At 41.7% G+C, this 144,179-nt stretch overlaps 6 protein-coding genes across 7 annotated transcripts; 3 read left to right on the top strand and 3 right to left on the bottom strand.

Annotated features, from left to right (window-relative positions):
• Positions 1-57,495: 57,495 nt before the first annotated feature.
• drd1b (dopamine receptor D1b) lies at positions 57,496-58,884 on the bottom strand (the record flags this gene model as incomplete). Its single annotated transcript, XM_079283202.1, has 1 exon — positions 57,496-58,884. The coding sequence occupies one exon, from the start codon at positions 58,882-58,884 to the stop codon at positions 57,496-57,498; it is 1,389 nt and encodes a 462-aa protein (XP_079139328.1).
• A 9,878-nt stretch (positions 58,885-68,762) lies between these two features.
• Positions 68,763-85,902, top strand: rad50 (RAD50 homolog, double strand break repair protein). The gene is made up of 28 exons (XM_079282764.1): positions 68,763-68,885; positions 69,344-69,481; positions 69,701-69,784; positions 70,155-70,306; positions 70,441-70,626; positions 70,750-70,954; positions 71,177-71,305; positions 72,093-72,258; positions 72,539-72,597; positions 72,981-73,115; positions 73,307-73,513; positions 73,634-73,816; positions 74,042-74,199; positions 74,283-74,458; positions 74,943-75,180; positions 76,567-76,756; positions 77,111-77,237; positions 77,480-77,673; positions 77,987-78,097; positions 78,544-78,636; positions 78,828-78,941; positions 79,035-79,162; positions 79,307-79,408; positions 79,626-79,748; positions 83,852-83,937; positions 84,041-84,183; positions 84,361-84,494; positions 85,095-85,902. Exons 2-28 carry the CDS (start codon positions 69,353-69,355, stop codon positions 85,279-85,281), a joined length of 3,939 nt encoding a protein of 1,312 aa, XP_079138890.1. The 5' UTR covers positions 68,763-68,885; positions 69,344-69,352; the 3' UTR covers positions 85,282-85,902.
• Positions 85,903-97,198: 11,296 nt separating this feature from the next.
• pou4f3 (POU class 4 homeobox 3) lies at positions 97,199-98,659 on the bottom strand (the record flags this gene model as incomplete). The annotated part of the gene is made up of 2 exons (XM_079283414.1): positions 97,199-98,134; positions 98,540-98,659. The coding sequence occupies 2 exons, from the start codon at positions 98,657-98,659 to the stop codon at positions 97,199-97,201; spliced, it is 1,056 nt and encodes a 351-aa protein (XP_079139540.1).
• A 4,147-nt stretch (positions 98,660-102,806) lies between these two features.
• rbm27 (RNA binding motif protein 27) lies at positions 102,807-118,253 on the bottom strand. 2 transcript variants are annotated; one of them, XM_079283412.1, is made up of 21 exons: positions 118,100-118,253; positions 116,702-116,820; positions 115,522-115,649; positions 114,554-114,633; positions 113,591-113,778; positions 112,720-113,133; positions 111,806-112,054; positions 110,564-110,731; positions 109,804-109,950; positions 109,466-109,619; positions 108,819-108,972; positions 108,004-108,237; positions 107,770-107,904; positions 107,061-107,186; positions 106,793-106,867; positions 106,440-106,616; positions 106,150-106,254; positions 104,808-105,035; positions 104,597-104,680; positions 104,335-104,454; positions 102,807-103,937 (listed from the first exon to the last, which is right to left on the bottom strand). In XM_079283412.1, the coding sequence occupies exons 1-21, from the start codon at positions 118,156-118,158 to the stop codon at positions 103,842-103,844; spliced, it is 3,240 nt and encodes a 1,079-aa protein (XP_079139538.1). In that variant the 5' UTR covers positions 118,159-118,253; the 3' UTR covers positions 102,807-103,841. The 2 variants fall into 2 exon arrangements, with proteins under 2 accessions (XP_079139538.1, XP_079139539.1); XM_079283413.1 differs by having other exon boundaries at positions 106,488-106,616.
• Positions 118,254-118,544: 291 nt separating this feature from the next.
• Positions 118,545-139,678, top strand: lars1b (leucyl-tRNA synthetase 1b). The gene is made up of 32 exons (XM_079283980.1): positions 118,545-118,662; positions 119,016-119,137; positions 119,546-119,633; positions 119,741-119,821; positions 119,981-120,118; positions 120,324-120,485; positions 120,757-120,869; positions 121,125-121,188; positions 121,551-121,639; positions 121,789-122,014; positions 122,208-122,295; positions 123,137-123,213; positions 123,499-123,552; positions 123,658-123,798; positions 124,457-124,534; positions 124,726-124,811; positions 125,074-125,139; positions 125,351-125,433; positions 126,933-127,071; positions 127,531-127,743; positions 128,093-128,150; positions 128,527-128,590; positions 131,085-131,268; positions 131,682-131,772; positions 131,896-132,036; positions 132,715-132,855; positions 134,081-134,191; positions 134,419-134,529; positions 136,324-136,428; positions 137,381-137,476; positions 137,773-137,905; positions 138,598-139,678. The coding sequence occupies exons 1-32, from the start codon at positions 118,657-118,659 to the stop codon at positions 138,801-138,803; spliced, it is 3,555 nt and encodes a 1,184-aa protein (XP_079140106.1). The 5' UTR covers positions 118,545-118,656; the 3' UTR covers positions 138,804-139,678.
• A 1,559-nt stretch (positions 139,679-141,237) lies between these two features.
• On the top strand, positions 141,238-143,601 carry plac8l1 (PLAC8 like 1). Its single transcript, XM_079284153.1, has 4 exons — positions 141,238-141,317; positions 141,868-142,100; positions 142,248-142,384; positions 142,684-143,601. The coding sequence occupies exons 1-4, from the start codon at positions 141,292-141,294 to the stop codon at positions 142,813-142,815; spliced, it is 528 nt and encodes a 175-aa protein (XP_079140279.1). The 5' UTR covers positions 141,238-141,291; the 3' UTR covers positions 142,816-143,601.
• Positions 143,602-144,179: the final 578 nt, after the last annotated feature.

The raw sequence follows: 144,179 nt of genomic DNA, 5'->3' as shown, positions 1-144,179 counted from the left end.
TCACACGGGAGCTCTTTGTCATATTTTGAAAGGATACTCATTTGGGATTGCAGTTATTGTTATGACTTGTGATTCCACAGTTCTTTGTGTTTTTTTAACAGATAAAATGAATCCCATATATTGGCTTTACATCTAGAGAGAAAGCCTTCTACTAAATCAACAACTGGATGTGCCAGAATTTTCTTCAATTAAACAAAGATAAAACAGAAGTAATTGTTTTGGTACCAATGACGAACAATTGAAAATCACCGCTCAGCTTCAATCACTGATGTTAAAACCCACAAACCAAGCCAGAAATCTAGGTGTAGTTACGGATTCAGACCTCAACCTGAACAGCCATATCAAGACAATTACAAAATCAGCCTACTATCACCTGAAGAATATATCAAGGATTAGAGGATTTATGTCTCAACAGGATTTGGAAAAACTTGTCCACGCATTTATCTTCAGCAGACTGGACTACTGTAACGGTGTGTTTACAGGTCTCTGTAAAAAGTCCGTCAGAAAGCTGCAGCTGATTCAGAACGCTGCAGCTCGAGTCCTCACTAAGACCAGGAGGGTGGACCACATCACTCCAGTTCTGATGTCTTTGCACTGGCTTCCTGTCCAACAAAGGATTGACTTTAAAATCCTGCTGTTGGTATACAAAGCACTGAATGGTTTAGGGCCAAAATACATCTCTGATCTGCTGCTACCTTATGACCCATCCCGACCCCTCAGGTCGTCTGGGACCGGTCTACTTTCTGTTCCCAGAGTCAGAACTAAACATGGAGAAGCAGCGTTCAGTTTTTCTGCTACACATATCTGGAACAAAGTCCCAGAAAGCTGCAGGTCTGCTGAGACCCTCAGCTCATTTAAATCAAGATTGAAGACTTTTCTGTTTGCTGCTGCCTTTAATTGAACCACATTCAATTAATATATTAATCAATTTCCTGCATTTTTGCATTTTACTACTGCATTTTATTTCTTACACTGTTTTTTAATTGTTTTTAAATCTCCTTTTCTTTTGCCTTATGTTTTGATGCTTTTAATGGTTTTATGTGAAGCACTTTGAATTACCTTGTTGTTGAAATGTGCTATACAAATGAACTTGCCTTGCCTTGCCTTACTAATCCCAGCAGTTTTTAACATCCCCCAGAAACCTTTATTGTGTTGTAACTTAGTTCCACTTTACTGTTTGACTTTCCGTATTTGATTTGCTGTGTTTACAGCGTGTTTCTTCATGCCACATACTCCATTCAAAACTGGTAAGTGGGTTTCTACATTTGCTTGTGTTACAAAGTATTCACTTTTTGTCACGTTCCGAGAATGCATATGAACAACAAAACAGATTTTTACCGCAGCTAATTTTGTGCCTTTGTCAGGGAATGGCTAGGCGAGAGAATCATGTAGCAGATTCAGTGGACTGCAAAATATGACAGGACAGTGGGAAATGAGGGCATTCGCAGGCCCATTATATCATAGTACATCCCCGTCCTTTTCACTTTAAAAAATGGATGGTAAAATAGTCTTTCTTGTGAATGAAACACTGTTTCTACTTAATATAAAATTCTAAAGCGGTGCCACTTAATGCTTTTCCTGGTATTACTAGCTCAACATTTTAAAAGCTTACATTTGTATCTTTAAAGCCATGACCGTTCATGTGGGAAGCAGCAATTTGTTACCAGCAACTCTGCCAGAAAGCGAGCGGATGCAAAGCCGAAAGAAACATTCTGCGAGTCAGATAGAGGCCAACTATAATGAAGCAGTGATAAATAAAGAATATTTCATTTTGAGATCATAAAATGGCTTTTTGAACAGCAAACGGCATAACAGGGGTCTGGTTAGTTTCATGAACAGGGATCAATGGCGCTTGTCACCTTGTCGGAACAAGCTTTTACGAACGCAAGAGCGAAGACCTGAAAGACCGTTGATGGAGAATCCACTCCATCTCTCATAAAAACCAGGAGAATGGGTCCACTGTGACACAGAGGCCGTGTCTTTAAACGATTACAGGTGAAGGTCAGTATGTGCCATGTTGTTCGGCAAGTAACATACAGTATTAAGCAAAATATTGAACTTTAACCCTCATGTGAGGTTAACCTTACACTATACAGTGTCACCACCTTTTTCATCATTGTTCCGTTATGTAATTACTATTTTAAAGACCATTCTTTCAAGCACCATGTCTCAGCTGTACTTGAAAGACGAATTACTAATTAGGAATTAAAATAAGTTGAATTAACCTTTGTGTAACTTTGGCAGCTGATAGAAATGGATGGCACTTTTGTCCAACCTCCACAGTCTGGACATGAGAGTGCTGTGGAAAGTGGACTGGCCAATTAAGCCCAGGAATAACTTGCATGGTATATTTGATTGAAATAATCAAACTCCAGGCAGCTTTTTTACTTCTGCGAACAATCGGGATTTATACATAACTGCACTGACAATAGCCTTTCTCACAGATCCTCTCCAAAATCTAACTGTATGTCTGTAGACTATTTTAATCTGTACAATGAGGTGCACAGCCTAAATCGTTCACTGCCATGTCGCCCTTCACTTCTGTTCTAATATATTCTCTGTGAAGTTTAACACAACTCCAATTATCTAGAACTGCCATTACCTTTGATGAATCTAATTATATTTCTAGTGCCTCAGAAGTACTTTTTTTCTTTGATGATGATCATTGCAGGGACACAGGAATATTAAGTGCAGCTCCTTTAATGTCCCCCAGAAACTTGTATTGTAACTTAGTTCTGTTGTTCTGTAGGGCTGAGAGAGAGTGTAGCAGATTCAGTGGAGTGCTAAATATGATAGGACAGCGGGAAATGAGGACATTTGCAGGCCACGCTGTGTGCCGCTGTAAGGTTTTTAATAATCTCACGATTTAATAGTGTGTTACTTTATCCTTGTATCAGCTCGTCTGCACCCTCTCTTCTTTGTGTCTTTATCTTTCTCCTATTCTTGTATTTGTTATACTTCAAATGAGAATACTACAGGTTCACAGAAAAAGAGCAGCGACAGCGTCTGCACTGTGCGAATCTGGAAAAGTAAAGAAAGTCATCTGCAGCAGCAACCATGTCTTCCAAACATTAGTGATGAGTGAGCAGCAGTGGAGCTCTGTGTCAGACCTGCATACTGTATTTCCATGCCCAGTGGAGATGCTCGCCCCCTACCCCCTGTTTTGGCTGGCAGATGTTTTCTTACCCGTGGGAGCCTCCGGTTCACATTCTTCCTGTTCTGCCTTGAAGAGGAGAGCCCCAGCTTCCAAATTTAGACACAGTATTTCACAGTAATTGACTCCATTTATGCTCATGCCACAAAAGTCTCTAAAATGTAGAGGGCAAGCCCTTGCAATACTAACTGGATAGAATTATAAAAATGTGGGCACATTGCCTGCTGGACTCCCTCGATGCAGAATGCTGGAGGCTATGATAGAGTCTCTCCAACCTGTTTGGATCGCAGTGAACAGGACAGAAATAGACCCTGCAGACTGTAGAGCAGCGGGCAGGATGGAGAAGTAAGTCGGTGGGTAAAAGAGAGCGACGGAGAGAAAGACAGATAGTGAGCCACAACAGGAGGCAGTATGCAAGGTGACAGATTGGCCGAAGCTCGGAGGGCGTACTTTCACCAGGCGGCATTCTGTTTCCCATAGCCAGGGGCTTCTTCAGATGGCCATCTATTTCAGCTATTCATTTTGTTTTGTAAGACAGGCCCCTCGATTTTGACTTTCAGATTTGAAAGTTAGAAGTTTTGAAATCGATTAAAGAAGACGGAGGTTCACTGACGGAGATTGCCACTGCCGTTTCAACTTTTTGTGACTTCACCGGGGCTATTATATCCTTATATTCCTTTCCTGTGATTTAAATCTTGACATTGACTGATGTCACCTGCTGTGACTCTGGCAGACAGCCTGGAGAGAGAGCCCGCCAATTTATACCGGTATTTTGTCAAATCAGGACAAATAACAAGATGAGTTTTGCTTCTATCAGGATAACTAAATGATCCTGTTCTTGAAAGTATATGAATTACTCAAGTAGTTGACTGTGGTTGTAAAAGATGGCTCAAGGTTGTCAAGAAAGCTTAATTAATATGTGTAGCATTCAATTATATTTAACTGCGTTTGCGGTTAATTCATCCACAAGGTCAGAGAGCAACTGCGAATGAAACATAAATCCTTTGCTTCCCCTGGTAACACAGCTGAGCAGCAGAACTGAAAGGACCCAGAAAGATGTCTGGTTTTCAGGACTATTTTGGCAGGAATATAAGTCACAATGATGAAATCCCCAGCACCTTCAGCAACACACTCCCAAAAGTCTGAATGGCACAATTAAAGTGTCACCATAACACACCAAATTTCCAGATTTCCCAATAGTGCAGAGATATCCATGACACTATTGGCTCGTCACATGCCTGTCAATCACAACAGCCAAAGGACAAATGCAAATTAGACCCATGAGAAGTCTGTGAAATAGACGCAATGTGAATAGATACTGACGCAAAAGTCTGCACATATACAAATAAATCAAGTCAAGGCACCATATGCAGAATAGGGCACAATATAATGTATTCTTTTTTAAATGGGGCCTTTTGTGTTCAGTTCAATGTTGGAATTATTCAATAAATGAACGCTGGACATTCTTATAATTTTCTTTTTTCAGTTCAACAAGCAATTATAGCAGAATAAGTATCGTTGTCGCCACATTCAACTGCATATTTCCCTCATATTGCACAGCCCTGAAGCTCAAGTCTATTCATTAATTGCACATATCCAGAAATATGCAAGTCTGTGACAATGAACTGAACCTTGTACACGTGGTTTCCAACTATAGGATTCACAACCAGTTATAATGCATATGTTATGTTGAAGTTGTGTGACGTTGCACACGTGTCTTGATTAGAACTGTCTGGGGTCGACCCTGTTGGAGGCGAAGACTGCACTGACCTTTTCCACTGAGGTTTTGCAACATCGTTTCCAGGGTCTTGCAGCTAACTAGCTCATCTCTACGTGATAGAGGCCATGCTCTGAATACAGTCACTAATGACCAATCCAGCCCCTTGAGCAGCAATCAATCAGAACTAGGCAATCATATTTATCGTCATGGCCACTTGAAAGCAACTTAGGTGTGCGGAAAGGTCATTTGAGGCATTTGGACGGTCGAAATCAACACATCAGTAAACAGCCTAGGGTCTGACCTCTCCATCTGATAGAGATGCTGTTTCAATTAATTAGTGTTCAACTCAGTTGATGAATGGACATCTGACAGAGCAGACTCTATTAATCCCCATACCTTCTCTTAGCCGGCGGCATTGTCTTTAAAGTTGTCGTCATGCCAGTCTTTGGAAACAAGTTGCAAACTACTCCAGTCTTAACACTATTTTCAACACTATTGGCAACACTATCTTAATCATGGAGTTTGGTGTTTGTCCTCCTGGATCTCTTTATTTACCCCCTTTGTCATTAGTGCTCTACATGCTGTATTTGTACTGTGGGTTGTCGCTTTTTATTAAAATGGAAAACAGAGAATATTCAGTCTATAATGATCTCACCGAGCTCAAAATTCAAAAGGAAGGAATGTGTGACAAAAAAACGACAACGTAAAGGCCGGTTGTTTGTTGACTTTTGAAATGCAACTGTATTACGGTAACATTACAACAAAGACAAGTAATAAGTCATGAATTCGTAATTGAAATGAAAGGTCCTATTTAGTCCATGATGGCATTACCTGATAAAACTGAGGGGCACACGCAAAGGGGGTTTACAATTCTCAGTGAAAACCATTGGTTTTACATCGCTGCGTTGCTCCAGAAAAACAGCACATTTGCTCCGTGAATGAGGTTCTTGTGTGTGAAATGATCCAATGTTTTTTTTTCTTCTTTTCCCAAGGAGCATGTTGCTCATCTCAGAGCACAACACTCCTATTCCTACACCATGCAGAATTTAGTTTCTCTGCTCTACCACTCCCCAGAGGGTCTTTCATAATGTACAGATTACTTTGAGGTTGCTGGGTTGAAGCTGATGCTAAGTGACTGTGTTATTTTTAAAGTCAATGCCCTTTGTTTTTAGCTTTGACCAAAAGAAAAAAAGCTTTCTATGTTTACATGAGACTATCGAAGCGGCTGCAGCTTTTTTTTTTGTAGGATTACCCTTTTGGGATGGCCAAGAAGTGTATTATTAAGAAACTACAATGATTTGATTGAATGATTCTGGATCTGCAACTTTCTTTTTTTGGGAGGGGAACATCTGGAAAGCCTGAATGCCTGGAACCCAGCGCGATAACTTGTCCTTTCCCCATCCGACCTTAGCACCAGCCGATAAATTTAACTCGTCTGTCAAGATGGCCACAGATGGCTTCTGTGTGTGTGTGTGTGTGTGTGTGTTTTGCATCCTCTTCCCTAGAGGAACGGGAAAAGAACACACATCTTATTTAAAGGAAATGATTAACTGTCCTTAATATTGACGGTGCTTCCTCCACAGATACAAAGTCAACCTCCAATTTTGTCACAGCATTTTATTAAAGTTATATGAATCCCAATGTAATGCAAACAATTTAAGTTATCTGGAAAAAACATCTACCTATATCCTCTCAATTGATGAAGAACTTAAATCTATGAGTGACTCTCACTTGACAGCTAATCAAATCAAAGAGGCATTATTTTCAATGAAGAAAGACTGATCCAGGCTAATAATGGTCTTTCTTTAGAATTGTAAATGCACCATGGGAATTTATTCAGAATCCAATTGCGTTGCAGTTACGCACAATGACCACTCAGCCACCCGACCCTAGAAAAAGACAGACAAGGTAAGTCATACATGTGGTTTCAAGTACCGTAATAGTTTGACATTTTGGGAAAAACAATTATTGTCTGTTGGAGAGTGGAGAGTTAGATAAAAAGATCAATATTGCTCTTTCCAAAAGTAACAAAATTTGCATTGCAGCATCTCATTAATTATGATATCTTGTTTGTGTAATTGGCCAGACATATGCTAGCTGTTTCCCCCTGTTTCCAATATCTGTGCTAAGCTACGCTTACCTGCTGCTTATACTAACTGAACAATTATGAGTGCTATTGATCTTCTCATCTAACTTTCAGCAAGAAAGTGAAAAATTGTATTTTACAAACGATCCAACTAATGCTTTAGCTATTTAATCAAAGCAATGAACCCATGAGAATATCTCCCCTATTTAGAAAATACAAAAAGTACCTTCATCTTTCTTCTTCTTTTGCTCTTTGTGAAAAGCCTGCCCATCCGTCTGGGTCCAGCGGAGTTTAAAGTCTGATAACCCATGTTTCTCCAGTTTAGCATGCAGCTGTAGAGAAATAAAAGTAAAAACTATGTTTAACTGATGTTGTTGAAAAACAGGTAAGACACTGTGGGGGAGCCAGTGTCTTTTTAAAAACATTTTCCAAAACCAGAAACAAAAGAGCAAACTTGTAAGGAATCAATTTAACGGTGTGTTTATTTGCTCTGATGGAAGTGGGAAATGTTTGCATGGCCGGCTAACAGCAGTAACCAAGCTTACTTCCAAACCAAGGAAAGTACCATCAGTTTACTGACTTAATTTGTGGACGTACATGTTACTTTAAAAAAAGCCCTGTTCAGGACTAGCACATTCACGGTGTGGGAGCCAGTGCTGGATGCTCCTCGCGGAGAGTTACGCTATTTTTTGTATCTCTGGGGAAGTTGAAACTCCAACAAACTCATTGAAAAGTCTTGCTTACTGTACCTGCTCTAACATCTGCTGCTGAAGGGCGGGATCAGTCAGGTCGGCCTCAGACTGGAACTTCAACTTGAACGTTTGTTGCTTACGTGTATAAACCTTTTGACAGATGAAATAGTTAGTCATGTGACAGCCAACATCCCACCACGTTCCTGTGGTTGTGTCGACAGCAGCACAGGATTTCACCAGCTGCCCATGTTTGTTTGGCTGGTTCTCGTTCCAGTTAGTGAAGGTGGTGGGGGTCTGGTCGGACCAGTTAGCCCAGGTCTTTCTGTGGAGACCGATCCAGGCGCTCTCTGTCAGCAGCGAGGAGATGTCATTAGTCTCAGACTGGTTCCTCACACTGGCGAGGTCTGTGTACATGGACCTACAGTACATCCTAGCATCGTGCCAAGTCCTCTTGGCGTTCACTAAAATGTAATGGGAAGGACCCTTTTCTGAAAGAAAACAGAAGAAATGAAGGTACAATAGGTTGGACTGTGGGTTGGCATTTTGCCATTAAGGTAAAGAAAGTTACATTTACAGTTCAGTCACCTTTGAAGTCTCTGCAGTATTAAAAATATATATTTTTAATATATATATACTATTGTAAAACACATTTTGCTGATGTTTTTCTACTGTCCAAAGCTCAACACAAAGATGAAATAAATACGGTGTTTATAATTTGAGTTAATCATGTTCATTAAATTTTCTTGTTAGCCAATTTCGGCACTCCAATCACCTTACAATGCACCTTTTGTTTTGCTGGGGAGGGGCACCCCCCTGAATACCCATAGTGAACTCAGTTTTTGGATGTAAGTATTTCCAAAACTTGACCTTAGACCATAAGTCAGGCGAAGGTACCGAGTTCATTGTAACAACAATGAAGAACATTGACAGTAATGTTTTCAAAAGTGATATAAATATGCAAATGCTACATTGTAGATATTGTCAGTTGTTAGTGATTGATGGTTATTGTAGAATCTGTTTGTAGTGTTGCAATGTTGTTAGCACTTTGATGTTATTAATCTTAGTATTTTACTGACTAAGATCACATGAGCTGGAAACTGGTCAGAGTTTAAAAACAATATGTCCAACTGAATGCAAGCTATTAGTTTAACTTTTCTCTTTGCTCGGGTCCCTGAAAAATATTGTCTCTTCTTTGTGTTACGACTGTTAGAAAGCAACTTGCAACTGAACTCATTAAACATCTTTCTTACCATAATAGCAGACAGCTGGACGTGTGTGCCAACAGAAGATGTCAATCCAGAGCCCATCTGGTATCATCACAGTGCAGGCCTCGTAGTTCTTATTGTTAGGGTCATTTGTTCTCCAGTTACTATACTCATTACTGAAGTCTGCATTCCCCAGTGCCCACTTCCACCCTTCCATGTTATCATAAAGCCCTATCCACGCATAGTTTCCAACGCCCTGCACTACACTGAGCATCCTGTCGTCGTCGCTTTGATTTTCCACAGTGGCGAGGTCAGTGAACTTCTCTTTGCAGTAACTCTGAGCGTCGGTCCAGGTCTTCAACATCTCTACATAGTGGTACTCTCTGATGACGCTGGTAGACCGAGCAGACAGCACTGATGGATAAAGGACTGTTTTTACTTTACACTCATTTATTCCTTCACCATGCAAAAAAAAAAACCCGCCATTGTTAATGTATAAAACGTTCACTTTTACATGGAGACCGTCAGAAAAAGAATGTGATTCAATTCTGTAAAAACGTTGATACAACCGTTTGAGCTGATGTTACATTGGCATGCATTATACTGTAACGTGTTCATGTTACTTCATCAACCAACTCTAAATATGTGTGACTGACTCCTTCACACACACAACATTCACAGACATTTCTCTGACCTGAGAGAGTGAGCACAAACATCAGTGTCGTCTTCATCCTGCAAATAGAAACATGTTAACTTTGTGCAGTTGTTTTTTTCACAGGATATGATACAGAAAATAGTTTTTTACTAAAAGTAAAAAATGCCCGAGATTCCTTCAAATATACATAAACAAAGTCAAAATGAGGCAATTTTTAAACTGTGTTAATTCCTAACTTATGGCATCATGGTACTCTTTTCATTTGTTGTACTTTTAAATTCCTAATAAAAATCAAATCCTTTCAAATGGGATTAGTGATGAGAAACATTTTGGAAATGTAAGTTTTAAATCGAGGAATGATAGCTTAATTATTGGCATATAAGGTGAAACTTAAATGACCTTAAACTTCACAACTAGATCACTCATAGAGTACATATAACAGGTCTAAAAGTTGTTTAGTGAGGTAAGCCTAACAAACTCAAAGAAATAAATTAATTTGGGAAGAAATAACTGAGTCACTGTCTGTCTTCCTGGGCTGCCTCGTCCCTTTATCCCCTTCACTGTGCTTACTAGGAGACATCTCAACAATACATCTGAGTAAAACAAACCGCAAATTACTCCTTGTGGCCCGAACTATCGCCAAGAAAACTATCATGAACTGGAAATCAAGGAATAACACACACATCGCACACTGGAGAAACTTAATGATAGAGTATATTTCAATGGAAAATCTAACCTCATCCATCATATACAACAGAACACCATTCCACCTGGTCATCCCTCACTATGTTTCTGCAAACGTGACACCACACATTCTATTAATATTGAAATATGTACAGTATATATACCGGTGTATATATATATTTGATTTTGTGTATTTTTTACTATTGTTGATTTCTGTTTTGTTTTTCTTGCCGGACAACCAATTGAAACCCACGTACATGCATACATGAACATCCATATGCACACATACTTACCCGTTTTTCTCTTTTTTTTTGGTGTTGTTTTTAAAAACAAATATTATTATTATTTTGATATTTTTTTCCCTCCATCTCAAAAGGCTCAAGGACATTCTCACACACACGCACACATACACACACACTGACTATATGATATTTGCTGGCTTTTATCCCACTGTTCTTGTCATCCTCTTGTTGTTATGTCTATGTATTGTCTTAATATTGTCTCGTGTCTTTCAATAAAACATTTATAAAAAAATTAAAAAATTAAAAAAACTCAAAGAAGATAGAAAACATCAAAGAAAGGAAGAAGGTCATCAAGCCTACCTCACAAAGTTCCAGCTCTTGTTCCTCTACTTTGTTTCAGCACATCTCAAACCTTCAGTTAGTGTTCACTTACTTTTATTCACTTTCTCTCCTCCGTCTCCAAGGTAATATGCAAAGCAATGCCATTGAGTTGATCCTGACTTTTGACTACAGGATGTAGAAACATACAAATCAAGGTGGAGAAATTGAGCGTATGACCTTAAACTCGGTCATTAAGAACTTTACGAGCCAACAGGCATGAAAGCAACTTGTATTCGTATAAAGAGTAGTTAACCCATATGATAACGTCAGTTTGGAGAATGTTTATCAAACCAGCACCAGCACCTCGTGATGAACTGGAGAGGCTGGAGCCTTTCCCAGCATGCACTGGTGGAGGAACACAGACAGATACCCGAACAATTCATTGCAGAGCTTTTTGTTGATTGAGGAGTTCATACATTCACTTTGAGAATTGATAGAAACCTTCATTATGAACATTACTATTCATGTGTTTTTAAAGTAGCCAAAGTTGACTGGGAAATATATTTGGTTGCTATCAGTGATTTAGGAAACACTAAAGTAATTATGTAAAACCCAAACTCTTCCTCTCACTTGTCATTCATTAGCAGAGCTTGAACTCTAATTTCCATGCGCTATCAGGTGGTGAAATGAAGCATCTGACCACCTGCTCCAGGGTCATTCACATCGTTAAAAGGGACATATTATACAAATTGTCAGGTTCATTATTTACATTTTGTTGATCTACTAGAACACACTTGCATGCTGTAATATTTAAAAAAAACACTTGATTCTTCTCATCCTGTCTGCCAGTCTGCTTTGATTGGTCACTATTTCCAGGGCTTTCTGTCAAACAACCATTGTCTAAACAACTCTACTAGTGGCAGCCGGGCCTCAGCGTGTCTGAGGGTTAGACTTTTTTAAATGATGATTTATTCAATGACACTACGGAAGGCATTCATCCTACTTTGGATGGAGCAGATCTCATCTCTGCAAATCTGACCCAGTTTCTGTATGGACCTGGTGCATGACAAGCCAGAGATCAGACCAGGAAGCAGAGTTGCAGTCTTACACACTCCTCTGAGCTTCCATTAGAGCAGTTACTCACGCAAAACCACATAGAGACTGTGTCTGCCCCACGGCCACTTAAATTAATTAACTCAAAAATAAACGATCGAGGAGTTAAACAAAATAACTTAATCCAAGTTAAAACTACCGCAACAGTACAACATAATAGGATAATTAAATGTGGACTCTTAAATATCAGATCTTTGTCATCTAATTTTTCACCAGTCCTGATAGGCATGCCAACTTTGGTGAGTTTTTGGATATGATAAAGCCCCCAAAAAGGCGATTCGTTGGAGAGAAAAATAAAAATTTCAATAGTGTCCTAGCAGCCCGACGTTGTCAGTGCTCGGGCCGTCAAAAGGTCTTGTATAAAGTGCAGATGTGGCTGAAGAGACAAATGTCACAAACAACTATCTTCATAATGAGGTTTTTGGAAAGTATAAACGTTTGTTGATGGCGGCATATACAGTGCGGCTGATGTCAGCTTGCTGTACCACAACCGAGGCAGTTTACAACGGCATTGTTCCAACATTCAAAGGGAAGGATGCAAACAACTGTAGCGAGGGGAAAAGACAACCTGAGATTTCCAGAGCTGGAAAAAGATACAAAAATAGAGTCAGAGAGCGGGAGGGGGAACAGACAGAAGCAAAGCAGAATAATTGGATTCCACCGGCTCCCCAGATCAATTCCCCGCCCACATCCGATCAGTCATGGCAATTATGCATACCGCCATGAGAGATTGAGTGTTAAGAAGAAAGAAAAACACCCAACCTCTGGATCACCCTTAATTGCAAAACTGCTTCCTTCATCTCCACAGGTATGCAGGTGCCCCACTGTTACATCTGCGTGTCAAAAAGGAATAGGGGTGCGTTCTTCATCTCACACAGGGAATGAAATGTCTGGTTCCATGACGGGAGATGTGTGTTGAAAATGGCAGAACAAAAGAGGTGTGTGTGTCTGTGTGTGTGTGTGTAATGACTTGAGTGTTGTTCTCCACAGAGTGCTGTGTGACCGAAATATACAGTAATTTGAGAGGAGGGGAAACCTATCCTGTTCTGTGCGGCCAGGAAGTATCTTCCATATCAGCACTTTTCTCTTCCAATACTGAATATGAGGGGAAGTAGTCATGAACTCTGTTGACCTGTTGTTGTGGAAAATTCCTAAGACTAGTCGGGAGAAGAAAGTGAAGGTTTTTTAGTCAATATCAAATAAGACAGAGTCTGACAAATGAACAAAGTTGCCATGTTAATGTATTTGCCTGCAGGCAAAGAGAGAGCAAATCTCACAGACACGTATTGCAGAGTCTTGTGAGGAATGCCCCAAGAATCATCTCTGTACATGTTTATTTATACCTCAGCGACAGAGAAAAGGAGCAGAGAAGGGAGGGGGTGAAAGTGGGGGACAGGACATACGTGTGCACTGTGCAATGACTGGTATGTTTCAGCTACAACCCCTTTTCTTATGTCAGACAGAGTAAAGGACAGTTGAGTGCAATAGGTTAACATGTCATTATCACGTAATGTTATAGATGGAGGATGTGTCCTTGGAGCGTCCACACTAATGTGGAGAGGTGCTGCAAACAAAATTTCAAAAAAGGCTGAGAAAACCCTTAGTGAACCATGTTTCATCAATAATGCTTAACATATTTAACATCCATGATCAATTGGCGACAAACAACAACAAATATCACTTTTTTAAACCTGTATTAATCCACATTTTCTGCTAATGTCTCTCCATGTTTTCTGAATGTGCAAGTAGCAGACATATTAGCCATAAGTAGTTTACAAGCTGTGCATCTGTGTCAGCTTGTTTTGATGTTGTCCCTGCCCCCTAGTGGCCAGCAATCAATAAATCATCCATTTTGTACATGAGTCACTGATGATACCACCAAGATTGTTTTAATCTTAAAAATGGCAGGTAAACAAAATATCAAATTCACAGAATTATGTTCAGCGAGTTCCGTCACAGCCTCTCTACAAAAAATAAAAAAGTGACTGCTTAAGATTATCTTAATCTGTCCAAATATGTTTAGCACCCTGAGATGAATAAACCATGAAGATAGAACATCTTTTGTTTTCCAAAAAAGGTTTTTAAGCTCATTGTCCCAGTTTCCAATCCGTTTCATTTTCAACCATGCCAAAGTATTGTTAAGGCTTCATTTTCATGCATGCCACATAACATACAGTTATACAGCGAAACAACTTAAATCTTTAGAAATTTAAGATAACAAATATGTGTAAAAATTTAGAGTGGATGCTGTAGCATCGAAATGATACTCAATTTACATCACTTTGCAGTGTTTAAAAAAAACAAGTATGATTTTCTGAACACCCAAGAGATGAGACAGCGCCGATGAAATGTTGAGCAGGCTTTGATTTGAGATTTGAGTTGGATTGTACCTCTTACGATTGAAAGGTCCTTGTGGAATAGCTTTCTACACTCTGGTCGAGTCTAGAAGGTAACCGTATCAACATAAACAAGTGGCGTAGATAATGACGCCAACGTACGGAACAACTATAATGTGCAGTTGAGCAAAGAGGTCAGTACAACAACTTCTTCCTGTCCTATGAACGGATAACTGATTGGCGAAACAGAAACACCCTAATCGAGATGAGCAGGAGGATCGGGGGGCGGGAGCTCGAGAGACAGGGAAAGATTGGCAACGGCTAAGAAAACGTGCCTTTCAGTCCAAAAGACTGGCAAGGTTCAGAGCAATAACACTGAGTGTGAAGGTGAGTGGGATAGAGAGGGGACGAACCCCCCCCCCCCCCCCAAAAAAAAAACCTAGTTAGTAGCATAACGCCAGTAAACTGCAAGACATTCATGTTAACCAAGTGAGTCAGTGTTTTCTTTATGCCAAAGAATACCACAGAGGAGAAAGTTAAAGTGTCAAAAGAAAGTTCCCAATGCAGTCGAAATGATGGCATGCTATTCGGGTTCTCTCTTCGTTATGGGGCCCCATGAGCCTCATTTGGGTCCAATTACAGAACTCTGTTGGCTACTGAATATCATATAGATAAAGGGATAAGAAATGAGAAAGAGAGCGAGTACAAAAAGATACCTTTACCCTGTTGATTGATCAAGACGTCCCAATCCTCTAAGTGTATCGGCTCTAATGACCCACAGGCAGTTTAGGAGAAGTTATTGCTGTCGAGTGATTATTCCTGCTCAACCGCAGTCGCCTCCGTGTAATGAGGAAGCCCATTACAACGATCCACTGGGATAGTAATACTGCACTTGCAGTGAAGTTCATTGAGGTTTAGAATAGCCAAGTCAGAGAAATAAAAGCGAGGTCTGCTTTTATTTGATCTGCAAAACAGCGGCTGTGTTTGTGTGCATATGTGTACCACGCTGATTATGCAATGCGTTACTGCCATAAGTACTTCAATCTTCAAATGTGTTTCAAATCCATTGTCGTGCTTCGTAATGTCGAGAGATGCTTATTCAGTGAATAGCAATGACCATATTGCAAAATGAAATGTGCGTGCTGGGATTGGCTACGGCCTTCCGCAACCCTGAATAGGATGAGCGGGTGGATGCATGATGGATGGATGGTGTTTACAAAAATAGCAAAACGTGCTTTTCAAGTTCTCCAGACTGCAGCCTATTTTGGATTGGAGATGGGATTACTGTGTTCCCACTGAGAGTGGGTGGTTTGCAGTGAGCTGAAAAGCTTTATTCCCCCTGTGGCGTTGCTTTATTTACTTTCTGGGAGAGCTACAAAAGAAGGCAAAAATGTAGGGTAAAATTTGAAATTGTTGTCACAAAATGTAACACGTGTTTTTTTTTTTTAAACAACAAGAACAAGCTACACATTTAATGACTTGCAAGCTTACATATGAATAATAATGAAACGATGTATTTATAGAGGGCTTTTCTATTCTATTTCTGCTTCTATTCTACTGCTGCCTGTTTCATGTTTTCACTTAAGCTTCAGTGGAAACAACCAGCACAGAAATGTCCCTATTTCAGTTATTCTCCCCTCGGCAAAGATCCAAAGATCCAAAGATCCAAAGATCAAAAGATCAAAAGATCAAAAGATCAAAAGATCACATCAGGATTCCATGCCTGGAAGAGTAGGGAGTAGTAGTATATCCTGCTCAGTCTATTTCATGCGTCTTCAGTCAGGTTCAACCACAACAGACATCACAGCGAATAATGGAGAGGAGCGACGTGATTACATATGTTGAGTTTTTTTTATATACGAGGATAATTCAACTGTTCCTGAATTGGGACAGACACTGTCTGCATTTAAAAACATAAATAATGTCCCGTTGGAAGCTTTATGAAACTTGTGCTGTGGTACAGTGGACAAGGAGAAACCTCTGCTCTGCTGCACTCCCAGCGCCCAACAGACATGTAATGGGTGAATTGTATACATGTAGAGAGAATTTCAACTTTCAAGTTTGGTTCAATCAATTCATTTTAAGAATTAGAAGTATTCAATTGTACTTGAGTGTATCTATGGTGTCAGAGGATACAAATCCTTTGACTCTAATGCCACCATTAGCATGACGGTAAATATAAGGAAGCACCACCAATTCTGATCACACTACGAGTATGTCCTTTGGAAATACTGAAAGAAATTGGGAAATGGACTGCATTTATATAGAAAGTTTTGCTTAAAGCACTGTACCCATGCACACACAAACTCACACTCATACACCAATGTCAACAAGCTATTGTACAAGGTGCTTCCCTAACCTGCAATTTGGGGTTCAGAGTCTAGCCAGAGGACACTTTCACACATGGACAGGTGAAGTGAAGGCCATCCTGTGTTATATTATACATAAGTCACCCATAAACAATGCCACTACACCATTCTCTAACAATAGAAACATACAACAACAATTGAGGAACTAGTAGGGCAATACCAATAATGATAATATTTTTAAAGACCCACTTCTAAAAGTCTAAAAGAAAAGAAGATTAAATGTGAAAATGAGATGGTTGAAGTTACATAACTGTCTGTGTTTTTACACAAACGTATTGTGCAGTACTTGGTTTAGATGTACAACGCCTTGAGATGAGTATGGCGATTGCATGCTTTGTTGGCTGGGAAAACTGTCTGTTAGTCTTGCACTGTTTTTGTGAGCAGCTTGGGACAAATTCATAATGGACCTGACATATTTAAAGAGTGCCACTGGGTAAGCGACGGTATGGCTCAGAGAGCCTGAGAGTATGTAGATCTGCCTCACTCTCTCAATGATGATATTATCGCCTGCCCAGCCAGGTTAGAGGATAAACTTTTCAATAAAAACACCCTGAAGTACTCGGTCTGTCACAGGAGTTCTTCTCTCGAGCTGATGCATGATGTGCACTCATGTCACCACTACATGCTTTTAATATTGCGATCTAGGAATTCAAGCCTGCCCTTTAGAAAGCTGTGTTTGTGTGCAACATTCAGGGCTTTTCTGAGAAGCATGAAATAATGAAATACCAGATTCCCTGTGTCTCCTGCTTCAGGGTGTTAACCTCCTACACTCTGCCAGACAGCACCAGAGGGTCCATCTTTTCAATTCGTGTTGCGCAGCCAAATGTTCAAACCTGCAGTGGAGAACTTGAAATTCTGGTTGAGACCCCAAATATGCCGCTTTACATAGAACATTATGTAAAAGGATGCAGAGACACCTAGAATATTTCCACTTGATGTAATGGCATTGCATTCGCATGTTGGGTTGAAACGAGCAGATAGACAATGTTGTATTGGGATATAGTGTGGAACACGTTTGTTCTCAATTTAAAGCAACTTAGGGAGGAAATCAATAGTTTTAAGACGTTAAAAGGTTTGTGTTTTTGAGAATTGGCGCTGTGACTGCTGTGACAGCACAAAGACAAATACATGTTGTCCTCAGCTGGACTGAAGAATGTTGTTCAATTAAAGTAAACACAAAGATAACAGCCAAAATTACGATGGCAACTTAAAATACCAAACTGAATTTAAATCGGAAATGTTCAAGATGATACTATAAATAAATGTCAGCTCTCACCTCAGTTTTTAAAATGGAAGAAAACTTGTAAGCGCCAGTGTATGACATTTAAAATACCCTCAGCTTTGCTTTTTGAGGGCACGCTTGGAGAGGAACACTTTTTTCAAACAAGTATACTAATAGCTTCTTGGAAATGAGAAAAAAATCATGCATATGGTCAAAGGATGATTTTATCTCTCAAAACCACTTGGTCGCATCATGCATCAGCTGAATTATATCCTAGCAACAAGCACCATTAGATCCTTCAGCAAATGAGTGGCTGTGAAACGGTGTGCAAGGTGCCTTCGACCAACAGTGTATCAGTACTACTTCACATCCATCACTGCAACAATGACAACACTGTGTTTGTCTGCTCTCAGCTTTTTCTATTCTGTTGTGTTTAGGTTATATTTCTGCAACTGTCCACCAAATACATTCAGAATTTCCTCTGAATGCCTCCAGGGATGGGTCATACAAATCTTAGAATCATGTTTTTCTGCGACAATTCAGCCACTATCAACCTAGCCTTTGCTTCTTTTCTCCTATTTGGCTGGATGCACACGTTTGCACAAAAGCGAAACCATTTCATTACTGCTTCTCCAGCTCTGTCCTGATCTTGAGCCATTTCAACATGCAGTGCACACTGATCACTTGCAATTGAAAAGAGAATGAGGCCAAACTGGTCCCTTTTGCTAATTGCTTGTCTGTGAAATAAAAAAATGAAAACTGAAAGCAACTAAGACAGGCAATGCAACACTCTAAAGTACAAATATAAGCAGAAACATGGACGGCGACTTAAAGTAAAGCGGGCACGACACAAAAAGTGAATTCCTTACAATATAGCACATGAAATGCAGTAAAACTAAGATGTACACTATAACATTGTCGAAGGTGGAATTTTCCATGAAACAGCGTCCATGCATTTGCAGCTAACTGTGACCACTGAAACAGAAATGTGTCACAATGCTCTTGCTGCTGCTGATCCCATCTGACATTTACTTTCACGTCACACGTTGATGGCAGAGCCGCACAGACAGCAGACACGGGCACACAGCACTGCGGCACATGGATTGTCAGCGAGCTCATGGCTTGAGGCGCCTGTGGACCAATGTCACTGGCTCTTATTGCCCATGACAGCCAGCAAACGTGATTGTGAGAAAAGGTGTGCGAGCACACAATACACATCCGCTCATACACGTGCACGCGGTATACACAAACACATGTCTCGAGTTGTTTTGTCATGGTCAAAATATTTCTTGTATTGATATGCATTTCTTGAAAGCTGCTTATGTAAACAACGTTTTTCAGGTTTGGTACATACAAAACAAATATCAGCCTTGTCAGAACTGCTGAGTCAGACTTTTGAACAGAGGAAAGGTGGGCTGCCTGCCAGAAACTGAGTGAGCAAACTAAGAGAGACGCCAGCATGTGGTGTAGTAAACACAACAAGACACACATATACAGAATAAAGCAGGAGCATCACTAAAGGAATGATTTGACACACACATATATGTTTATATGTGCATACTGGGCCTATTATTATGTTTGTATGAAAGCAGTGGGTGACGCAGACAAAATTTGATCTGCACTTAGTTGTTTTAGCTACACTCAGCACAAGCTAACGCAGTCCAACACAACATCCCTGCAACACATCGAAATGGAATGGTTGAAATTGGCTTGTGATCTTTTCGGAGGCTTCACGTTGCGGTGCACAGACAGCTGTTTCTTTTATTTTGTCCAACGCATATATATTAATGAAGGTATGCTAACTAACAGAAACACCTCTGTGTATAATGCAATACAGTTCAACATCTCCACAAACTACAGCCACCTAAATAACCATTGTATGTTCGTATTTATAGGAAAGTCATACATCACAGACCTCCAGCTAAACAGCTTTGTATTTTCATGGAGTTTTCTCAAAACATGGTACTTGGATGATTAATGATAAACACGCACCCTCCCAAGGCTTTGCAAGTTGGAGAATCCTCCAGCATAGGTGGAGGCATGAAGTAGAGCGTACTTTGTGGTTTTGAAAAATGAAAAACAAAATTGAACTTGACTGTTGGTTTAAACTGATAAAGGATAGAAAATGATTTCACCTTAAAATCAATAGTGAGATTTTTTTTTTTTTAATGAAAAGTGCGTTACAAATAACATACATTATTATTATTATTATTATTATTAAATGGGAGAAAGTAAGCAATGCCGATTCATTCATACAGCACTTTACATTGAAAGGCTAAATATAGAAATATAGGCATAAACACATGAACAGAGGTAACAGAAACAACAAATATAAGAATATACACAAGCATACACCCAACCACACATCAATAAAAACCCGAAATATCAACACAAATAGAAACCCCTGCGTGCACACAAACGGTAATTAACCATAACCATTTGGAGTTTGCTTTTGAATGTGACCATATGTAATGGACCTCAAGTCATCCGGCAGCTTGTTCCAGAGAGCAGGACATCTGTAACTGAAGGCCCCCCCACCAGACCTGGATCTAATTCTGGGTACAAAGAGAAGACCTCTGCCTGATGACCTGAGGCCTGATCGGCTTGTAAGCATGGTTTGAACTTCTCTCTCCTGATCTCTTTTTTCATTCTGACTGACATGATATATGACATTCAGCTGAATGACGCCTGTTCAATAAAATACTTTTTTTGAGTACATTTGAGTTTGTCATCATGTTTATTTCTCACTGGGAAATGATTATAGATCATTTCCACCACACGCTCCATTGATGATGCCTTCAGCATAAATCTAGTCGCTCACTTACTCAACTTTTCACCAATGTGACACATGCCAACCAGTTGTTGTCTCTAAGTCGAGTGGAGAAAAACACATTGAATATATTTCCAAATACTCTTTGCCCCAGGCGTGATCTCAAATACTTGTGTGAGTGTGTTGACCTTCAGCTTAAAATACAAGTGTGTGTTATTTGCCTCCGATTCTGCCGACAGACCGCTCTCTAACCAGCCAGCTCTTCAGCCACCTGTGTCCTGTGTTAATTTTATACTCCATTGAGTCTTTACAGTGCTGTATATTATAATCCTTTATTGTCCACAGTACTTATGGATTCTCTGTAATGTGTTCGGCTTTTCATTCTAATAGGCTTAAAAGGACTTAACTATTACAGTGTTTTATATTTTTGCAATAGTTCAAACTTTGGGTAGTTCTGAGTTCGGGAAAGATTGCAGTTGTGGTTTAAGGAAAACTACGTGGACAGCTGGTAGGAAACAGGATGCAAACAGTGTTAAAGTCACAGGATCCGTACACACAACCACCAACCTGCTCCTTGCAGCTTGGCCACAAGAGGTCCTTGTCAAAAAAACAAATTCTGTCAATGAAGTATTTTTATATATAAATGTCCTTGCACCATGAAGAATGACCTATTTATTCCACATATTCAGCAATGCTCTTAAACCCCAACCACCACCATACACGCTGCTCCATGTGCACACACACACACACACACACACACACACACACACACAGAAGCTGTCCAGCACAATCACTATCATGTACCTGCACTGTGCGCCACAGGAGCATTTGGTTGAGCGGGGCTGAGCATGCTTGAGCAGAAACTATCAGCAGCTGTCCGGTTCCAGTTGTGACTATATTCCTCACGTCTTAAAGTGACTGCAAAGAGCATTACCACAAAAGAACGCAACAGGGAAAACATCCTAAACTTTGTCCACGACACCACAGAAAGGTTTAAAGCTGCTTCTGGTGGTAATTTAAGGTAACTGCCATTAGATGTCTAAAATTGTCATAAAACAAACCAAAACATGGTTAGGATAATAAACTAATTATTTATTTTTGTGAACCTCTTTAGTCAGTTGCAGATCTTTCATCCCAGAATAAATTATGGGAAAACTTGCTTTGTTTGCACAGGATGTGAGCAAAGTTAGCCAGACAGATAATGTGTTAGTGCTCTGGGAATTCACAAATAAAGACTGATATTGTGTTGTCAGAAATGATAAAAACACAAAAACCATACTGTTGTTTTTGAAAAGATCCTCCTGATAAGTAGGATGACAAAAATCAAGACTATCGATTTTTTTGCCAATGCCCTCATCAGATATTGAGTGAGGGTGAGCAGCGGGGCAGACTTCGAAAGTTAGAGGTGTAGTGTGTTTAAATCATAAGGCCATGGGGTCGCTACAGCTTCAATAAACCAATGATATGCATTCAGAGTGGAAGTGACAAACACATGAATGATTCAAGTCAGAGGAAGCAGAGCAAATGTTATGCTAGTTTGTGCGCACGTGTGTGTGTGGGTGGGAGAGAGTTTGTCTGCGATTTGTGTGTGATTGTATGTATGCATTTATGTATCTGTATGTATGCATTCAGATCCATAAATGTATATGTAATGCATGCATGTGTGTCTACACATGTACTGTGCCATATGTGGGCCTATGTGTGCATCGATGTGTGTTGTAGAACAGCAGAGAAAACAGAGTAAGATAGAGGTTGTGACTCTCTCGCTCTCTCTGTGCGTGTGTGTGTGTGGCTCAGTCTACCAGGGCGGACTGTGTGACCAGCGACAGTGAGCTTTAACGTGTGCTGACAGTTAATCAATAGCAGACAGTGTCTTTTAGCTTTTAGGGGGAACTATTTATAACAGACTGCACCATCACTCTCAAAACCAAATCAGATATTTCCATGGGACGGACCAAGTGCTGCACAATCATGCTTCACAGCCGTGTGTGTGTTATGTGTAGACTGCAAGTGTGTGTGTCTAACCAGATGTATATAAGGCAAGAAATAGTAGAAAATACATTTAGCCATATTGTCATGACATTTTAAATGAAATAAATAGCCTTTTTTGGTAGCTGTTTGCAAACAACTATCAGGTGACATAATGTAAACGTGAGGCTTACTTTAGGGTCACCAAATAGTGATTCCTACCACCGTCCCGATGCGAACATGAAAGGAGTACGCCACCAATTTAGTACTCCGTTCCTTTAGTTCCTTTAGTACACCAACTCCGATAACATTGTGGTATGACTGTTTTAAAAAAATGATTGAAATCAACACAGTTGAACGAGAGACATGGTGTTTTTTACACCAGGTATTCTTCCTCCTTGTCAAAACCTAGCGCCTTCATTGCCCATAATGCAATTCGACCACCAACAGTTCATTTGGAGAATTGGGCGTGTTATGCAGTGGCTAATATAGCCTCTAGCTGCAAGCTTCAAGCAGTGATTAGGAGCGGGCTACAGAGATCTCTGGGGATTCTTTTTGTTGAATTTCCAAACTTGTATTCTTCAGCCCCAGCGAACGCTGACTCAAGTGACATCACTTGATGCAATTTATCAGATCTGACACATCTCCCTCTGGAGCCTTTATACAACTTGTTTCGCATGTGCAGTAGTACTCTCCCAGACCTGTACACAGACTTTGATGCGCATAACTGGATATTCTTTTAGCTGTGACCCGGACAATGTTGACAATTTTCCTCGAAATTGTGGATATTATGTAAATGTCATCAATCAATGTATTAGCATTGGCAAATCCTAGCAGGATTAAAGGTCAGTTTGCATGAGTGTAGAGCTTTGAGCCCCACCACTTGCGCTGCTTATGTGCATTCAAGTCTAACTGAAACACTGATGAAGGCATTGGATACATTATTTAAAAATATTAATATCACATAATTCAGGTCTGAAAGCGCAAAGGCTCTTTCCATGCATGGTTTGTGTGAAATGCATGAATCATTTAAGAGCCCATGTGCTGTGCAAATGCTGAATAGCTACAATTCCTGTGTGTGCACTCGTGTGTGGGCGGACATGTCAAGAAGGCAGCTATGTCAGGAGCGGTATAAGAACACAGTGTTGATGCATAAGAGAAAGTGAGAGGGAGAACTTCCTCAGTGCCTTATCATCAACATCTCTTTCTCTCTCTCTCGCTCTCTCACACACACACACACACACACACACCTTATTTCCGGACTCCATCCTGCTCTGTCACTCCCGTCCCCTCCTTACTGCTTCAGCCTTTCCCTTGTCTCTTCTTCTCACCCTTGCTTTACTCCCTTAAGTTCTTTCCACTCTGTTAATTTCCCACCCGCAGTCCTTTCCATGCTCCCTCTTCGTCTCCACCAACCAGTGTTGTGGCAGCTGTCATGTCACCTCGTTTCACGAAACAAGTGACTCTCCATAATTACCAGGTGGACTAAGTCATAAATCTTGCATGTCCTGACACCGCTGCTGATGAGGAGTGACGCATGTTTGTAGCACCAGCCAGCAAATCCGTCAGCCCGCCAGTCGGCCATCCAAAGAAGCAATGGATCCGTCGTTCAATAAGCTAGTCATACAGGTTCACATACCAATGATGGGAAATGGCATTTTATCCTCCATCCACTCAGCCAGGCTTTCTACAAGTCAGACATTTGCCAACCAGACAAAACCACATGTCTCATCGTCATTAATTCTGTCAATTAGCAAGTAAGCAGTAATTCCATTCACAAGTAACACAGGACAGAAGCAACAGCATGCCAGGCAAATATAAGATGAGCAGGCAGCCATTCAGTCCAGAAGTGGCAATTCAAACCACTCAATGCCATTTTTGTGAAGCCAGAAATTCATTAAAATCACAATGAAATGATTAATTACTTTTTCCTCCATGCTCCTTGTTAATTCTCTATATCACAATGTATGCCTACTGGGGATGGACACAATTAAAAGGACCATTTTCGCGAGCTTTTAAGTCCTGTTTTATGTGTTCAGCTTTTTATATTTCTCATACACGAGTTACATGCAAATTAAAAAAAACAGGTCGAAAAATAATGTGTGCAGTAACCAAGCTCTTGCATATTCAAACACACACACACATACAGTTGCAGTGTCCTGTCTGTAACTTTACAACCATTTTTTTTTATTGTCAACTAATTTAGATTATGCTTTGTTTAAATCTAAATCTTAATTCTTTTGCCAGGTTTTGATTGATTGGTTATGCAGGATGTATGAAAAAAACAACAAATGCAGTAAAGTTGAGCCTTGTATGGTGACAGGCAGGTGAAGCTGGAGGATAAGATCAGCAGGAAGGAGAGTGGAGGACCATCTCTGGTCCTGAATCAGTCTTACACCATCTAATGGTAATGCACTCCTAGTTCAATCAACAAAATATATCAAGGGAAACCACTTTGCATATCTTAAAAATGGAGGTTGGCAGCACTCTCCCCAACAAGGACATACATTCATACTATGGACCGGGTTAAACGGACACCTGACCGTGTAAATCGATGAGAACACATGCTGGAGATTTTAGTCAGAACAAAAAACTCTCAGCCCTTTGTTGCACATGCTTGCTTATTATACTTAATCGTTATTAATTATCTGTGTTTTTTTGTTTCTCACGTGTCTATAACTTAAACTCAAGCATTACACTAAAACGTCCCATCCAACTTCAAGCGCAGGACGTATAATACTAGTTCTGTGCAAATTAATTTCTCTCATCTTTCAGTTGTAATTGTTGAGTGGTAGGTCGATTTATTTCAATACTAATATAATGACCCCTCAAAATACAGGTGTGATGTAAACAGGGCTTCAGCAAGGTTAAATATGTCCAGGCAGACAGCTTTGTTCCCCTGCAGCATCACTCAGCCTATAGACTATCACCATATTTGTAGAATTGGATTTGGAAAGATTCAATACATCATCTAAAGAGGCGAAAATGTAAAAATCAAATAACTTTAATATTTTGCACGCATACTGACTGCATTCCATACACAAATGAAAACTTTTATAGGAGACAAAATAGTACATTTGCATCGCTCAACTCATCACAGGTTTAAAAAAAAAAAGAAGAAAACCTCTCAGTTGTTTTGAACCCTGTGGGCTGCTTCCCTTGAATGGTTCTGATGCGTTTCTGTGGATGACTGCCGGGGCGAAAGGTAACCGCTGCCGAACCAAACAAGCTCCTGCTCATGTGTGACAGGGGAGGCCGAGTGGAAACAAACAACGCATCAAGTTCAAACCTCTGACTTATAAATAACTCACTTGGATGTATTTATTCCACCCACTTAAAAGGCAAATCCAGGCATTTAAAGAGGGATAGAAGTCCAATTTTATTGACGAGCGATTGACAAATAATCATCACTCATTTAGATAAAACTAAGACAGTAACTGTAAAGAGGTCCAGAAATCTCTGGAGCGGAACCTTGGGAGAAAAAACAAAGAAATACCGTAAAATTGCTTTCGACCTCAGTGGGGCTACCTAGCAGGTAGATATCACATTAACTGCTGAGTATTCCTCAACACAATCGCCGCCACGATTTCCGTTGCCTCGTGTATCTGGATTGTGTTCTTGCCTCTCCCTCCCTTTCACCAAATACATGTCAACACACATCTTTGCCAGAAGAGAAATGTAGATACAATGCATCTCCGCCCTGTGCTGTTATGGGTAGCGGAGATTCTATGACGACCCATCACTCCAGAGGGGGGCAATCAGCCAATCAGATTACACCCTGAGTGATGCTGTTATGGTGTGTGCATCTGCTTGTGTGCATGAGCAGCTGCAGCGTAACCCTGTGTGCACTGCGCGTTGCCCTTGGAGTCTCCCTGTGCCAGCACTCAGGATGTGACTCCACAAATAACTAGTGGCAAACATTGATTACCTCTAGCACACAACACCACACGAAGCAGAGTATAGAAAAGGACGGGGACAGAGATATTGGCCGCAGAGTTAACAGTTATTTCCCCGTCGCTCTCTGACTGTCTTTCTCTCTCTGGCCATGCACATTGTTGCACTTTCCACTACACGCAGGCATGGCAAATACAATATTGGTTGGCCAGTCAGTTGTGCACGGTCAGGCTGTTGCAACAGCTCTGTCATACGGTATTTAAAAGCATGCTTGGATTTGTGAATTCAAACAAAAAAACATTAGTGAGGTCTAGTGAGCTTTCTTTTTTTTTCCAGTTAGCTGCCCTTCTCCAAAGTAATCAGTAAAGATGCCCATGATACAGGTATGAACCCTTTGCAGCTCAGCTAACCTCATTAGTGTCAGGGATCTGAACTTAACAACGGTGTGGCCATGTTAAGGTCGGATAGATAAACAGTAAGCGACCAACCACAAAATTCATTGTTGCCTCCTAACTTGATTTATCGTTTCCTCTTCCAACTACCAACCTGCAATCCTTATATTCATATCTAATCTCCTGCTGGCAGTCATTCCAAGGTCCCCTCTCTAATTTTAGGAAGGCAGGCATGGCGGTAATGGAAAGTGACACTATTTAGCCAGCACTCTTTTTTGCTGGAGGGCATTTCAAAGCTGTGGCGGTAGCGGTAGCCACCCAGATGAAAGTCCTGCGACCAAAATGTCCAATTATTTCAACATGTGCACAAGAAGCAGCATGATCACCAACTCGCTGGAGTCTTCTTTTTTTAATGGTAGCTGTAGGCACTGTTTGCACTTAAGGGAGGAAGCTTGATGCCATGTTAGCACTACCAGTAGCAGTGTTACTTCAGGACCTGGAAGGTCACAGCTCTCTGGTCACCGAAGTCTGTGGGGATTTTCACACATCGATCAACAAGTGGAAAGACAAAGTAATGAGTTCTACGGACATGTGTATCACTTAATGAAATCCCATCGCTATTATTCCGATGTGCTACATTTTTGGTGTAGTTGATTAAACTAAGATTTAAAGTTGTGTGAAGCCAAATCTAACTTGTGAGTTGGTTTACATCCAGTCAGACAAAATTAACTCTTGCTTTCCAGCGGGGTCAGTTTGCTTGCAAAATGTCACAAGTGGTACCAGTTGTCACCAAAACATATTGAGACAGACTTGAAATTGTTAACAAATACAACATGCTGTGGGATTCCTGTATCTGCACGTCATTCATAGACTTTATAGAAACAGTTTAAGTACAAATCCTATAAATCATTTCATTGAATCCTATTTTGAAAGGCTTAGGTGGTGTTGAAACCGACAATCTCTTTCATACTCTTTAAAAAAAATATACTGACAATCGCATTTTGTGATGAAACATTTCTTTTTTCTTCAGCCAGACATGGAGCGCTTTCATCTATTTTGGTAGAGCTTGATGGAGTGCAAAAAAATCCTTTGGCTAGTGGTGAAAATAATGAATAAAATATCAGGAGAGTCAAACCTGAAACCATCTCGCTGTGTAGAAAGTAATCACTGGTCCATTTTACTACCCGACGCCAATCCCATGTGTTGTGATATTCCTCTTTTCTTTATTTACAGTCAGGAGAATGGGATATGGTAAGCCAGACAGCAAGAGGAACTGACCCTTTAATGCATAAACCGTAGCCAAGATGGATGACATGATCATGTGGAAAGGCTAATTCCCGAGAGTAATTGATGGCACAGGGTCATTAGCCGAACACACTCCAGTTTAATTACATCTTTACATCCCATTCCGTATAAGTTAATTAAACGCATTCGGTCAAGAGCCATTTTCTCAGAGGCAAGCTATATCATCCCACAGGACTACCGACTCCACACAAACCAGCATCCTGTTCCCTTCGGGGATTTAAAAAGCAATCAAGGAAGGGAAGGGTTGCAGAGAAAACTGATTCGATCGGTGAAAGCAGTGGAAAGGCAACGCAAGATAAAAAATTCAAACATAGGTTGACGAAGTCGACATGGGAAAAAAAAAGAAAAACTATGACATGAATACCATTTTCAGAAAAAGAGACATTTTAACCATGATATGTTATTCGGATGTGGTTCTCAGCAGAGGCAGAATGGTGAGACAGATCGTCTGCCCTGCCATGCTGGAAGGCCCTTGAGAATGGACAGAAACAGACAAAATAAAAAGGTTTTAAATTGTGTAACATTTCCCCCCTACAGCGCTCATCTTGCCCCGTCCTTATGCTCAACTTGACCGCTGCCCTGAGGTAAAATCCGCCAAATGACCAATCTTTTTTTTATATGTCTAAAATTTCATTTTCAACTATTATGTTCCATATGATTGTACCTACAATCTGTTCTGGGGATTGTTTCATGGTTTTTTCTGGCTGTAAAAGCATAAAATTTGAGTTTATGGTAATAGCCAGAGGAAATAGAAATGGCTGTATCTGTGTGGAGAGACTCTTGAGGGACTGCCACAACCTGCAAATTGGTCCAAATTGGTCCCAGAGACTTCTTATTAGCCCCTCGCACACACAAATGGGATGAATACATTTAATCATATGGCTCTTCTTGATGTTATTGGACAGAACGGATCAAAATGAGGTTTGTGATGCTCACTGTTTTACATCCATGACTTATCCAATGATTGTGTATGGGGAAAATACTATTTGGGCAAGCGTGCATCACATGTTGACTCCAGAAGTTATGCAGTGTGGCCACTTACGCTTAAATTACTTCACAGCCCAGAATGATTTTTTTTCTATTCTTACCACACCCCTGTACAAGATTATTCTACCTACTATACGTTTTTGTGGCTCCTTTTAATATAATTATGCAAAGGTGGCTTCAGATTTGGAAAAAAAACAACGAAATGTGTTTCAGGAAGGTCCCTGGTTCATCACTGCTGACAGCCCCGAGGGGACGAAAAAGAGGCAATAAAGTGACCCGAGGATTGCTGATAAAATGAATAACACCACTGTGTGATGGTGACCTCTGAAAGGAATGAAAGAGACACACCTGCACTGGTGGACTGGGTTACACAGACAATTGAGATACAGCCATCCTATGCCCTTGGGCAAGGCATTTACAATGCCAGAAACTGCTGATAAGGCAATTAAAACAATCAGTTCAAAAGCAATACAAATGTTTTGTTTCAGTGTTTTGTGTCATAACCACACAACATTCTCTTTAACAACACTCCATGAATATATTAATATCATAGAATGTCACAACCACAGCATGACACATTTCCGCAGTAAACGAAAAGCATTGAAATAGTCGGCAATGAAACAAGAACACAATCCATAACATGGAGCTTCATGCCATTTTAAAACAGGTCCCCTTCGTAAGAAGAAGGGAGGAGGAGACAGGCCCCAAAGGAGAAATACACTGCAGAAACTACCATAGGTGAAGAAAAGCCCAACCTGACACCTTGCAGGCTTTAATGATGTATGGAAGGGGACCACAGGTCACTCTACGCTAACGAGCACCATCTTTGTGATTTGCAAAGCATGTTTCTCCACACAAAGATCCTGGAGGAGATGTAGAGGAGGAAACCCTATCCAGGAGGGGAGAGCGGCATAAGAGGGATGGTTATTAGAAAGGTCACAAGGACTTCAAAAGTAGGGAGAAAATAAGGATGAACAATGAAAGGAAATGAGAAGGTGAAAGCTTCCCCAATCCTCTCAAGGACAAAGGAGGGTGTGGAATGCAACATAAGGAGCTGTGAGTATCACAGAAACGGTCTCGTTTGAGGAGTTTTGAGATGTTTTTTTATCTCAATAGTGTCACATGACAAAGCTACTTTGTCGATACATAAAGAGGCCAAATGATTAGCATTTTTTTTTTTTATCAGCTATCATTTTTTGCACTACATAGTACTGTGTGGAACTGTGTCTCCTTATCTTCTCATCTATAGCAATAAAAGACATTCCAGTTGAAACTGCAAGTTTATGAATCAAATTTCCATGAAAAAGAAGCTCATACACTCTTGATCAGTCTTCAAGCACTTTTTCAAATCTTCACGTTAATCAAGTCTTGTCAATCTGTCCATGACAATGACTTCACTAACACAGCCAACTGTGCATCCTGTGTTTGGTCCGCCTCATTTTATGAGTCACAACTGTTCACATTGCAGCTCATTATAAGTTAATCGCGGATCATTCCCATGTTGTATACATAAAGCTCTTAATAGGTCAGTGATGTGCAGCCACGGGTTTCATCAGTCTCTATAGTAAAATGTAATACTGTTAGAAAAGCAATTACTTATCGAGAGTTTACATGACCCATCGGGTGTAGGAACTCAACTCATGACCATGACTGGCCTACAGGAGGCTGCTCCTGATCCACATGGCCCACATTTCCTGCACACCTTTTCTTCTGGAAGCCGTTATTGCTGAAGTATTCTGACTGTATTGCAGAGAGACTGTCTTGGAAACATTGGGAAGTCCACGGCATTGTGTTCATACGGTACAATAATTGGCCATGTGTTTATTTACCACCTGGGGTGACTGCTTGAACAGAGGGAAAGCCAGTGGAATCATGATGTAAATTAAGTGTTTCTCAGCTGCACCGTAATGATCCTATGCATACATATGTATCTATGCGAGTTTTGTGAGTTCTGTTTGTATTTTAAAACTTCAGCTGTTGCTTTGTGATTCACCATCAACACATTGACCAATTTAAAGCTGCACTGTAATGACAAATGGCCTTCCCTCATTGTACGTTGTTCTTGCATCATATTTTATAGTGAGCAAAACATAGTATTCTAGTTATGTATACCAAAACATTGAAGCCAATAAATGAATTGCTAGTTTTTTTCGAAACAATAGTCTGTTAATATGTTGTCTTTTCCTAAATTAATTTAAACCGTAACTAGGGTGTTGTGTGTACAGATGTTTCTGCTTTCCTGTATCATGCTGTGGGATGCTTGAATGGCTTCTTCTATGTGGCCATACATCATACATACATACATCATTTCTCCAGTGTCAAACGTCACCTCCTTAAGCCTTAAGCCTACAGAGCCTGATAGAATCATGTCAAGTCAATGTGATTTATTTAGCCCAATTTCACAAATCACATAATTGCCTCAAGGGGGCTTTCCAATCGGTATGGCATACGACACCCTCTACCCTTAGACCCTCTATTCAGATAGAGAAAAGCTCCCCCCAAGGTAATAATGTTAGAAATGTCAGAAAGAGCAACAGAGAAGGGATTTGAGCACTCAACAATACTGTTTTGATGTCGCATTTATTGCATCTGCACAATAATTACACAGTTTGAACTACAACAATGCCAAGAATATATACATTTTTACTAAAGCAATTGAAGGATCTGGTAGTTAGAGCAGAGAAGTAATTTTGAAGTGTCTGTAGCAGCAAGTGCATTAAAATGTAATATAATTTGCCCTTTATGGACCTTATGCAATATGCTTTTGTCTTTATGTAGAGCTCTTTCTAATGTGCATTTTGTTTTAGAAACCATGGATTCAAATGGGCCACTGGTGCTCCTCCACAGTTTTGATCTGACAGCTGATCCCCACGCATGTGCGCACGCATGCACGCACGCACGCGCACACACAATCATAAATTAGGCTGACAGCCTTTAATTCTTATGTGCACCATATAGTAATGCTACAACAGATTAATTATTATACCTACACTCACACACAACATGCTCCAGTGCATTTACATGCCTACAAACACGCACACACACACAAACACTGGTTAACGTTCTTTTGAGGACATCTTAATTTGCATAAATTAAATGGATGTTTAGCTTTTAATCTGTGAAAGTAGATTGATGGTGTCGCTGGTGCTAACCATTCCTGCCGAGGTAAAGCCTGACTGTGAATACCGGATGACACATAGGACCAAAAACATATCCCATGTATACTCGGATACACGGATTTGTGAATATACATGGGATTAACGCATTCAAAATCCCACATAACACACAATCATTTATACATACGTATATAGTGTAAGTTTTATTTAATTTCTAGCTCCTGCATGTGTTTCAGAGAGGCTTTCTTCATCTTCTTGACTGTGGCTGGCCTGAGAGTGTACAGTATGTGTGTGTGTGTGTGTGTGTGTGTGTGTGTGTGTATACGTGTGCATGTGTGTCTATGTTGAGTAGAGCAAATACAGCTCATTCATCATCCCTGTTATCTGTTCAGCTAATGAACCTGACATTGGCTGCACCTGAGGGATACGTGGTGAGAGGTTTGCCTCTCCGAGATACACAAAACCCCCCGAGGCACACAGTCCACAGAGTTCTACTAACAGGTCTAAAACGTCCATCAACAAGTTCTCTAGATTTGCTCCCTCACACGTGTTTTCACATATTTTTTGAAGCTGGTACTTCTGTCATCGCACAGATTTGAATTTGCCATGCCTTCTCTTACGTAACATTGAAATGCTGTGATTTCAATGTTATATACTGTGGTTTAGTGATAATGCTGCACCCACACTTCATTTTACAGTGCTTGCACTGGTCCATCCTCTCCTCTCCAATCCAATTTATCTCCCTTCCCCATTCCCTCTCAGGAAAAAAACCGTTTCAGTGAGACCTACATACCAAAATCACTTAAAGTCATGCTGATCCTCCACCCACTGTTTGCCTGCTTCAGTCTCTCAGGGTAGCGAAGTCAGTTGGATAAACACATGCTTTCCACAAGTATATCGTTTTTTTCAGGGTGTTAATCAGAATGCAGTCAAAGTCAAAGTGAAATACTATGAATCAACTCCAGGATCAATCTTTTTTTCCCCTCTGAGAATCCATCACCAACATGATCTATTGCTCCTGATGCAAATTGTAGCACATGGCAGATCTGTCATTTCCCATCACTCCTAAAGCATACTGATACAAATTAGGAGGCAGTCTCATGAAGCTATCGCTCAGTGTGTGTTGCCATGAGCACATCATTTATACACTCTTCTCCAACTGGACAGTTGTGTACTAACATAGCTACGCCATATTTCACATGAGCAAGTTTCTTCTTGTATGGTTTGTTTTGAGTACAGAATAGCTTGTAGCGCTGTAAGCATTGTTGAAACTGTTAACATCCAACAATAGTGCCCAGCCTGGCAAGACTAATTGGCAATGTCTTGATGAGGGATACCCATCCTTTCTGAACTGTGGGGGATTGCTATCGAGCCACTCACTCTCTTACATATGCGCTCTTTGCACTCTTTCCATTATCCATACACACTTAGCCTGTCCTAGCACAGGAGGCTGGAGTCTGGAGTTATCAGTCATATCACAAGGCTGACGTGTGTACATTCACACCCATAGCCACAGACTTATGGGTAATTTAGTCACCGATTTGCCTATCTTTGGACTATAGAGATCACTGGCACAAAGGTGCAGTAGTTAGCACTGTTGCTTCACAAAAGCAAGTACAGGATCTCTTTATTGACAATCTTCCTCAAAACTTGCACTTCATGAACATAAAACCACTAATTCCCTTAAAACACGCTGACTGAAATGGCATACGAGAGAGATCATGTGCTTACATGTGCAATCCATCCCAGTGTCCTGGCAAGTTGTGAAATAGTCACGAAATTGTCACTCAGGATGAAAAAAACTAAGCCAATGGAAAGTTATTTCAAACCCTTTTTCGTGGTGGACACGTGAATAAAAGGCATTAACGTAACTATGCGACAGTCACAGCAAGTGACGAAGTGTTTAATAGCGACAAAGACCACTTTTTTGGGGTCCAACAAACAGAACTTTCAACCATTTCAACTTACAACACAAAAACACACCAGTTTATTTTTATTTATTTTTTTGCCTGTCACTTTGATAATGAAATGTTGAGGGTTTCCTGGATCAGACCAGATATCAATCACGTAAATTATTTGGGGACATGCCGGGTATTGTCAGAACATAATGTTTTTCTGTGACAGCAAAATGACATCACCATATAAAGCACACCAAGTCAGAGATTTGCCCTCATGGTGGACGATATTGTTGAAAGCTAATACAATGATTATTGTTTTCTCTTGGTGGATGGTAAGAGGTGCTCAAATTGAACTGTCCTCTACAAATATTGTATTGAATATTTTTATATCTGTAAGAGCACAGTATGAGGGAGCCTGAGATCTTAAAATTGCATTTTCAACGAAACAAAAGAACTTGAACTAATGAAACAAATTCCAGTATGAAGAAATTGGGTCAAGGCTAGCGGGACAGCTAGAAAATGCTGCTCCTCCAATTAGATGGTAAGTCATAAGGTTTATATATTGAGAAAATGCATGCAACTATTAATGTGCTATGTGTACATAGGTTGACTTCATAGGGTTATTGGAAAAGTGCAAATCCCAAATCCTGTCAACCATGTCGTCCTCATCCTTCCCTTGACCTACTTCTTGCTTCTGAGCCCCATCTCCCAACAAGGACCTAAGCAGCATAATGAGAGAGGACATACACCAGGTGGTCAAAAGCTGACTCATGACAAATTGATCGCATGTACTTTTGCTTGAATTGGAGTTGAATGGAACAGAAATATGCGAGTGGGATTCATTCCACCGGGACTTGCTGGACCTTTCATGTTAGTCCCATCTGTCGTCCGTGATACAGCCCAGTAACTTGCTGCACCGCTCGCCAAATAGCCACCCAGTTTCTCGCAGCATGAGAGCAGAGCGGAAATATCCTGAATGGTTGCTGGAAATCAGCACAGACTTGTTATTGGACAGAAATGATCAGATCAATTTGGAAACATGAAGATTTGACATTTGAAAAAGGGAAATTTGAATTGGTGAATTTCTATGGTAAACTATGTGTTTTTTTTGATATCCCTACAATCCTTCATTACAAAATCCCTGGGCTTCCAGGATTCATGACCCGGTTACTCAAGATAATCCACAGACCTTGTTGAGAGCAGTTTCATGCAGAAACCGGATCTTGATTTCTCGAAAGAGACATTGCTGGTGAGTTTTTCAAAAAGTATTTTTTTGAGTGCCATATAGTCCCATTATATTTGAGAGAAGGCAGACATCTCTACACCCGGTATCTCAAATAATAGACAACTCACACCTAAACAATCTAGATTTAAAAATAGTACTCCAGGTAAGAAGAAAAATGTATTGTCCCTTTAAAACTGCAACAAATTTCAGATTTAACTGAAGCAGCTGTCACTAAGGTATCTTATGTCAGTGGGGAAATTATAAAATGGTTCACCCATTTCACTAGAGTAGATGTACCGGTGTACCTCAGCTCAAAGAAAACGAGCCAAGAAAGGGAAAGTCAGCAAGACACTAGGTGGACTGGCAGAGCAAGACTACAGAAAGACAGAGAGAGTCAGTCTGAGAACATCCAAGCAGGACTTTAATTTCCCCCAGGGGCCCCCGCTGGGATGTTTTAGTCCAGAGTAAACTGGTCTGGGCTGAAAAGTACTCCGACCAGATGAAACATCAGATGACCTCTGACACGTCAGACTGTATGTGAGAATGGAGGGGAACTGTGTTGGATGCTGCTACTGCACCCTGTTGTGTAGAGCTGTATATGAATCTATCCATGTGTGTTAACATGTGCGTTTTCTGTCCCAATCCAATTTAAGAATTACATTTTTTTTTTATTCAGTATCTTAAAGTCACTTTCCCCGTTATGGCCACATGTTTTTAATTACAACATTTTGTCAAGAGTGAGAAGCTGGGTAATAAATACATAGGTTGACTTGAATGAGGCTTTAAGCTAAACCCTTGAAATCTGTAAGGAGTCAGATCCGCATATATTGTCTTTTTTTTCGACTTTTTATTGTTTTTTCAGTTGATGTTACACTATGTAGCGCATATATTGTCTTAAATAACATAATGCCCTGTGCAAAGGGTCCACCTCACATCTAGAGTTCAACTCTATTCATAAAGTCTAGGCAGTGCACACAGAGAGTCCCAAAAGAGAAGGGCAGCGATTCGTTTTCTTCAGCGCCTCAATAAAGCGGAAAGATTGTCTTAGAAGCAAACACACAACATGTAAATTACCCCCCCAAAATAGGACTACCGCTCACTGTGATATGTCTGAATTTGTTATGCCTGGTCGGCAGGATTAATGAAGGGGTTTTGAGAAGATGCTATTGTTGTCTTTGTTTTAAAGAAAACACAAGGATGAATTACTGAGTTAAGAAACTAACAAAGTTCTAAAAAAGTTCTAAAAAAAGCACTCATTTATTTTCCTCTGAGACGTCCAGTTTTATTTTTGTATCGTTAGACAGTTTTATGACGCCAAGTAAATCCTATGTCAGCTCTAATCGGTAAGAGTTTGAAAACCTGGCAAACAGGAAGAGCTTTCAACAGAATGCCGATTCTGATAGGATTAAGTTCACTGTGAGGTTAGAGAATAACATTTTTGCTGCGCTAATGGAATCTTGATTAGCCGTGTCTGAGTTTTTCACCTTCAACTTGTGAAAAAAGATCAAGCCAAGAACAAGTTAGATCTAATATTTTTAGTCTTTCCTTGACAAGACATCTCATCAATCACCAATATTAGTGGTTTGATTCATAGCTTGCTATTGATATAAGGTGAAGGATTTCAGAGAGGAAAATGCAATAATGCAATGTATGTTGTCAGTGGAGCAGCCATTCATCGACTCACCAAAAGTAATAGAGATTGTAAAAACTAAAATTTGGAACTGATCAAAGTCTAGATTCATGTCGAAGGACAAAAATGGAAGACAGTAATGTTAAATGTTTCTGTGTGTCAAATGCTTATTTGAAACAAAAAAAGTTAACGCCTGAGGGTTCTCTGACCCTGCCAAAATGAACAATTTAAAAAGTTTTTAACTACGCAGACAGTTTCTTTTTCTGTCAGTAGAGCATTTCAAAATCCTTTTCAACTTCCCATCAAATATTCTTATATCAATCGCTTACATTTAACAAGATTAAAATATCTCAAGCCTGGCTCTGTCGCACTCACCACAGTTTCTAAATTAAACTAGGAAAACAGCGATCCCACCCCATGAGACTATGACATATACTGACATATACATATACATATAAAAAGACCCGTTCTTCAATGCGCATTCTTTGTTGAAGGTGGATATTCATAGCTAAAATAAAGTGCAATGACCTACAACCGTATTTCAATTCCAGTCATTTTACCTGCTTTTCCTGCTTAAAACTGACAGTACACCGATGTGTCTTATTCGTACTTTTCAATTCGACAAAAATATATTTCAAATTTAGTAAAAGGGCAATCAATTTTCAACATGTAAACACCATGAACACCATATTTCAGTGAGAAATAGGTCAGAGGAGCCCGCTGACATTACGTGCTGCAGTTTGCTGCTTTCCTCTGAGCGCAGACACAGAATAACGAATATTTCAGCAGACACACATGGACTGATGATAGTAATGGTTGGTTCAGGTCACAGGAGAGGAACACATGTTTAGTTTATTTTTGGTTGATTAATTGTGTTTCGTTGCTCTGACAAGTGGCAGATGTTCTAGTGTCTACACTGCAGTTCATCCTACTTTCTTGCAATAATTATAAACACTACATGATACCCTAAATAAATTTGAACATGTATTTTGGAGACACTGAGCAGGTTTTCGACTCATCTATAAGCTGCCTCAAAAGGATGATCCGGTTCATCCAAAGCAATTTTTGCCGATATGCGAGTAGAGTTATTTTTAAATGGTTACTTACCTTCACGAGGTAGACTGAATAACATGTATTTAATTGAGTGCCCTGTGGTGAGGGCTTGATGATATACATGAGCAGGGAATTCACATGAAAAATACATATATTAAAATACATTTGCATGAACCTCAATTAGAAGCCTATAAGAAATAACTCATTATGCATGTAGGTTATTTCTATCAGCTTCTCTACATCTTGTCCTCAGAAAGGATTCGGTGTGTGCGTTTTATGATCAAGGGCCTCAATGGGACAAGAAAGGCTATTACTGCTATTAGACATTAGTGTTCTACAACACCAAGGGTAATAGGAAACCCAGAGGGTGGTGAACGGTTGTGGATATACAGAGCAAAACCGAAGGACAATCTGGAAGGTAGAGAGGGGGAAGTCAGAAGCCGGAGGCGTCATACAGAGAGCACAGATGCTTGTCGACATTAGAAATAAACTTCTGATCCTTTCCGTCTTCCCCTGTAGAGCAGGACTCACTTCGCTTACTGATTTGTACGCCTGTTCACAAGAGGGAACGACTAAAAAACTGACCTGACTAAAGCAATACAATGTAGTTATTTATTCTCCTGGAAATTTGTTGAAAAAAGAAGGGATGTTCGACAACTACACAAAATAATGATTCTGCGTGTATTTCTTGCGCTCACGATAGTCTGTGGTTGTGTGGAAGCGACGAGACGCTTTGTGTCGTATTTCATTGCCTATACACAAGTAACATGAAATAAAAACTGTGTACTGTTGGCCAACTCTCCAGGGAAACCGCTTTGTTCAACGGCGTAGACAAGACTGTCAACGGATAGCGTCACACAACACAGCAGGAAGCAATACAGGCACTTTAGCCTTAGCCCAGACTGCCTACAGGACGCAGGCCTCCTCTCCTAAAGGAAGAGCATCTAACCCCCTCTCCAACCACCTATCCCTGCTTTCAACGGCAGCCAACGGATGTCGAGCTTCATGAACAACATCGCAAATGCAGCCTCCGTCCGTCTTTGTGACCGAGACACTCTCACAGCACTTGCAGTCAGTCACACCTGGTTTTGGTTCAGTCAATCAAGTGCAAAAGCGGAAAAGAACACTTTGTGTGTGTGTTGAGGTGAGCTTTGCTTTCAGGTGCGCTAAAGTAAATGTCAACGTGAAAAAAAAATCCATAATCCAATCTGCAATGTCTGTTAACCTTTCACTGATGGACAGACAGTATTAGCTTTACATAATTGTTTTTTTAAAAGTCACTGAAATACTAAGTGACTTTAACAACACTAACAGTAAGACACACACACACACACACACACACGAGGAGACAGAGCCAGACATGACAAACCTACAGCAGGTTACGCTTTTATAAACAATTTGTAGGTATTGATGATAAAGTCATATCAAGGAAACCTATTGACAAACTAACATTAAGTGACGAAGAGCAACAAGCTTCTTATGGTCATTTTGTGAAGTTCTGTGTTCAGAGACGGATCTATGGATTGTGGTGACTGACAGGGACTAAGCCTTCTTTATGTAGTTGTACAGCTCCGACTTTTCTCGCAAGTGGCACAGTGAATGACTCAATTAACATAAATGGGGATAATGATGGATTTGCAGGGAGTATTTTTTTGTATTTAGGCTTGTATTTAGGCTTGTATTCCACTGTAACACGTCACGTTGTTTGCATTAAACTACCTGTCTCCGGTTTCTCTTTTTATGCATTTATCTTACTCTCTGGATTATATTACTCTGTATGACAATGAGATTTTATTGCATTTAAAAAAAAAATAACAATAATTTAGCAAGAAAATGACGTTGATAGCCTTGTTTTCCCCTTCGGCTAGAAAAGAAAAAAAACTTGTAGAAGTGTTGTCTGACTACGTTAGAAGACAAAAGTCTCTTGTGGAAGGCATTCACATAGTGTTGCACTTGCTTGTACGATACAAAATGACAAAAAAAAGAGAGAGAAAAGAATGACAGAGAGCTTCACGAGAAAGAAGTTAAAACTCCATTTACATTCTCACCTCCACACACCTGGCCAGTGAGGCGGCGGGATGTGAATGTCTGTTTCGGAAACAAACTAAAATTGTCTCTGCAATTTGGCCGCCAGAAAGGTGTGGTGGGGAAAAAAAAGGTTTTGATTGAATGCACTGGTCCCTCATATACTATACCCACTTTATTCCAACCGCTGAAATATAAACCGATGGCAATAACTACAGTATCTACACTGCTAGTTGTAGCACAAAGGTTTTACAAGGAGGCTTTAAAAAAAAATGTCCAAAGGCCATAACCATTATCTAGGATAAGGCTGCCAGAAGGATGACTCTCACTTTTAACTTGACACCTTGGCAGAACCTTAAAGCACATTCAGCAACAGACTTTTATGTCTACGGTGTTCAACGGAACGCTTCAGGAAGCTTCTTAATCACATATAGCCGTAAAATTGAATAACGCCTCTGCTGGCTGGACACAGTAGGTCTCTTGGACTGGATATGTATGATCAATGAACGATGGCTTCGCTGGGAAGCTCTTAAAGGAGTAAATCTGCTTTGTGTTCGATTTTGTGAGGCGGTTTTATAGTCTTGAGAGGCTGGGAGTGAAATCAAAGTTTGGGAATGAAGTTGCTGTATTGCTGAGGATAAAATAGCCATTAACACCAGGAGGAGATTGGCCAAACTAGAGTAAGCTAATTTAAGTGGAATGCTCTGCAGAGGTAATGGGCGAGTCCGACACATAAAATAGCTCCACTGCAGACGAGAATGCTGACCTGTTTTGCAGAGTATATAAAAAGTATATCAATTGTTATAGCCCATACCATGCCAATAAGTTTTTATGCAGAGTCAAGTAAAATAACCGTATAGAGAACATCATATATCATATCATTTTTTGTCATTCAGTCAGTCTTTTCACTGCAAAACAAAAATATGAGGATGTGCTTTCACAGCCAGGTACCTCCAGTCATCTCTGTACAACCATTAAGTGCACCTTATTCATCTGAAGCAACACCCCACGACCTCAAGAGAGGCTGCACTTTTGACTGAAGCAACAGGGTGTGTGTGTGTAAAGCAAGAGCAGGAGAGGTCTCTGCATGAATAAGCAATGCTGGATGTGTGCATGCATGCATGTGATAAAGGGACAGATAGTATGGGGCAGTCACAAAGTCAGCAGGCGAGGCGCAGCTCATCTCTAACGAGCCTGCTGACTTTGTGACTGCAAAAGTGGACGACTGTTTCCAGCAGCCTTCAAAGACCATACAGGAAGTCACAGAAATACTTATATCCCGTTAGATCCACCTGTGGTTTTAAGACCACCTTCGGATTTACTTATATTTGTTTGTGATTGAGTGGAAATGTGTTTATCTGGCATTGTGATCTAGATTTATTTCGATGTCTGCCTTGTGAAGCTCTTCATAATGGATAAGTGTTATATGAACGTTATTACTACCAACCACACAAGATTAGTTTCTTAACAGATTAAAACTTAATTGCACATCATGGAGACAAAATAGCCTACAAGCTAGCGTCAATTCCGCAGAAAATTGGGATTTTCCACAAAACGTGGTGTTTGCGGTCAAAACTAACAGCCAATCAGCTCATAGATCAGGGAGAGCCAGATGGTATCGTGCCCATGGGTCTTGCAGTTGGTGGAGAGCAGCTGCGGCTCCTTGCTCTAAAAACTGCAGCTGCCTCGTGCGAATGACGTGTGTGAGGATCAAGTCAAATGTACAAATCTAACCGGCATGCATTGTGCGGCGATCGCCAGTCACCGATTCTGCACAGGCCTGGCTCATCTCCAACTAATTTCTTTTCACGCTATGTTTTAAACACAGTGTGCAAAAAAAAAAAAAACATCAGAACAAATGTATTTTTTCCTTCAATCCCTTGTATTCTTCTGACTTTTAATTGCCTTCCTCCAGCACACCTCTCTCTCTCTCTCTCTCTCTCTCTCTCTCTCTCTCTCTCTCTCTCTCTCTCTCTCTCTCTCTCTCTCTCTCTCTCTCTCTCTCTCTCTCTCTCTCTCTCTCTCTCTCTCTCTCTCTCTCTCTCTCTCTCTCTCTCTCTCTCTCTCTCTCTCTCTCTCTCTCTCTCTCTCTCTCTCTCTCTCTCTCTGCTGCAGTGTGATTCATATCTCCTCGATGACTGTGGCCACTCCTCGACCATGTCTGCATATTAAATCATGTCTGATAAGCTCACATAAATGCACAGAAACATAACGGAATCTTTCTTGCCCTTTATCAGAGTAATGTCTTCCTCTGATTAACATTCCAAACTCGCGCCTTTGTGGAAAATGGGCCACCTGAACTCGTCAACAATCACTTCTCTCTTTATTGAGATAGATATGGGGACGGCACAGGACAGCGTGTCGTCCTGGCCGGCACATCTTTGTCATCTGTCATCGAGCCGGATTCCCATTTCTAACTTACAACTCTTAAGAGTTTAGCATTGTTTGTTGATATAATCACATCAGTCCCACATGTATTGTTTCACATTACTAATTTATATTACGTGTTGTAAAGACCCCACTTAGTCACTCACCATGGACAATGATATTGACTCATTCGCCCAGACATCTATCCGTCCACAGAGTCAGCATCCACGAACACAAAGGGAATCCTCGGCTGCTTTGTAATGATTGCCATTCTTTGTGCGTATTGCTCGCCATTGTGCTGCCAATATCAGTAGAGCTGGCACTTGAGCGAGAAAGGAAATCTCATGACAGTGTTGATGTATTGGTTCACTTGACTGATCAGAGCTACAAATCAACAATGGCTTGGGCAGCTCCATTGTATCCTGGGGTTTAAATGTCTATACTGCAAAGACAAAGCCACAGTAAGTGGGTTAACATTAGCTAGGAGGGAAAACCAATGTCTAGTTTATGCCTAAAATATCACATGCATACAAATGTAACTATATAATATATGAAAAGACACTCAGGCCAAACAACTGGTCTGCTTTTTTCTGTATTAGAGGACTCCCTTCCATCTTGTGTGCACATAGTGAATATCTATATTTTATGATATGTGTCTTGGCTATATTTAGCCCATCCGTGAAATCATGTTCATATTGGAGGATTTTGCACTTGGCAGCAAACATCCAATACCAACAGTGAGTGGCAATGCAATGAAGTTGTTTGCCTTATGTTTGGTAAGGGTCAAAAATAAGGAGGTAGATGTTGGGGTGTTTTTTGTGTGTGTAAGAGGTACAATTTGAATGCTGGGTTCCAGAGTTTGCATCCTGTTACAGTCTTGCAATTGCCAATCACCATTCAATGAACTGTAACAACAATCTTTCTCCAATCTTAATTGAATAATAATTTACTTGCCCAACCCGAACATTACCATCATAGTATTCTGCCATGTGCATACATAAAAAATGACTTTAAAAAAAATCCATGGTTTTGCGAAATCATCCAACATTAATTTTCTTGTCTGGTGATATCGTTATTCTTCCCTGCTTGTGTTGCAGTCTGTGATCCTAATTTTGTTGTGCTTGCTAGTGGCTGTTTGTCTATACTGAGAACAATGGAGAAATAGAGTTTGAGCAGTAACCATCTGGAGAGCATCATTGGTTTTCCAAAATAAATTAGGAGACGCAGTGAATTCCTACAGAGTGAAAGAGGCTCAGCCGAACTTGGACATCATCATTCACCTGATGCACACCAGGAGCCCATCTTGTGAATGTCAGTGTAGTCTCGCTATCTCTGGCTTCACACAATAAAACAAAAGATGGCAATCAGAGCCAACTGGCCTCACAAAGGCTTTCTCAACCTAATTAGTCAAGCTAATTTAAATTATTTTTCAGCAATGTGGCTGATAAAATTAAGTCTGATTCTGGCCTGCAAGTAAAATAAGCCGATCATTACTCCATCATCAAGTTGCATTTGACACTGATTTGTGTTCATTAAGACAGCTATAACTTTAGCCATCCACAGGTAATGAGGTAATACAGTTCACAGAGTCTCATACAGTGGATGCATGGCTTTTGGGAAGCTTGCAGGGGTAGGCCATTGTCTCTGCAGAGAATATACATCTCTGAAATAATAAATCACAACGCAAAGGAAACTTGCTCCGACAGCAATGGTAAGAGCACTCTTGTCTGTGCATCTCAGTTCTTTTTTGTGTGGTCACAGTTCAGTTTACTCAAGGCTTTTAGTGACCGTTTACGTGGAATATTCTCTGGAGGCTAAGGCATAAAAGGTGTAAAAAGAGCATGAATTAAATATAGACACGAATAAAAATCTTCAAAAGAAACATTTTGCAATGATTATTGATGGATACACTATAACAGCAAACAGACTGATGACTTGTTAGAGCCACATGCTCTGCTCAGAGCTGCTAGACCCGAGTAAAGGTCAAGTTTGTGTTACAAAGAGCAAAGGCCCTTCAAGCGTCTTCCATTATTCACACGCGAGTCATGTTCATCACCTTGTGAAGCAGTGTGCACAAAGTGCCCATATACACATATGCAAGCAAAAGGACCTAGGACCACTCTCTGCGATGCGTTTCGTCTTTCACACAAGGTCCACAGGTCTGAGATAGGATATCACATATCATGGTATAATAATGGCAGGAAGCAGTGCGCAACCGAAAACACAATGGCTTATTTGATACAGCTTAATGTGTCGGCAAACCAAGTCTTGAGAAGAGAGAGTGTGTGTAGCGATAGAACGGATTTGTTTGCCGAAAGTGACGAGTGGCTCATTAGCTGTTTGATAGCCGAGGCACATTCTTTAAAACCAAGTGTGCCGTTCCGGACCCACAATTTAGAGACAAAACAATCTAATCCCACTGCGCCTCAACTTCAAGTACTCACTGCTATCCCTTTCCTGGCTCCTGGGACCTTCTAGAGTTAGAAAACTATTCCATTCAATCAACACATGTTCTGCATAATACATTATTACTTTTCAACATAAAGTCAACTTGTAATTTAGGTGATCGGGGCTATCCCACCTGCTGCGGCTTATGACACCCCTTACTAACCCTCAGATCCTGCTGGAGGTGGTCTATAACCAGAAACACCAGACGTGGCGTTTGAACCCAAAACGGCTTCACATTTCACATTTTTAACTGCCATTAAAATGTGAAAAAGTGGATGACATGTTGAAGAGTCATATAGTAGTCATATAACAGGACGAACCGAGATGATCTCTGCTCTAGTGGATCGTCTTGATGGTTCCGGTCTGCTCAGAGGTTGATGCGGCACTGGAGCCAGACGCATCTGAAATTATTGATACATCTTTTTATTTATTCATATACTAATGATTTAAAATGGGCATATGATCACAGGCTAAAGATTTTTGAAATATCTTTTATGTGTAATCAAATGGAGCTATCGGCTAAATTAAATCCACTTTGAAGATTGGTGGTTACATTTGTCCTAGTTGTTGCTAGTTGACCCTTGGGTTTGTTGTCGACAGGATATTTAATGGCTGTGGTACTGTCCAGAGAAATATCAGACTGCATCCCTGACTTTCCAATGCCCTCATCCTTGTCTGTTGTTCTGACACTTTCTTCTGTTTGAGTTTAATGTTAGCTGTCAAATGTCAGTGGCTTGTTGGTGTGTGGTTTGCACAGGCCACTGAAGTCCGCTGCCCTCATATGGGTTTATAAGGGCGGTTCCCTATGCGAACTGCAGATATCCTAGCACACACATCCAATTTAGGATCAAATGCAACGCATCAACATACTCAGGTGGGGAAGAAAAGACTTGGCGGTCGGGGATTTTTCATGAATCCCATTTGATTTTCTTATTTTACTCTTGATGCAAGAAAAAGAAATCTAGAAAGAAATGAATTAAGAAAGCATTCATGCATGAGGCCCAATGTTTACCAGTGGAGAATCAAGCCCACCTGGATCATTGTGGATTTAAATTGTGCTTCCATCTTTATTGGCTGTTAAGCTCGCCAGGCAAATACTGAAAGGGTAGAAGGAACAAACAGGGTTGATGGGAAATTGGGTCTCCAACTGGCATGAGCTTTGCCGGTATTAACCCTAATCCTTACCCTTTCAAACAAAACTAAAGAAACGAAAAAGAAAGATCTCGTATTCTGCAGACAGGAACAGCTAATTGTGAACCATAAGCCAATAAACACACCTTTCATCATCTTAAGCACAATTTTAGAAAATTGTTAGTTTAGAGTTGGCCCCCTTTTCTTTAATGAGACTTCCTTCAACTGGTTACGCTATTTATATGGTGTAAAAAAAGAATACCTCTTGATGTAAAATAGAAGTGAAGCCTGCATTTCAAAGAGCAAAAACTTCAGCAGCAGTGCCAATCAACATGAGCCTTGTTGTATTTTCTCTGTGCCGAGTTCTGCGCTTGAAGGCTTCGATAAAGAAAGCTGACATAACAGATGCTCTGCCAGATTCACCTGCAAGAAAAAGCACTGCCCTTCCACAGCAATTAAGCTTGGTCTTTGTTGTGTCTCTGCCAAGACTTTTTAAATGTGAACATACAATATGAAATATGAAAATACAATACAATACAATACAAATACAATATGAAAATACAATTACCCCATGAGTACACTGGACTGGCCATCTGGAACAGCAGGAGTTTTCCCTGTTGGCCAGTTGACCCGCTGGGCCAGCAGTTTGTCAAGCAACATCAATACAAGATTTTGTTATAAGCCACAGTTGATTATAATTACTTGTCCTGAAGACATCGGCCAGGTGGCCAATTCCTGGTTTGTTATAAGAGGTTAAACGCACGATTTCATCTTTTTCCACTCGCCAATTTTATTTTTTTATAAATGTCTGCCTTTCCTACTTAACCCAACAGGTATGTTTCCTTTACAGTGGGTGCCCGCTGTAAATAACTGAATTATATTGAGGAAACATCTACGCTTTCCGACACTGATCAAATACGGTGACACATCATGCAAGGTAAGCAAGCAAAGTCGTGATAAGAAAGAAAGTGGGATTTGTCTTAATACAAAAAAAACAATTTTCTGTGGATTTACTGATGAAAACTATGATAGGAATATGTTGAAAAATTCAAGACAGGCGGATGAGCTTGGCGACCTTTCCTAAAGGTGTCGACATCAACAACAAGCAGAGTGGAACAGAAGGAAAAGCTGCCTCCATGTGATGTAAGAGGAGATAAGAGCGTTGTAATTTATAGTTTTAATTGTTTCCAATTTTTACCATTGTGCCCCAGACCAAAAAACATAACGTATCTTCACAATGATACAAATATTGATTGTCTCATTATCTTTAAACTTTTAAAAGCAGCCGTTTAATTGTTTAATGAGCCAAGAGTTCAGGACCCTTCTGGAAGAAACATGGCTGGGAGGCAAAAAAGAAGAAGAAAAAACTGAATCACTGAATGTCACACAATATGCAGTGTTTCAAATATGGTTTTGAGAGGAAATACTTACATTTAAGGGTAGACTTGTGTCAGCGAGCTTAAAGTTATTTGAGAAAACCATTAATGCAACATCTAAAACTTTAGGTATTAAGAGGCCTAATAATCTTACTGACCAGTCAATTTAGTTTGATTGAGTACAAAAGGTAAATCTCTATCAGATCCCTAAGTTTGGGGACAATTTCAATTTATAACAAAATTATACCTGCTGTGAAAGCTGTGTTGTGTAAAATGATAGGAATTGCTTCAAACAAACTGGAGAATAATGGCATCAGATTTTTCCCTTAAAAATAAATCTGCTATTTTTACTTCTTTCCAAATACGAATGAACTTAAAATTAAGTGAACGTTTTGGGATACATACCATTCCAATGAAATTCTAACACTCATGTTGAGTCTATAAACATATGGTTACATGTAAAAGTATTTTTTTTACAGAAACATGCACTGGAGATTAAAACCAATGTCTGTTTTTGTAGTAAATAAACCGAGTGTAGCCGACTATTTTTGAGTGACGATACTTAATCTCAGGGCAAGGAAAAAAAATAAAGAAAATAAATCAACTAACTAACTGTATCGGGTATTTTCAAGGAGACAGGGCGCCGGTCAATAGAGCAATTCATTTTCAGGGGGAAAGGCTTGTTAAGATGAATTTATTTAGAATGAATAAATGCCATGAGTTATTTAATTCCACCCAACATCTTTGTGTTGTGTAAAGTAGGGCACACCGGCTATGCCTCTGGAGGTTTGGACATAAATCATTACATTACAAATTAAAGGAAGCGAAGAGGAGACAGGTGCTCGGCGTAGCACAGAACATAGCAAACACAGCACTGGTCAGGAGCAGACAAATGGCAGCAGCAGCTGCACAGAGTCACATGCAGATACACTCTGCACGGAGATACATAGAATCAACACATATACCAGATCACATCATAATCCGTCTAAACATATCCAAACCCGACCTCAGCTGTTAATGGAGAGCAGTGGTGGAACCAAGTAGATGCATTTACTCTAAATTTGAGGTACTTGTACTTTACTTGGCACAGCCTGTGAATGCAGCACAGGGGAAGGACCCAAATGCAGACAAAAGGAAGCAAAAAAGCTCTAATGAGGAGATTGTAAAAAGGTATATTTGTTAGGTTGGTGTGTAGTTGATTGGGTAGTCTGCAAGACTGCAGCTAAGCCCTTCTCAACACTTACTGGGTCACAAGGCAGGCAAGGGTCAAAACCAGGACGGAAGTCCCAACAGGCAGACAAATCCAAAGGGGCTGGCGAGAAATTGAAATTTCAAAAGATGTGGCAGAAGTTCACAACCAGCAGGTTAAAAGTTTCAGATTCCAGGTTTTCAAGTAACAGATGCTAGAATGTAACGGCATGAGGCACATGGCCACTTTGACAAACTGAACACTGACTGGGGAAAAGAGGCTGGCAGGGCTGATGGGGAGATTGGTGGGGAAGCTCAGGTGAGGGGAATGAGGTGATTGCAGGGCAGATGGGAGTGGCACGATCTGGTACGACAGGAGAACAGTCTGAGGGCATCTGGTGGACAGGTAAAGTATAACACCAAAGGGGCCTGCAAGAAATGTGGCTTCAGAGAGGGACCGAGAAGCAGAATGAGGCAGGAAGCTGGACCATTCCATTCTATGCAACTTTATACTTCTACTGTACTGAGATGCACATATTGTGCTTTTAACTCCACCAAATACTTCTTCCACACCTGATGAAAAGCAGTAGAGGCGTTTGACTAGCTCTGAGAGTGGAGAAGTGACCTTGGCCACCATGACAAGCTAGAATTATGCCAGCAGGAGGAAACTCACTATTTTGTTCTTCAAGTGCACGTTGGCACCAGTTTGTGCTAACGATTGCAAAATTGATCGATAGCAGAGAAAAAAATGCTTTGAAATTGACATCAGCAGAATGAATGTGCAGAGTCAGTAAAACAGGTTGTGGCCAGGTCCATGAGAGCAATGCACGCTCTCTGCTTTCCACAAGTATCGAGTTGAATGTTGGGAAGATTTCTTATGCAAGACTTGAAGCGATCACAAATTAATGTTGCTTCGTAAACAGCTTTATTTTATTGGTACTTGTAATTGCTGTATTTGTGTATTCGTGAAATTACTGCCCATTTGCAATGACTTCATGACCCAGTAGGCTGCAACCTCACCTTGTAAGTCACTTGATTTATTAGTGCTGTAAAACCTGTTTTAATTAGGTAAAGTCGTATAGCTATACAGTGTCGTAAATAAATCATTGCTTAAAGAGGAAACATACACACACACTCCCCTTTACACACATTGCAAAAGCTGAGACCATATATCATTTGTCATTGACAATGCAATGAAAGATTCCACCAAAACAAAGATTGGAAGGAACTAAGAGGGAGCCGATGTGACTTGAAAGATCATATATTAGCATTATGGCGATATGATAATGAGGAATGGAAAGGAACCTGGACTCGCCGTGCATACCAGGTTTGAAGCAACGGTACAATCTAGACATGGCAGAGAAGGACAGCAGTGTGTTTATGAATGAAACATAGAATCATAACAAGAGAGTAAAACTTTGCTCCTTTAAAACAATAATTTACAAGACAGAGTGCTTCCTTCTGCCCTCAGTTTTCAAGGACCTGGAAAGTTGAACACTCAGTTTTACAAGCCACTGGGAAGCTGCCATTCAAACCATTCAACTTTTGTATTCTTCTGTGTTGAAATAAGATTTATATACATGATTTCAACACTTCCTGTTGTGTTTACTGAAACGTTTTTTATGTGACTCTCTGTCAATCATGCTTTTACTAACTTTCTTTTCAAGAACATCTCATGATTTACTATTTTATTACGGGAGTGAAGAGGTAATGAAGACACCTGGCTTGTTCCGTTTCTTGATGAGATAAAGCACTTCACACCAGAGGAAGCGTGAGTCACTGCACTGCTTGGGGAGGGGAGAGGCAAGGCGGGGAGGGGAGTCAGAAAAGAAGGAAGACGAGACAAGAAGGGAGGAGATAAGAGGTTGAGTTAGTATTTCAGCTTTAGACATTGGCAGGAAGCCATCAAATGTAATTCAGCCCATGCGATGGCAGTGATTCTTCTTAACGTCACAGAGTTGAGTGGGTGTGTAAGTGTTTGAGTCAGCGAGCTATTTACAGACAGCCTTCTGAAGTAGCTTGGTTACCTTGGCAGTTTGAGCTTGTTGGGTTGGCATAACATGACAAGGTTATTGATAAAAAAAAAAGAAAATTGAGATGTTTACTAAATTTATGTTGAAATTTGAACACAATACGCCAACAAAAACTGGCAGTAAAAATGTTAAAGCCATGACAGGTGGGGCAGCTGGGGCTCACGGGGTAGAGCGGGTCGTCCTTTGATCAAAAAAGTTGACGGTTCGATTCCCGGCTCTTACAGTCTTACAGATCTTTTGGACTTTATGTTTTTCAATGTTATAACTTGTACTGTATTGTAATGGTGTCATCTAACCATAGAGCTCTATTTGAACCATTTTTTCTGTTCCTCAAGGGAGCGGAGGCGTCAAGCAGAGTGATCAAAAGCGCCAGCCCCTCAGAGTTGAGCAGAGGAGCTTGAGTAATGTTGTAAGTAGCTGTCAAAAAGGCCTCTGAGAATTTGCTGGCAGAGGTGAAGACACTGCTCAAGGACATGGATTTAAATGGATGCTTGTCTTCATCGAATTAAATGAAAATATTTAAGATAAGATGAATGAAGTCAACCCCAGGTCCAATGGGTAACTGGTGGCACAAGGAAGTTACAAGTCTCATAGATCTTAAGCATCATCGGGAGCATCAGTTCAAGGTGTTCGCAGAGGATAAGCATCTCACCACCAGAGAACTCTTTGAAGTAAATATGGCAACATTAAAGGACGCTGGAGAGAGTTTGAGATCAGTTCTGTGGACCATTGCTCCACCACCATAAATGACATAAAGATTTACATTGATTATTTATTCGGTCTTTAGCAGCCAAAACCCACATATCTAAGTCCCATATCAAACTGTATTAAACCCAAATGGCCCATTGATTGGCCATGACCTGTTAACCTCCATTGTTCATTGTTCAAACTCAGGAAGTGACACCTGGGTCCCTGTCTCTGCCATGCTATAAGCACCCGGGTGTAAACTGCCACATTGGCTTCTTCCGCTTGCTGGGCTCTGTAAACAATGCTGGGCTAGAGTGTCCATCAGGAAAAGAATTCCCCCAATTCTCCAAAGAATTATTGTCTCAGACTCTAGTCATTCCATCCATCTCTATCACATTCATCTGCACATGTGGACCGCTTTGGAAAGGATGCTTCCTGCTGTTCAGCTGGGAATGAGCAAAGGAGCCGAATGAGTGCTGTTGTAGTTAGATAAGCTCATTCCACGCACTCACACACACACACACACACACACACACACACACACACACACACAGGGACAACGCTATGTTGCATTTTGCTGCCTGCAGTCTTTCATTAACCTCGACTGTATTTCCACTGTGACCCCACTCCGGCCTCTCCCTCTCTCCGGCTGGACCAGGATAGGTTAAAACATCAATACACAGGGCTGTGGCAGCATTTTATAGTTTTGTATGTTATTGTTCTTGAATCCAGGTTCATTGTGTTGTTTCCCATCATATATGAATAGCTTTAGATCTCATAAAGGGACCACTCTGCTGCTGCCTCTCACTGGGCTTAAGCACATTTCAATGGGAAATCGATTAGACCTTCAAACACCATGATACATCTCCCTTTCTAATTGGAAGCTCACAGGATAGTCGGCCATGTTTCTACATGTTCAATCAATTGAAATGATTGCAACCATTTGTTGTACAAATTAAAGCCAATTGAAGCTTATGGAAAGCATGCCTTGCAACCCTGTAAGCTTCTTGTTTTCGGAGGGAGATTTATTTTGGTGTTGGAAAGCTAAATGATTGCCCCCGACAGGTCTGTGTTTAAGCTCAGTGAGAAACTGCAGCAAGGTAATGAACCTATTATTTAAATGACACTTCACTGTTAAATGACACTGCTATAAATAAGAGTTGTTTGAATCCTTGTACTGTCTGAGAGCACGTCAGGGTTGTAAACGTTCTCTCTAACCATCGAGCTGATCTGCAACAAATCTGAATCAATCATGAATTATTTAAACAGACGCCACCATCGCTGTGTTTGGTGGTTGTGCAGCATATTTGACAACTTGAGAACTTGTGAAAACCACTTTGCCATTTCCCTTGGGCAAACGTACTGTACCAAATACAATTCATTTGAAGTGCACTTCCAACTGCCGTCACAGTAACCAGTGTGCATTGCTGCCACTCTTGTGCTCTAAATTAGGTGGGATTTCAAATTAAGAGCACTGGATGAACTTGTGAGAGTATTATGGGAGAAACAATCTGGTCATGTGTAAATATTTACATTACACACTTATTGTATGTGCCTGTACAGATGGACATGTTGTATTTTTCCATATGTATTATAATACACACAGTATGAGTTGAAATAGTTTTTTCTTCTCTTCAGTAAACTTTGAGCTGTTCTGTCTTAATCCAATTTCATTTAGAAATTACTCCAAAAAATGTGTGTTTGAGAGACAAAATCAAACAGATGTTAGTTAAAGCTGCACCGGCAGCTACAGAGCAGTGAGCCAATGGGATGCTACAGATTTTGCTTCTGTAATTTTTCACTTGACTGCATCCCACTGCTCCGTAGACTGCCAAAACAATAATAATTACAAAAGAATTGAAAGTGAGACTATTCTCGAGGTACACGACCCAATTACGAAATATTGACCCTTACTAAATGCATACAGAGTGAATGCAAAGATGTGTTAAATGAGATTACGCACCAAATGAATCCTTTTAAATGTTGATTCTTACATTGCTTAATTCACCAGGGATATGCAAAGCAATGCTTTGAAGTGTAACTACGATCTGACAGTTTAACATTGAGGTCATGGGTTTTGTCAAGTGTTTGTGAGTAGTCCGACTGATTTAGATTTATTTATTTTTGCCTTCAGGTGTAAAGCAGATGAAACAAGCTCCAACCAAGTGATCTGAAAAGAGATGATTGATCATTCCAGGCTCTATACATGCTAAATAAAAAGGTGGGACAGTCATAGCTGTGAGCGAAATCCATTTCAGACTCTTAAATATGCTATAATCTGATTCAAATGTGCAGATATGTTCCTTTATTGTTGTGGATTCTATCTTTTAAAAATGTTACTGTGTGTGCATTTGAGCCTGCATGTGTTTGAACCGACATTTAAGTTAACAAATGAGGCGGGTCAGAGAGCCGAGCAAGAGGACGTGTCAACTGTCAAGTGATTGTCAGGTTATGTAAATGGGGGGCGAAGGCAGGAACGCAGTGAGGACACCGCGCTCAGGGAGCTGGAAAAAAATATGCGTCACCGTTCAAAATCAATCTCCATCGATCCTATGCAGCGACGTGATCTTCCAATAGCCACTCACTGTCAAAGATACAACGCCACTCGCTTTCACACACCCCGCACAAATAAGCACAACTCACTGGGCACAGATGGAAAAAAAATACATACATGTTTATTTTACAAGAAGGGCACATCTTCTTCTTTTTCTACAAACTGTAAACTAAAAATTGTAATTATTCTGAGGGTTATAATCTTTGACATCACGTTCATGAATGAACACCAGAAACATGTAAATAAATAAATACATAAATAGTCAGTGACTGCTGCATCTTCCTGTAAATTACAATCCCACACCGGAGAAAACATACAGCACGTAAGCTTGCTACACACATTAAGGACTCTTGAAGATAAAAAGCACTTGTGTTCATCACGACTACATTTTCAACATCATTGTACAATACACTATCCCTGCACTCCCCCAACCCTAAATACTGCAATTTAATTTTGTACATGAAGCTTTGTCACTGAATTGATGTCGAGGTGGGGACTCCGTCATCATCCAGACAGTTTAAGTGAGCTGAAACATCACCACCACATCCCCAAGGCCCGGGAGTGTTGTGCGGCCCTACGTCCGCTGCGTCCCTTGGTCCGCCATCCGAGGGAGAAGATGGATTCTGCACTGTCACATTTGCTTAAGTTGTCATACGGCATGTAAGTACACTGATTGCGAGACCGTGTACTGTCACCACAGCTCCCCAAAGCAACATGTATAGAGCAGCCTGGAGGAAATGCTCTGGATCAAACAAAACATCTCGCTTGTGGGACCGTTGGCTGACATCGCCCTTCTCCAAAATCAAAGCAGTGGCATCTGGAAAGATGACTCACCGAGTTGACAAGGTGAGGGCTCAGGGGGGTTTTAGATGGAGCCAAAATACAGCAGAGATCATTTCACCTCACAGCTGGAGGTATGTGTCTATAAATGTGTCTACAGCATATACGAAAAAGCGTCTGGTAAACGTATGAATGCCAATGATGTCACAACAGATGGCAGATTAATCTCTATATCATTAAGAATACCCCCCACCCACTAAATGTCAGCTTATAAAACACAGCATAAGCTACAGTACAGTCACATTCAGCCAAAAGTACAAATTTTGGCAACAGCAATAATAATAACAACAATAAAAGAGCCAGGTGGGGCTTTGATTCAGCGATTTAACTCAAACCACAGAAGGGAAACAGTAGGCCCTGTCTGTTTAATAAGAAATTCAATCTGTGTTAACATTGGGAACACTCATCAAGTCGACAGAGGCAGCCGAGAGAAAAGAAAAAGAGATGGAGAAAAGGGAGGGTGGGGTGGAGGTGGAGGGGGGAAACCAAATCTTCCCCAAGGCAGTTCCCCTCCTGTCCAGGTTCTCGCATGTTTGAGCTGGCTTGTGTTGGGAAATAATTAGGGAGTAAATGAAGAAGAACTGATGAGGAGAGAAAGGGGAGAGTTACTGAGCTGATATGGTTGAGAGTTTCTAAAAGGCATGGGAGTAGAGGAGTATGTGTGGCACTTGAAATAGAATTTGATTACTCGGAAAATTTAATGAATTCACAATAAAATATCCCTAATCTAAATTCCGGTTCATAAATGTCTGTTTTAAAGTGATGGAGCACCAGCTAGCAGCAGCCGAGGACAGGGCAGCAGAGAGGACAATGCTTTTGTGTCACAAGCCAAGTCACATATTGAGCTAAAAGCTTTCCCCTCCATTTGTTTTGCCATCTAGATAGCATTGGATTTTCCAGAGCAGGAAAATCAAATGCTTCATTCAAGACCAATTGCTTTCTATTGGATCAGCTCTTCCTTTCTCTGATGTGCAACAGTTGCACGCCTTCATGGACACACCGAGCATACAATGTCAAAAAGCTTTGTGTTGAGCATTCTTTTCCCGAGCAACACTGAACACATCGGAGCTGTACAGGCTTCCACAGAGAGCTGATGATGTCTGATCATTATGTGTAGGGTTTGCCATTATTTAAACTCTGAAAATGCAATTTCATGTCATTCAAAGGAGTAAAAAACCAGTGAGCTACATACTGTATATCTTTGACATTATGAATTATGTTATGTAGAGATAATGAATAGCCCACGGGACTTTTTCCACACTCTCTAGATTCATATTCTTATGTTCTTTGGCCTTTGTTTTTGGCACAAAAACATAAAACTCAAATTTAAAATGACGTAACTTTTGAAAGAAGAAATTGCACAATTTTTGTCTTACAAAAAGTTGAAAAAGTTGAATTCATAAGCAATAACATAGAGCATTGCTCAATTATATAGACTCAGAGGTGTTGCTGCTGGTATGCCCAGTAACTTAGGGGGGTCACTGAGTGTCACTTGCATTACAGCTAAGTAAACTCTGCGGCTGCTGCTGCTGCTGCCTCCTCTGTCCGAGTGCAGGAGTTTTAGTTTACATATTTACATTCTTTTTGAATTATGGACTGACGGCATTTGCAAAAGAAATAGAATAAGAAGTATCACTTTAAGTGGGCAGAGTAATGAAATGGAGGGCTGCCAGGGGAGACGGTAAGGAGGCAGACAGACGAAGAAAAACATAAAAGGAAGGTGTGGTGCAGGTGTAAAGGGCCGTGCTGACTGAGCGAACGGTGGGGAGGAGGGATGAGAGAAGAGGTTGACAGTGCTGAAGAAATAAGGGCAGCGTGAGGGAGGAAGGGACTTTGCTGACTGAGGAAAGAGGAGCAGGAAAATGGAAAGGAGAGGAGCCTGTAGGGCCCAAAAGAGGGTTTGCTGAGGAGCAACAGAGAGGGGAGACAAAGCTAATGAAAACCAGGCGTAAGGGGACAAAATGGAGGAAATGTGTTATCTGTCCCAGGAGGACTTGTAGGATGGTCAGAATAGGATACAAGGAAAGGGAAGTAGACAATAGGAGTGACTTTTCCTTATCTGGAGATACTGCGAGATAACATGGGTAGGGGGGGGGGGGGGTGTAAAAATGAAATATTCATAAATATATGACTTGGCATACGGTTCTGAACAGCATGATCTGCCCCCTGCCTGTTTTAGATTGAATACGAATACTGTCACTTTGGTGTCTGAGGTGTTTTGATTTAGCAATAAAATTGTCATGAGAAGAGAAACAACTGCAACAAACAACTAACTATTCTGGACTGAAAATCTATTTACCCACGTTGCTCTCTTCCATAAAACACATACAAAGCACCTACAAGACATTTTGCTAATAGTTAATACATCTTCCTCCACTGTATATACTGTGTTTATGTCCTTCCTTGTGTCAGTACTGTACAGTATACACATGCAGATGTATACATCTTTGTAAATGTAAAAACTAAATGTATGCAGGTGCACAAAGCTAGTGTTCTGCTTTAATATTCACATGATCAACATTTATCATCAAATGTGTCGATTTCACCAATAAATGCTGAGAGTATTTTGCAGCTAGTTATATCCAGGATAAAGTGCCTTTACTTTAAAACATTCTGTAGGTTTTTCCATGTCGATTTTTGTTGACAGTCTTAAGGTCCCGTATATCCCACTCAGTGTGTCCCTGTCAGGCGTGTTCTTATTAAAGATAATCGTCTCTTTTGTTACGTTTGCTGTCCTCCTGTGTGAGCTTTTCTTCCCGTTGTGTGTACATCCATGCCTCGGTGTACTCCGATCAATATTGGCCTCCTCTCAACATGGCACGGTTTTATGCTGTCCGTTCTGTGTTATGGGATTGATCTTTTCCAGGGTGACCTCAGTGTCGCTGTCGGAATTCCCAGAGATGGCTGGGGAGAGTTTCTCCAGGGCGTTGTTTCCCATTCCCACCTCGATCTCCAGTCCGCATCCATCCTTATTCTGTAACTCCTCCTCCTGACACAGGATGCTGTGGGGGATCACATAGTTGGCTGAATGGTTGCCCTCCTTCGGGATGTGATTCTTGGGCTGATACTGACAGTTGGGGTTCGAGTTGGGGGCGCCCATGTTGTTGTTAATGCTGACGATCTCGATGGCGTTGCTCCCAGGGCAGAGCCGGTGACAGCCCAGGAGGATGGAGAAGGCCTTGCGGAAGTCGGCGTTGAAGGCATAGATGATAGGATTTAGCGAGGAGTTCGCCCAGCCAAACCACACAAACACATCGAAGGTGGTGGAGCTGATGCAGAAGAAGTCTGTGCCGTCTGGCAAGTTCGGCTCGCAGAACGGAACCATGCAGTTAAGGATGAAGAAGGGCAACCAGCAGCACACAAACACTCCCATGATGACTGAGAGCGTCTTTAAGACTTTGGTTTCTCGCTTGAACGACATTTTGAATGAGCTCTCGCTCTCAATGCTCGAACTGTTCCCCATGCTGCTGTGGCGGTTTTTGGCACTCTCTGCTGCCCGCTCCAGGGCAGATATTCTCCGTATCTGTATCTGAGCGATACGGTAGATCCGGGTGTAGATGACGATCATGATAGCCACGGGAATGTAGAAGCTGATAAGGGAGGAGGAGATGGCGTAGGTCCTGTTCAGGCTGGAGTCGCAGTTGTCAGGGGGCAGATCGCCGGTGTATGTTCCATTCAGCTCTGCGTAGCTGGTGGTCTGAGCTTTGTGCCAGTTTAGCTGAACAGGAATGAAGGAGATGAGGACTGACAGGGTCCACGCCACACTGATCATCAGACATGCCACTTTAGGGGTCATCTTGCGTTCATAGCGGAACGGGCTCGAGATGGCCCAGTAACGGTCCACACTAATCACGCACAGGTTCAAGATGGAGGCAGTGGAGCACATGATGTCGAACGCCACCCAGACGTTGCAGAACGCGCCAAACGGCCAGAAGCCCACGATCTCAGTGGCCGCCTTCCACGGCATTACCAGGAGAGCTACCAGGAGGTCAGAGATGGCCAGCGAGATAACAAAGAAGTTGGTGACCTTCGACCTCAGGTGTCGGAACTTGGTGACGGCGACGCACACAAGCGTGTTGCCTAGCAGCGTGGTGAAGATGAGGAGGAAGAGGAAGCATCCTGTCAGCACACGTTTAGACGAGTCTCGGTCTGGCAGCAGCTGCTTTCCATCTCGAACCGTTGAGAAATTCTGATCCATTGTTTATATTACACTGCTAATAAAGTGAGATAGGGGGTGAGTGAGGGGGGTGTCAACAGTCACCCCATCACATCACCAGCCTGCAGCAGCTGTGCCTCTCTGGGGAGGAGTTTTAGACGGACGGCCTGGCTGGTGGAGAGGTGAATTGTCTCGGCACCAGCTCTCCCACAGACTGGGTCATCCATAAGCTCCTTGTCACAACCACCATCTTTGCAGGAAAACTGCTAAAAAGATTTCAAAAATATCTCTTCACGCCCAAAAATACCTGGTTCATAAATCCCTGCTGCAGCAGACATTCCAGATGGAAGAGGAGGAGGGATATTCCAGCTGATGTTTGCAGTTATTTTTCCAAGCACAGTCGTCATGAAATAGTATAAAGCGGCAGTAAAAATGAAGTGAACGAAAAAGTAAAGTCCTCGTTCATTTGTCTGCTCTCTCTGGATGCCTCAAAGTTTCACACCATATTGTAGCCGAGCTGTTTAGTAAACAGAGGCTTGGCCAATCATTAGCCTTATATACCACCTCATCAATAACTTCTATCGATGGTTTTCGCGCTGCGTTTATTTGATTTGTTTAATGATCCTCTAGGCGTGTCCGTGTGATTATGTTGGTGCCTGTATAGAAGCTGATCCACCCCAGCGAGGCGTCGTGTTTTTTGTTTTTTTTGGGATTATTATTTATTGAATCCAGCTCCCTGTTACTACATGGCACCGCATTTCCAAAAATGAGCCACACATTAGGCTGAAAACTGCATTCAAAAGTCTCAACAGTCCATTTCGAGATTCGAGATTAAATGCCTAAATTCATCACATGTAGGAAAGCACATCAAGCTCACTGCTCTTTTGATGCTGACATGTCGCTGTAATCCAGATGCGAGGCCGTTTTTCCCCCTTTGGCTTCAGTTCGCGTGCCCGTTTGTGTGAACACAGCAAAACGACCGCTCAGCTTTCAAAAACATTCAAGAGTTATTTGGGCCACCCCACCTAAAGTATCTCTGGCAATGAAATCCCTGGGTCTATGAAACAGAGTCGCGAGTTTGTTTTTCTTATTTTCTAAATCTTTAGACGGCGTGCGCTCCGCTCTGTGGATGTGGTCAGCTCGGGACCCACTTGAAAAAGAATTGAGTCCAAAATCAACTGTGTTAATTGAACTGACTGACAAAAATAATTCAGTCCCGCCAACATCCACATCTCCTCGGTGTACATCCAATTTGTATCTTGGAACCAAGTGAAGGAGAAGGAGCTCACCCTCTCTGCGCACTCCTCCGTGGGAAGTCAGTCACGCTCCCCTGTTGCGACGGTCCTCGGGTGTTTTTATCACTCCACATGCGTCTCTTTATAGGTTCCTCCTCTGTTGTGCACAATTCTGTTACCCTGTGATGTGTCTGCGGTCTGACTGGCCGGCGGAGAGTGATGGGAATGACTCGGTCTCTCCAAGACCCGTTTTCATGCGCGCTCCTCTCTCTCCGCTCAGCTGCAGCATGCTGCCGTGCGCCACGGTCTTTGCCACAACTGCTCCATCTATCCAGGGAGGCTGTGAAGGGTAAAGCCACCCAAATTCACACCATAGAGCTCTATTTTTGTTTGCTCAAGGGATCACATAATGACAAAAACCTTTCCGAACAAATAATGATTATTACGGGACAATATATGCAGAGGGAAAACATTAGCTTACTTTTTTCAGTTGATCAAATTATGTACATTTCTGCCTGAAACACGGTGGCTGTCATATTTGATATTTCTGACTCATAAATAAATAAATAAAGGCTACATCACAAACTCACTGTTACATGTTTTACAGTACCAATAATGATTGTGTCCTCTTTATCGGCTTGCACCTTGTTTTACACTTGACCTCCGACAACAACTGGAAAATATATCACTGCTGTAAAGTCCCGAAAAGAAAAGAAGCGCTAAAAATGAAGGTGTCTCGATATCCTGAGATGAACTTGTAGCCAGCAGGCATGCACACAGAGGCACAATGAGGCCATCTACTGGAGTGGGAGCCGAGAGAGTGAGCTGCATTCACTTCACCTCAATGAACATGATTGAACAACTCTGAGTTAGATTAGAGTCCCATGAGCCACTGCAGCAGGAAGACCCATGAAGTAAGAGAGACAGCAACTGTTGAGACATGTGTGTGTGTGTGTGTGTGTGGGGGGGGGGGGGGGGGGGGGGGTATGAGTGTGGGTATGAGTGTGTGAAGGAGGGAGTGTAGCTGTGAATTACAGAAGCTAATATTATGCCGTTAATGCTCCTCAATGGACTCCGTCCTCCTGTGTCTGTTTGTGACTCTTGTTATGCATGTGTGTCGGACTTTGTACGTGTGCACCTATGACTGAGCATGTCTGTGTGTGTTTGTGGATCAGTGTACATGTATTTGTGTGTGTGTGTGTGTGTGTGTGTGTGTGTGTGTGTGTGTGTGTGTGTGTGTGTGTGTGTGTGTGTGTGTGTGTGTGTGTGTGCGTGTGTGAGTAATGCATACAGACAAGCCAAGTGTAAGAGGCCTGGCAGACACAACGCCCACATTTCCCTGTAGCACAGAGCCAGGGTGTGCGTGCAGCCGGCAAAGTTCAAACCAAGACCACGTCACACACAAAAACACACACACAGAGTCGCTCACGCACATGCACACAACCAGCCATGCACGGTAATTTATGTCTGCTCCAAAAAGCAAACAAAATAGAATGAAATGGAATGGAGTTGAAATGTCTTTTTGGGATGACTTTTCGCCTCATACATATGTGGGTCAGATGTTTCATTTGTCCTTCAATCTTTCCAAATATGACTTTATAGTATTTGCTGTCTCTGTGCTGTTCCATTAAAAACGCTAGAATTAAAAACAAAAGAGCCTGTAGTCGTTAGGCTCTGTGCATCAACATTCACATCAGCGTATGTCTCTTATGATTCATTGAATGTCCTTGATGCATTTGAAATGAGCAGAGTCTTCTGATACACATCTGCTGGTTTATTTCAGCTCGCCTCCTGACAGGAAAGTTAATCAAGTGACTCCATTTGCCGTTCGGCTGACCCTCCGTCATTTCTACAGGCTGTGAATCGGAGGAGATACACCTGAAACTCTCCGGAAAGCTTTCTCACCGTGCCTGTATGGTACGCGTTGATCTCTGGGGGGAAAAGTGCAAAAGTGAAAAATTGTATTTAAAAATTGGCAGAATCTTAAAGTGGTCAGGGATGACAGCAAATCAAGTCATAAGTTGTAAGTTATCAATGTAAATATCCAATCAGCAGTGTCAATGATATGTTTGTTTACATAGTGTTTGAAATTATTGAGGTGAAAAGGCATCATCAGGATGTGTGACATCTGTAACCAAAGTCAAGAGAGTAAAACAATCCAACACACAATCAGAAGCAACACCCTACGTCAACAAAGTAGTAAAAGATTAAAAAAGCAACGATGTTAACGCCTCTTATTAGACTCGATGTTTGCTGACAGAACAGATTGCTTTTTAAAGGCACATTGATTTTTCTGTGTAGTACAAGAAATCTCATTTACAGTGAACAACGACAATAAAACATCAGTTCATGAGACTTCTGTCAAAGTGATCGCTGCGAAATTACACCGTTTTTCAAACCTGTCGTCAGTTTTAGATTATTCTCTGTAAAATGAGCAAATAAGAATATCATTAAAAAACAAGACCACACACACACACACACACGCACACACCGCACGGTAGGATTGCTTCCCACCAGACGCTTTACTAAGCGTTGCATCCTTTTTATCAAAACAGCTTTGCAGCTCAGCTTTAGCGTGCACGGCTTTGAATCCAGGCTCGTGCAGCTTACATTCTGCTGTGGATTGAACGCAAAAAGTTTCACCTCACTGAAACTAGGGATGTGAAACTAGGGATGTCAAAGCTAGGGATGTTCTGCTTTTGGTGGTGTGAGCGTATGTTATGGTTCTAGGATCAGTAATGAGGGAGACAAGGTAGCAGTGGCGTGAAACAAGGATGACAAATTAAGCATCTTAAGCCCCTTGTCTGTTGAAACCTTTCTTTGTTGACACGCTTAATACGTTTCTTTCTAATAAAGGTCTTGCAGTGTGGCCTCTGGCTGTAACACTAAAATGTATGAAATCTGTCCGGCCAGGTGCCGCTTTTGCTCTCCACCAACTGCATGATGGGAAACACCAGGCTGTCAAATCGAACCAACATGCATTGTGCGGCGAATCACCGGCGATCGATTCTGCGCAGGACCGGCTCATCTCGTCATCTGTATCAGTGTTTGGGTCATTCCCCTGCTACCTACACTTCCAATTCCTCCGTCACGGTCTCAATGGGAGTATTGTTTTTCATCTGGTCTGAATTGACTTCAGAGAAAGAGGTGAACCTGGCAGGGCTCTGAAGATCAAAACATCACTCGGAAAGACATCAATACAGCTGTTTTCATCCACTGTTGTGAAAGCCAGACTTTCATCAATGCTGGTGCCACTCAGATACAGCACAGCCGGCACAGTGTGTCCTGGAGTAATGTCTTTAATAAATCTGCAGAGATACTGTCAACAGCCTGCATGCGAATATGCGAATAGCAAACAGATATGTTGGTGAAAATCACTGAAAATGTGTTGGTGATTTGAAACGTGGAATGCCGGATATAAAGAGTGACATTAATGAATCATGTTAGACTTCAGCTGGCTGACAGCCTGGTTTCACAAATTGCAATAATCATTGTAATCACTTGTATAAGTATAATATCACGCTCAGAACATGACATGTCCTCACCATGAGATAATTAATGCATAATGCATTTACCTCTGCTGATTTCACACACCAGCTCATTTTCCATCATGCAAGTTCCATCAAAGTGGGGCATCGAGCCCGAAGCTGAGATAAGATGGCAGGAACAAAAAACATGGCGAGAGAATCCAAACATCATGAAGCATCTGCTCAATAAACCCGCATTTCTTTTCAAACGCACCATGTCTGCAGGAGTTGCAATCCAGAACAGTATGAACAGACACCATGGCAGTTCATTCTGCTGTCACAGCAACAAAACAAGTCGATAATTTATTTAATCTTTAACTTAACAACTACTTATCCAGGATGCTCCTGTTGAGATTTAGATTCTCTTTTACAAGAGAGACCTGGTCAAGATGGCAGCGTTTATATTTTTTCCTCCATCTGACTTCCCCCCCCTCTTCCCCCTCCCTCTCTTTGCTGCGGTGGTCCAGTTGTTCGCTTTTGTGCCATCGATGCTGTGTATCTCCGGACACCCCTACGCCTCAGCAGAGAGAGGCTAATTTATCTCCCATTACCAGGTCCGGCCCATTTCCCCCTTCTCTCACCGGCTTTGTGTGGTCGTGTCTCTATCTCTTTCTGCAGTGGTCTCTGTCTCTGTTTGAGTATTTGGTGCCATAAAGGCTCAGATAGCAGTGTGTGTGTGTGTGTGTGTGTGTGTGCGTGTGTGTGTGCGTGTGTGTTTGCCTGTGTAATATGTGTGTCTATCCGTTGGTTGTCCCCCTTGGTTTTATTATTCAACAAGTAATGTGTGTATTATCATAATTACTGACCTTTATCTTTTGGGCAGTTTTCCACGCATAAATTTACTGCATGATACATTTGGCAGACCCATAATTCAGTCAGGTGCTGTGTGCCTCCCAAATCCCCGTGCAATAGGCCTTTATCACGGAGGACATGTTAACTCAGGTGTGACCAACAACATTAATAATGGCCGCATTCCATTTGGCCGTACCACTTCCAGCAATTTCTCATGGAACAAACTTTGACATAGGAAAAGCATAGGCGTGAATAATGTAATTACTCAGAGCTGAATTATATTGCAATGTTGGGATTTCAGTGTGTGCTGTCATGTGTAACTGGGACACGATGGAGGCATGGTTCATGTTATTAGTAACACCTGTGCTTTTGTGAAAAAGGCCTTTTGTGCCTGCTGGACAATAAAGCAGGGCCTTTGGTAATAGTCAATAATGCAACGTATTCTCATGCAACTGTATGATATCTTAGGAAAAGTTGCTCTTCAATATTCATGCGTTTTCCTACGAAAGTCAGCAACACATGTCAATTTCCGCAATTTCCGCTCGTTCCATGCATACAGCCTTTTCGTGACGAGTTACGAAATCGTTTCACATGACGAACGAACAGCGGTCGAAGTATTTAAACGTCCTCGTTCATGATTAAGTGGATAACATATGCAATAATTCTCACAGTAGGAGAAAGGAGGGAGAGTCCGAGGGCATCTGAAGGATGCATGGAAACGTGGCAATGGTTTGGTTTGGAGAACTAGAAATGTGTCTGGAGCGACGGAGAGACCAAGTGAGACAGATACGGCGATAACGGAACAATCTTATGGACGATCCTGCCATAGTGTTGGACATATTAAATGTGACAGAAATAATTGTGTGGAGAATAAAAACTAAGAGCTTGAGGGAGAAGTTTAACCCCATGCCTACGTTATCACCTTCGCACATCTGCAATTGCTGCTTGAAATGGATGCAATTGATGGCAAAATAAGTTGCAGGGGAAGGGGGTTTCACATTTTACTGTGATAACATTCAACACATTTTTATCACATCACAGCCAGCAACATCCAACCTCTTGATGAAGGCATATTCAGCGAGGGAGGGTCAAGATGTATCCCGTCTTTATCTTACATAATATTTCATACCGTCATCAGTCATGTCCTTGGCTGCCTCTTTGACCCAAACTGAGCGAATAAATGTGTAGCCATGCGTGAAGACAAAGAGCAGGGTCTTTATTGAAGAGAGCAGTGAAAGTGGTTTAGAAAACTGCCTGGTTTAAACCAAGGGAGTATTTCTGTTGATATTAGCTGATGGGAGTAAAATGAGGATACAATGCAACAGAAGATGATGTTGGAGTTTCTTAAAGCCTCCTCCACTCAAAGTGAGAAGCATTACTTTAAAATCAAAAAGGAAGGAAAGAAAAACATTTCAGACAATCTAGTACTTACAGCCTTAAACCCTGAGCATACATGTGAAGTCTAACAAATGAAAACAAAGCCACACCAAAAGAAATAACTCCTTGTGAAAGAACGTATTGACAGCTTGCTGGGAAATGATTCATTCACAGATGTATGTGTGCGTGTTTCCCGTGGCATTGCACCATGCAGGTGCAATTCAAACAGTGATTATTTGTTTTCAATTCATGTGTAAAGAAAAGGATATAATGCAGGAAATGGATGTAAAAAGAAACGGCAAAGAGAGCAGAGCTGAATGTGGCAAGAAGAGGTCAAGTCACTATTCATGCTGGATATGAGGGGGAAATGTTGCTTTTCAGAACTCAATCCGTCTCTATTTTAGACTTACAACCAAGGCCACTGGCCAAAATTGTCCCTACTCTGAGCACTCAGTGGGGAAGTTTTTTGAAAAACGGTTGATTCTGAGAAAAATAAGATTTGCTCTCAAGAATTATTGTTGAAATTTGCCACGTAATGTATAATTTCAATCCTTCCTGCACCCAGAGAGCACCTTTTAATGGATCAAATCAATGAGCTGTTCATCCTCTTTCATATCAACTCTTTCTTTCTCTCTCTCTCTCTCTCGCTCTCTAAAACAAGTCCCTCAGGATTTAATGAAACATTGCCGCTGCAGTTTTTATAAAGTGTCAAATAGACGGTTCAGTGAAAGTTAAGTCTGCCAGTTCTGCTTCTGCGTCAATACTGATGACTGCTGTCAGTCCACAACATCTCATTTATTTATTTAGAAGAAAATAATGGCTTTCAACCACTTTTTCTCCTGTTAATTCATCCACATTGTTTTCCTTCGAGCTTACTTGCTCCTTTGAGCCCCCTCATATTTTCCCTCCTCTGTCCCATACTTGCTCAGGAGAGAACCAGCTGGTTCCCGATTTGTCCGTGTGATTTAAAAAAAACCGCCAAGTCAACCAATTCCATTCGCCATTTAGATGGGGAGGGTGACCGTCGGCATGTGGCTTTCACACTCAAGCACATAAACATAATAACACTCACACATATACCGCCAGTGGTTCAACACAAGACACAAGGTCATGGCATTTTCATGACGGGACAGGATGAAAATAGAAAAGGGCCATGAGCTGGACGGACTGAGGCACAATGAGTCAGTGGGCTGATAACACAGACAGACTGAATCAGTGGGTCGAAAGCAGAAGGCAGTTTGTGGGAGTGAGTGTGTGTGTGTGAGTGTGTGTGTGTGCGTGTGAATTATTTCAAGGGGGATAGAACCGAGAGGAAGTCAGAGATATGATGTTCTCAGGTATTCAGGGGGTTAGCTGCAGGTGGTGGAACACCAGTCCTGTAGGTCCCTGTGGATGTCTCCACACTGTTCTTCATACCCTAAACACAGGCTCAAAATAACTCATGTCCCTTTATCCAAATTAGATTTCTCCTCTCCCTCCATTTCTCACAAACACACACACTGTTTCTCAGCTGTCTTGGGAGATGCATACTCTTTTTATTCCGTTTTGATGAAATGTGTAAGAAGAGCTCTGGGAGATGATTGCTTATGTACATTTGTAAAGATTTTTTTTTTCTTCTCCATAAAATGATACTACTCTGTATCGTAGTGTTTACATTTGGGCTTGAAATGTAGGCATCTCATTTGGATCTAAGTGGCTTCTGAGCTACTGCAATGGCCAACAGCCTAGAACTGTCACAGCAATACTCTTAACAAATGAGTGCCGAGCAATACGCGGAGAGGAGGGAGCAGACCATTTGGCAGCCATGACTTTTCCAGAGGGAAACACTGTCCTCTTGTGAAATAATGTTCTAAGATGAGAGAATCAGAAAGATACAAGATAAGCCTTACTTCACAGATATTTAGGGATGACTCATCAGGATCAGGCTGTTTTAGAAAATAACTGAGCCTAAACAAATACAATTAAACTCCATATTTGTGATCATTTGTTTAAGAGTTGCATCTTCACTGTAGAAACCAATGGGCTTGGGGCTGGGTGCCACAGAGTGTATGGAAATAATGCATTGTTGATGTGTTCATGGGATTTGTTGATAAGAAAATAGAATAATACCAGTTATACTTAAAAAAAAAGATGTTTATGATGCAAGACGATGGTTTTGGTCGTTCATTTGTACCACAGTTCCATAATAATTCCACTGCAGCTGAAAAAATATTATATTTCTTTTGTCAGAATATAATATAGTCATATACGTATTACAAGGCGATAAAGTGGCAGAACGTTTTTCAAAAACTTTTGGTTTGGGGCCAAAATGAATGTCTTCATCCGTACACAAGTTATATTTATAATAATTCATCATAACTCAACTTCCCACGTAACTGTGGTGTGCTAATGCATATAAAAGTGTATAAATATGGTGTTCTAACATATTGCAAGATATGAAGAAAACATAAATAACATTTAGAACATGAGATACACATTAAATTATTCTAAACTTGCTGAGTAGTCTAATTGGAATTTAAATTGTATTTCAATTCATTAGAAATAGGGCCGTTAAATTTCCTCAACATTTTACAGGGTCAATTTAAACAGGAATCCATTGAAAGTTTCTTATAACCTCTAAGGTTGAAGTGTGATGAATATATTATGAAAATCTAAATGCCATTCAGGCTGAATTTTGAATGAAATTATGAAATGTCACATGGGCATAGTCGGGTCATCCTGAACAGGAATCCACTGAAAGCCAACAAAGGAAAGACGTCAACTTGCAGGTAAAATATTACTATTTGATCATATTTTAATTTGGGAACTATTGAAAGGCTCCATGACCACCAAAATGGTACATTCGAGTGAACGGAGACGATGTGACTATCATTATCCGGCTCTGATTTGCGTGTGCATTACCGTTCTACGTGTTTGTTTTCTATGCTCATGCTCCCAATCCCGGAAGTAAGAAGTCGCCGCACGCGTCACATTCCTCATAGCGCGAAAACTGTACTTTCACGTGTGAACCACAACAATACCGCGAGGTGTGTTGAATTCAGGGCACACATACGGCTGGACACTACTAAGTTACTGCCAACGGGAATCATTCGGAAAAGCACGTTGTTGGAAAGTGAGTCGCTGACTATACAATCCTGCAATTTAGCATATTGCTAAATTAGCTAGCCTGCTGTGTTGATAGGCAGTAAGCTAACGCGACACAGGTTGTGCACGATTTAACCCAATAGTCTCAACACGTTAAACGGTATTCGCTTGATCAACATCATGATCTCGTCTCGGCAGTAAGGAGCTGTCTAGATTAATGGGGAATTCGGGAATTGGTAACTTAAAGTTTGTCAGGACCAGTACTATTTGAGTTATCAACTCTGTAATATACAGACCATTATAATAATCCTGTTAATCAAACTATTCTTCCTGCTGTTGCAGACGCTCTTCAGTTGATCTCACAGTGAAATGCTTTGTCTTGTTTCCCCCCCCCCCCCCCTCTCTCTCTCTCTCTCTCTCTCTCGCTCTCTCTCTCTCTCTCACTGTCTTTCTTTCTCTCTCTCTCACACTTTCTTTCTCTTTCAGAGAGCAAACATGTCAAAGATAGACAAGATGAGCATCTTGGGGGTGAGGAGTTTTGGGATTGAGGACAAAGACAAGCAGGTCATTTCATTCTTCACGCCGCTGACCGTGCTGGTTGGACCCAACGGAGCAGGGAAAACGGTATGAGAGCATGTCCTGAAGAGAGCGAGAGCAAAGGTTGACTGTGAACTCTGACCTGTGGAGAAGGAACAATGAAGTGGACAGTATGCATTGCCATTAGACTAACTGGTCTGGTGATTTGAACTGGTTTTTAAATATTTTTGCAGAAAGCCACAGCAAAAATGATAACTGCAACTCTCAGGTTTTCATGACATGAACGTTTGTCTTCTCTGTTTCCAGACTATTATCGAGTGCCTGAGGTACGCTACAGCAGGAGAACTTCCCCCTGGATCTAAAGGAGGGGCGTTCGTTCATGATCCAAAGGTGAGCTGGCTCAGTTGTACTTAACTGCTTATTATGCAGGGATGGTTCAGTGTCCACAGTGCTCCATTCTTTCTCTGAAAACGTTTAAAGTTTCTCACTTCATTGAGAAGTCTCGTGTGTTCAAGTAACACAGAAAATGATGAAATAAGAAGAACAGACATTTAATGAATTTAGCAATGGTTGACTTCTAAGACTGAATATGACTTATTGGCTTGATCGGGCCAATTTGTGATGGCTTTATCATTACAACAAGCTCATTTAAGTGTTTTTATATTGCCCTTACTGTGTGAATCCTAATAAAAGTCTCTGTCAGACGAGGATCCCTTCGGCTACCTTTTGTTAAAGTAAATTCTTGCTGTGTGGATTCCAGGACGCCCACGAGACGGACGTGCGAGCACAGATTCGACTCTTGTTCACCGATGTCAACGCAGAGAAAGTGACGATCCATCGCTCCATGTCCTGCACTCAGAAGGCGAAGAACTACACCTTCAAAAGCTTGGAGCAGGTCATTACCAGGATAAAGTAAGCCACAGTCACAAAGTGTCTTTACTCACTTTTTGATGAAAAAAAAAAAAAGACCCTAACCCTGGACTGACACTAACTCTGATATTTATGCTGCTTTTCTTCACATGTGACCTCCTGCATCATTCCCTCAGGGACGGTGAGAAGGTGAGCTTGTCCTCAAAGTGTGGTGAACTGGATCGGGAGATGATTTCTTCTCTGGGTGTGTCGAAGTCCGTGCTCAATCATGTCATCTTTTGTCACCAAGAAGAGTCCAACTGGCCACTGAGCGAGGGCAAAGCTCTCAAAGACAAGTTCGACTCCATCTTCGCTGCAACCAAGTAAACACCACTCATTCTTACATTTTTGTCTTTTTTCTTTTTTATATTAACCTGCATCCATTCAGATGCTGCAATAAGAGGGGAAAAACTTTGTATTACGCTCTCCTTTCGTGTTTCTCTCAGGTATATCAAAGCTCTGGAGACGATGCGCCAGTTGCGTCTCAAACAGACTCACACGGTCAAAGAGTGTCAAGTGGAGTTGCGCTTCCTGAAGCAGAACAAGGAGAAAGCCCAGCAGATCAGAGAGACGGTGGCCACGAAGGAGGCCCAGCTGATGGCCTCTAGAGACAGCATCCAGCAGATAGAGGGCCAGATTGATCCACTGGAGGTGTGTGTGTGTGTGTGTGTGTATGTGTTGATAACACATACGTAAAGTAGTGTAAGGTGTGTTTCTTTGAATAAAACACATTTAGGGTTCCTCTGATGAATCTACTACAAGACTACTTGTTTTTATCTCATCATTGTTGCATGTTTGCAGGTGTAGGCGCACATCGGAAGGGTAATTGTAGTGTAAGTTAATAATGAACTTTCTTTTGATGATATTTTTCAGAATCGAATGACTGACATTGACATAAAACTGGGGAAAGTGATGAAGCTGGACAACGACATCAAAGCTTTAGACAGCAGGAAGAAACAGATGGAGGTGGATAACAAGGAGCTGGAGGAAACCATGGAAAAGGTAACGTAGCAATAGGTAATACACACGTACGTGAAAACAAACTCAAGTTATGTATTTGTTATGATGTAAAAATGAATCATTTGACTGGTTCCAGCACTAAAAAGCAGTGCTCAGGCTCCACAGACAAATGCTTTTGGAAACTTGACAAGATGCTTGAAAGGTAATTAAGGATGGATCGGGAAAAAAAATGAGATAGAAAATGAAATGCATGAATGAAGATGCTGGGATTCAATCTGAGAACACCTGCTTAATAATACTCTAGACTCCACTCCGTAAGTGTCATCAGCCTAAATGGGGAAACTAACAGAGCGACTGCAGATGGTGAATGATGTTTGTTGTTGATTCTGTGATCATAGCCAGTTCATCACTGCTCAACATCGATAAGAACGTCTTTTTACGGCTGTTGAGTGTTTCTACTCCTCTGCCTTACGGGAGCCAGGAGTCTCCTCCTCCCATCTGTTTGTTGCCTCTCTGTTGTGTATACGTCTCCATTTGAAGAGCGATTGTTTTTGTTTGACAGAGTGAAAGCATCGGCAACCAAATTTTTGGCATAATTTTCGTCATTAGTGGGAAAGGTGTCAGTGAAGAAGCAGACAGGAGAGGGACGCGATGACATGCAACTAAGGTCCCTGGCTGAAATCAAAACGTTCAAGGATCCATTGGTGCATTTATTTTGATCGTGGCGGGCCCGAGTGGAGTCAACCCTTTGCCCCCGACAGTTTGCTAAGCTGTCCTAAATTGAGCTTCAGAGCACGTCTAAGCCAGTGAACTGTGTATGCGGAGGCAGGTGTTCCAGGGTTCAGACGAGCAGCTGCAGGAGATTTACCAGAACCACCAGAGGACTGTGAGAGAGAAGGAGCGGAGGCTGACGGACTGCCAGAAGGAGCTGGAGAGAGCTGGACGCGAGTGTCAGAGACTCAACAGAGTCAAGGCCGATCTCCTGGTAGAACAAGGTACACACACCTGCACACGCGCCTAAGTACCGGGGTGAACGGTTTGTCCAGAATAGCATTTTGCTTGAAGCGTTAAACACACCATGCACCCAGCATTATTTGATGGCATACATCTTTGAGTGCACTGGCAGAATGTCAGAATAAAAGCTTAGAAACAAGTCCAAGGAGGACTTGAAACACTCTGCTGTTCTCTCGTGATGTACACAAGGAAGGATGGACAGATCAATAGAGTCCGCTCCTGAAGTCTACTACGACTGAAATCTCCCTTCTCTTGTCCCAGGCCGTCTCCAGCTGGAGGCTGACCGCCACACTCAAAGCATCAAGAACCGAGACACTCAGGTGAGAGGGGACAAAATCGACCTCTGTCCACTTGCACTGCAGAAGGGAACACACTCTCTTAGTTGTTAGTTTGGAAGGGATGCAATGCATCGTAAGTCGCTTTGGACAGAAGTGACCAAATGAATGCAACGTAAAGAGCAGGTGAACTCCACCATACAAAGCCAACACTGTCGGTTTTCTACAGGAGCTATACTAAATACTAATATTGTTCTAAATACAAAGACACAAGTGGTTTGCAGTATGTTAGAAATTACTTAAAAATGCAATTAAGAATTGAAAGCACAATTATTGCAATTCAGTGCGTAGATTGTACCTGAAGATTAAACACTTAAGCATTTATTACGAAATAAATAATATATCGTGATATCATTTCTCTTGCTCAGGTTCGCTCTCTGTCGTCCTACCTGGAGATGGAGGGTTACGACCGACCACCCTTCACTCCCCTTCAGCTGGAGAGCTTCCACCGTCACGTCACACAGAGACTTGAGCAGGAAAAAGCGACCGTCGGTCAGGTTATGGTAAGCAATTCCCCGATCGCAATACGTATATGTATACGGTTACTTTTGCAGCCGTGGCGTTTAATGCCATAAAACAGCTGTGTTATTTCACATAAAAAAAAAGAAAAGTTCAGTAACATTCAGCCAGATCATGAATAAATGTCCTATTAATGTAACGCCTCATTCCTCCTCTCATTGTTCTGCACGCTCAGGCGGACCTGCAGGAAAAGGAGCAGCAGAAGCAGCAGTCCATCGATGAAATGAGGGATAAGAAGACTGGCCTGGAGAGAACTGTGGAGTTGAAGAGAGACATGCAGGGAAAGAAGCAGCAAGAGCTGAGGAACATCAGGGCAGAGCTGCAGAGGCTGGAGGGTTCGTCTAGCCGCCTGCAGGAACTGGAGAACGAACTGGCTAAAGTGGTGAGTACTCGCACACAACAGCTACGATGAGCTTTTCTTAGATGGTGTGAATTTTACGTGAGTTATTTTTATGAAGTTGCAAAAACTTTGTGTGTGTGTTTCTTTTCTTCTCATCTTCAGGAGCGTGAGCTACAAAGTGTACTTCAGAGCTCCAACGTGGAGGAGCTGAAGGCAGAGGTGGTGGAGCTGCAGAGAGAAAAGGCTGAACTTGACCGCACACAGAGAAAGCTCGACCAAGAGATGGAGATGCTCAACACACACACCACCGCACGCACCCAGATGGACATGCTGAAAAAGGACAAGGTAATCTAAATTCATCGGAAGGCAAATGGTGTTGAACATTCTCCTCGCTCTCGCTCTCTCTCTTCCTCCCTAAGTAAAACTGAGTAACCCCTGCGGGAGGCGCTTTAACCCTGTGTGCTCATCTCCTCGCTCTCCTTTTCCTCTTCACCTTTCATCCTTCTTCCTCACCGTCTTTCCTTTCCCTGTTGGATCCCCTCTCATCTTTCCTCTGATTCATTCCTCCAGACAGAGAAGGAGGAGCAGGTCCGTAAGATCAAGTCTCGTCACAGCGAGGAGCTGGTGTCGTTGCTGGGCCACTTTCCCAACAAGAGAGAACTGGAGGACTGGATCTATGGCAAATCTAAGGAAATCAACAGTACCAGGGACCGCCTTGCCAAACTCAAGTTAGCAAGATTTATTTACTTTAAAGCGAATAAATGTGAATATTATCACTCCGTATTATGTCTTGATTTTCATGATTTCTCAGTAAGGACCTGGCATCGAGTGAGCAGAATAAAAGCCACATCGCTGCTGAGCTACGGAAGAAGGAGCAGCAGTTAGCCAGCGACGAAGAGAAGTTCTTCAACGTGTGCGGCAGTCAGGATCTGGACCAGGACCTGGGCAAACTACGAGAAGATCTGGAGAAGATCTCCAAACAAAGAGGTGACCGTCATATCGAGAAATGACACGTCGTTTGAAGGTTCACAAAAAAAACTGCATCATGATGGGACGTTACTAGATGATGGGACGAGTCTCAGACAAATCCAGAATCTGCATATTGTTGCTGCCTTGATTTGAGGTGGTCAGTGGTACCCTCCTATGCTCCTAACCTCAACATGGCTGGATTTAATTAATACCTTCACTGTGTCACAGGCTTAAACCTGTGGCTCTCTCTGTTCACGTCTGAATTTTAAGTGTGAGAATTATGCACTATACAGTGCACACCAAATTCTCACAATGGAATGGAAAATGTAATATCTGTAGCATGTGCATCACTTTTTAACAACATCCAACGTTTGCCATTTGGTCTCTATGCATAGACTAAAACAACGAAAGAGCAGATTACTCTAATGTGTAGCAGACACAGTACACGTCAATTCAGGAATAATAAATGTATTTCTTTCTTCCTCCACCTGTGTTTTTACAGCCATGCTAGCTGGAGCCACAGCGGTGTACACCCAGTTCATCAGCCAGCTGACAGAGGAGAGAGAGCCCTGCTGCCCCGTGTGCCAGCGGACGTTCCCCTCAGACTCCGACCTGCATGACGTCATCAGTGACATGCAGTCCAAGCTGCGCCTGGTGCCAGACAAGCTGAAAAACACAGAGCAGGACCTGAGCAGGAAGGAGCAGAAGAGAGATGAGATGATGTCTCTCAGGCCTGTCAGGTATGAAGACAGAATGTGTGATAGTGCAAAAAGGGTACCGGACTCTCGGGAAATATACAAAAAAAAAAAAACATGTATTCCTTTATTTTAGCAACTTCCAAGTATCTCCCTTGTCTGTGACTGCTGGCTGTGAGTGTGGCTCGTTGAATGATTGCAGCATTTTAAAACGGACTTGTATTTAAACCTTTTATGTGCCAGTAAAGGGCAGAACTACATTGTACTTCTTCGATCAGCTCGAGTATCATCTTCATCAGTGGGTACGATTCCCCATTGAAGTGTCTTGCATTAGGGTACATTAATTACCCACGATCAAGACATTTTAATCGGGTAAACAAAAATCCCTGATGTATTTATCCAATCAGACTGTAGACTTGCTTGTCACACTAAAACTAGATGATCAGCAGTGTTCATTCAAGCAGTATGGCATGTAGAGAAAAGGAGGATAGATTGTTCTCCCAAATGAGTCATGAAATGCATTTCCTTGACAAAAACATGTAGGACACATTATATTTGAATAACTAGTCGCGTATTGCATCTAAATACGTCAATATTCAGGATTTATTTTCGTAGTTTTCCGTTACTGTTTTCATCCAGGTACTCGTATTGCCCTTGTTTTGATTGTATGTGTTTACACCATGAAGAACAAAAGCAATAGACAGTTAATATGAAGTATCCGCAGCTTTACATTAATTACACACAGGTGTTTTCACTTATTCGGGCTGATTAGATTTCTGCTCGGGTTGAAGATTGAGCCTTAGCTTTGATGAGAATTTATTGGGCACAAATGTTCATCTAGCAATAAGAATGTTGACTAACTGACGCCTGTGTGGAGGTCCAGAGAGAAGAGCGCAGGAGGTTTATTCACATGTTCCCCACTAGATGGAGCCATATTCTCACATGATTGAGATTTCACCTCTTGTTTCTCTCCACTGTCGTTTCATGACCTGAGAAGAACACAACCATTAAGAGCGAATAGACTCAGCCGCCACTAGCTTTATTTAAAAAAAAAACAAATATTCAGCAATTGAACCTATTGCAGTTGCAGAGGAAAGCCCATTTAGAAGAATCAAATACACAAAGTACAAAGCTTAAATATGGGTTTCATTGATAGACTCTCCTAAACATGACTGCAACAAAGTCCTATTTTTTGGTTATGGTGTACTGCTGTATGCTAAACAGTTACTTTGTGGTTCAGGGGTCTTGTAAGCTCAAGTTAAACATATAATATAACATTATTATTTTGTATCATCCATACAGGAGGCTTGAGAGATAACTGTTCCCTGAATAACAGCAGGGAGAAGATAGAATGTTGGATGACCGTATCTAAATAAATACACTTCAATTATCTGCTCAAAGTATATTTCTCTTCTCTTTCTCGCCTCCCAGGCAGTCCATTGTACAGGTTCAGGAGAAGGAGTTGCCTGAGTTGAGAAACCGCTTGCAGACTGTAAACAGAGGAATCGAGAGGCTGAAGGGCGACGTGGAGGAGCAGGAGAGTCTGCTTGGTACCCGGATGTCACAGGAGGAAACAGCCAAGGCCTGCCTGCAGGACATATCTCTCATGGACAGATACCTGGTACCATCCTCCTGTCTGTCTCACTCTTTCTGTCCCCCTCTGTCCCTCTCCATCCTGTACACTCTTCCTACAGAGGGAAAACTTGTCGTGGGGCCTCCTGTGATTCCGAACCCTACTGCCGGGCCCATGAGAGTCGTTCTTCTCTTCTCAGCGTCCCTATTTTTTGGATGTCAAAGTTAAAAATAACAGCAGTGTGGGACAAGAAAAGTGATCAAATTGGCATTTTTAGTTGTGACACAGATGAATCTTAGTGATTTAAGAAACATCACATTGCTAATTCCTGGAAATGTATAAACACACACCCCTTCTGTCTTGTGTCTTTCTTCACATTACTAAGTATTTGTTTCTTTCCAGATGGACCTTAAAGATTTGGAGAGGAAAATAGCTCAGCAGGCAGCCAAACTCCAGGGAGTGGACCTGACCAGAACCATCCAGCAAGTCAGTCAGGAGAAACAAGAGACTCAGCACAAGCTGGACACCAGTAAGATGACGTCATACACTATCCAAAAAAGAATATCTTTAGAGACTTGAAGCATGCTTAAAATAGGTAATCAATCAAAGTGATGATGTTTGCATCATTAAAGCCTCAATAAATCTAAAAACCTTGTTGTGTACTTTAGACAACGTCAACACTAAAGATCCCTTGTTGGTCTCTGCTGCAGATTGTTGACTTCACGAGTCAATGGAGAATGTAACTTTTTTTTTTTTTTTCCGTACTTGCAGCCTCCAGCAAGATAGAGCTGAAACGTAAGCTGATCCAGGACCAGCAGGACCAGATTCAGATGCTGAAAAGTGCTGTGAATGAGACCAGAGCAGAGAAACTCCAGCTGAGCAGTGATCTGCAGAAACGGCAGCAGCTGGAGGAGCAGTGTGTCGAGTCCACCACTGAAATACAGGCCTTAACCAGGGACATCAGGGTACGGATTATTGTTTTTGTTTAAGATGTTGATGTAGAGGCACACACAAAAATATGCAAGATTGTTTAGACTTGAGAATGCAATGCAGATCTTACACGTGGTACTTTGTCTGTCCGTTTGCAGATTTCTGTTCCATACAAAGATATATATTTCCTTACATACAGGCCTTATCCTTTTGGTATCCTCTGCACTCTGAGTTCTACAAATAATCCTGTAGTGTTCTTTTAATTTCCATGTTTCTATTTGACATGTTTGCCTAATTTCTTCATTTTTTTCATGTTGTCACGTTTCCTCTCACTTTGTGTCCGACCAGGGAGCGAAAGAGCAGCTGTCCCCTTTGTCTGCCGCTCTGGAGAAGCTGCAACAGGAGAAGCAGGAGCTGGTGGAGCGCAAGAGGCAGAGGCAGGAAGAGGGACAGGAGAAGGTGCACACATTCTCACTTTTGTCTCTTATTCACTGTACTCTTTCTCTATTTCTGAAAAGTCAGCATCAAACTCGCATGAGGACTGGACAAGATAGATTATGTCCTCTCCTTGTTATGTCTTTTCCTCTTTTGGTGTTACCTTTTCTATGTTTCCTGTTTATATTCCCTTACATTTCACACCGTGATATATTTTACAGTGAAAATGAATATTCAAACGCCTTGACAGTTATACAAATACCTGTTGTTGTGGCTCTATAGTGAAAACAAAACAACTTAACATATATCGTCAAACAAGTCACATTTCCTGATAATGTAAAATGTTGAGTTTATTCTTTATGTTTCTACAACAAGTTAGTTGCCACAAAAAAGAGTACGGATGGAATGACAGCAGTTTTTAGCTTCTTCTGCTACAGCTAGTCACTGTTGGAACACTTTGTCTCTGACAGATCGGTACCATTAAAGAGAGAGTGAAGGCGATCACCACTTTGGAAAGAGACATCACCAAATACGTTGATGACGGCAAAGATGAATACAAAGAGGTAACACGTTTGCTACTGTCATACATGACACATCCGTGTGTCTGTTCCTCCATTGTTCATTTTGTGACGGGACATTACGTACGTCTCATCATAAGGGTACCTTTACGCCGTCTTCATTCACTCTGAAACACCAGCTTTCTTCTTTGAACGCCGAACACCTTAATTGACGTTGCCTGTTGTTTCTGCTGAAGCAAAAAGAGGCTGCGCTTCAAGAAACCAACACTCAGCTCCATGAGGCGGAGAAGAACAAAGAGAAGATCAACAAGGAGATGGGAAACGTCCGTCAGGACATCGACACTCAAAAGGTACGGCCTCCCAAGTCACTAGTGTCTTCACCTATTTAGAGGATGCACCGAGTAGGGGAGCAGTGGGTAACTCTTTGTTGTTGTTGTATTTAGGTCCAGGAGCGCTGGTTGCAGGACAACCTGACTTTGAGGAAGCGTGTTGAGGAGTTGAAGGAGGTCGTGGCTAAACGCGGGGCTCTAATGAAAGACATGGGCAACATGCAAGTGTTGCAGCTACGCCAGTAAGAGCACTACGCCGTTATTCATCATCTGTGAACTGTGTTCAAGGCATCCCCAATCTCTTTAACCATGTATCACACTTACTGGTGGTAACAGTAGAGGTTACCCACAATGTTTTGACCGCACCGCTTTCTGTTTTTGTCCAGAGAACGACGTGAAACGGAACGCAAGTTGGTAGAGATGAAGACGAACCACAGTATTGCAGTGGGTCGTCAACAGGGGTTCGAGGATGAGATCCTGCATCACAGGTGAGAGACGCAGATGTATGTTCAAATACCAATCTAGCATCTACGGCAGAGCTTTGTCAGTGTTTTCCTTACTTAAAGACGAAGCGACTTGTTTCGCTGGTTTCTGTCCAACCATTTGGCTTCTTTAAGGTTCGTCACTGCTGATGGTTCCTGCTTTGTAGTAATAATATGGTGTCTTTCATGAATTCAACTTCCTTTTTGAACTGATCGCTTACAGAAAAGAGCTGCGAGACGATCAGTATGACAAAGCTGATGAGCGCCACAAAAACAAGATGATCACCATGAGGACAACGGAGATGGTCATTAAAGACCTGGATCTCTACTACAAGGCCCTTGATCAGTGAGTGTTGCCCAAACATGTGCACGTACACTTACAGTCGGTGTTAACCACAAAGTATCTCTCAATTCAACTCGGCTTTATCTAATCAGAGATTCCAATGGATTGCATGGATTCCATTATTTTGTGTTTTTTCATGTTATTAAGTTGTCGTCTGAACTAACAAATAGAAATCAATTACTAAGAGATATTTCTCCCGGACTTTTGATGCTTGAGAATGCCGGCTGGAAGCAACTACTAATTCCTGTACCTCTATATTAAACTCACAATAGTATCTCGTGGTTAATGTTCTTCCCCACGAGGGGGGGCGGTACTAGTAGAAGCAAATGACGTTGACTCAGCCTGTGAACTCGTATGTATGTGTTTATACAATGACGCAAACGGAAACGGATCTCAACGAGTGATTTCAGCGTGGAACTGCAGAGGTGAATGGCATCATATGTTGGAAGGGGGGTTTATGAACAATGTAACATACCATGTTGACCACATAGTATTAGAGTATTATGTATTCTTTTCCTTCGTATCAATAACAGCTCTAGAATGAATCCCTCCGAATGCATGTACACATAAGAACTGCAGAATAATTGTTTTTATAGAAACAATAAGATCTAATCGGCGTTGGATTTTGTTCATGAAAGTGACCAAGTGCTTAGTAGGTAGTAGTACTTCCTTTGTTGAACCCTCTCTTGTAGTTTTCCTGTTATGAGAAACCCGGCTGTGTTCTCCTTATAAGGCACCTTTGAAGTGACATTGTCAAACCCACCACAAAGCTTTTAGATTGTTAGCCAGGAAGTCAGCCGCCCATGGTGGGGGAATTTAGTTTGAACAGTGATGTCAGTTCCTTTTGTAACATTTCCACACAGTAGCACTGGGGGGGGCTTTTGACAGTTCTTAGCCGGAAGGCGCCACAGTTAAACATTTGACTATCGCTATTAATTAAGAATAACGATGGCACGGTGATGCAGTGTCACGTCACGGCGAGCAAGTTCTGGGTTTCGAGCTTGCCGAGGTGTCTGCGGCCTTCCTGCTTTTGAGTTTTTGATATTCTCTTTGCGTGTTAAACTTATTTAACGGCAATCATTCCATCGTTTGTTGCGCATCACCTTAAAGTTCTGATATCAGATGTCCAGTGATGCAGCTCGTCATGTCAGTGTGTGACGCTAATGCCACCTCAAGCAGCTGCAGTGCACAACTGTCAGCAGTAGCATTAGCTTAGCGCTAACTTCGAGTGAGATGTGACTCACCAGCAGCTATATATATGCGCACGTACTGTATATACAATAAGAGGTCAGCAATAGAATCTATGAAATACAACTGATACATACATTAATTATTAAGTGTGAAAATGTCTTTATTTGCTTGTAGAAATGGTCCAAGAAAACACCCCGATGCTTGCGAGCACAAACCTTATCACAAGCTATCGAGTTGTTTCTGAGAATACGACTGCATCGCTATCATTGGCATCATTGTAATGTGGCATCAGTTTGGCGTTGGCGTGTTGACGTCCGTGATAAAAAACTTCAAGTAATTGTAAAATGATCAGCAGAACGGCAGCGCACGACGACACACATCTTAAAATGATGAAGAACTGTATCGGAAGAGGGTTTTTTTTTTTTTTGGCGGCAGTTTGATTGCAAATGATGCACCGATAAGTTTATTGTTTTATAAGGACACCGATCAGGCCTTTGCTCATTGTGCTTTTTCGGTGGGTTTCTTTCCCTAAAAACACTCCAAATTATAATCAAAATCAATTTGTGTAGTCACATTTTTTTTGGGGATATATATGGATAAGTTTGACGGAGACCCTAACTGAGAATGAAAGGCATAAGTAAGCCTCAGTGAGGAAGTGTGAGCTCACGGTCCCCAGATAGCATCTGAGAAGAGAGCAGAAGCCTTTACCCATGTGTGTGGGTTCAGGCACTGGAGTCTGCTCTGATGCAGCGTCTGTTATCAAGATCGAATGCAGGCCTGAGCAGCTTTCCAGCAGACCATACATCCAGGTCACAGTTTCTGTATTAATACACAGAAAGTGGTGTCATGGTGAGATGTTTTGATTTGGAAGCGGAGAAAACTATGTCACTCACTTTGCAACAACTTGTGCACAATCACTCAAACCCCTGAAGGCGATGCTGGGGCTGTCGTGTCCCTCTAATCTCTGTTTCGTTGTTGTAAAATGACTTTGAGTCTAAACTGATTATGTAAGTGCGAGTGTATGTTTGTTTATTTACACTGAGCACATTAATGTCCATTGGCATTTTGAAAACATCGCTGGTCTTATTTTCAAGGATCTGGAGACCGATCACGATATGTTCGAGCTGTCCTGCTCACTTCAGAGGAATTACTCCTAAAAAAAAAATAGTTTTAACAAAATGATTTATTTTAAAACTCAAACAACAGTAGCCACCATCTTTCTGATTATTTAATTTAAAACAAGAGTAAATATGTTATTGGACTCATTTCAGTGGGAAAAGTGTTGTTTTATACATCAAGTGTTCAGCTGCTTATTGAAACAGAATGTAAAGTATGTTAAAGAAGGCTACCCGGCTAGAGCAGATCTATCAGTAAACTGTTTATGTGGTTATATCAAACATCTGAGATGTAACTGAGTAGACATACCCAACCCCTCATTCAAAAGTTTAAAAAGTAAAGATGTCTCAGGAGCAATCTGTTCAAAATGTATTTATCTTGAAGCGGGATTATATCAGCGGAAGTCTTTTTAGTACAAAATACCAACTTTATGTAACCGTTTCCTTGCTACGCTATGGTGGAAGGGTGCTGTTTAAGGACAAACAAAGGAAAGAATTCTGCTCTAAGCAGGACGCAGCTTTGGAAGATCCACGCTTTAATTTGATCAACTCCGACTCACGCTCAACTTCTCGTCAACTTTGAAAATGTATTTTGTCTCACTTGTCTTACATTGGAAGCGTGTCTCAGGAAGAGGCATTTTAATAGCCAGCATGAATGATTGAACATGTTATTCAACTCTAATTCATCTTAAACAACATAACATGAAAAGTCCAAGGAGTACTTTTAATCGTCCCTGTCAGCAATGTGATATATCTCGCATATAAAAATCACTCTTCTTCATTCTTCTCATCATGGCCACGTTGCCATGACTTCCTTCTGTTGCATAAGTAGAGTAAATACATGCTGCATTAGGACTGCTCTACTCCCTCTTTGGTTTTCGATTTATCCACCAAATATGGGCTTCAGAAGCAGCGCCGCTGGTTATTCTGTTATCACGCTGGTGTTTTCAAACCACATTAGAGTGTCTCATCAGTTTGGTAGAAAGTTGACAAACGGATTCCTAGTATGCCGGAAAGCAGCCTTCCGTTGCCTGCCTTCATATCTTTTATATCTGCATATATGTTTTTCCCGTATCAATATTATATTAATTAGAAAGAAAATGTTGCTGTCGCTGTCATTTTGTAGCCAAATGATGAGAAAGTAGCTTGCCGTTAGTCGGGTTCATATGTGCAACAGTACAATCCTTAAAGCTAAACGCTTGATGGTGGTTGTCCCTATCTGTCCGTTTGAGTTCAACCGGCTTCCCTTCATGCTGCATGCTTGATGCCTGTGTGCACACACTGTGGTGTGATCCGCAGGATGTTCACCTTTGACCCAGTCCAGAGTTTAATCTGTCCTACACACTCTCATCCACAACCGTGCTCCCATTTTAACCTGGAACACGCATCATGAATATCCTCTTGTTCCATTGCTCACTTTTCACTCTTCACTTTTCACTCTACCGCACCAGAAAATGACACATTTTCTTGTATTCAAAGCAGTTGTGCTCATTGTGAAGTCTGGGGACGTAATCTCGGATATACATACAAGACAGGAAATGCTTGATAGCTATTTTGGCCCGATGCGGTGTGACTTATTCACTTTATTTATACTATTTAATGTCCAATTTCATACTTATGAATCACAATCAAGAGTCTGCTTCTGTCTTGTGTCTGTCCCCTGATTATCACAACAGAAAGGACAGTTGGGTAAAGTGACCCAAACAATGTCCCGTAGGTGCCTGGCTGTTTGGGGAAGGTACACATAGTATCTCGTCCACTATTCGGTTTACATCTTTGTCTTCTTTTTGTTTTCCTCAGAACCATCATGAAATTCCACAGCATGAAGATGGACGAGATCAACAAGATTATCAGAGAACTATGGCGCAACACCTACAGGGGTCAAGGTGCGTCTCACTTTTAGATTTTAGACTTTTAGATGATTTTTTGTTTTGTGTACTTGTATGCTCATAGCTCTCCTCCCTCTTGCCCCCCCCCCCCCCTCTCCAGACATCGAGTACGTGGAGATCAGGTCTGATGTGGACGAAAACGCGTCGGCTGGAGTCAAGCGGAGGGTTTACAACTACAGAGTGGTTATGGTTAAAGGAGACACGCCTTTGGATATGAGAGGACGCTGCAGTGCCGGACAGAAGGTACCAGAAATTAGCACATCTATCACATAAAACTCTTGCGTGTGAGTTCTAAAAAATACAATATTTTGCAGTCAAGTGAATGATTCTGTAAGCAAGTGAAGTACAAAACAAAGTCAGATATCTACTGTCGAGATGATTCATTCATTCATTCTCAAAACTGTGGCTTTGTGTGTCCAGGTGTTGGCGTCCCTGATCATTCGTCTAGCTCTGGCCGAGACCTTCTGTCTGAACTGTGGGATCCTGGCCCTGGACGAGCCCACCACCAACTTGGACCGAGACAACATTGAGTCACTGGCACATGCCCTCGTAGAGTCAGTACACACACACACACACAAATGTTTTCACCTTAAAATGTACGAGGACTATCTTTGACATGATACATTACCCAAAACCAACTCTTCTAACAAACCTTTGAAGAACTGGTAGATTGACATAAATCTTCTCACTCTCAAGGTGTCAAAAATAGGTTTCGAGGTCAGCTATGTCCTCACAAGGATGGAAGTGCAAAAATACACACACAGCGTCTGTGCCACATCCTGGCTGTAATTTATAAGCCTCTTCGCCCACGTCGCCAGCCTTGCTTTGGCATTAATGCCCTTATAACCTCAGCTCTGCATCAACAAAATGCAAAAGCCTCCTTTGATCTGCTTGGTGCTATATGTAGGGGGCGACCGTGGGGCACTGGGTTAAGAGGTCGTCTTAACCGGAAGGTCAACGGTTCGATCCCCGACTGGGACGTGTCACGTGTCGAAGTGTACCTGAGCAATACACTGAACATCATTGGCAGCCCACTGCTCCCGATATACAGGGATGGGTCAAATGCAGAGGAAAATTTCCCCCTTAAAGGGATCAAGACAGTATAAATTCTATTCTATTCGACATGACATTCTTCTCTTGCTCGCTCTCGCCAGGATCATCAAGAGTCGCTCGCGCCAGCGCAACTTCCAGCTACTGATCATCACGCACGACGAGGACTTCGTGGAGCTGCTGGGGCGGTCCAGCTACATTGAGTACTTCTACCGCATCCGCAAGAACCAGGACCAGAACTCTGAGATCATAAAGTGCAGCATCACCTCCCTCTCTTCCTTTCTCCACTGAGCAGACAAAAGAGTCTCAGCTCTTTTGTAAACGCACTCTCCTTGTTTTCTCCTTGTTTTCATTTCTGTTGGGCAAAGTCAATGTTCAGTGGATTTAATTTACAGCTTGTTAAGTGGTTGGAAAGTGAATTCATCTGCACAGTTAACCTGCCAAATGAAAAGAGACCAGCGAATATCTGTAAAACATGTAACATTTTTGTTTCAACACAAATCTCCTTCCTCTCTTGTTCTTCCTCCAGCTGGAAAGACTTGGTACCTAAACGTAAACTTTTGTCTTCTGCACTACATTAGGTCCTTTATCCAGTGATCTGTCTCTTGCTTGAAAGTTCCTTTGGATGACATCACAAATTAAAAACGAAGTGACATTGACAGTTGTGATGCTAATCAATGGCATGAACCGTTTCCATTCTGTTGATCTTGATTTATTTATTTAGTCTTGCACTGATGTTTGTCGTCTTCAAAGTGTCCACTAGCCATCTGCTGGCCAGCAGTGGCAACAGAAGGATGAGTTCTGCGTTATATTTCCATGTTTGCCACTTTGTCATTAAACCTCTTGTGAAGGGTTAAAGTAAGCGTAAACTTAAACAGTGGTATTGCCCATGAGTGGAGTGTGTATGGAAATGCTTTGTTCTATATGTTATTAAACACTTACAGAGACATACTTTTCATCACGATTATTTTGATGTGTTGCATTGATTTTTGAGGATGCTCTACTTAGGACAAGTCATCTTTTCTCATTAACTTCTTCAATCTACTTCACGCCTTTGGCATCTTGTTTTTTTGTTTTGTTTTAAAGCCTTGAAATGTGTTTAATCACATTTAAACTGCCTGTTGTGACTGCAGCATATTGACTTTGTAGAGTAAGTGACATTTAACTAGATATCTGTTGATTTCAAGATGGATTATGTTTAATAGTTCGATGTTTGCCACTTTCATCAAACCTCTTGTGAAGGACTTGGGTTGTTATTTGTCATTTTTCTTTTTCACTGGAGTAAGTGAATGCTTTTTTAGGTTGCCAACCCCAAAGATTGAGTTCTAAGAAACATAACTAAGTTTTAGCGAAGTTGCTCATCAACCACAGCTCAATCAAACAAATCTTATCTCACATACTGCAGACTCAGCATTTTTTTTTTTGTATGTAATGAGGGGAAAATCGTGTCATAGGCGTGGGCAGCGCAAGTATAAATCTTGTGTTCTCAGACCAAGACCTCAGAACAAGCTGCAAGCTGACAATTGAGTGATCAAGTCATAGTCTCCTCGAGGTCGAGAGTCAACGAGCTAGTATCATGAAGAAGATGATTTTTCTGCTGGTGTCCGCTGTGGTACTGCTGCTCAGCTCAGCTGTGCCAAGTCCTACACCTCACAAGCCTGAAGGACACGGAAACCTGAACAGTATAATTGACCTGGTTGACAAATACAATACATCTCTGGTTGAGGTAAACAATCATCTGATAAGCTCTTTTCCTGTTTAAGTTATTTTTCAAACAATTTATTGGTGCATGATCTTGTTAAAACCTTAACAATCTGCCTAAAAGAATAAATTGTCAAATTGTTCCATTTTCTGCAGTTCGTGGACGATGTCTCCCTGCTGGCTGATGCTGGATGTGAGGTGAGAAGAGTTGTTGATTTTTGGCAAAACCAATTTTGTATTTGTAGCAGTATTTTTGAATTATTTGTGTTCGTCTAATATCTGCTTTCTGATTGGCACCAAACCTGAACGTGTGTGCCTGGTTTATTTTTAACAGCTTGTGTATTTTTGCTTATGTTCCATACAGAACAAGTTCTTCTGCAAAGTGCACGACATCCTGCACCTCAACTTCGGTAAAAGGAAGATGGAGGATGAGAAGGCGATTCTGAACAACTTGAAGAAGTTTATCGATGGCACAAAGGTAAGAATTTCCCTTCGACGTCCCATTTGCAAAATGAGAAGATCAAATCTGTGTTACAAAGGATAAGAGTGTCCTACCTTTTAGATGAACAAAGCAAATGCAGGGGCATTCTTGAGAAGCATTGCAAAGTATAACTTGATTTATTTTTCTTTCAGGCAAACTGTGCCGTGTTACTAAAGGACGAGACATCTGCAAACACCTGCAAAACGATTCCCCAACTTCTGAATTACCTCGTCAAATGTATCCAAAAGAGAAACCTCGGGCCCCTGAAAAGCAGCGCCTGAATGCCTCCCAGACCTGCCACCCCACTGTCAGTGTTGAGTCCTTAAGTGTTTGAGTTATTTTCCGAATAAGTAGTTAATTAAAACAATTTGGTATTTTTATTTTCAAGAAGGTGACATTGATAATGATAAGGAGCTAATTATTGGGGCATGTGATTCCAGAGACATTGAATGATTTTTGTCAGTTTATTTTGTTGTTTGTTTATTATTTAACAGGTCAAATAAGTTGTTACAAACGTTTTTTTCTTCATATATTATTGATTGTGGTTGTTTACAAGTACATTTACAAAGATTCGCTGATATTGAGTTATTTTCAAGTACATTTATGTCTGCAGTCCCTTGGCACGATGCACAGTTCAAGACCATACTTAGACTACAACTCAGTATGCTAATTAGTCATTTAATTACCGTCCAGTTAGCTGTTTTTATTTAGCACAGCGGTCACTGTGGCGACTTGATAAAAGGGTCTGGGCTCAAACAGCTTTTCAAGTAGAAAATGGAACACCAACATTGTTATGACCCAGACCCAGGTCTCCAAATACACCTGCATATTTATATCATTGTTTCCATTGTATTTAACATAAGTTAATAAGTTATGGCTCTTAAATATATGAATGACATATTTATTGTAATAATATCATACAGCGTTGAAATAAGTGTAAACAGAAAAATCAATTGTATTGCCCATGAGTGGAGTGTGTATGGAAATGCTTTGTTCTATATGTTAATAAACACTTAAAGAAAAATATGTTTCATCACCATTATTTTGATGTGTTGCATAGATTTTTTAGGATGCTGTACTTAGGACAAGTCATCTTTTTCTCATTCAGTTCTTCAATCTACTTACTTCACGCCTTTGCCATCTTGTTATGTTAAAATAAAGCCTTGGAATGTGTTGAATCACATTTAAACTGCCGATTATGAATGCAGCATATTGACCTTTTATAGTAGGTGACATTTGAGGATGTCAAATGTGTACATATTGTAAAGCCCTCTGAGGCTAATTTGTAATTTGTGATTTTGGGCTGTACAAAAATAAATTGAATTGAATTGAATTTGGTACTCTCACATTTAACGATATTTGTTGATTTCAAGATGGATTCAACCGAGATGTGTTGTCGTCTATTTATATAGAGCATTGCATAATTAAAAAAATATATAGGCCAAATGACAGATAAGTAGAGCACATAGGCTGCTAATCTAGCTGATTGATTGATCATTTCCTTATATGACTAGTGAACATTTGGGGCTTTTTTGTTTGCTGAACTAACTGTTTACCATTTGCCTTTGGCAGCAATACAAAATGAATACAAGACGTTTCCGCACTCATCCAATACGGCTGCGATTATGCTGAGTAGTGATGACTCCCTGATATCTATTTAACTGTAAACACAATGCAACTGTGACATCTCGGGAAAGGTTCATCTGACACTTGGCGGGTGTATTACTAGGTACCCAAGGGGTTGCAGAATGGAAGTTGTCCCAAATTTGGACAGGCTACATGTTAAAAGAAACCTGAATAAACAAGACCCTCTGCGCTGCAGCGGGGGCGTGGCTTCAAGGACCCCAGCGAAGCTCCGTAGCTGACGTCACTTTGTCCATGCGCATTCAACAAAAAATGGACAAAATGTCTCACATTTTGTTGAATTCAAAATAGATTTAGCAAAGTTGATCATGAATAGTCAACACGAACTTAAGAACAAGTCAAATGATACTTGACATTGTCATCGGTTGAGTACTTTTCAATAGGACCGCGGGGGGAACTATTCATGTGTGTGCAGAAATAGCAATGCAGAAACGTTTAGAAGTTCAAGTGATCGCTCAAACATTCATGACTCTGTAAACCATTCAGCCCCCAAAGAACTTCTGAAGAACCCTGTTTTCGTAGAGTGCACTCAACCAATCGGTTGAAATCCATTTGAGTGTATTCGGTGCTCCGAGCCTGGCTGTGGTGAGCTGGTTGCCTGACGGAGGAGCTCTCTGGGAGAAACATTTTTCACCACTCTTTTCCCGCGTGCCTGGGACAATGTACCCGTCACTCAGTGACTTGATGCAATGTGAGCGCTGTGGGGAGGCGTGCTCTTGGTGGTGGTTGGGTCTCTGCGTGGCGCTCAGCTGTGTGTACGTGGGCCACTGAACCGTGGCTCCCTCATTACTAAGTCAAGAGAATCACTCTCCTTTTCAACAGTTCTTTTTATAGAACTGTGGGAATATTCCCAATACTTTTCCTCCCATGCTTTTTTTATATAACGGGCTTCAAAGGACAAATAAACTCTCAGGTCAGGTCAGCATTGTGTAGTGAGAAGATAGACCTTCACGTGGCCACCGCACTGCATCATGGTCGACCATCGTGTTGTTAGCAGTGGATGAAGAAGCATGTTGAGCCTTTACTTAGCTGCAGTGCAGTGATGGAGAAATACATCATTACAAGTAAATGTATAGGCTATGCATCCACAATCTTATGAAGAAAAAAAAGTATTATATGTAGGCCTATATGGTAAAACTAGTCATGACGTCTGTCAGTGTTTCATGATTATTTTTGTATAATTTCATTGTTATTACTGATTTGTCAACATAAGCAGCATTTTAATGTTGTAGCAGGTCCAGCAGAATACGTCTTTATACTGTTTGGTAAGTTTAGAAATGAAAATGCATCATATTTTATCAAGCGATCTAGGGCTGTCAAAATGTCAGATTTTCAAAGCCAAAACAGTTTACTGTCTATAGAAAATTGGAAAAGAAAATAATGCTATCAATCATATTCATCTCTGACATTGTTGTATTGTTTCTTCTTTGTTTGGCAAATTACACCTAAAATACTCGTATCTGTAGCCACAACTGTATATGTAAAACTATTTAAGAGGCGCTGGATCATTTACAGTTTTACACCATATTATCATATCAACATGATATAAATATGTAATTTGTTTACAATATCACGGTTATCGTCAATACCAGTGTATCGCAACACCCCTAAAGCGATCATCCATTTTTGATTTTAAAAAATGCAGATACCTCAAAATTGCACTCCGGTCGGGTTTAAATGGGCTAAATGTACTTGGATACATTCCACCACTGCTGATAAAGGTTTGTTGAATGCATGTATAGGAGAAAGAACATACTTTGATGTTGCTTGTTGAATCCGAGGACCACGTGTGCCGACATGCACTTCAGTCATTTAAAGCACTCTTGAGTATACCAGTGGCATCCTGTCGCCTCATTAAAGGGTAAAATAAGATTTGTTTAGAACTGTTATCGTGGCTACCAATCCAAACCCCATGTGGGAATGTTTGAAAGCATGCAAATGAGCTTGAATCACCCCAAGGCAATTTAACCTGAACAGAACCATATCACACTATATCTTTGCTCCTCCGCCTGATCTGATGGGGATTATTCTGTCGACTGAAGGATGCTCCATGCGTCAAAGGTCTCATTGAACTTTCGGTCTGCAAACGGCCAGGCTGATCAGGATCATTACTTGTATTTAGAGCGGCTTGATACATTATCGTGACGTTACGTTTCTTTTTCTTGATCAGTGCACGCTCAGACATATGCGCTCAGCACCGGCTGACTCTGCTGCTTCTTCATTGTGTTCCTGGTCGATTAGCCTCGGGGCTGTCTTCAGGGCCTAGGGCCAGTGGGAGTAGACGGGGGGGGGGGGGGCTGAATCTGCTTGGGGACCGCCTTCAGGGGCCCCACTGTGGCCTGGCTTGGTTTTCATGTCTGTCTTCAAAAGCACAGCCTCGTGGAGGGGGGGGGGGGGGGGGGGGGGAGAAAGAGAGAGTTTGCCATCAGTGGCGCTATGCCATCGTAGTTTTCCCACGTGCCCCCGGTCTGAGGTGGCGGAGCGTGTCAACACCGAGCTGCTTTTCACGTCCTTGTTTACATGATTTTCCCCCTCGAGGCTGTCAGAAATACAGAATGTACACAGTGCTATCAAAGGATGTTTCCAACCCTTATGATTTGTTTGAGGCATTCTAATTTTCTGACAAACTCTGATTTAGGTTATAAGAAGCAGGAGTATTCTTTTTCAAGGTGTTTGTATAAATGAATGTATTGGCATACAAAATACAGAAAGTACTGCATGTTTCCATGACCTACTGTACTTTTAATATTCTAAGGAGGATTTGGCAAGATAATCAACACTCGGCCCATCACATCTTCTTACCTAACATTGTATTTATTTGTAGTTATACAACATTATTTGACACCTTTTCTCTTCTTGGCTTCCTGGTGGAGCGGACATTTAACGGTGGGTGGCAGCAACCGCCCGAGGTTACATCTCCATATTTCTAAATAAAACAAAAAGAAGAAGCAGCAGCTCTCATGTTTATTTGAAAAGGGCCATTCCAGCTCTCGTTTGTACATCGCGTCCTCATGTAAATCTGTAATATTCGGTATTCACACTCGGTTTCTCTTGTGCACAAATTGAAAATCAACGTAAAACAAGAGTGACGAGCTCATTAACAGGCCGTGGAAATGGCCTCCTGGTATCTCGTCTCCTCTCGGCTGTGTGTCCTCTGGGTGCTCCTGCTGTCACAGAAGTTTAGTGTCAGACCGTCCGGACCGGCGGGGACGCACTCACCTTGACATCAGCAACTTGGAAATGAAAAGAACCAAATCCAGACAGTCAGAATGACAGATATGTCGACCAGGGAGTTAGTCTTATTCTTTCTTGTCTCTTCCCCTCTTTCCTTCACATGTCATTTCTCTCTGCCTTCCCTTTACCCACCAGTCTCCTTCCTTTTCCTCCTTCCGTCCATCATTCCTGTCTCTATTGCGTTGTCTTTCTTTGTTCTTCATCTTTTCCCCTCGTATTCTCTTCCTGACTGTGATCGCTCTCCTTCCCTCTTCTGTTCTTCAACTCATGCCTCCCCCTAACAATTCTTTCCTTCCCTTTTTCACTCGTCTCCTCTTCCCATCTCACCCATTTCTCCCACATATATATATACACTACAGCCACATTTTCTTGGAAAGGATTATTATGTTCAGCAGACTGTATGGTGATTATATGTTCAGTCTAATCTGAGTTTGTGTGCAGACCTGTACCCGACCAGCTAAGTGCTTTGTAGGAGAAAAAAAATCACGTCACAGTGAGTTATTTCTGGCTGGGTTAATCTTATTTCTCTGGGCACTTTGATAATGGAGAGGAGTTGAATAATGAATGTAGTATATAATACTGTTCTTCAGGCCCACAGAATGAATTAAGCAAGTACCTATAAGTGAGTTTCTGTGAGTGTCATAGTGCCCCGCGTCCTCCTTTGTCCTTTCAATTCCATGTTCTTATTTAGTATTTGTGGAATTAGAGCAAAAATATACACTTCAGCAGTGAAAAATGAAAGAATGCTGTTAAAGCTCGCTGAAATGCAGATCACACAATTGTCTGTAATAATCCAGAAGGATCTCTCAGTGTGTGTGTGTGTGTGTGTGTGTGTGTCCTCACATCTACATGTGTGTGTGCACATCTCAGTCGTCTCTGAATAATGCATGGTGTGTTAGTTAGCAGACAATTTGACCTCACACACAGACAGACCATAATAGTGTTTCTTCGTCACAGAGGCTCACTGGTCTCATGCAGAGCTGATACTGAGTGCAGTTGAAGAGCAATGGTCTTGTGTGAGATCTTTCATTTCGTAGACGATTATTCCGTTAACGCATAAATCACTGATGTGGTTTATTTGATGAAATATAGCGACCGATGGGGGAAAGTTTTTGCTTCAAATCCACTTGGTCGTAGTTCAGAATGCAGCGAGGAAAAGTCACAGAATCATTTCAATCATCAAACATATACTCTGTAAGCAATTTCACTTCAGTTGTGGCACTTTTTTCATTATTCAATTTTCATTTTATGTTGATTTTACATTCAATCGTTTGGGAAATCACAGAAAGTAGTGAAAAATGCCAATCACAGGCAGGTGCTACACCAAAGCGATGTCTTAACAGTTCAAAATATTTCATTTACGATGATATAACAGAGTAAAGCAGTGCTCATATAGATTATTGATTCATTTTATGCTGATGGACTCATTGATGAATTGACTAATTGTTTCATCTATATGTTACACCACCGTGCCAATCATTCCGTCTGCCTGTTGCATCATATCTAAATATGTGCTGGAAGAAGTATCCTATAATACCAATATTTATATAAAAATACTCTATTATAAGTACAATTTTGCATTCAAAACTGCATTTCAAAATAAGAATAAAAGTTCTTAAAAGTATTTTACGAAGGTGTAATCACTACTATAAGTATAAAACTAAAAACACAGACTTTGCAGGCAAAATGACTTCAGAGTCAGAGTTATTATAGGACAGCATATCATTACTGAGGCATTAAATAGCATTTTTAATGATGGCCTCGTGGAGCTGATTTTACAAACTTTTTTGGTGAGTTTAATTTGCTGCTAATAACAATGACTTGTATTGTATTTGCTTATCAGGTTTTCTCAGCTCTTAATCTGCAAAGTGACAAGTAAAAGAGCAAAAATATGAAATCAAAACACATCAGTATACTTGAATGAATGTAAATAAATATTTTACACCAATGGCATCTTTAGTCACGGTCGTCATCCTTGCCATGATCTGACTCAATCCTATAATGTGCATTCACACACCAAAGTTTAGAGAAGGGAGGAGGGAAAGGGAGCTACAGATGGACCGCATCTCCTTCTATACCTTTTAAAAGACACCCATCACCCCGGCCTCAAGTTTCTAGAGAGTAACACAATCTCACTGTGTGTGTGTGTGTGTGTCCATACTTGTACTGCACACAGGTGTGCGTGTAGACTTCAGCAGTAGTTGTGTCCCCAGCTGGTTTGTCTTCTGATGATAATGGAAGGTGACTAATAGAGAGCGCAGAGGTAGCTGTCTCCCTTCACTCTGGTCACATTCTCATTTGTTGCTACTGGCATTGGATGAATTATTGAGTTTGGGGTGTCTTGGCTCCGACCCCTCCCCTCGTTGCATTCCCTCACTCTGCTCCTAAAGATGACAGCCACCCTGTGTGTGTGCGTGTATGTGCGTGTATAGTGTGTGTATGTGCATGCATTCTTCAGTAATTAAACATATAGCTTTCACCCTCATTCTGTCAAAAAAGGTCTTCCCTGCATGACAACATCTCAAACAACCTCTCTCTCTCTCTCTCTCTCTCTCTCTCTCTCTCTCTCTCTCTCCGTCTCTCTCTCTCTCTCACTCTCTGTCTCCGTCTCTGTCTGTCTCTCTCTGTCTCCTCATAATTGTCTTCGCATGTATCAAACACCAGTCTTAACTCGGCTCTTTAATTCTGCTTACAGTTTAAACTAATCAACTTGCACGAGGCTTGATTGAAAACGAGTTTTCCTGCTAAACAGAATGCATGAATTGGACCCAACACACCTCCATTATTGCATGAGAATATGCAACACACCTTTGAGCTGCTGCTGAATAATTCACGTGCCCTCAGTCGCCACATGCCGCTAACGCTTACAAGCCCTTCAGCTCAACTTACCACATCGCGAGTACGTTATGATATCAATACGGGTATTGCAAAGAATCAATAATTCACACGGCGAAGCTCCTATTTTAACCTTTGCATTGCTTCAGAAACACTCATCATTCTGAGAGGGTTCGATGATGTTTTAATGGCGAAACACCTCCTGAAACATAAGTAGCCTATTTCCAAATGTGTCAGAAAGAGGCTTATAATGACAACAACAAACATTCGCATTTTATTCTGCACTTCCCTTTCAAAAAAAAAATTGAAAATCACATGTAAAGCCATAAATTAAAGACCATGTTTAATCACGTCTCAGCATCAAAGAGAATATTAATAAGTGCCACAAACGTTTCCGCCTAATTGCGAAGTATTGATCCCCTGGCTGAAACAACCCGCCGACAGTCTCACTGGGAAAACCACACAACCGCTGGCCACGGTGGCTTGGAGGATTCCGGTGGAAGCTTTTTATTCTTGTAATTATTTAACACAAAGTGGTTCATATACGGAGAAAGTGGCCATTGTTGGGAGCAGAGACACATACAGTAGACCTGGTATAAATGCAGAATTGTGCGTAACTATACTCTTAACATGAATAAAGTCATACGAGTTGTGATTGCTTTTAACAATAATAATAACAATAATAATAATAGCTATTAATAATAGCAATGCTGGCCTGTATACAGAGGTAGCATAGTGAAATTGTGACCCGATCCTCTGAAGTAAAATGATTTAAAGTAAAATAAAGGAGAAAATACTTACTTAGTCAAACGAGTAAAAATAAATAGAAACAATTAAAAAAAATACTTTAACGTCCCATTTCCTCGGTAAACCTGTTGTGTATCCAGTTCGTCTCTCCCTAGAGTTTCCAGTCTGACTTCTACTCCCAACGCCTCCACATTACTTTGTTTTATACCAATATATAATTAATATTGCATCGTCATTACTTAATAATTCCAAACCCCGTGCAGGAGATAACCCTGTGACACCAGGGCATCCATAATTAAAAGCGCACTAATCAGAAGGGCCTTTAGCAGCGCGTGGAGGGCGCGCATTCAGAGCTCCGCGGTGTGAAAATGACTGTGACAATCGAGGCCCTTTATTTTGCGTTTATATTATGTACGACAATACGTTTTTAATCCCAGCAGAGGTGTGGGAGTCATAAATAAAACAGTCGGGCGAATTCCCGAACAAAGATTGTATCGCCCGCTGCAGCTCAGGGAGTTCCTGAGTCTGAACTATTTGTGTGCCGCATATGCCTAAATATTAGTGTAATACAACTGAATAAAACACAAAAAGTCGCTGCCCCATGTGAATTTCTTCTTTAAAAATAACCAATAATTTATTACGTTTAAACTTCACACATTGTTAAAAGTGAAATCAAGAGTGAGGAAAACAATAAATACTTAAAGTAGGCGATACCGTATATATCTGGGCTACATAACAATTATAGCTCAATAACATGTTCACATCAAAATACTAAAATATAGCAGCAGCCAAAGCCACATATGTGTGCCTCAGAAGAAGGTGTCATTTCCATTTCTTAATAATTCAAGATAAACAGACTCAGTGTGTCATAGATTGTGAAACTACATCACTGTAATTATTAGTGCGTACTTTGTGCGTAAATGACCATCGAACAGTTCACGAACAGATTGTTTTGCAAATTAAAAAAGAAAATCGTGGTTTAAATATGTGAATTTGTTTCAACCCCTCATCCTCGACTGACATTAGTCTGAATTCGATTAAAAAAATAAGTGAGAACACAGTTCAAGATATGATGCACGTGAGACAGCGATGTGGAGGATGAGCTCAACCAACATTACAAAACAATCCATCATCATCTCTTTCTCTTTTAAAATCTTCATACAACATCAGGTTTACAAATAAACAGCCCATACATCTACAGCCTCTCATCTCCACTTCATTATTACAAAAAGTGAGTTTATATCCCTGAATGTGACAAACTGTCAGGGTGGATTTGCTGAAAGTTCATATTTAGTGTGTGCAAGATACATGATCAACATTAAAATCACCCTCCTCACAAATCCATAACGCAATCATGTATGAGTCCCATGTTAATAACTAAATCGAAAAAATTGCAACAACGAAGTGACACGAAATGGAAAAAAGGAGCAAAAAAAAGGTCTTTTAGGAGATAATCCACGAGACGTGAAGAGCTGTTGATAAATCCATGTTAGTTAGGCTACTTAGGCTATTATTAATCACTCGATCAAAAATGTAGTAGGCTATTTTATTCATGATGTGTGAAACTCAGTGCACCGCAGAGTACTTCATTCGTTTCTGTTTCTGCCGCTGGTTACAAAACCACACTCGGACCACATTCTTTTTCAGGTCCAGTTTTTCGGCGATGGCCGCAATCTTTTCCGAGGAGGGCCGGGGCTGGATGGCAAAGTACGCCTCCAAAGAGCGCTTCTCCGGCGCGGCGATGGAGGTGCGCTTTCTTTTCCTCTCGTTCCCGTTGAAAAGGTCCGGCTTGGTGCTCTTCTCTCGGTACGCAGCCTCCGCTTCCTCCAGCCAGGCTTGGAGAACCGGCTTGAGCGCGATCATGTTGTTGTGGGACAAGGTGAGGGACTCGAACCTGCAGATGGTGCTCTGGCTCAAGCACCCCACGCCGGGGATCTTGAGGTTGGCCAGTGCCGACCCGACGTCTGCCTGGGTCACTCCGAGTTTGATCCGCCTCTGCTTGAACCGCTCGGCGAAGGCTTCCAGCTCTCTGGGATCCGACTCCACGTCATTTATGCACGCCATGCCGCCGTGCACCGACAGCGAGTGAGGGTGGGCCATGTTGGCCATCGCCTGGTGCAGCTGCCCCATGGTCTGCAGGTGGTGGTGAGGGTGCTGGTGGTGGTGCGCCGACGCGTTCATCCCGGGAGGCTCCGAAGCGCCCATCCCGGTCATGGACAGGCTGGTGGAGAGGTGGTCCAGGAGGTCCCCGGCCTCCAGGCTCTGTCCGAGGTGGTGGTGATGGTGGTGGGAGACGTTGACGGAGGGGACGTGGGAGATGGGCACGGTGGTGGAGGAAGAAGAGGATGCTGAGGTGCAGGGGACACTGCTCATGGTATGGTAAGTCACGTCTGGTTTGAACGGGTGACTCTTGCCGTGAGAGACAATGCTGTCAGCAGCTGCCAGAGCCTCTGCCCGTGCCAGCAGGCTCTCATCAAAGCCTCCGAATATATTGCCCTGCAGCTGCAAGCAAGAGTGCGCATACTGGAGTCAGTAGGGAATTCTGTCAGGCAGCTCTCAGGATCTAAAAAACATTTTCCAAAGGCAAGCAGCGCCGAGGAGAGGAGAGAACCCTCCTCAAAGCGCAGGTCATAAAAATTAATATGAAAGCAAGAGCATTGCTTGAAAAGACATGTGGATGAGAAGGGGGGAGGGGGGGCTAGGATGGAGAGACGGGGGACGCAGACAGGGGAGAGAGAGAGAGAGAGAGAGAGAGAGAGAGAGAGAGAGAGAGAGAGAGAGGGAGGGAGGGAGATAGTGGATAGAACAAAGTCCTGTCAAATCAACTTTACAGACATTTCCAGTGTGATATTTTCCCTCCTCTCCCCCAGTATGCTCCACAGCCATTCTCCCCTGACCCGAACGTACCTGCGGGGCGGACAGACAGACTCTGCGCATGCCCTCCGAGCCTGAGTGCAGGCCGGGATACTTGGGCTCGTGCAGAGCCGGGTGCATGGAGAAATGCTGTTTGCCGTTCATGGTCATCATCCTCCTCCCTTCAAGCACCTCGCCAGCAGTGTGGCCCCTGACATGAAAGCCGGGGATCGGACAGCTATACGGAGCTCCTCTGCTCTCCTTCACCAGACTGAGCTGTTAACATCGACAGCGCCTCTCGGCATCCCTCTCGTCCTCCCCCCTCCCCCCTCCCCCTCCTCTTCTTTCAGACTCCCTCTCCTCCTTCCCTCCCACCTGCTCAGTTTACAAGTTGAAAAATGTTGGCCTCTGTGCGCAAGCGTCAGATGAACCCAAACTATCCAACTACCCAACAAATCACGAATGATACTCTAATAAAAACGTTGTTTTGTGGTAATATCGTTATTATGTTCTATCAGTTTATTCGGTTTACTGATGATGATATCGGGCGTAACAAAAATGAAAACACGGCACCACAAAGGTCCAATGATTTCAGCACCACGGACAGCGCAGCATCGCTGAGAATAGTGCGGGCTGCTCCAGCGCTGTCCGTGGTGCTGACAGTGTTCCCTATATAACGCTATATCACAGCTAGATGAAAGTCCACAATAATTGACCCGTAGTTTTGATATTACATACAACACATTTGTATTTGAGTAATAAGGCCCACATGGGTGCTGACCAGTTGACCCGAGGGCCTTGGCCTGTGAACGCCCATACTCCGGGCTGCTTTACAGCCGTCTCGTGTGGCTGCTTGGTAACTCGCGGAGTCGGGGTGGACGGGCCGAAAGAGGAGCCAGGCGGACAGAGGCAGACCGATGACACCAGCGGAGTCCATCCGATCCTCCTAGCCGTGTCTCTGGTTCCCCAGACTCTGAATAATTTAGCTGCACGGTGGCAGGCATCCATTACCACGCTGGCATGTTCTTATTCATTACACAGATTAAAACAGCCGAGGTCTTTTCTCACCATGCAGACCTGTTGCAGTCTGGAGAGCCAAACGCTAAGAGCTGCGTGTAGGCTGGCTATTGCATGAGGATAGGGGAGAGCACAGACTTAACTTGCGTTTTGCAGATTAAATAATTTAAAAGAAAAGTTGAGATCTTTGATCACAGACTGAACGTTTTGATTTTGTACCTAATGAGTGCATATTGAAATGTTACAATATGACATTAATACAATTCATCTATGTTTTTTTTATGTAAAAAATGTAAAAGTGAGAGAAAATGTAAGTGTCCTAAAACAGGCAACATGTGAGAAACTGTGAGGAAGCTGTGCAGGGATCCGATGGAATTCATGAGATGTTCGTCTGAATAAAGCCCCAAGTCCCTGTTCACACCCTTCCCTTTTTCTTTACCCTCAATAGCTGTTATATAGCTGGGACCATTCATGATTCACAGGCCAATGTTTACGTCTGTCATATCTCTGCCTTTTCATATTCTGGAGATTGAATATGACATGTTTTGTGAAGAGTGCTGTCATATTGGGGCTCTTTTCTTTTCACCCCCCATCTGGCCGGCATGCACTCCACCATGACCTAACTGTCACACCATGCATTCATTTATGTGGGGAGTTTTAGGAGGCTACTAATTTTGGTTATAGCTATAATTCAGCAGCCTTTTTTTTTTACGTTTCTCAATTCATCATCATTGATATGGTTATGTTTTACAACTTCATTTCATCAAAAAACATTGTTTTGTCGTTCTAATTGATATGGGATTTTCTAGACGCGTTCGATCGGAGTTTAATTGTTTAAACATATATGTTCAAACAATATAAAACATGTAAATGTAAAATATATATAATTTTACTTATACGGTAGATGTCTAGTAATTTTAACATGTCCTTTTATTACTATACTAACTAATGCCATAGTATTAGAATAGTATTAGAAAAACAAATTTTTAGACAAATAGTTTTAAATTTCTTTTTCTTTTTAGTTATATCAAATAGTGGTAATTGGCTTCCATAGAGCACAATTAGGCTCCAAGTTCTGGTTCCCTCAGCAGTTACCAGGCCGCTGCGTTGGATCTGCCCAGAACAGTGCAGCGCTCACGGCCTACTTTGAAATTCTTTCCCCTTGGAAGAGCCGGAAGCATCTGCATTAAACTCAACAGACTCAGTTGACTTCGTAACGTAAGAAACTCTATTGCACTATTTACAGATATTTCAATAGGTCATAGTCGCTGTAATTAAACTGAGTGTCAAAGGTCACAGTTTGTACCGTGATGTGGTGGGATTAGTTTGGGGGTGTGGTTGACAAAGTGGAGGTTATTCTTATATATGCCAACATTATTAGTATGATAGACACAATGGAAGGTATTGAAATATATTAACGTCCAGTTACACATTCTTTATATTTGTGCCCAACATGTAACTAGACTAATTCTAAAACCTGCAGCAATAATTGTTTCTGAGTAATATATAGAGCCCTGAGCACTCCAAGGTGCCCTGTAATATGAAATGGTGAATAAGGCAGAAGCCGTTATTTTTTTTATAAACAAGGACAGCTTGTTTCAGAGGCTTCTCCGTAGTACTTCAGGTCAGCTAATGGATGCATTCACATTTCTACCATAACATGCAAAATGAAGGAGACCACACAAGAGTTTCAGGTAATATTTTCTGGAATGCTTTTGCTTGCTTTTTTCCCCCCTCTTGCCAATATTGACGTCTTTTTTTGGTCAATTTTCTTTTATCTCAAAATGTTTTTTTTCCTTTCCCAGATCCAATTTAAATTGTATTTTCCCATCTTTTTTTTCTTTTCTTTCTTGTTTTGATTATTTCCCAAGCACCCCATTCCTCCATCTTTATTGGCAAAAGCAAACATGCTAGTAAATTAGAAATCCATTTTTTACAAACAAAATACATGAAGAAAATACATCCACATCCTGCAAATATAAACAGTAACAAATCCAAAACTATTATCCAATAAACATTTACATTTTTTTTTTTTACACCATTGTGATAGTAGCATACAGAAGATAGTACAAAAAAGTGGGGGAGAGGCCTTCGCTGTAGCCTCACCTACACAAGCAACAACCCTGCCTGTATAGGTCTGTCCTATACAAATGCCAGTGACCTCCTATAAATAAAAACATCACACGGGCAAATCATATTGAAGAACCGAGCGCCTTCCGTTGCACACCTGAACCTAATTGAACGCCACAGAACTCGATGGTTTAAATGAGACAATGAGGTCACTCGCAGGAGGCGTCGGAGCTATTAGTCAACAGTGAGATATGCAATCCAAACAAGAGCGCTACCGACATGGTAGGTGGGAGGAAATCACGTAATGTGTTGCAAACAGATTCCTTGTGGTGCTAGTTAAAGTTAGCGAACAACGCAGAGCATTGCTGTTATAAATTCTGTTACCGACTACTCCCATGCAGGTAGAAAGCTGCATGTATATTTACATGCAGACTCCCATATACAGCAAGATCTCTACCTGCACATTTGTGTAAAGTAGTCAGACTGCTACAGTTAACTAATAAGTTGCTGTCCTTTGTTTTGGTGCTTCAATCTGACTGCGTTATTGGATATGGATAAGCTTACGTCAAACAACACTTCATTAGGCTGCATGTAAACATAGTCTAAAGTAAAAACATTTGTTCTTGCATTTAGCACATTTTCATATAAACCGTTAATGAATTTCATTCCTCCCACCCTAAGGATTTTTAAAATAGAGTATTTGCAAAGAAGGCAAAATGCTAAATAAAAACTTGTCACGAAAGGTGTACACGTGCACTTGTAGAGTGGGTTTAGAGCACTGGCTGACAATGTTCAGATGCAGCTAAAGCTGCACCGGTGTAAAAATAATAGTGTGAGTGTTCAGCTCAGAAAGCTCATTTAAAAGAAAAAAAGAAATGTCCTTCTCAGATGACAAATTAAATGAAATAACAACATGGACTGGTTTAACACGGAAGAAAAATCCTTGCAGATAAGCAGAGACGCTAAGCACTCTTGCTCGACCTTTTCTACCTGACTGAACCTCGTCATTTGTTAAAAATTACAGAAAAATCAAATCAAAGAAAACGGAAACAAAAAACAGTAATTTCTCTTTCAAGCATTTACAAAATTTACAAAAGTAAATCCCATTTCTTGTAAATATTCAGCCATCCGCTGACTGTGTAAGGCAAAGAAATATATATATATATATATATATATATATATATATATATATATATATATATATATATATATATATTAAAATAAACTGTTCAGTATTACATTCAAACACCTGTCTCGGGATCTCACATTTTTGAAATGGGTGATCTGATCCTTGTCCTGCCCGGCCGTTTGGATGACCAGGAGACAGAATACAACAAGTGGAAAATGTTACACACTCTCAGAAAATGTAGAACTCCTGTGAGGGAGTTTATATTTACACAGAGTGGCACCGGACATTTACTGAACAACACGCAAGCGGGGAAAATATGGAGATTTACTACAAGACTGTATATGACGTGCATGGACACGGCAATTTGTAAACATAGTTTAGGTTTTTCTATTGCACTGGTATCCTTCTGTACCTGCACTGGCTCTCATATGGTTAGGGCATCGCCACCTTTGGGTGCTAAGCAGTTTGTTTAGAGTACAACATGCGCAAACTAGTAAGCATTCATGCCACCACAGTGAGTCAAACATACTTGAATTGTTTAACAGTTTTGGGCTTACCCATACCGAAACAAACAGACCGAAGTGAAATGGAAAACCATACCGCGCCGATATAGGTACGGCACGGGGCATCTATGCAGTGGAAAAATAAATAAATATCTCTGGTAGCAACAGAGAACGTTCTATTGGTGAAGGAATGGCTGACCCTGAACTGAGGACAAGATTTATTCCAAAAAACGGGTGAGAAAAGAGCTTAAATACAGTATGTATAAAAATACCTATTCACAGTAGACACAAATGTTGTGCATTACTGATATTAATCATCTGGTATGCACACTGAAACTTACATTGGTTTTTTTCTATCTATAAGAACAACTTAACATGTATCTTTCTCAGCAAAAGTGAGAGGTTTTAAATAATTGTTCAGTTCGAGGGATACAAAACCTCTGCCCTCTAAACTTCTTTTGATGTACAGTAAAGTAAAAGACGTTTTTTACTTCGATTAGAGTCTAAAATTATTTAGTTTGAAAATACTGGAAAGGAAAAAAGAAAAAAGAAAAAAAGAAAAAGTCTATTGTATTGATTCCATCTGCATGCGGGGAGGAGAAACGCCGCATTCTGCTGGAGACGGATCCCAACGCCCTCATCGTCTCCAAGACCGGCTCTCATACTCGTCATCTTCGTCATCGTCTTCCTCCTCCTCTTCTTCTTCACCGGGCAAATAAGCACTAGCTTCCTTCTGTAGCAGAAAAAAGTCAAAACTTAACTCGCACACGAGGAAGAACGCAACCTCAAAAAACACAAACAAAAAAAAAAAACATGAAAATACAGTACGAGGATTTCACCTGACAGTAATGCAGTTTTACTCAAAGGGCTCAGATGCTCTTAGTACCGAGAGGCTGGCCCTGACTCTCCGTCGGGAGCAGCAGTGAAAGATTTAGAAGCAACGGAAAGAAATGTTCAAGTGAAATCTGTGAATAGAACTAAAACTTTCAAAACTTCTCCCGCTTAGAATCTGTGTTGTAAACGGACTTCCTTTCATGGTTGCTGGGTGGCTATAGGCTACCGATGGAACCGCATGAAGCCATAGGGGTGTGTGAGTGTGTGTGAGTGAGTGCGTGAGAGATGTGTCGTACCGTATTGTCCTCATCTTTAGCTTCTTCTTCCTCCGGCTCTGTTGTAACAGAAGGCGTCTTAGGCTTGTACCAGGAAATCTGCAGCACACGGCCTTTGAACTTCGCTCCCTGGTTAGCTGCCTAGAAAACAAAACAGGAGGACAGTTGCAAGTTATACTTTTCGTACCAGTTAAACCAGAAAAAAACCTTCAATATTATGTATTTATTTAGTATTTTAGGTGATTAGGAAAGAACGGGTCTGGTCCACAGTAATGTGACTTACATTCTCGGCTTCGCTTCGCGTCTTAAAGGTCATGACAACACTGTTTGCGTCTTGGTCACGGACATCTTCGATCTCACCAAAATTCTGACATAAAAAAAACAACAAAAAACGATTAATTTCAGTGTAATTCTTCAATAATCAATTCAGTTCTGTGTAAGAGTTCTTAGTGTAACTCCTGAAGCCGTTACTAAATGTGCACCACCGTCCTCACCACAAAGTGTGGCATCAGCTCTTCCTTCTCCTCCTGAGTGACCCCCAGAATAAACAGGGCCCTGGGTCTGTGGTCCACCACCATGCGGTTCACGGTCCCGCTTCGACCCATCATCTCCCGGCTCCGTCCCCTGCCGCGGCCCACGTATACCGAGCCGGGCTCCAGCACCAACTTTCCTCGGCCCCGGCCTCGTCCCGCTGGGGGCCGGATCAGACCCAACCGAGTCGCCTGGAGGAGGACAGGAGGTTTAATGATATGAAACAACCGACTGGCTGCCGCTTTTCTTTCAACAGACGAGAGTGAATCGGCGCCACCTGGCCGTGTTGAAATAATCATTAGGAACAGATGTGGAAAACTTGTGTAGCCGTTTTGTGCTTTTCAATGTCAAAAACACACCAGGAAACTACATTGTGTCGAACTTAAAAACTAAATCAAATCTTAATTCATACAATAAACAACTTCATGGAAAATCTAAAAAAAACATTCAGTATAAGCAGAATATTACGTATTTTAATCTTTTTCTTGACTCTGGCCTCCTCCTCAGTCACTCTCTGCCCTTTACCATTAGTCGTCACTCCTACATTTTTAAAGTGACATCTCCTCGCTTCCTAAGCATTCCACAACCTCAAAACCACTCTCTCACACACAATGTTCTTACAAGGACCAGCAGCTCAAACTTTAATGAAGCCGGCTCCATCAGAGTAGGACCGGTGTCTGATTTGGCTTCGTTAGCGCCTGTTCCTCTGGGCTTGCTTAAGTGGCTTCAGTTTAATGTGCAGAAGGAGGGTTGGGCTTGGATGGGGGGGGGGGGGGCATATGCATTTTTAATAGCTAGCTAATTTAAGACCCACAGGGGTCTTAATTCGGTCCCATTGCATTTGTGGCACACACGCCTATACACAGCACAAACTCCATTAAAATCTCACAATTCTTACTCGTAGTAACTGCACACAGATCAAGTGTGAATCCGGTCATTATGACGACCTGTACAGTTTATCTACTGCAATACAGTAAAGCTCCCATTCACTCCCACTGAATCTAAATCTGCGAATGTTACTTTTGTACTTATATGTTACTTAATCAGGCAGTGTTGTGTGATACATGTGACAGCTATCGTATTGGCTGTCTTCCTCTAGTTTCTTAGTGTCACATGACCTCAAATTCTGCACTCAAGAAAAATGCTGCTGATGCCAGCTGCTGTCACTGTCTATCTCTTTGTGTGCGGTCCAAACAGGTCTTTATAGACCAGTTTGTGGCAGTGCTAGCTATCTTCTCAGATCGTTGGCCTGTGGTTATGTACTGTGTATGTATGTGTGTGTGTGTGTGTCTGTGCGTGTATTACCTCCAACTGTAACAGTGCCAGTTTTCTCTTGAGGTCTGTTGTATCCTCTCCAGAGCTCAACTTCTTGTGAAAGTCCAGCTCAGCATCCAGCAATTCCTTCTGGGCCTGGTCACATATCATGTCAAATAAAGTACACGTAATTCAGAAAAATAAATACATAAAAGCAATGAAAGACTGATGAAGAGCTTCATATTAGATCTACAGTGGCAGGACAGAACTTCACTCCTGTCTCTAAATAAAGGAAATTAAGCATTCCCAGCAAGCTCCCGACCAAAAGGGCCCAAACTTACATCAGTCTTTGTCTTGGACTGGCCGTGGTTTGGTTTAGCACTGGCTACCTGGGAGGCGGGGTTCATTTCATTCTGCAGCTGTGCGATCTTCTCGGTCAGCTCCTTTAGCGTCTTCATGATGTTTGCTCGCTCTTCAGGTCTCGTCCCTCGGTTCTTCTCCAGGCGGTTTATCAAGGCCTGGAGACAGAAGGACAAGCGGTGAGAGAAGAAGGTGTAAACGACAGTAGACGAGACACAGTGGAGGGAGAATATAGTAGAAGGCATGGACAGAGCACAGGAAAAAAAAAGGATGCGGAGGACAGCAAGAGTTGCAGGGATAAAGAGATAGGAAGGGACGTTAAGGCCGGTCTTACCTTCTGGCACTCAATCTGTGTCTTCAACATCTCCTGCTTCTTCTTTCGCATGTCCTGCTGGAGTTTTAAAGCCTCCTAAATGGGAAAAAAGCAAATGAAATACAGTCACTGAGGTGAAAAATATGCCATTTGCTGTTGGTGAAATTTCATTTCTCAATGGTAGCCGGCTTCCCACTAGTGGCCTCAGAGAAAAATAAATTAAAGGTTACTCCCAGCTTTGCTATTCTTGTACCCGTCAAAATACGTATTAAAAAATGAAGCTGCATGCCTGTTTCTTCTTGAGGACTTCCTGTGCTTCTAGTGCTTTTCCCGTTTTCCCAAAGCTCTTCGAGGATGACTTGAGGGGTGTGGAAGTGTAAGGGCCCTTCTGGGTGTTCATCAGGGCAGGCGAGACCTAAGTGTCACACACACAGAGAGAGAGAGCGAGAGAGAGAGAGAGAGACTCAGAATGAGCTCGTCTACAGCTGCAATAGACACGAGCAAGAATGCATTCTCAGTGCCAACAAAATAATATTTATTCCCCTGCATTGCTCCTAATGTTATATCCTGTAACGCTGTCTGGGCTGTTATGAATATTCCATCTTCACTGCTTAGTGTAATACCACGTTGGACAGACAGCTGGCAGAGAAGTTATCCCTGTTATTTGGAAAGCTTCTAGACAGGACACACCAAGTCATAGTACTGATAATATTATACCGAGCATGCCAATATGCTAAACTAAGAGAGTTGACGTCATACCGGTTTCCACGTTAGCATGTTAGCATTAGCATTGTGAGGCTTTGGTCAACTTAATCAACTTTTCACAGAGAAACTACCAGCCTGACCGCTTCTGTATTCTGCTGAAAATATTAACAAGTGTGGTATTCCAAGCTTGTTGAAACAAATCATGTATTTGAAATTGCCATTTCATCCAGGTCTGGCATCACCTGACACACACACACACACACACACACACACACACACACACACACACGTACAATGACAGTGTCTGTGTTTGGGTTCAGGCCGTCTGGCTTGGTTGCAGCTGTGACCCCAGGCAGCGCTAGCATGCGATGCTTTGGTACAGTCTTGTTCAACACATAGGCGGCCGGGCTGTGCTGCTTTATCCCCTGCTGATAAAAGAAAAGAGGAAAAAAAAAAAAAAAGTTCATCGGATGAAGGGTGGCAGAAGCGCTGTGAGACTTCCGTGTGCGTCGGCTCTTGATACTAACCTTATGCATGTTGCCGTGCTGCAGCGCCTGGCTGGGTGCCGATCCGGCCGCCTGGCTGCATGAACTCTGCTCCTGCTGCTGAAGCCCTGTTACGTTGGTGCCGGGCTCACGGTGCCAGTACACGCGGATGAAGCGGTTGTTGAGGACCGCCTCGGTGCTGGATATGGCCCGCCTGGCTTCTTCATTCTTTGTGTACTGGATTAACGCCGCCTCTGGGTCTCCGCCAAACACCACCTGGATTTAGAGCAGAGCGCGGCGATTAGGTATCTGTGTATGACGAAACTAATTATTCTGCAGAGCTGAACGTCAATGCAAAGCCGCGGAGTAGCTTTGGGTGGGCCTAGGTCCACCCACGTGATCCAATCAGAAGGCTTCTGTTTTTGCTGGATCATCCAGTGAATAGCAGTCAATGAAGCCGTTTCAATTGTCTGACTACGACCAATAAGAAGTCTCGCTTCTTGTTTACTTGATAGGTCAGACTTTTTGAGACGAAGTGCATTTTGCAAATGCTAGATTGTGAGTAGCCCCTCCTCTTTCACTCAGTGTACAGCCGATGTTTTGCTTTAACAAGTGACTGGTGTCTCCAAGCCCAATAATATTTGGTAGCTTTTGATGGGGGCACGATTGGATTTTATGCTGATGTTGCGGCGTCGCCATCTGTGGTTTATGCATGTGGTTTATGTGGCCGCCGTGCCAGGATATGTCATGCTCTTAGTTGATGTGATGATGATGTACAAGACTTGTATGATGCAACTGTGGTGCATTCAGGTTAGTATAGTAGTCATGGCCTTTTTTGGTCAACTGGTGCATTTTACCTGGATATTGACGATGGTTCCAAACTTGCTGAAGTGCTCATTGAGCTTGGTGATGTTGTTGAGCTCACGTGGGATCTTGCGCACCTCCAACTTGGTGTTCACATAGTAATACCTCTTGGGGAAAGTGTTCTTATGTTGGTTGTTAAAGCTCAGCCTGAAACGAGAAGAAGACTGTGATGCTGACATCTGACGTATTTGTTTTAAAGAGAAATTTGCAATAAAAGCAGACAAGCTCATCAACATTTTGAGCGAGATGATAACGATGATGATGGCAGTAAAATGCAACCCGGATTCAAGGCCTGATGTTGGAGTTCCTGCCTTCATATTGAAGTTCCTAACCCTATACTAGTGACACATGTCAACCTGGTTGACACTTAGGATAGATTACAAGTAGAGCCTTTGCAAATGAAGCAACATAGTCATGGTGGTGTGGTTTGTGTGCACCTTCTTCCCACAACTGACACAAAAGATGGGCTCCTGAACTATGAGTCACCTCGGCTTGAAACAAGGCTCCCATTACTTTTACAGGAAAAAGCAGGTTGGTAGTTTCTGTGATGGGAACACCACCCTAATGCAGTACGGTTCACACGCGATCCAAGATTAAGAACGTTCTCCCTTTCAAATTGTAACATCTTTAAAATCCGTACTTCTCCATCCAGGGTTTTTTAACGACTGGTCCCTCAGCTGTACTGGGTCCCATGGTTCTCTTCCTGCTGTCCTGCTCCGTGTTGAAACGGCACACGTTATTTCCAGGAGTGCTGGCTGCAGTGGCAGGCTCCGTCTGTATCACTATGTTGGCAGCTAGAAGATAAAACACACAGAAAGAAAACAAAGAGAAACCATAATTAACACGAGAATCGTCTCCAGAACGGTTTGTTTGGACAAGCACTCACACTTTCCCAATCAAATATCAGCCCAACAGCGCCCATTACCCAGGATTAGGTTGGGGGAGAGTGTGAGTACTAAGAAGGCAAATACTGGTTACCTCTGGATCCTTGTCCTTCGTTGGAGGTGAGGCCGATTAGGTTGCAGCGCTGGGTCTGCACCCGGGGAATGAATTGACGGTACGAGCTACGACCTGCTGCAGTCAGGCCTGGAGATTCTGGGTTATAGCCCTCTGGATCATAGTTATCTAATGTGTAGAAATGAACACAGACACACAGGTTCAGAGGGAATATCAAACACTTTTAACAGCCATAATAATAATAATAATAATAATAATAATAATGTGAACTTAAAAAAAGACAACAAAAAAAAAAACCGAGGAAGATTGAAATTAGACAATGAAGTCAAGCAGTAATGCGCGAGTAAATAAGTGATGCCTGGCATTTAGTGACTTAGCTAGCACAAAACCAATCTCGTAAATAATGTGATGAGTTAAAAAAAACATTAAACATCAGATGAAAATTCTTATCCTGGGACACAGTTTATTGCAACACTACAATAAACAAAATGGGACCTTTCATGACAGTGATGAGTTGAATTAGGGTCAAAAACCCGAGTTTGTAACTAAAAAACAACAACTCCATTTTGTGTGTAGTTGGAATTATTCATGAGCTGAAGTATGGGAAAAGAGCACATCACAATAGGATGTGGCAGAGTTCGTGTTAATTGCTCAGAGCTCCTCTGTCTTCGGTTAATTAGCAGCGCTACCCTCTGGTCAACCGCCGTCACTGCAGCCTGGAGAAACACACCGAGCATCTACACAATTTCCTAATCCGAACACAAAAAGCACCCCTGCTTACATTCAGACTGGACATATTGGGGACGAAGACACACTGATGGGGACGAGGAGGGTGGAGGAGGAAGAGTAGGCGGCAGCCCCACACCAGGTGGTCGGATAGGAGGAGAGGAAGTGATTGCCGTTTGGTGGTTGGGGGTATCGATGACACCGGTTGGTATCATTGGGGGTCCTGAGGGAGATACAAGCCCACGCTTATGTCTCAGGTATGTCTCAGGTATGACAGTGAGTCTCTGGTTTGTGCTACTGAAGCGTTTGCTTGAATATGGCCGTAAAGGTGGCAGGAAGTGATGACAGCTGTTCAATGCAATGCTTCAACTTTAACATCAGAATCAGCATCATGAGACAGGATGGCATGCAAGAAGAAAAGCAGTGAAAGTATGTTTCTCCCACCAGGTGAAAACAAAACCTTCTCTCTAGTGTGAAGTCTATGTTAAGTGTGTTTTCACACATATCGTAGTCGCTACAGAAAACTGATACTGTATAAAGCAAAGCTGGATTTCCAGGATAAACCTTCAAGAAAGAAATAAACAATGTAGTGAATGTGTACCCGTTTATCTAAATAACTGTTGGTCAGATGCCTCTGACTAAGCTAAAGACACAGTTATGGAAACGGTGTCACATAAAATGAAAGGCTACATAAACCACATGAAGATATAATCAATTATATTTACTTAAGTGGTGGTAGAAGCCAGACAAACTTTGAGAAATTGATGATGGAGCACGTTAGCGGAGATGGAGGAATAATGCGTCTCATGGTGCAAACAAAAGGTGGAGAATACAGTGCCTTACAAAAAGTATTCAACCCATCTTCTTCTTATTTTGCTGCATTACAACCTGGAATTAGAGTTGTTTTTCTATTTAGATTTTATGTAATGGACCTACACAAAATAGTGAAAATTGGTGAAGATGAAAAAATTGAAAAGAGGTAACACCAGATTAACACCAATTAGAGGCTTCACAGCAAAGGGGGGTGAATATAAATGAACACACAAATCTTTTTTCCCCTATTTCACTATTTTGTGTTGGCCCATTACATACAATTCCAATAAAAATCCATTTTGAGTCCAGGTTGTAGTGCAAAATAGAAAAACCACCATGGAGGGTGAATAGTGACAGGCACTGTAACTCGCTGCAGTGGTTTGTTGTTGTACTAGCCACTGGCAATGTTGCTGTTCACATCAAACGGCACCACATACGTGATTTCTAGAAGTTTAGGCATTTGTGTCGTGGCGGTACTACTTACCACTCATAGGGAAGACCCCCGGTGGTGGAGGCTGGCCATAGGGCGGCATCACGGGCATCCTGAGGGGAGGGGGTGGCTCAGTGATCGGGGGCATGGGCAGGCCAGCAGGGGGCATGGGCAGGCCAGCAGGGGGCATCACGGGCGGCGGAGGGAACGGAATCATGTTGGGCAGATTGACGTCATCGACGATGAGCGGGTCGTTTCCGTGGTCGAACGGACAAAGGTCACCTCGTACACAAAATCCCTTTTCTGTGTGAGACAGAGAGACGGATTTACACACACATGTAGGTGTATTACACGTTCAGCACAGAATAAACAAACATGCTCTCAGCTCCAAGGTAACCTCCTGTAAACCGTCTAAGGGCTTTGGGCGCCTGGAAGTCAAACTAATTCACGAAAACATGACTGAAAAGGAAAATGAGAACAAATAAAAGGGCAATGAGAATAAAAACAAAACAAGATGAAAGCTTGTCCAAGTTCAAAGCAGCTGAGACACAGAGTGCATGTATTTACCCCACAGTCTCATTAAGGAACGGGGTCCCTGGTGGCAGTGTTTGAGCACTGTGACAGATAGCAGTGTGCTTCAGGGACAGAGGGTAAGTTTAAACCCTTGTGTGTCTCTGGGGGGGGGAGGTGGGTGCCTGCTTGCTTTCCTTCCTTTCACGGGGGAGAAAGAAGTACGGGAGTGCTTAACAGTGGTCATTAGCGATGAGACTAAACAAGGCAACCAATAACCCTCACGGGAAGAAAATGGTGGCAGTTATACAGCAAACTTCACACAATGACCTCGTCATTTTCTTGGGAAATAGTTCTAAACATCCAATCGGCACCGAGATGCCAGCAAAAAAAAAAAAGAGTTGATAGATAGCAGAAATCAAAGGCTGTGAGGAAATGACGATTCACTCCATTCCTACCGTCGTAGTCCCTGCAGCGCTGTTTGAGCGAAACGCTCTTGTTGCTGAATGGCTTGATGCCACCATCCTGCCTCTGGGCGCCATAGTAGCCGGACCAGCTGTCTGTGGTGCTGTCGGGCAGGTGAGCCGGTGTTACGACGGGAACACCTCCGGCTACGGAGACGCCAGCGGACGACGAGGAAGAAAACGGGTGCGGAGGTGTGGGCAGCGGCAGGAGAGGCGATGGGTGCTGCTGATGCTGCTGCTGCTGCTGATGCTGCTGATGATGCTGCTGCTGCTGTTGCAGCTGTTGCTGCTGCTGCTGCTGCTGCTGCTGCTGCTGCTGCTGCTGCTGCTGCTGCTGGGAGCCGGATGTGTTGGAAGAGTTGTAGCAGTCTGTATCCTTCCTTTCCAACTCAAACTTTGACTTGAAGTCTGTTAAAGACGAGCACAAAACACAAATAAGTATAACAGCAGAGTCGTGGACCACAGCAGAAATTCAAACCCTGAACAATTTGAAGCTTAAGCTAATGTAGATTACCGTAACCCTGTGAGTGATATGGCCAATTCCAGGCCATGTTGTTGAATCCCCACTGATGTAATTTCAAAGCTGTCCACATTGTTCCTTATCGACAAAACTCTGACTAACAATCCAGTAGAATATAATACAAGCAGCTACATCCAGAGCTCTGTTCAGCCCACTCTCAAAAACCTGAAGCGTCTCGGTGCATTTCAGACCGAGGATGTCTCCAGCAGCACTTCTGCATCACTACTGCACAGTTCAACCGTGCCGACAGGAGCTTCAGGAACTTCTCCTGGGTCTGATGCCCTCCCTGTGCTGTTGTCATTGGCTGTGTGTGTGTGTGTGTGTGTGGGGGGGGGGCTTTCTCACCTCTGCCTCCTCGGTCCCTGCTCTTCCCTCGGCTGCCACTCCTGCTCCGGCTGAGGCTCCGGCTGTAGCTCCTCCCACGGGGGCGCCGTTCGTGGCGCTCCCGCTCGCGGTTGGACTCGTTTCCGGTCTTCCCGTGCCGATCGAAGTCGCGGCGCTTGCGCTCGTCTCGCCTCCTGTCGTCGCGGCCCCTGTTTGGTTGATGAGTAGGAGGGGAATTTATTTCAATAATTATCTGTATGCCTGTTTTGAGTCCAACAAGGCTTTGAGTTGAGAGGTTTTTACTCAAAAGGTGCTTTTATTTTCCTTGTTTTGTGAGTCCATTCAATCACATCTTAAAAAGTGAAAGGCCTCCCTTCTTTCTGATCTGCTCATAAGCTCAGTGTTAATTTGCCGTTAATGAAACCTCAGCACATTTCTCAATGTATTTTATACTACAACAATTACAGCATTTCTTGGAGCATAATCCCGTTCATTCCCTAAAAGGCTGTTGGTGTTCAAAATCAAGATCAGAATGAATAAACATCATAAAGAGAGCGCAAGTGGTGAGTATGACGTGATTATGTTATTCCACTGTTTTAATGCTGAAGAATATAAATCACGGAGCAAAGCTCATTAAACACGTCAGCTGTTGTTCTGAACGCTAGCACGACAGTCATTGTTTTGTCACAGTCATTGTTTTGTCCGACCCGTTACCGACGAGGTGTGCTACAGTCAAGGGACCGGCTACTGGACACCAGGGGGCCTTCATCAAGCTAAAAACAGGCCTCACGGGGTTTCAAAATAACCATGCAAATATATCAACTACACGATGCCAAACAATGTTTTAGTTCTTCTTTTATCAGCAGTAAGAAATGAAGGACCTGTTTATCAGAATGTTTAGCCGAACCGAGACTGGATTTAAGTTCCTAGATGTCTCATGTCAGAATAGCATCTGCTCAGCTGTTCTCAAAGGCACAGCCGTACCTGGCATCGTTGAAGTCGGTGCGGTTTCTCAGAGGACTTCTTCTCCGCCTGTTTTCTCTCTCTTCCTCTGGAGTTTCGGCCTTGAGGGAGAAAAAAAAAAACACTTACTTGACTTAAACTCTTCTCTATTTTGTGTTTTTAAAAACAGAAGATTTATACACAGCGTCCTATAATATACAACGAGATATTCATCAGAAGTCCGAAATACAAAATCACCATTTGCTGTGATATGCTCGACCAACTTATCTACAAAAGTAGCTAAAAGACACTTTGATGTGTGGGAAGCTATATTTCACAGGCAACTTACTCTTTTTCAAAGTCTGTAGCCAATACATGTCACACTCGGGGCCTCTGTCCATATAGCGGTTAGTCACTGGAGAAACCGGAGGCCTGTTTTGGACACATTTGTCTATCCTGAGCTTTATATGTCAGGCAGACGCTGTCACTCCCTTTTTTTTTTTTTCCTTCCAGTTAAAGGTTTTTTTTGGAGGGGGGAGTTTTTCCTGTGCCAATACGAGGGTCCTGGGACAGAAGATGTCGTATGTGTACAGATTGTAAAGCCTTCTGAGGCAAAATTTGTGATTTTGGGCTCTACAAAATGAATTAAATAGCAAAGACTGAAGCCCATTTATGAGAGAAGTTCAGGCAGCCGGACACTGAATTTTGCTCATGAGTGTTGTATTTTTATAGCCCTACGCGTTGTGTCCGACGGACTGTCCTCCTTGCTTGTTATGGCTGTCAGATTGAGCATTGACAAACTCATCTGTACAGAGTATGAAGCAAGCGATCGCCGACTGGTGCTCGTGGTGAAAAAACAATGTCAAATAAATAGATAGAAGCCCAAATAGGTAATAAAAAGCAAAGGGGTGATGCTCGTCTATCATCTAGCACTCTGCAGCGCCCTGCGGATGCTTGTCTGCCAGAAGAAAATGCTGTATGGAGTGGACACAGGACCAGACTCTTCTTACCTCCACACCAACAGCTTTAGCTGCAGGCGGTTTCACTTCTTCTTTCGGTACTTCCTTGGCAACAGGAATACCCAAGTAGTTCTTGGTTGTCAGACTTTCAAAAAGCTTATCGACAAATCCTGTTGTCTCTGCAAAAAACACGAATCATGCAAATAGAGTTAATAATTTACTGAATTATGTGCATTTATAACATTAATTATGGTCCTGTTGCATTTCGGTGGGCAAAGGGGCCTGGGATTGTGCATGCTGGCTGACTGGAATGAATGGCTGCAACACACTAAATAGAATGGGACCGCAATTAATTTGATCCATTGCCCTTGTGTTTACCTTGCTAAGACATATTGGCCCTCAGGCATAGAATGTACCGACATTCCATCTGAAGCTCACTGAAGGATTCGCTGCTCCTGGCTACACTAAATACATCCAAAGTCTAAGAAACCCCAAATCACAACACAGAAACAGCACAGAGATTAACACGGGAAAAGCTGCTCCATGAAAAATGTTACAAAGAACATGAAGATGAAAATGCAATCCACAAAAATAAATCAATAAAAGAGGTAATTTGAACGATGTATTGGAGTGCAATCTTCCAAAGAGTACAGCTGTCTATAGTTAAGTTCTGACAGACTTGAGACTTAGTAACTTCAGTACATTTCAAAACTAAAACCAAGATGATGTTGCAGAGCACAGAACCAAACTGTAATTTTAAACCCAGAGTTCTCAACACAAAATAAAGTTATCGCTGAGACATGTATTTATCACCACTTAGCCAAACAAATTCAGTGATTGTACTGTGCAATCAAAAGTAAAGTGATTAGATCATTTCAGCCATTTAAAAAAAATTGGATCTCTTCTTAAGAAAAACAAGTGTAGGCTTCCTGTAATACAAGCTGGAGAGATTAGAGGAGAAAAGTACTTTCAGATGACGCAACACATGCTCTGGTGGTCATGTTTCGGATCCACGGGTAGTGGATGGTGATCATTTACAGCTTATTGCACCTCTCAGTGTTTACCTTAAAGTAACTAAAATGAAATCAGCTAGCTAGCTTAATGGTAGAATTCTCTGCCAGAGGAAAACCTTCTGCACAACTCTCTTGACCAGCCAGAGCTGAGGGGTAAGAACTGCATGTTGCATTCAGTCACATTGGCAGAGAAGCTACATGTGACATGGCATTCATACCTTTTTGTAGGAAGACATCAAGCTGATCGGCACACAGTGCTTTCAGATCTTTCTCAGATTTGTCCTTCTTCACGAGAGCCACCACATAGTTGGCCAATGCAGAGGGGTCAGCGTCACATCTGGAGGATGAAATATATACACTCTCAAATTAACAATACAATGGAAAAGGGGGAAAAGAAATCGTGAAGCTTTTGCCAAAACTACTGAGACAAGACAGAGAAAACTGAATTCAAATTCATACTTAAACTAACTGTAATATGTCAGTGAGGTCGGTCATCCACTGGTTCCCGACCATGCATGCAGAAACAAACCTAAACCCCCACTGACTGTCATCCCCAGGACAATTTCCTACCAGACACTCCACTGCACATCCCTTCTATGTTTCTTTATACAATCAACACTTTATCATACTTGTTTATAGGACTGTTATCTGTTTGTTTGTGCACTGTATTTTACATTTGTATTCTTTTGGACATTTTAATGTTTCTATTTCTTGCACTGTGTCGATTGTTAAATGGTATGCACCACCCGCCATGTCAAATTCTTTGTATGTGCAACATACTTTGGCAATAAAGTCAGTACCACGTGAACCCCTAACCACACCTGCAGGGTACAACATTGCTACACAAACATCCAGAAATGGCCAGAAAATGACTCACCATACATTCGATTTCACAAAATCTTTACATGTTTAAGTCCTGTTGGGGCTTTTTACAAAAACATTACAAGCATACAAAGCCACAGGAAAATACTCTTGACAACTCCAAGCTAACATATAACGTTAACTAACTTACATAACTAAATGACTAACTACAGTGTATACTCTCAAAAACTACCTTCACTTCCATTTCCAATGTTTTAAGCGCTCTTTGTTACGATGTAATTCATTGATTTACATGTGAAAGAGACGTACCAAGAGTGTGTACAGCTCTTATTTATAAAACCTCATATATAACAACAACAACTCCATAACGTAATGCTAGATATAAGTCAAGAAACGAGTCAGCACTTGTTTTAATCTCAAGTAACGTCAACAGCGTGCAAGTTATCTATTGCAGCTTTTGATAGCTTGCTTACCGAGCTGTGATAAAGTCACATTATCGTGGGCCAACTGGCGCTACGTGCCTAACTTACCCTAAAATAACTGCGACAACCCGCTTTACATCGTGCACCAATGTTAACGTCTTAAACGTGAGTTAACGAGTAGTCATACAGTCTCTCTTTTTTCTATGGAAAGCCAGCTAGCGGGCAATGGTGGTTTGCTAACTCGTGCAAGAATTCGCCATCAGATTCTAGCAAGTCCCCCATTGATGCCTGGCTAACCCACTTGGCTAGCTAACGTTAGCTATCGTAGCTACGTACCATGCAAGCTAAATGCCATTTCGATTCAACACTCACATTGGTTCCAGGAGCTTTGCCAGCCACGATTTCAGGGCTTCCACATTCTCTATGATCATTGTGAGAAAATACTATAATACTGTCTATAAAATGAAAGTGCGTTGCGATAATCCTGCTTTCATCGTCTATAAAATGTATAAGCTTTAAGGCCTTCTGTCTCTCTCTTCACTGGCAGGTCGGACAAAAGTGCTTTACGGCATGGCAACACAAGTTAAGGTATCGTAAACGCAGTGCCAGACGACGGACGTTGAAATCATGTCGTGTGATTATTCAACGGAGTTCATAAAATTCAGCATTTGTGTATTAAAATATGTAACACTGAGCAAAAAAAACCCCACGTAAATAAAAGTCCTAGTTTACAAGATATGGAACAATAACGCTCATGAAAAGTTATTCGGACTGCATTTCCCAGAACCCTTTGCGTGAAGCTGATTGTAGGGTTCGTCAGCTAGGCACCGGTAGCGTGGGTTTGTCTTGTCAAACTGGATACTACCTCCACTGTTTCTTCTGTTTAAATAACATAATAATTATCTTAATTGCTCATAGTTTGGGTCGAAATGACGGTAGGTAGTATGCTCCATTCATCCGCTGTTTAAAACGGTTAATGCTGGTTTGTAAGAAGTGGTTTCGTTAATTTACTGTAGCAAGTAGCTAAGTTAGCTAACATAAGCTAGCTAACGTTAGTTGTCGCGTCAACTGTCTGAGCTTGACCAGAGATTACAGCTGGTTTCTTTTTGAACACATGTGTTGAACAGTTTTTTTTATTCTAACATATTATATTTTATTATCGGGTACTTAAGAGTTTCCTTAAAGTGTATATTTGTTATCAAACAAATGTTTATTCAGTTGAATTGCAGCTATTACTGTACTGCACTTTCTCTAATGATCTATAATCTTGCACTTCATTGTGTTGCAGGAGCGGAAGGGAACAACAAAGTTGGACTTCTTGAGAAAGATTGAGATAGAGATCCAGGAGAAATGGGAGAAGGAGAAGGCATTTGAACAAGATGCACCGACAACAGTTGGGGAAAGCACAAAGTGAGTGTCTGTTATCATGAGGAAGGACCATATGTTCATTTCCAAGAAGTGTCAGACACTCTCTTTTACATACTTGACCGAGGAATAGCCAGAAATGTAAGACCAACTTTGAAGAAAGCAACATTCAAAGCTTGCTGTGCTCAGGAATGCAGGTGTACTTCCTTCAACTGATATCTTCCTGGTGAACTTAACAGGTTCATAATAGGTACATAAAAAAAAACTAGCTGTGCAAGTGTGGGTGAAGCTCTGAGATTGAGTTTGGTAGAGTTAACATACCAAAGGTGAGCTTTTGAATGGTTTCCCTGTGTTATTTCCCAATTTACAGCACTTTGCTCATAAAATTATAGCAGATTTGAAATCCTTTATTGATGAAACTCTTTTTTTCTTTTCTTTTTTTTTTTCTTCCAGCAAAAACAAGTTCTTCGTCACCTTCCCCTACCCTTACATGAATGGCCGATTGCACCTCGGTCACACTTTCAGCTTGTCAAAGTGTGAGGTAAGTTTTCATACAAAAGCAACTGAAATTAACTTCTTCAGTCTGCACCTATGACATGTTATTGATGATTATGATCACTGACTCACTGCTGTACTTTCTTCTCGTAGTTTGCTGTTGGCTACCAGTCCATGAAAGGGAAGAAATGCCTCTTCCCATTCGCGCTGCACTGCACAGGAATGCCAATCAAAGTTAGTGTTGTTGTTTTCTTTTCAGTGTAGTTGCAAAGACATATAAAGCTGATATTCTACTTTTATTTTTTCAACAATTAGTACTGCATCTTCAACCCCCTCACACACACTGCCTTTTCCTTCTTTCTGGTATTGATACATTCATATTGTTTCCACCAGGCCTGTGCAGACAAGCTGAAGAGAGAGATGGAGCTTTATGGAAACCCTCCGCAGTTTCCAGATGAGGATGAGGAGGAGAAGGAGAAGCCAGATATATCTGATGAAATCATCATCAAGGACAAAGCAAAGGGCAAGAAGGTCAGGATCCGAGGGACCTGACTAATGCCAAGTTCCACATAGAGACTGAAAAAAACACAGTTGATGTTTTTGCCTCTAACAGCTATGGCTCATTACTCCCAAGTGTTTTTTTATTCTTCTTTTGGTTCAGCATTCACAAAGGTTGTGTCAATTTGCAAAATCTTTCATCTCTTACTTATTTTTTTACATTTTATTCCTCTGTTAGAGTAAAGCAGTGGCCAAATCCGGAACGGCCACTTTCCAGTGGGACATTATGAGGTCTCTGGGCCTCAAGGACCAGGACATATCCCAGTTTGCCCATGCTGAACACTGGCTGGAGTACTTTCCTCCGATGGCTGTTAAAGATCTCAAACTGATGGGAGTCAAGGTGACTCTAGCAAACATCTGACTTTTTTTTGTTTCTTTACCTATGACTCCCCAATATGCTTTGATTCTACGCTATTTTTTACATAATTGTGTACAATTTACTGTCATTGGGCTAAATGATCGAAGCATATGTGTTCAGAGGTATACACTAAAGTGAGTCCTCTTTTTGTTTGATACCTAGAGTTCAACAGAATGAGTCGACCCTGAGGATAATCACGTTATTCATTGAGTCGATTGTGCCTAAATCCTGGTCTCATGTCATCACTTCACAGGTGGACTGGAGGCGTTCATTCATCACCACCGATGTGAACCCCTTTTATGACTCCTTCGTCCGGTGGCAGTTCATCACACTAAAGGAGAGAAAAAAGATTGCGTTTGGCAAAAGGTGGGGTGGTTTAGGAGTTACCATGTGACTGTGTAACTTGCTCTGTAGCACTATCTTGGTGGTAATAAAGAGATAAGTAAGGAAAGTAGGAAGTGCACGACATTATGTGGTATGAAAATGTCGGACACTTTGTCTTTGTTGCTTTCAGGATCAGTTGAACTGTTTTGCCTAAAACGAAGTCCTGTACCAATGTCATTTCTGTCCATGTGGGAAAAGCAAAGGGAATCTGTAATATATTGTGACTGTCCTCTGCAGATATACCATCTTCTCCCCCAAGGATGGGCAGCCATGCATGGACCATGACAGGCAGACCGGAGAGGTACATTTACCTGGCTCAATGAAATAATGTATCGACTGTGATATGATTATATATGATCAATTGGGAATCCTACAGCAAACATTAAAAATAACTGTGTTCTCACAATTTTGCCAATTTTTACATTATCGTTCTTTAATGTACTGTAAATTTACCTTACACCTCACATCCAAAACACTTGACTGTGGGCTCATCAGTGCTTTTATTTGACTCACCATTTTTGCCTCTTTACTGCAGTTTACTGGGGATGTCGAAAATTCTCAGTTTGTCTTACTGATGATGGCACATGAAAAAACAAATCCTTTAAAATGGTCTTTCTGTATTTTGTTCTTTGTCTTTGAACGACCATTGTTCTCCACCTGCAGGGAGTTGGACCTCAGGAGTACACTCTCATCAAGATGAAAATAGTTGAACCCTACACGGCAAAATTCAAGTCCAAAGTCTTTTATAGCAGGTAACAAAGAACAATCACTGACTTTTAACAGACAGTCTACACCACAGACAACTTCTACGTGCACTTCACTATAATCCTCATTTTGATAAACACGGCACTACCGACTCGTAATGTGAGACTGAAGTAAAGCGCTAATGCTCTCCTCACAGCGCCTTGAAAGGCAAAAACATCTACCTGGTTGCTGCCACTCTGAGACCAGAGACCATGTTCGGTCAGACCAACTGCTGGATCAGGCCCGACATGAAGTATGTGGCCTTTGAGACGACCAGCGGGGACATCTTCATCTGCACCAGCAGGTCTGCCAGGAACATGTCTTACCAGGGCTTCACCAAAGAGAATGGAGTGGTGCCCGTGGTCATGGAAATACTGGGACAGGTACTACCTTCAGCTGCAAATACATTCTATTTCATATCAGGCACACGGTTTCATGGCCATGGCACAAACAACTTGCAAAATTGATTCCTTTTGAATTACTCTACCTTTTCCTTTTACCTGGGAAATAGCAAGGCACATTTGCAACATGCAGTGGAAATGTAACCAGCCTCTGCATCATCTTTTCTCTTTCTAGGATGTCCTTGGCTGTGCCCTGAGTGCTCCTCTGACCTCCTATAAGATCATCTACGCTCTGCCCATGCTCACCATCAAGGAGGACAAAGGTAGGAGTCAAGAAGTTAGGGAGAAATAGCAGGCAGACATTTTCCACATTGGTTAAGGTGGCTTCATTGTTGAAAGGTTTCTTTGCCAGCAGTCAGAATACCCTCGGGTGGAGGCACTTTTCTTTCTGTTTTTTTATGTGCCAAGTTGAATTTGAGTGAAATGTATCCGACAGTTGGTGAATAGTTCAACAGCTGCTTTAAATGTGTATTTATATATATGTCTGTGTTTTAAATAAAGATTATTTATTGCTTACGGTATTACCTTCTGCAGACAATCTGCACGGAGCTTTATCCCTTATCCTTCCTTGTCTTCGATATAATTGGAGGAGCTTTTTAGAAAAGTCTCAAAATAGCCGGCCAAGGTCACCACAGGATGTATTACTGTAGGTGTTGTGCTGTGATGTCAAAGCATGGCTGTTTTTTTTGACCTGAGGGAGAACATTTGTAAACATATTAAATCAAACTAATTGCACCCAGAGGCCTCTGTCAGTATCTGTTTTTCTGCTCTGTGGTGCTCGAGGGCTGTCGTTTGTCTGAGGCTCTTCATGTGTCCTGTTGACGTTTGTTTTGTAAAATAGCCTTAATTGGAATTTCTGAATAAGTGCCCAGTGTGTGTGTGTGTTGGCTTTAAGGATTATGGGGATCAATGCGAGAGGCCGTTGACATTTTTCAGTTTTCAGATCAGGTTTGTCTCTTCTTCACAGTGAGGTAGTTGCTCCAGTATAGCTGCTCGGCAATAGCGGTGAATATTCATAATGTCAATGAGACGTGTACTACCTGGCATGCATAAATACATTTTATGTATTGGCCTTTGTTTTGCCTTGTCGGCGTCTTTTCTCAGGTACGGGGATAGTTACCAGTGTGCCTTCTGATGCTCCTGATGACATCGCTGCTCTCAGAGACATCAAGAAAAAACAGGTGAGGAAGTATCTACTGTGCTGCCATTCAGGAGGCCTTTACACCTCAGGTGCAGCCTGATGCAGAGAAACACAAAAGACAGAGCACAACTAAAACTTAAAGGGCAATTTGGAAACACAGATTTCGAAATTTTTTATAAACAAATTGTGCTATTTACTTTAAGTTAAGGTGCACTAAATCCCTAATTCTTAAGGAAGAAACTCATTAAAGCTGCATCCATTGATTAAGCATGCACTACCTTTTGCATTTGATTAAGGTGCCTCTTAATGTTTGCATTTCCAACAGGCTCTGCGGGAGAAGTATGGAATCGAGGACAAGATGGTGTTGCCTTTTGAGCCGGTGAGCTGATCTCTTTCATCGTTGCATTGAACAAATTCAGTCCAAGATGGTTGATGGAGCCTTATGTGTGTGTTTTATATGTGTGTGTGTGCGTGCACATGTCAGATCCCCATCATAGACATCCCGGGCTATGGTAACCTATCGGCTCCTTTGGTGTGTGATGAGCTGAAGATCCAGAGCCAGAATGATAAGGAGAAGCTGGCCGAGGCCAAGGAGAAAGTCTACCTGAAGGGATTCTATGAAGGGGTGAGTCCACTTAGTGGGTAATAAGTTCAAAATACACCCATAGGTCAGCAAAATGAATTCCCCCCCCCCCCCCTTTAGATTTAACAAGGTTTGAAGCTTGTATGATTTATCTCCAAGACACAAGACGAGTGATTCACAACTTAAGGGTAGACTCAATTATTAATTGACTGGCTATCAGCTACGTCTTGCCCTCAGAGAGTTTGGTTCTGTCTACTGTGAAAAACTCTGCATAACCGCAAGCTGAATTTGTAGACGACACACACACACACACACACACACACGCGGGCAAAGAATATTTGTTTTTGCGAAACCCAATTTTTTCCTGTCACAATATCATGACATCAGTCAAGTCAAACCTTCACTGTCAGCTGATTGTGCATTTAAACTAAATAAGAATTTAAATGTAGACACTGCAGGGGGCCACTCTGAGCACATCTCATGTGTATGTATATAGTGTGTGTGTGTGTGTGTGTGTGTGTATATATGTATATATATATACAGTGTACACCGAGTATGTGTCATCGCTCCGAGCAGTTTATGATAATGTGTGATTGTTGAGTGCACTGCAGAGACATGACCCACTTCTTGTGGACTGAACTGTCAAAACTGTGAAAGAATCACTGTGGATGAAACATTTGTGACTGAATTCCCATCTTAGATCATGCTGGTTGATGGCTACAAGGGGCAGAAGGTCCAGGATGTCAAAAAACCCATCCAGAAGATGATGGTAGAGAGGGTAAGACACTTTGTTTATTTTGCAAAAATAAACCAAAATACAGTACGTTGAAATAACAGCTTTAAATTCTGACTTAGTCCTGGATTATGTTTGGTGTGCTGTGATCTCAGAGTTCATTGAATGCCATGTATGGCAGAGGTTTGATCTTTATTTACCTGTCATGATGTTGGCTCTGCACCACTTTCTCACAGGGCGAGGCCATGATCTACATGGAGCCAGAAAAACAGGTCATGTCGCGCTCAGCTGATGTGTGTGTGGTGGCTCTCTGTGATCAGTGGTGAGTGCCGCGGGAATTCTGAACACAAACCTCTTCATAATTTAAATCTTTACCTGCGTTCACTTGTAATTATTAGCATGGCTCTGACGCTGTATGGTAGTGTGATAGAACTAGGGGAATATACGTTTTTTTTTTAAGGTAGCTTTTTTGGTAAATGCTGGTAACAAAACTTTTAATAATTTATGGTTTGTATTTTCAAGCGTAGAAAGTCTCATGGCATTTGGGCTTTCTTTGTTTAGCAGCATGCTAATGTGTCTTCTAGGTATTTGGACTACGGGGATGCAGAGTGGAAGCAAAAGGCTCATGAAGCCCTCAAACCTTTGGAGACGTAAGACACTGACCTCTGCTCTGACGTACCAAATTCCCTCCCTGTCTGATTTTGCTCTGTGCAGTGTTTATCCATGCTTGTGAGGGGCTCCTGTGAAGGTCTAGACAATCTAGTATGGAGTGTACAAAACAAATGAAAACAAATCTAGTCATGCCAAAGTCTAAAAACATAGACATGCTGTGGTTTCATGCTCTTATTTTACACTACGCAGATTTTGTGAAGAGACCAGGAGAAACTTTGAGGCAACTCTGGCCTGGCTACAGGAGCATGCCTGCTCTCGTACCTATGGACTCGGTGAGCGTTCGTCTCTTGGCTTTTTGTGTGTGAATGATTGGGTCATGACTGCAGCCACTGTTAATATAAGTGACATATACAGCTGCATATTTAAAACGTAGTTTAGTTTCTTGTATTGTACCACGCAGCCAAAGACGAACAGGACTTTATTTAAGTAGTGCATGACTGATGTTTTTGGTCTATAGATGGAGGCAGAGGACTGATGATAAAGCTCCTAGCAACAGTCTGCCTCTCTGTTCATGCAGGAGGAGATGCAGACTGGGGGCCAGCTGGCACACAGTGCAGTAGTCTCGGCCTGTTGTAGACTCCTACTGTAGAAATCTCCCCACACATTTTCGGATTATGAACATAATGTTTCACCAACCAGACGGACTGGTACGCTACATGACTTTACTACATGTTTGCAGGTTTCTTTTAGGGCTGCAACTAACAATTATTGTCACTCGCAATTAATCTGAAGAATTAGTTGTTTGGTCTAAATAATGTCAGAAAATTATGAAAAATGTCAATCAGTGTTTCCCAAAGCCTAAAAAGACATGTTCAAATGTCTTGCTTTGTCCACAACTCAAATATATTCAGTTCACCGTCATTGAGGAGTGAAGCAACCAGAAAATATTCACATTTAAGAGGCTGGATCAGAAAATTTTGAAAATGACTCAAACCGGTTTAATTGATGAGCAAAAATAGTGATTTGCAGTTTTTATTTCACTTGTGGAAGCAAAACATACTTAAATTTCAACAAACGTAGCTCATACACTGAAAGCTCAAAAGTAAAGATGCAAGTTTGTATTTTCACAAAGTGAATGTGTGCAAGTGTTGGTGCGTATATTTTCTATTTGATTATATTCAGATTTTATATTTAATGTTGTTCAGGTCTCATAATGAAGCTGCTCCTGCTTGCAAAACTGCTCACGCTTGCAGTAGTTTTCTGTTTTTAACCATAGAAAGCTGGTGAAAGATCTCAATAGGAGCTGACTGGAAAACTAAAACATGAGCTCAGTGCATTTAAGGCTGGCTGAGTAATGTGCCCACCCACACATATACACAAACACACACACACACACACACACACACACACTCCTTAAAGTTACAAAAAATGTAATTTGAGGAAAAGCTGCAAATCAGCGAGTGAGGAATTGTTGCTGCTATCTGTCAAAGCAGCAGGTTGAGTGTAGTTGAGTTTATTTGACAATAAAAGGTTTACTTCTCTGCTTGTTTGCCAAGAATGACACAGTGACGCCTTCGTGACTTATATTCCGTTCTGTTGGTGTTGTTCTTGGCACCAGAGTTTAACCAGCTTGACGAGCAAACGCAACAAGAGATTGTGTCAGCTCAGTGGAGACAATTGTCCTTAGTAATTTTGTGTCTCTCTTTTTGCTTTCTCTGCCGTGTTTGTGTGCATGTGTGTCTTTCTCTATCTCTCTCTCTGTGTGTGTGTGTGTGTGTGTGTGTGTGTGTGTGTGTGTGTGTGTGTGTGTGTGTACACCTGGTTACCATAGGAACGCGGCTGCCTTGGGACGAGCAGTGGCTGATTGAGTCACTATCAGACTCCACCATCTACATGGCTTACTACACCGTAGCGCACCTCCTCCAGGGAGGTGTGCTCAATGGACAGGGAGCCTCACCACTGGGCATAAAGTACGGACACACACACACACACACACAACACACACTAGATTAAACAAGGATTAAGCCCGAACTGATTCACTCTCCTCCTCTCCTTCCCTCGTCCATCTCTTTCTGCCTCCAAACAACCACAGAGATGGGTCGGCTGAGGGAGAAAAGCCTCCAATTTAAGAAACTAAACGTAATATTTCCAAACGAAAGGCTTGCACACAAGGTCGATGTGTTGCTTGGTATTCATGAACTGACATGACTAGAAAAAAAATATCCACTCAATGACAAATGCTGCATTACAGAAACTGTTTCGAAAAATGAATTCATAGCTCGATTTAAGTATTCTCAAAACTGAGGTAAAATGTAACGCTGTCTAATGCTACATTTAATTACTTCTTTTGCTTCAGCCCAATGCATCCCTCTTTTTTTTACCTACGACCGTTTTTGTCTCTTAATTATTTATAATTTTTTGCTCCACAGGCCGGAGCAGATGACCAGGGAGGTGTGGGACTTCATATTCTTCAAGACGTCTCCTTTCCCAAAGACGGACATCCCTAAAGAGCGTCTCCAGAGGCTCCGGAGGGAGTTTGAGTACTGGTACCCCGTGGACGTCCGTGTGTCCGGCAAAGACCTGGTACCCAACCACCTGTCCTACTACCTGTACAACCACGTGGCCATGTGGCCCAACGACAGGTGAGTCTGCCCGCTCGATCGACGGATGGATGAAGCAGTTTTACAACATATCCAAGCCGCTATTATTTGATGTATAATTTCATTATGCGTTTAATTATATTATATATATTGATTTTGCATATGTTTGTTGTATGGAGAAGCGTATCGATGAAGGATAAAAGCACCTTATTGATATCATGATTTTAAACAACTTTAATGAGCATTTATTCAGTGTTGGAAAGGGTCTCAGAAAAACGGTCTTACAAAGTATTACATTTGATTTTAAGAAGTGGGCGTTGGATGAGGGTGAACTTGATTATATTGAGGGTGAAGTTGACACGAATGAGAACATTCTCTCTCTCGTCCACAGTGGAAAGTGGCCACAAGCAGTGCGAGCCAACGGACATCTGCTCCTCAACTCTGAAAAGGTGTGTCAAATATGAATCTGTATAGTTTAATATGAATCTCTTAATTAGATATTAGGACTATAGTCTCAGGAGAAATAATGTGGTATCTTGTCTGGGGTATTGAGACATTGAATAACAATATTAATATTATATTTAGCTGTAAATCTTTGTATTCAAACACCTCTCTTCCTATGTGCCGGTAATTAACTAGTGTTTGATGCTGTTAAGATTTTAAATTACTGTTGATTTGCACCTTTTTTTTTTTTCTTTCTTTGTAAATTTAAACACCAACAGTCTGTGACGTGATGGTTTATTCCACAAAGCGTTGTAATGAACTTGTGTGGGTGGGCATGCTTGAAAGATTCTGGCTGCTAAACATCTGTTTTCTATTTGCCAGATGTCCAAATCAACTGGAAACTTCCTCACTCTCTGTCAAGCCATTGACAAGTTCTCAGCGGATGGTACACTTGCTTTATTCTTGAGTGATCTCCCTCCTGTGTTCTGTTTCTGAGCGTTGACTCTCTCGTGTCATGTTTCACTCAAACGTGGGAGACAAAGCACATCAGGTGTGCGTAGGGCTGGGCGATATGGCCTAAAAATAAAATCTCCGATTTTTTTACAAAAAATCCGATTCACGATTTAAATAGATTTTTTCCCCCACAAATTTTTGCAGATGACAGAAGCTGTTGAAAACAATTTTTTATTTTATTTTGTGATGATTTTCCCTCGTAGGTTGATAAAAATAAAGTGCAAACAAAACCTGAACATTGTAGAAAGGTGCCTGTAGTATACAAAAAGTATTTGGTCACTCTTTTGTTTGCCTGAATCATTTAAATATAAAATTAAATTAAAGATAACATTAAATGGCATTAAATAGTAGCCTTCCATTGTAAACAACTGTGCAAATGTAACTTTTGACAGTAAGCTTTTCTAACTGAATACACTGATACAAACACAGCATGAAATAAAATGTATGTGACCCTTTACCATTCACATTTTCAAAAGTCCAACATCTGATCTAACATCAACATAACATATTGTGCACAGTAAATAAGTGCATGTAAACAAAATCAAGTGCATTCACAACATAACCAACAGTATTAAACAGTAGTGCATGTTTTTTCTAAATATTTTTTGCCAGGAAGACAGCGTCGCTTGTGCTCCCGCGGTCCTGCTCCCTCCTCAGGGCGCAACACTTCTCCCACTCGGCGGCATGCCTCTGTTTGAGGCTGTTTGTTCTGTGTCAGATGACACGAACCCGAACCATTTCCAGACCACGGAAGACACATTCTTCCCTCTCTTAAGAACGAGAGCTTCACTGCTGGCCGCCATTGTTTTCGTTTGTAAACAATGCGCGCGCACTCAACTACGGGAACCCAACGGGGGGGAGGAGTGGGGGCGATTTTCTCGATTTTCAATAAAACACATCGCCTTAAAGCACACATTCGAATTAATCGATTAAATCGATTTATCGCCCAGCCCTAGGTGTGCGTCTCGAGCAGATTACAAAGTGTTTTCATGGTGCATGGACCGTTACTCTTGGTTATAATATAAGCATCAATGATCCTGTTCTGAAGATAATTAGAAAACGCTCAATCGTCATAAGATAGTTGAGGTGTTGTTATTGGGTGCTATGAGCTATTGTAGTCACCAGACCCCTTTTTATTGCGCTTTAAGTAACGAGTTTCTGTAATAATGTATAATGAATGCAGTGCTCGTTTGGCATTTGGTGTTGCCAGTTGCAGCTTGCTCATACAAACCCCTTCACACTCGACATTGTGCTTCCTTGTCTCGAGCAAAACACCTGCTCGCGTCGGCTTTACTATGGCAAGAATAAACTTCACGGTCAGAAACGTCGTGGAAAAACACTAGTCACTTGCTTTGACGTGTCCTCTGTGGTTATAAAGTGGAGCATTTAATTCGTGGAGGTGATGTAGATCAGATGAGCTGTTCTCCAGAGGTATGTGAAGGACAGGCAGATGGAGGTTACTTGCTTTGTGAGTTGGATGGATGCTTGCGTCAAGGTGTAACGGTAAGGCAGTTCATATTCAACATTATCTCCCCATCAAAAGCAAGTTGTTGAGGTCCAGCAGCTTTATATATTATTTTAATAGAAATGTTCCAATCAATCGAGACTCATGATGTATTTGCATGATCGTCAATTCCAGAAAGTCTGTACCTTCTGATGCTCTCTCCACAGGACAGGATACAGAGGAGAAATCAAATATTTGTAGGAACTTGAGAGGACATGATTTTGTGAGAGTAAGAATGAGACTTGATGCTCAGTGAAAATGTATTTTCAAACAAAACCCCTATGTTTGGGGGGTCTCGTGAGGCATGACTTATGATAATCCATCTCGGAGAATTTGAGTCTAGTGTTGTTCATCTCTATAGTTTGACTTGGTTTTAGCCGTGTTTTCATCTGTAGCTGGTAGAGACATTGATAATCCCTCCTGCCCTCAGTATACCTCAGGATTACTTCATTCATCCTTTTTAGTTTTTTTTGTTATTTCTACTCTGTGTTTTTTATGTTGTGAACGAGCTGAATAATAGATAGATGTGTCTGCTGTGTCTCTACAAGCCACTTTGCTGTGGAAGTAAAAGAAACGACAGACTGACAGCAGATGGATGCATTAAGTTGACTTCCTGTCAAAGAGCTTGGAGTGATGTATGCTGGGTATTTGAAGTTTTCTCAGACTGTGGACTTTTCTGCAAATCCTCTGAACTCGAAGTGTTTCGCAGAAGAGAAAATAAGTGCTATGTTTAGTGTTTGAATGTGTATGATTTAAAGTTTAAAGTTAAATTTTGAAAATGACAAAGGCATTGATGAGAATGGCATTGGCCATGTTAGGTTTTTGCTCTGGTGTGAAGATGATTCACAGTTCATTTCTCAGTTATTTTGCAACTGGTCTGTCTTGCTGCTGTTTTAACACACCTGTGCGTTTCCTCCGTCAGGGATGCGTCTGGCTCTAGCCGACGCTGGGGACACGGTGGAGGACGCCAACTTCGTGGAGACCATGGCCGACGCTGGCATCCTGCGCCTCTACACCTGGGTGGAGTGGGTGAAGGAGATGATCGCCAACCAGAACAACCTGAGGACGGGACCCGCAGACACGTTCAACGATCGGGTCTTTGACAGGTAGATGCAAGTATTCATTGACACGGCGTGGTAATACAGGTACCAAGATATACTGCAGAGCTCTCATGAATAATTGAGGATTCATGGCCTATCTATAAATTGTCTGAAAGTAAGAGAAAATGCCCATCTTTAGACCCAGACACAGAAGTTTGAAATTGTTATTAAAACTATCAATTAAGAGAATAATCTATTGTTTTTGTTTGATTTATAATGAACTACAAACCATTTCATCTGTAGTCTATATCCACTTTAGTGTGAAAACCAGATCCACTGTGTCACACTCAATGAAACCGGGCGAGTCCTTCGGAGTTCGTATGGTTCCTGTTTGACTTTGTGCTCTCCGGCGCTGAATAAGTGAATGGTTTACTGGCTCCGCAAACTGATTGTAAGGATTTTGTGTCCCGTCTGTCTAGCGAGATGAATGCCGGCATCTTGAAGACGGAGCAGCACTATGACAGGATGATGTACAAGGAGGCCCTGAAGAGTGGCTTCTTTGAGTTCCAGGTAAAATAAAATGTCCGTTATAAAAAACGCTCTCTAATGCACGTTTTAAAGACAAGCATGCTTTTTATCCTCCGTAAGCATTTTCTGATGTATGTGTACGGTATATATGATTTATGTGTGCAGGCAGCCAAAGATAAGTATCGTGAGCTTGCTATCGAGGGCATGCACAAGGACCTGGTCTTCCAGTTCATAGAGATGCAAACTCTGCTGCTGGCCCCCATCTGCCCACACCTTTGTGAATATACTTGGGGTCTGCTTGGCAAGGTAAGGAAACATGGGTTCGGACTCATAATGTGGGTTTCATGTTTGCTTTGACTGTGGGTTCAGATGTGTCTTCCATCCTCTCGTCCCGTCGGTCCCTCGTTTTTATCTCCACCTTTTGGACTTGCGAGTAGAACAGAAATACTGTGTGAAAGAAGCAGTTATCTTCCTGTGTTCATTTACCGTCATGGATACACGGAGCAACAAGCTAAGATACCATACTTCATGTGCTGTAGGTCTGAAGCGGCACTTTATCCACTCGTCACTGACTCTTGTGTGAAACTACCAACGCACACACATTCCCTCTGTTGGCGTACATGTCCACCAGCAGCCTGTCTGCAAACACTTTTGCACGCTCCCAACAGCACAGCAGAGAGCCGAGAATATTTTTAACACTAGATTATATGAATGTGAAAGAGTGCTGCTGCTCTTTTTTTTCGGTTGGTTGTGGGGCTTTTGTTGTTGCTAAGCGACAGTCTTTTCTCCAATCATGTGTGCAGCACCGCTAGCTAAAGAGCTAAGAGGCACTCGGTGGACACGGTGGTACACGCATCGTTAACACGGGGTGTGTGTGTGTGTGTGTGTGCCTGGTTTTGTTGTTTTGTTCGCCACCAGACAAAAAACACTTTGTTGTCATCGCTCCCCTTCACTCATCAGCCTTCTTTCCTCTTTGCCCAACAGACCAGTTCTCTGATGAAGGCATCGTGGCCTGTGGCCAGTCCAGTGGATGAGATTCTGATGCGGTCCTCCCAGTACCTGATGGAGACCGCACACGACCTCCGGCTGAGACTCAAAGCATACCTGCAGCCTCCCAAAAACAAAGTAAGAACTGTGGTCCGTGTTGTTTCACATGCTTCACTGTACTTCACTGCTGCAATGGCTCTTTAAAGTAATTCTGAAAAGGAATATTGATTCCACAATTGATTGCTTTTTATTTTTTTTATTTTTTATAGTTAATATAAAATTCAACACTTCGTCTCAAAGTGCATTAAGTTTGGTCATTAAATCTTTTCTGCCTCAAGTGTTGTTAAACAGTTTCATGGTTGTTTGATGAGCACAATGAGGCAGAAAACAATAAAACAGCTTGAAGATATCAGACAGCACGCCGAGAGTAGAGGTGAGATTCAATAGCAGTCAATCTTACCTGCTTACAATCTGCTTTTTTACTCTTTATCTTGTTAAATCACATACTTAATATATAAAGGAGGTATTCATTTGCATTTTCTCTGCTTGGAACTGGATTGAGTATAAAAGAGTTAGCATGTTACGACTGACTATGGTACGTTTTCCTTTGATAGATTCTGTTTTGAACATAAATGAGGTCTGTTTGAATCCTGCTCTGTGTATTTTCCATTTTCTATTCCCAGGCCAGTTTCACTGACCCTGTTTTAACCAAAGTTATAGGAATCACCTTTTCAATGGTCAGTACTTTGTTTGACACATTGCATTTGTAGATTATCGGTGTTGTATATGGCAGGTCTGGGGTTATTTGTTATATTGTTCTATACTCTATATGACTAAAATTGTCTTGACTATCCCTTTAAATACTCGAAGTACCTTTTATATAACTCTACTTCAACTATACCTTAAGTCTGTGTTCTGCTCGCCGCAGGAAAGTTAGTCTATTGTTTAACAGTTTGGCTCTTCGATAAGAGTCTCTAGACAGCTGGGGAAAAAAGCAAAACAAGTATTGACAAGATTTGAAACAGCCGATATCTCAGACTTCCAGACCGTGGTTATTGATTTACTGTAAATGTTTTGTTGCCATGGAGGCAAGATGGAAGGATAATGGGGGGAGGAGACAGGAAAAGATGGAAGGCTGTCTTTTTATAATCATAATAATATTCTTTTAATACATTTCTGTCAAGGGAGCAGATGGATTTTATTACCCTAACCTCACCCAGGCTGGAACCATCCAAACGCACTGTTTGCGTCTGATTGAGCCCGCCCACCTCTGACAACACCATCAGAGTCCTGTACCTGACTATGGTTGCACCAGACGAATCTGAAATGCTCCTCTTTCTCTGCTGTGTTTTCTTCCCAACAGAAAGGCGGCTCAAAGCCCCCAGCCAAGCCTTCCCACTGCACCATCTATGTTGCCAAGACCTACCCTCCATGGCAGCACAGTGCCTTATCTCTGCTCGGCAAGCACTACAAGGTAACAAAACAACAAACAACATTCATACAGACATTTGCAATTTGTTACATGTGAAAGCACAATGGTCCACGGCACAGTGACGCACTGAAATACTTGCCCTTGTATTTGAAACGATCACTGAAGTTATTCCACGTAGTTCACCTCGTACATCTCTCTGTGTCTATGTGCTCCTGGACGGCTGTATGTTTTACCCAGCTGTTTTTGTTGTTTTCTCTGTGTCTTTCCAGAGCAACAACGGAGCCCTGCCAGACAACAAGGTGATCGCGACTGAGTTGGGAGCCCTGCCTGACCTGAAGAAGTACATGAAGAGAGTCATGCCTTTTGTAGCGATGATCAAGGTAAATCTGGGGGAGGCAGGAGCACAGTGAAGGAGCATTTGTGTATCTGTGTAAATGCACACACTGTCCGTTCTCCATCGTTCTAGAGCAGTGATTCTCAACTGGTGGGTCGCGGACCCGTTTTCAGTGGGTCGCAGGCCTTTGCCTGACCAAAAAAAAAAAAAAAAGTGATTTTATTTTGAAGGGCATTTTTTATGCAGCGGAATTATTCCAGCATTTACGGCACTTGTGGTGTGGGTTGTGAAAGTCAAATCATAGGAAGATCTCCAAAAGACAGAAATGGCCAGAGAGACCAGAGTCATTAGACTCTGACTGGACAGACTCATAGAGGCGAATTCTTCAAACACTAATTTCTCTTTTTGGAAGATGAAAAAAATATAATATTGTGGCTTTTTCACTTCACCCTGAATGAACTGAATTTAAAGCTGCAGGGCAATTCAGTGAAAATATTTTTTCTAAATAGAATTTCATCACATCATTTATTTTTTAATCCAGCCATTATTTTACTTGAAAAGAGAAGAACATGTATCCATGTATTTCTATGTATTCATAATCCATCCAGTTAAATTTGAAAAATGAGAATAATATTTGTTAAAATATAATGTGTGCTTTCTTAATTTGATTTGACAGTTTACTACACAGAGCCGTTACTACTACTAGACGTCTTGAAAATAGATATGTATAATGATGTAAATGGTGTGTGTATGTATATATGTATATGTGTATATATATATATATATATATATATATATATATATATATATATATATATATAGAAATATATATGTATATATATAAATATATATATATATAAATAAATAAATAAATAATTTGGGTCGTGGTTCCCGGCTTGTCGGTGGATCCCGCAGCCAGACCAGTGAGAACCACTGTTCTAGAGAGTCTAACATGGACAATTTATTCGTGCTTATTCATCTTTTTTTAACTTTTTTAAATTTTATTTCTACACATATTTGCCTTTAGCTCCTTTTTGTGTTGTATTTGCTTTCTCTGCCTTGTTCAAATTGAGCTTGTTTATCACCTAAGAAACTGCTCATGGTGGCTTATCTTTTGTTTGGGTTTTGTGGTCCTGGTACTTTAAGTATGCATCATTTAAATGCTGGTTTCTTTTCTTTTTATTCCTCTTTGTGTTGAACAATGACCAAACTGTAGCCAATATTGTCTGAACAACAGTGTTGCAAAGAAATGTCTGGGATTCTTGGTCTATTGATTGAAAGAGTACAACACATGCTTTTGACAGACTGTCTCTGCTTGTTATGCTGCACCTTTGCTACATTCATAAAAAATGTTTTTATTTTTCTATTCAACTTGGCAGCACATCTGTCTTCAACGGGAACTGGCTCTGCTTGTTATGATGCACCTTTGCTACATTCATAAAAAATGTTTTTATTTTTCGATTCAACTTGGCAGCACATCTGTCTTCGTCCCCACCTTTTCACATTTTGGCTGCTTTGCTTTAGATTACATTAAATTCCTATCGAATTGCAAATTGCATCATGTCTAGTTAAGGTGTCTCTGTTGGTCACATACCAGCATTCACTCAATACATTTGGGCATGACAAGTTGGTAAATGTCAGAAAAACTTTATTTTTCTTCAATAATCTCATGATGGCAGCATTACCATGATGATTATCTTATCTCCATAATGCTGGCTTGTTTTTTTTAGGTTTTGTTCTATTTAGAAAAGTTAACTTCCTGTTCGTTCCTCAGGAAAAGTTCACGTCCATCATTCGCACTCGTATTGTATGATTGATTCTGACTATTTGGGTTCTGCAGGAGAACCTGGAGAAGCACGGGCCACGGGTCTTGGATCTGGAGCTGGAGTTTGATGAGCGGGTGGTTTTGATGGAAAATCTGGTCTACTTAACCAATTCTCTAGAGGTATGTTTGGGGATCATTTCTGAAGTCAGAAAGTGTCTGTCCAACCTAAAAACACGCCTGGCAGCTCTTCATTTGTGTGAGTGCAGAGTTAAAGATGGGATAAAACACTACAAGCAGCAAAAATCAGCTCTAGCAATATATTGTTATCTCAAATGTGAGAAATAAACACAAGTTTAGTCGATTTAAGGTCTGTTTGTCGTCACAATGTCGAGCTGTATCATGCAGTTGCAGCATTTTTGGTTTCCTCAAAAATACCTCAGCTTTAAAGCTGAGTCAGTTGAGACAGTCCTGAGCTCAGTTGTCAGTCAGGAAAGCCCTTCATGCTTTTGTCTGCAAAGAGGCTTAGCCGAGTCGAAAGTAGAACCTGAGTCCCTAAGATACTTTAGTCAAACCAGCACACATTTAACCTCAGAAAGAAAACTGCGTCAAACTAATACCCTCAATCCAATTTCCAATGTTTCGGATAGATCATAGCTAAAATAATAAGCTGCCGCAGAGAGGAAAAGCTGATGGAGAAATATGCTTTATGATGTAGGACTGAAAAAGAGTGATGTGTTACTTACCGCTCAAACATAACACTGTGAATGTGGCTCAACTGATTTGAACCTTAAATCAGTTTTTTGAGAAACGACTGCAGTCTTGAACTTTTGGATGGTCTGTGGTTGTTTATGCTGCAGATGTGGACGTTTCTGTGGCCTCTTTGTGACTTCTTTCTTTCCCGTGTTTAACTATTTTACAACACTGTTACTCTGTGCCATCTCAAACTGAAATACCATCCCCGATTTTGAACGTGTGAGCGACGAAGCCAGATGTTTGTCTCTCTGATCTCTGCAGGAGCCAGATTAACACCACCGCTGTTTGCCAGTTTGCGTACCACACGCACCTGTACACACACTATCAGATAGCGGATTGATCTCGGCTGATAATCCTTCTTTTGCCACATCCTCTACAGCTGGAACAGATCGACATCTTGTTTGCGTCTGAGGCTGACGACAAAGTGAAGGAGGACTGTTGCCCGGGGAAACCGTTCTGTGTTTTCAGAACAGAGGTAAATGATTTTGGCTGTGTTGGCGGCTCTTAAAGCAGGTTGCATGCGTGCGAGTCTCTGTTAGAGGGCAGGTGTACGCTTCTTTTTCAGCCACGTTTCTCAGATTTTCTGACCTGCATATTCGCAATAGGTTCCTGTTTTTATGTGTTTATCTCTGTAGGTGCTTGATTACCTGTGTGCATCCCTTCTGCAAGAGTGTCTGTGTTTCCCAGATGAACAAAATATGTGTTTGCACACTCAAATCAACAATTAAATTGAGTGTTTGTGCGTTTGTGTTTGTGCCTCCATTTCCCCAGCCTGGAGTGTGTGTGTCCCTGGTCAACCCTCAGCCGTGCAACGGGCAGTTTTCCACAAAGGTTGACATCCGCCAGGGAGACAGCGGAGACAGCATCATCCGTAGGTTAGCTAAGGTCAACAGACTCATTAAAGGTTAGTAAGATAAATGGATATACAACACAAATTCATAAACTATTACAGATTATTTTTCGACGATTTTGGACGATCTTTTTCGTGGAATAAATTACATCACGTCTTGGTGGCTCAGCTAACTGATAATGTTACTGATGTCCAACAGCCTCCCAACCTTGTTTCAGTCTTTCCCATCTGCCATCCTTGTGCACAACGACTGGGGAAGGGAGTGGCTGGATGATGATCAATTAACTGTCTACTTCCATACCGTGAATCCAGTGTTCCCCCATTGTTTTAAAGCCAACTCTTCAAGCAATTTCAATAAGCCCTGTTTTTTTTAGATAATGCAGTTCTCATTAAATATCCATCCACATTTGATTTTAACCATCATTCTATCCAAAACCAAGCTATGTGCTTTATGTGATGGCAATTTACCCACCCACTTCCCCTTGTGACATTCTCTTTCACAATCATCACTTTGACACAACGCCGTGCTTAGCTTCCCTCTCTGCACTGATTCTCCATTTCCTCCATCACTCACTACCCTGATCAGCTTTAACATTCTCTGCACTCTTTCCTGCCATCATCTCATACCTCCTATGGGTTTCACCTCCACCACTTATTGTGTAATTCTTCCATCCCTTTCTCCATCTTTTGCCACTCTCTCTCTCACACACACACCTCTCTGACTTTGCCTGACTCCCCTCCACCAGATCTGTCCAGAGTCAAGTTGATGAGGTACGAGGACCCTGTGCTGGGGCCTCGCCGGGTGCCCGTCCTGGGACACGAGGAAGAGGGCAAACTGGCCATCTCCAACAAGTCTGTGTTCAACATCAACCTGGAGGAGAAGAGGGTCACTCTGGCTGACAACGGCCTCTCTGTGGACATCGGGAACTCTCTGGTTTATCTGGTTAATTAGAGTTACATTCACTCTCTCGCACACACACACACACAAGCATATGTCGGCACATTCAGCAGTGAATTATTTGTGAAAGGTTCAAATGCGTCATTAATTGTTGCCACAAAAAGGGTAATTTTGACTGAAAGCCATAGAACAGTGACTCAAACATATATCTGTGTTTTATAATCCATGTTTCTGTGGATGTGACCGATTGTTGTGCACCTTTTTCACTGCTGAATGCGACCTCAGTGAGCATCTGAAACTAATGGGACCTCAAGAGTGTGCTTCTGTCCTCTTACAAAAACATGTACAATTTTAGTACATCCGGATCTGGTTTTGTTCTGCACAAAACGGATGGTTCAGGGTCAACCCTATCCCCGGCAAAAATCCAAGATATTGGATCTTTGGTACTAAAATTAGGGTTCTTTAATGGTGTGAAAAAACTATCCTGTACTTTCCCTTAAGGATTTTGTGTCGGAGGACAGCACCAGGATTTGTATTCTGTTCCGTCTTTTCATCGTCTGTTTACGTTGAATCTCGTTACTTTTCTCAATGAGCCACTCTTTCCTGCTTGATATGATGCCCAATAAATCTATAACTAAGCGCTTTGCTTTTTCTGAAGGGGACAAACAAAAATCTACCACCATGTCCTAGCAAACAACATATGTTATTACATGGTGCGACTGCTCCTGCAGCCTCCTCAATGCCTTTTTTTTTTTTTTCCCATATAGATGGTAATGTGCCTGCTGTGTTGTTTCATACATTGAAGGTGAGGACAATCATTCCCTCATGTTTTGTCATCCTGTCAGACACCGGCTTTCCTATTTTCTAGCAGTGGATGGTGTTTGTCTCACTTGTGCTTTGCAGAGAAATAATAAAAAACCTATGAAATATTCAGGCTCCTTGTTTATTGTTTCTCGCGACCCTCTCCATGCGGTTGCATTTTTTTCAAAGGAAATAAATAGGACGACTGTTTCCCACTCTCATTTATTGGTGACTTGGAATGGGGATTTAAAAAGGAGATAAAACAGCCAATAAATGCTTCAGTTGACTGAATAAATCAGTCTGTTATCAACATTTAAAGGAAATGTTCTACATTTAGGGAAATAACCTTGCTTTGTTGAGTATTAGATAAGGAGATTGATAATGCCCACATGTATGCTCAAATGTGAAGGTATTGCCTGCAACGGGCTAGCTTAGCATGCAGACTGGACATAGCTAGCCCAGCTCGAGCCTGTTGACCTGAAGGCAAAGAGCTGCAACCTTAATGCCGTAAAAGCGACACGATAACGACGTTGCGTGAAAAGGGACCTTGTTGGAGCTCAACTTGCAAGTGAGTGAATCCAGGTCAGTCATGTTTGTGTTTTACAAAGCGATTTTTCATGTATCTCACATCTTTTTTAATTTCAGAACTATTCCAGGGGTTTGCTCTGCGGTTCGCTACTTCAACGGCTTTTCGGTAGAACGACTTTCCAACAGGGTTCACTGTCGGTTAAACATCTGCCGATAATCATGTTCTTTTTATTTCAAGGATCCCATTCAACTGTAATCCTTTTGATGCTTCTGTCTTTGATGCAACTCCTACAAATGAATGACACCATAATCGGCTATAGCTACCTTTCTTATCCTGGGAAGGAGCTAGAAAAGCGTCCACTTACATGGACTAAATTACATGTTTCTCCCAATTTTAAGACCCATTGTGAATGTGAGTGAACTGTCTGGGCCTCTCAACCCACGATGGTTGCACTACATGTCCTTCCGCCACGTAAAGCTCCCCTCACTTCTCTCTTCTGTCACCCACACACACACACACACACACACACACACACACACCATCAGTCTAAATTTAAAAGGTCAAAGTCAGAGCAGGAAATGCATGAATGTATTTCTTTGGTTCTAAAATGCCTCTTTCACTTCCCAGCTCTCGACTGCATGAGTCTGCTTCTGCTTCTGTCTGCTGGTAAGTGTAACCGTATGTTGTTCAATTTCAAATGTCATAGGTCAAGCAAACTGTTAGAATTGAGGTAATGTGTTTGATCTTTTATTTGACATCCATAATTTGTACTTAATTTCCCATATATTTGTGCACCTTTTAGATGTCCTCTGTATCTCTGTGTCAGACTACTCGTGTAAATAAGTAATCGCTCATTACAAGATTTCCGACCTCCTGGTGGGTTCGTGTTAAAGTGTTTGAATGCATTCACATCTGATTATTTTATGCCAGATGTTCATGCAGCTCGATGTGCATCGGCCCCATTTGCATTCGCTGCATTAGCGGGGGGGGGGGGGGGGGGCACGCAGCAAAGTCACAGACAGAAGGCAAACTATACAAGACTTATCTCTGTCACACAGCTTCTAGGCCGAGCCATTCGACTGCTGGTTTATCTGCTCCAACACACACCCTCTCACTGGGGAAGTGTCACTCCACCTCCTCATTCCTGCTGACTCCCTGCTCGCCCTGTCCTCTCTCGCCTCAGCCCTCTCTGGATGCCAGTAGCTTCTAGTAATGGAGCAGCTGACAGTCACACACCAGTAAGTGCATTTGCTTGTCTCTCCCGGTCCACATTGTTGTCACCACTGAGCACAATGGATTTACAGCAAACAGCTCACTTATCTCATTCTGTTTGGTTTTTTTTTGTACTCCTTCGTTTCCTCTTAATCTTGTTCTCCTTTTACGTCTCTACGATAAATGATCATGCAAATTAAACACGAACATTTCTTAAATCCATTATTGCTGCATTCTAAAACTCACTAACATTTGTGGTGATTTAAGTGTTGCTGAAGGCCTTAAACACTTGAATGGAAGAATACATCGTATGATAAATAGCGGGAGGATAATATTAGTGGGATAATAGTGTACAGTTTTATATTAGGCCAGCTGAGTACAAATCATGCTGCTCAAGAAAGAATTATTGAAACAAATAAGATTTCAGCTTAGAAAATGAATTTCTAACTTAAGACTCATTTAACATTAAGCCTACAGCAAGCTATCAGTTAGAGGCTTGACAAGTCATGATGGATTTATCAGCCTTCCATCTAAAGACAAATATGATTTAAAAAAAAAAAAAAAATCTAATTTCAGACCAAGGCTGTCAGTCACCCGGGGCTCAGCATCAGCGTTTCAAGAGGAGGAAGTGGGGGGCTTCACCACAGGAAGTAAAGATGACTCGAGGTCAAACAATGTTCCTGCAGTGACAGACCCAGCACTCACACAACCCGGCCTCGGCATCACAACGACGACCATCACCACCATCACACAGACGGGAGGAGACTGGAGCACTGGCCTGTTTGACGTCTGCGGAGACAAGACTACATGTAACACGCAAACACAGACGGAAGCTGTATTCTCATACGCTCGGTGCTCTCACACGCCAATCAGAACTTTATGACCTATTCTTCGTATCATGTTTTTGTTCTTAGCTCAGTCTTTTGTCACACGTTGTGCTTACCCTGTGCTTGCAGGTGTCCTCGGGGCCCTGGTGCCGTGCTGTTTAGACCTGAGTTTAGCTCACCAGTATGGCGAATGTCTGTGCATGCCTCTGCTACCGGGATCCACTTTTGCCATGCGAGTTGGGATCAGGGAGCGGTACAAGATACGGGTGAGTGTGCGTCCTTGAACACACCACTAAGAAGACTTCAAAACAACTTTTTTTTTTGACTCTACAATAAATGGAAAGCCGATAGCTAACAGTAGATAATCAATTCAACAACATTGCTAAATGCACTCACAGGTTCACTTTTAAGTTGCGCGAGTGAATTTCTGTTTTCATGTCTTTTCATGCAATGCACCTCATGGTCCTGGACCTGTTCCTGCTGTGTCGTTGTGTCTACACGTCCGCTTCTCTTCTGTCTGTTTGCATGTACGTGTGTGTGTGTCTGTCCGCATGTTTATCCACAGGGAAGTGTGTGTGAGGACTGGACCACAGTGTATTGCTGTTACCCTCTGGCTGTATGTCAGATGATAAGGGAGATAAAGCGGAGGATGAAGACACTGACCTATCATGTGTCCACTGCCCTCGAATGCCAATGAAGGAACTCTTGCCAGTAGATGAGGCCTGTCCTTTCACAACGCAACAGAGACGAGTGAGGGACATCTAAGACGTACTGTAGCACCAAGGATCAATACCATAAGGTTTTTAAATGCCTTGGACAGTGAATCAAGCCAACTTTCAAAGAAGTCTGGAAAGGATAAACTTTCATTCACAATAAACAGCAAATGGAATCATTGTGTAGGGCGTGTAATTGAAACCTACCTTTACACTGCTGTTGGGCCTCTTTTTAGAGAGGATATTATGAATATACTTGGAAGCAGTATTCAGCTTTCCTTGCAGAGGCAAGAACTCATCAACTACATTTTGAGCAGGTGGCGAGACGCACGCTTTTCTTTTGGTTTCAGTCGCTGTCAGCAAACAGCACGAAACATCTGGTACAAGTCTGTCATACAACAGAGGCTTCAAAAAGCAGCCAACTGTCTTTAATTCTAAATGCACGCAATTAATTCCATCACAACTCAAAAACAGGCAGTACTTCAATTAAGCTCATTGTCAACAGTTCAAAGGGACAATTGCATTAGTAGAAAGTGATACAAATGAAGTGAGAAAGGGGATTCGGGTGAACCGACCCTTTCATTTTGCCTCGCATTCCAAAGGTCGCCAGAGGCATGAGGGGGGGGAGATGAAGTGAGGAAACATACAACTTTCTACTGTAGACCTTGATGGGACAAACTGTGAACTTGAGACATGACTCAACATGATCTCATTTTCAGCATTACATTTAAAACTAAATCCAAGTAAAGCAGGAGAACCACTTAAAAGCCGAGCAGCATTGCTCCGATTACAGTCAGCAGTTCAAGTGCAGTCTGATGATAATAAAGTCCGTTTCCATATTTCTGATTTTCTTTTATCCCTCTGTTCTTCAGTTCACCTCAGGCATTCAATCATGTTATCAATCCAGTCCTGATCGCCGTGGTTCCCTGAACCCGAAATTCCAACCAGCGTGAGCGAGTGTGTGGAAAATGTTATTTCTACACAAAGCAGATGGGTCCTCAAAGGGCGAATATGTCATTTGTTAACTCTTACGGATGTGGACCCCGTACCTGGCAGCTGCTTCAAACGAAATGGGGAAAGAAAAATGAGAATGATGTGAATAATAAAATCGAATCGGATTTTACTTACAGTTAATCTGCTGCATGAAGATACATATATTTAAATCATCGCAAGTGTAAATGTATCAGTTTTTTTTATTTCATTACATTTTTTATTTATTTTATTCTTTTATTTACAAATTCCCAGCTGAAAAACATGTTTAAAATAATATGTTCACCCAGTTATAGACTAAAATAGAGCATATACTGGTACAGATCGATACAACTGCCCCCTATAAGCTACAATAGCT

The sequence above is a fragment of the Melanostigma gelatinosum genome (genome assembly GCF_949748355.1).
Source record: "Melanostigma gelatinosum genome assembly, chromosome: 14".
NCBI lineage: Eukaryota > Metazoa > Chordata > Actinopteri > Perciformes > Zoarcidae > Melanostigma > Melanostigma gelatinosum.
The sequence above is the reverse complement of the archived record's forward strand: the minus strand, read 5'-3'. Positions and strand labels throughout refer to the sequence as shown.

Excerpts from the sequence above, each read along its gene's own strand:
- rbm27 (XM_079283412.1), bottom strand. The coding sequence starts at position 118,158 with ATGATCATAGAGAATGTGGAAGCCCTGAAATCGTGGCTGGCAAAGCTC. Across the intron at positions 116,821-118,099 it reads GCAAAGCTCCTGGAACCAAT|ATGTGACGCTGACCCCTCTG; the intron begins GTGAGTGTTGAA and ends TTCATCCTCCAG. Across the intron at positions 113,134-113,590 it reads CAGGGACCGAGGAGGCAGAG|ACTTCAAGTCAAAGTTTGAG; the intron begins GTGAGAAAGCCC and ends CGTCTTTAACAG.
- rad50 (XM_079282764.1), top strand. The coding sequence starts at position 69,353 with ATGTCAAAGATAGACAAGATGAGCATCTTGGGGGTGAGGAGTTTTGGG. Across the intron at positions 78,942-79,034 it reads AGGACATCGACACTCAAAAG|GTCCAGGAGCGCTGGTTGCA; the intron begins GTACGGCCTCCC and ends TGTTGTATTTAG. Across the intron at positions 79,409-79,625 it reads GATGAGATCCTGCATCACAG|AAAAGAGCTGCGAGACGATC; the intron begins GTGAGAGACGCA and ends GATCGCTTACAG.
- plac8l1 (XM_079284153.1), top strand. The coding sequence starts at position 141,292 with ATGGAGCAGCTGACAGTCACACACCA. Across the intron at positions 141,318-141,867 it reads CAGCTGACAGTCACACACCA|ACCAAGGCTGTCAGTCACCC; the intron begins GTAAGTGCATTT and ends ATCTAATTTCAG. Across the intron at positions 142,385-142,683 it reads GGGAGCGGTACAAGATACGG|GGAAGTGTGTGTGAGGACTG; the intron begins GTGAGTGTGCGT and ends GTTTATCCACAG.
- lars1b (XM_079283980.1), top strand. Across the intron at positions 119,634-119,740 it reads TCAGCTTGTCAAAGTGTGAG|TTTGCTGTTGGCTACCAGTC; the intron begins GTAAGTTTTCAT and ends TTCTTCTCGTAG. Across the intron at positions 132,037-132,714 it reads CTTGGGGTCTGCTTGGCAAG|ACCAGTTCTCTGATGAAGGC; the intron begins GTAAGGAAACAT and ends TTTGCCCAACAG.